Raw genomic sequence first — 144,179 nt, 5'->3', positions numbered from 1 at the left:
TACATACAGGTACATACAAATATCAGTGTAAATGTATATGTGCATACATATGTACTATTTTTTTAAATTTTTTAAAAGTTTAAATTTTTTTATATGTACTATTTTTATTTACAGGGAAATACAAGATCTAAAATGAACAACTGATTAATTGTTAATTAATCAAATCAATACATGTATGTCACTCATACCTATCTCAGTTAGGAAATACAATATTTCTACAACCTTCAACATAAACTGTAGTAGTATTCAGTTTAGATGTTTAAAAACAAATCTGGAAGTTAATTTTAACAAAACAAAGCTATTATTTTTTAAGTGTTTTATTGATTCTTTGTGAATTTCACATTCTGCACTCCAATCCCATTCATCTACCACCCCTTCATATCTGCCTTCTACCCCTAGCAACCTCCCATAAAAGAAAATAAACAAAACAAAACATCTCACTGTGGAAACTGCAGTGTGTCATACTGTATCACACAACATACCCTTTTGCCTAAATAGCTTTTCCTGCAAATGGCCTTTGCGGTGAGTCATTGGTTTGGTTTAAGAGAGCCTGGCTTGTGCTACACTCTCAGTACTTGATCCTCACTGAGAATCCTCTTGGATATCCTGTTCTTGCCCTGTGTCATGGAGACCCTGCAGCTTTGGATCTGCAGAATCAGCCCCTTCACATGCTCTACCAGTTCATAGATGGGGTGGATGTTGGGCTGGGTCAGCTCCAGCCCTGGATCTGGGCCTGTGTGATAGCTGAGTTGGTCAGCCTGGCAACTCTTCCAAGCTCATGCCACCAGGGCCAGCTCTACTGTGTTGCCTAGGCAAGGTGCTCATAGCTATTTTTTAAAGAATTAAAAAGAGCTTAAGAGATTATGAGATAGATAGACTAAGAATGCAGAAGTTAAAAATACATGCTGCTGTTGCAGAGGACCTAAGCTGGATTCCTAGAACTCAGTGGAGAAGTATTTTAGCTCATGATTTCAGTCCATATTTCTTTTCTGCATAAATTCTAGGCTTGTGGTGGTGGGGAGCATCTTAGCCTGGGAGAATATGCAGGTGCCAGAGGCTGCATCCCACATGGCAAGGAGGAGATAGGGAGGCAGGGCTTTGTGTGTGTGTGTGTGTGTGTGTGTGTGTGTGTGTGTGTGTGTGTTGCAGGGCGCTATTGTGGGCAAGTGGGAGGGTGAGTAGAGAGGAGGGAGGTACCAGAATGTGAGCTAACTTCAAGGATCTTTCCACAATGAACTAATGAACTACTTCTCTAGTGAGAAACTACCTAATGAAGTCTCTGGTACCTCCCCAAATAGCAGCACTGGACATTTAAAAGGAGTAGAAGACACAATAGCTCCTTTAAATGTGTAGCTATTAATTTCGATACTGAAAGCTCCCTATGAAGCTCCCGTAGCACAGTATTTGTAAATATTAAATCATTTTAAAGGCCAGCATCTCCACCAGAACTGAGAGGCCTCCTGCCTCTTTCCTCTTCCTTCATGGTCATTTATTTTTTAAACCCAGGGAATTTGCCGGACTGTATGGTGAAAATTGACTTCCAACTCTAGTTTGCATCTAAGTTCAAGAGCTTTGAAAAGATTTATATAAAATGGTACAGACTTGTGAGTGAAAGAAAGTTACTCCTGGTGTTTTATAATAGCCTAGGACTAGAAGACAAATATCCAAATTAGTGGATATAAGAAAAGAAGAGCGTTATCCTAGGAATGTTACTAGGAAATAATTTGCCAGATTGGAAGAAAGAGAAAGGAAGAATTAGTCTTGGAATGCTTAGGGTTGCTTTAAAGACAAAAGGTCATTTTGGGGACACCATGGGAAATCCTTCAGGGAGTCATTGCCTAGTAGCGTGAGTAATTGGTCCGATTGTTCTAGGCCTGAGATTACTCTCAGAGTTCAGGACTTATAGTCTTGACTCAGTCTACCAGAATGAGGTGTGTCTGATCCATCTCCAAGCAACACCAGCATCTAGTCTGATGTTGAATGAGAGCTTTGTCTTTTGGAGGGTTTCCTTTGCTACTCTGAATATTCCAGTCAGCTTTCTGTTGCTGTGACAAAATACTCAGCAGAACCCAGCTTAATGGAGGAAAGGGTTAGTCAGACATAGTGACTGTCTTAGGATTTTACTGCTGTGGACAGACACTATGACCAAGGCAACCCTTTAAGGACAACATTTAATTGAGGGTGGCTTACAAATTCTGAGTTCAGTCCATTCTCATCAAGGCGAGAGCATGGCCGTGTCCAGGCAGATGTAGGGCTGGAGGAGTTCAGAGTTCCATCTTTTGTTCTGAAGGCAGCTTGGAGAAGACTGACTTCTGGGCAGCTAGGATGAGGGTCTTAAAGTCTCCCTTCCCCCTACACATACCAGTGGCATACCTAATCCAACAAGGACACTCTTCCTAATAGTGCCACTCCCTGGGCCAAGCATATATAAACCATCACAGTGGACCATACCTAAAATCTCAGCATTCAAGAAAGTAGTGTGTAGAATATTCAGAATTCAATATCAGCCTCAATACTGATGCTCTGTTTCAAAATAAACAAGCAAACAACTAAAAAGTGAGAAGGAGGAAATTTTGTCTTGGTTCATGATTTTAAAGATTTTGTGACTGCTTAGCTTGCTTTCTTGCTATGGGCCTGAGGGGAGTTGGAACTCATGATGTCAGGAGGGTCAATAGATGTGACTTACCATACAGCATCTGGAAAATAGAGTTTGTGAGAAGAGACTGGAGAAAAGATAATCATTCAAAAGTCTGTCCTTAGTGACCCACTGACCTATTACCTCCAACCAGGCTCTACATATCTCCTAATAGTCCATTCAGCCACAAACTCATCCATTGATGAGCTTAATTCTTTCATGATCTAGTTACTTAATGGTAGCTATGGCTGTATACTAAGCTTTCAATACATTGGTTTTCTGTGGATATTTTGTATCTAAACCACAGCACTGAGTCATTTTGGCTGGGATTATGTGGGACAGATTTCAAACACTCACTGTTGGGGGTTCCCAGAATCTGAGGTGTTATAATTGGTGGAGACAGCATATATGTGTGGACTTGTGTAAGGATAGCCAAACTTCACATTTCCATCATGACAAGAGGCAAATTTAAAAATAAAAATGTCCACGTTATTTAAAATTTATTTTCATTCTTGTCACACAAAACAAAAACACATTAAGAATTCAGCTTACGAATACCAGCAGCAAACCACTGAACTGAGAACGGGACCCCCATTGAAGGAATCAGAGAAAGGACTAGAAGAGCTTGAAGGGGCTTGAGACTCCATATGAACAACAATGCCAAGCAACCAGAGCTTCCAGGGACTAAGCCACTGTCCAAAGACTATACATAAACTGACCCTGGGCTCCAACCTCATAGGTAGCAATGAATAGCCTAATTAGAGCACCAGTGGAAGGGGAAGCCCTTGGTCCTGCCAAGACTGAACCCCCAGTCAGTGAATGTGACTGTTGGGGGGAGGGCGGTAATGGGGGGAGTATGGGCAGGGGAACACCCATATAGAAGGGGGGAGGGGTTAGGGGAATGTTGGCCTGGAAACGGGAAATAAGAAATACTCAAGTTAATAAAGAAAAAAAAAAAGAATTCAGCTTACATGCATTAGCATGTTATACTCTTTTTCTATGACTCTATTCCTTTGGGTAAATGATGGAATGCTAACTGCAGTGGCCCAGAGTAAGAATTAAATGACAGTGAGAAGACATACAGAAGGAAAGAGAGGATACCCGAGGGTGAACAAATCAATTACTGGCTGTGCCAGAAATAGAACAAGTCTCAGGTGATCATGTGTCAGAGTCACATGAGCTGGAAGTGAACTGTGTAGGCCTCTGTGTGTCTAGAGAGAAGTCTGAAGGTTCATCCATGATGCTGTTGCATTTACAGCCAAGGTCAGAGTCTTCAACCACCATCTAGAACTAACTAACTTTCAGTGTAGTTGCCACTTTAGAGTTATTTGTGTTCCCAGCAAACTGATAGTGAGCGAACCCTCCTCCTTGTTTCCTTTGACAGGCTGACATGAATACCCAGGCAAAGTGATCACTGATTATTGACCCTATGTATGGAGACAAAACAAAATAAAAAAAATACAAAATTACTATGAAAGCCTGTTAATTTAGTGTTTTTTGATGGAAGGGCAACTCATTCTATGCTTTTGTTCACTCACATGTAGTAACTAACAATTTAAAGATGATTCTGAATCATGGATAAAAGGTCAAATTTATTAGCATATTTGTTTAGATTTGAGATGGGGTATTTAACATATTAAAATGCATTTACATTGGGTTTGTATTAAGAAGTATTTAGTTATCTGAAACCACGACCTATGGAATGCTTTTGAAGGAAAAGATAAAAACAGGGTGACGTCAGTGAAAATGAGTCCTTCTACTTCAGGGTACCAGCCATCCTGTTTGGCTGAGAAAGTTGACTTGCAACCTCCCTGTTGAGCTGGGGCTGTACAGTGGATACCGCCTGCAGGAAACATCCAATCTTGCAGACATTATGCTGACCTGACTGTTGGCACAGAGCCATTACAAGCTTCAGTGTAGCCCCAAGGGCTGCATATATTAATGAAGAAACATTAACCATGCTTCTAAATGGCTCATTTAAATTGCGAAGGGTAACAGGAGAGCTTCACACTTGGAAAGCCCAACTTTCAGAAACAGACATGTGACACCAAATCTCTTATGCTCTTGAACTAATTAGTTGCGTGGGGACTGAATTTAGCATGAAAACTCAGAGTATAGGTTGCAAGTGAAGAAAGTAGTGTTTTCTTCTTTTAGGCAATAGCCTGACACTTCAGAATGTAAGAATGTAGTAGCAGGCAGCTCATGAGACTTGGCCAGTTCAATCATAATCATAAAATCACACACACACACACACACACACACACACACACACACACACACACACACACACACACACACCATGGCTGATTTAAAAGGGAGCGTAGGAATTTAGTTAGGACCAGATGCCTGATAAAAGGCAGTTCTATCTATTTTGGTGGCAGTCTCTTTGTAATAACATACTGGCACATTTGTCACTAAGGAAAAATAAAGAGGAATGAATAATGCAGAATACAGTGGAACAGTAAATAAAATGATCCTACTGTATATCAGACCCTGTTCCTACCTAGTGCTTATATGCTGTTGTCTTCTTTTCAAATGTCTTTGTTTTTCTAAGTTGGGAGGTTTGTGGGAAAATTATACATACAAGAAAGAAGCCAAAACTTTTTAAAAGGTTACTTGCTTTTGTTTTGCTTGTGAGCATTTAAGAAAATTATAGGCGTTATTATAAAGTCATATTTCCTACCGATGGCATCTCTTACAGGATGTGAGTCCTTGACAGAACATGCCTGTGTAGAGCAAGATTTTACTTCTTAACAAGTCTGAGCTGGATTTTAAAAGTTCATGCCTAATTAGCTGTGTAAACAAATTTGGAATTTAGGGAATTTTCTATGTCACAGGGGAATTATGGTTCATTCACTCACTCCCTTAGGTAGATGCTTGCCCATGTCCTCAGTCTAGAGCCTGAGTATCTGAAATGATACTATTCCCTTGAGGTGGCACTGTACACCTCATCAAATGCTGCTATAGCTTTTGGATCCAGAAATGGGAGGGCCATTGGAGAGAAAGTTCTACTGCCCCTAAAGTGCCAGATTTTGGCTGATGGCACTTGGCTTCTCTTTGCCTGGACATAGCCCATATGTTATGTAAGATTCCCTTGCATAGATCCTTGCCAACCTTGAGGATTCTGAAGATGCATCCCCAGTCAACTGTAGAATGAAAGGCATGGCAGAGACACTACCAACTCAAGGGTCTGGAGACAGACTAATTGGCCATGAGTATCCATTGTCAGGAAAGCACACAGCTCAGCATAGACAGGAATCCCTTAGAAGCCAGTGAGGCACATGGCAGGTTTCCTGCAGAGGCTGTATCTTCCCTAGTTGGTGCTTAAATGGCAGACTCATTGATGCTGTTCCATTCACTCAGCTGGGTGTTTCTAGCCTGGTGTTTTAATTAATGTTTTTATTGTACTTCAGCCCAGAGGCTGGTTCAACAGACCAACATATATTTAGATGACTCTGAATAAATAAATGTAAAACAAAGACAACTGACTCTGCTGGTAGTAAAGGAGGCCTGGCCTGTGCAGACAGATGAAGTTCTGGAATCTCATTCTCTGCAGTTACTGTTTTCCTCGTGTTTCTTTACAGTGACACTTGCTATTCACAGATTTATTTCCTGTTCTCCATTGCACCTCCAGAGGACCCTTAATTAGCTGTTCTTTACCCCACCGATTATGGCCTTAGAACACCATTGAAATGTGAACCACATACCAAAATCAGTGAAAAGTGACTGGGTGGTTGTATGTTATACCTGAGACTGAGGCCAATATCCCGTGTGGTCACCTTCAGGACTCCTCTTCTATATGCAAATGAGCATGCTAAAAGGACCTGCTTAGAGACTTAGTCCTTGATTCTAAGATGCCACTAGTTTTAAAAGACAGATTATTGGATTAACTATAGCATTTATAATAAAAAAATAGGAAAAATGATCACATTTATGTATATGCTTATTTTAGTTATGACATGGTTTCAGAAGCATTAAAATGCGAAAATCATATAAATAAACCGTAATATATATTGCATATATATACATCTATATTTCATAAGACAATTTGTATTGTAATAGAGACTACTTTTAAAATCAAAGTCCTGGGCTAGAAATATTGCTAATTACTTAAGACAGCTTTCTGCTCATATAGAGAACCTAGGTTCTGCTCCCAGTTTCCATACCAGATGGATTGCAACTGCCTGTAAAGCGCACACACACACACACACACACACACACACACACACACACACACACACATGCATGCAGAGATACACACAAATACATCTTTAAAATTCAAAACATTGCAAAAATAATTCAAAATGGGTATTGTATTAGGGAAGGGTTCTGCATCCTGGCACCAATGATGTTTGTGGTGGGATGGTTCCTTGGTGTGTGTGTGTGTGTGTGTGTGTGTGTGTGTGTGTGTGTTGTGGGTGGTAGTATTTTTTCTATCTAAAGGATAGAATACCAATTAATATAATTACATGACCTGGATTTGAAGTAGATATTGATAAGTAACCTTAGTTACAAGCAGGTAAAACTCAAACTATGCTGTTTATCTTTGGAGTTGAGGCCTTCAAATTTACAAAGTGGTGACTCCAATTGGCCAGAGAATAAGAAAAGCTTGCTTACTTGATATATTTGTTCTTTTACTACATTGCCAAATATCTGCTAATCATTAATTTGGCTTATAGTACTGAGACTTTGACTTATCCAATATCTTTAGGAGAGGTAAAATGTAAGTCACATATTCTTCTATGTCAGGCATCCACATAAAATACAGGACAAGTTCAATTTGAGTTTTAAATAAACAACGACTGACTTATTTTGATGTAGGAATAAGAATATTTGACAGTATAAGAGTGTTCCAAATATTGTGTTTTTACTTATTCTAAAAAAATTTAACTGGATGGCCTGGATTTGTATTTGAAAGTCTGGTGTGAATGAGCTGATAGATTTAATTCTTGAGAATCTATTCATGGAAGGGACAGAGGATTTAAGAAAATGCGAAGAGAGTTTCTCTTGATATGAATAAAGATGAGTAAGTTGGGTTATGCATCGAAAGGGAAGGGCAAGTAGAAAAATCAAGCTACAGATTGGTTCTAGTTATCAGTGACTATTTCCTAAGCATCAAGTACTGATGTGAAGATGAAGCTGTGGTTTTTCTGCCACATTTGCTACAGCACTTGGATCTGGTCCCAGCACATTGTTTAATTGCCCATGCTGTTTTAGTAGAGCCTGGAGGTAAGCAGAGGGATGAGCAGGATCGGCCCTGGATACCTCGGAGCCTTGTAATCTTGCTTACACAACCTCCAGATTGCATGGTTCTTGGCTTTGGTGCAGCTGGGCACAATTTCAATGCACATCTATGGAGACGATGTCACAACAACAAAACAAACCAACGTAGCTGTGAGTTACACTAACAGCTTGAAAAAACAAGTCAACAGACATGAGGACTGCTGTGGGAACCCCTCCCTGGGACTAGGCCTCTGGCCCAAAGGGAGTTACTGTGCCTCTTTTTGGATTTTTATTCAGCTAGGATTGCTCTATATAGCCAGTAGTAGTCTATTTCAAATAGTTTTTTGGGTGGGACTGGAACTTTTTTCTTTTATTGTTGACTACATTAGCTCTTTTTGGAGTACAAAATAGTTCATTGTACATGGAAATTTTTCTATGAGATGGTTCCTCAATTGGGTATCATGAACCCATAGGCACATCCATTCATAGACTTTTACGAATGCTAGTCACAAATGTATTAAACCAGAGTTTTTGAGTAGTCTGTGCTCAGTAACTGCCTTGGCGAGAATGAGGAGTGAGAAAGTTTATATATTATGATGCATCATCTGTGACAATTTGTTGGCAAGGTTGTGCTCTTTATAGAAAGCACACTTATTAAGCACAAAATTAAGGCTGGCAGTAGGACAGACTTCTTCAAGGATATTAAGCAGGTCAGGCTGGCCCAGGATGTATGTGGATTGGGGTCTTGCCAGGATCAGGAACCTCTTGTGCTCATATATTTTTATTCCTCATTTTCTATCAAAGATTTGATTTATGCGTCAGTAACATCAGGGTGTGTGGGTGAACACATTGTGTGAAAGCCAGTATAGAGAAGGAAAATAAAACATCTTGAGAAGGCTATTTCAAGTGTCTTAATGTGAGTTCTTTTAAGAACAAATACAAGATATGTTTTTATCTAAAAATTTTCTTCCTTCATATCTAGCACCTTGTGGTAACTCTTGATTTTGTTTGTTTAGTAGCTATAAATTTATATTTATAAGACAGGAACAAAAACTCCTGTGGTATCTCATTTCTCCTAGTTTTCCTTTGTTGTATTCTTTATTTTTTGAATGAACTTCTTTTGACTCATGTCTTGGTTTATCTCAATTTGCATTTGATTCTAGAGTTTAATTTTTTGTTGTTTTGTTTTGTTTGGCCTCACACATTTTCCTACCATTTTCTTGTTTCTCTAGATCTCCATGAGGTGGTACAATCTTTTTTTCTATTTCTTTTTAAAGAGAATTTTCATTACTTTTTTTCCTCAAGTCCCTATAAGACTAGTTCCTTTTAGTTTATAGGTGCTGACAGACACTCCACTGAGAAATATGGAAAGATTTGGAGTCTTCAGTGTGAAAAGATGCATGATGGTTTATGTTATGTTAATAATGCTTTGAGGATGTCATGATCCATGACAAGATGGAGTCCCCTGGGACTGGTGGCTTAACTAAATGATTTATATACATTTAGATTCTCCAACTCAAGTATTATCATTGAAGTTAATAAATCACACTGAGCTGAATAATGGACAAGAATATTTTCAAGTCATAAAAAGATTTAGCTCTTGTTCAGAGAGTCTGAAAAGTAACTACAGTCATATGGCTAAAACCCCTTCTACTATCCAAGAGTAGATTAGCTCTCAAACAGAGAGAATAACTTTGGAGAGGTTAATTCCTAATGCATTTAACAAATTATTCTTTAGCACATCTTGACTCTTCTTGACAGCATGGAAATTTCAAACTTTTTCCAGGAACAAGAGTTCACTGACAGCAATGGCAAACCTGAGACACCTGCAGTGAGGAGTTTATTTCTAGTGAAGAAATTGCTGCCCCTGTAAAATCATGCCCAAGGAGAGCTCTAATGATATACAGAGTTGTTTATAACAAGACATACTTGGGTAAATTCATCTCACATTATTTTACAGATGCCATTGAGCTATTCATTTATTTCATAGTAACTACACTATTCCAGGTACATTGTTAAATAGAAATGATCCTTGATGAGCAAAGCCAGACATAGAACTCCTACTTTGTGGAGTTAAGTGAGTGGAAAAGACAGGCAGCTATGATATAATCAACCCAATACACTAAAATTACATCAACGAAAGTACTATGAATAAAAGTATATGGAACTACTAAAACATTTATTAGGTGGTTTGACAGAGCTGTGAGATAAAAGGAGGCTGTCATAGAAGGCGTAGTAGCAAGAAGACCACCCCGAGGCACAAAGGTCAGGACATGGATAATTTTGCTTTTAAATTCCTTTAAGAAGAAACATTCAAAATGTTTGGGAAGAGATCAGTCAAGATGTTAAAATATTTTAGTTTTGATATAATAAGCATCATGTAAAGTATTAAGTGACAAGTATTTGCTTAAAACCAACATATCTATTGTTGCATCTTACTTTCTTGGTGACTGCATACATTGAAAAGAATATTTCATTTCCTTCACAAGCTAATACATATTACCACATATATAATACCCTAATCAAATTTCCTAGATGGTTGTGAGGTTCAGTAGAAGCAATGGCTGTGAAAACATTGAGAATAGGCTGCAAAAGAAACAGGCTTTAATGTTATACATTTTAGGAACCACAAAGAATTATTAGAGAAATAAAAGCAGGACTCCAGTCTCCATTTGTGCTCAAAGCTAAGGCTGTTCCCCAAGCCTCGAGACCCAAAAGTTGCCCAAAAGAGAGCTGGTATTACAGGAGCCATCTTGCTCCTAAGATCACAGGCTCAAAGGACAACAGGAGGGACAAACTCCAGTCAGACAGCAAGACCAACTAATATCAGATATAACCAGATGGCTGGAGGCAAATGCAAGAACCCAAGCAACAGAAACCAAGACTACTTGACATCACCAGAACCCAGTTTTTCCACCACAGCAAATACTGGATATCCCAACACACTTGAAAAGCAAGATTTGGATTTAAAAATCACATCTCATGTTGATGATAGAGGACTTTAAGAAGGGCATAAGCAATTCCCTTAAAGAAATACAGGAGAACAAGAGTAAACAATAAATTTAGAGCTCTGAGTGCCTCCAAAAAGAAACTGGAGAGAGCATATACTAATAACTTGACAGCATGTGTTCTAGAACAAAAAAAGAAGCAAATATACCCAAGAGGAGTAGGTGGCAGGAAACAATAAAACTCAGGGCTGAAATTAACGAAATAGAAACAAAAAGAACTATATAAAGAATCATCAAAAATCGGAGCTGGTACTTTGAGAAAGTAAACAGGATAGATAAACCCTTAGTCAGACTAAGAAGAGGACAAAGAGTACCCAAATTAACAAAATCAGAAATGAAAAGGGAGACATAAGAACAGAAACTGAAGAAATTAAAAAACATCATCAGATCCTATTACAAAACCCTATACTCAACAGAACTGGAAAATCTGGAGGAAATGGACAATTTTCTAGACATATACCAGGTGCTTAATGAGGATTAGATAAACCATCTGAACAGTCACATAACCCCTAAAGAAATAGAAGCAGTCAATAAAAGTCTCCCAACCAAAAAAGCACAAGACTGGATGGGTTTAGTGGTGAATTCTATTAGGCCTAATACCAATACTCTTCAAACTATTCTACAAAATAGAAACAGAAGTAACCAATTCATTATTTGAAGGCACAACTATTCTTATACATAAACCACACAAAGACCCTACAAAGAAAGAGAACCTCAAAACAATTTCCCTCATGCAATATCAATTCAAAAATACTCAATAAATTCTTGCAAACTAAATCCAGGGACACATAAAAACGATCATTAAATATAATAAAGTAGGCTTCATCCCAGGGATGCAGGGGTGGTTCAATATATGGAAATCCAATAATTTAATATACTATATAAACAAATTCAAAGAAAAATCCACACAATCATCTCATTAGGTGCTGAGAAAGCATTTGACAAAATTCAATACCACTTAATGTTAAAAGTCTTGGAAAGATCAGGAATTCAAGGCCCATACCTAAACATTGTAAAAGAAATATACAGCAAACCAGTAAGTAGCTAACATTAAAATAAAGGGAGAGCAAATAGAAGTAATCCTACTAAAATCAGGGCCTAGACAGGGATGTTAACTCTTTACCTATGCAATATAGTACTAGAAGTCTTAGCCAGAAAAATTAATAAACAAAAAGAAGTCAAAGTAATAGAAATTGGAAAGGAAAATGTAAAAATATCACTATTTGCAGATGATATGATAGTATACTTAAGTAACCCCCAAAATTCCACCAGAGAATTCCTAAACCTCATAAACAACTTCTGTAAAGTGGCTGGATATTAAATTAACTCAAACAAATCAGTAGCCTTCCTCTACCCAAAGGATAAACAGGCTGAGAATGAAATCAGGAAAACGATACCCTTCACAATAGTTGTCAATAATATAAAATAGCTTGGTGTGACTCTAACCAAGTAAGTGAAAGATCTGTATGACAAGAGCTTCAACTCTCTGAAGAAATGAATTGAAGAAGATCTCAGAAGATGAAAAGATCTCCCATGCTCATGGATTGGCAGGATTAATATAGTAAAAATGGCCATCTTGCCAAAGCAATCTACAGATTCAATGCAATCCCCATCAAAATTCCAAATCAATTGTTCATCAAGTTAGAAAGAGCAATTTGCAAATTTATTTTAGTAGCAAAGATCCCAGGACAGCAAAAACTATTCTCAAAACTGGGTACAGAGCTAAACAAAGAATTCTAAGCTTGAGGAATATCAAATGGCTGAGAAGTACCTAAAGAAATGTGTAACGTCCTTAGTCATCGGGGAAATGCAAATCAAAACAACCCTGAAATTCCACCTCATACCAGGGTGAATGGCTAAGATCAAAAACTCAGGTGACAGCAGATGCTAGTGAGGATATGGAGAAAGAGGAACACTCTTCCATTGTTGGTGAGATTGCAAACTGATAAAACCACTTTGGAAATCAGTCTGGAGGTTTCTCAGAAAATTGGATATAGTACTACCTGAGGACCCAACTGTACCACTCCTGGGTATATGCCCAAATGATGCTCCAACATATAACAAGGTCACATGCTTTACTATGTTAATTACAGCCATATTTCTAAGAGCTAGGAGCTGGAAAAAATCTAGATGCCCTTCAACAGAGAATGGATACAGAAAATGTGGGACATTTTCAGAATTTTGTACTACTCAGCAATCAAAAACAATGATTTCATGAAATTCATAGGCAAATGGATGGAGCTAGAAAATATCATCCTGAGTGAGGTAACCCAATCACAAAAAAATCACATTTGGTATGCACTCATTGATAAGTGGATATTAGTCCCAAAACTAATATTACCCAAGATACAATCCACAGACCACATGAAGCTCAAGAAGAAGAAAGATCAAAATTTGGATGCTTCATTCCTTCTTAGAAGGGAGAACAAAATACTCATGGGAGGAAATACAAAGACAAAAGTGAAGCAGGGCCTGAAGGAAAGGTCATCCAGAGACTGCCCCACTTGGGATCCATCCCAAATGCAACCACCAAACCCAGTCGCCACTGCTGATGCCAAGAAGTGCTTGCTGACAGGAGCCAGATATGGGCGTCTCCTGAGAGGCTCTGTCTGAGCCCTACTAAAATAGATGAGGATGCTTGCAGCTAACCATTGGACTGAACAAGGGGACACTAATGGCAGAGTTAGAGAAAAGACTGAAGGAGGTAAAGGGTTTACAACAATAGGAAGAACAACATCATCCAAACAGAATCTACCAGAACTCCTAGGGACTAAACCACCAAACAAGGAGTATACATGGAGGGCTCCATGTCTCCAGCTGCATATGTAGCAGAGGATGGCATTGCCTGGCATCAATAGGAGGAGAAGCCCTTGGTCTTGTGAAGTTTCTTTTTCCCAGTATAGGGGAATGCCTGGATGTTGAGATGGGAGTATGTGGGTGGGAGTGGGAGCATCTTCATAGAAGTAGGCCTAGGGGAAAGGGAAAAGGTGATAACATTTGAAATGTAAATACATAAAATATCCAATAAAAAATAAAAACAAAAAAATGAAAAAGAAGCAAAAATGAAGAGATACTCTTTGATCAGAATTTTATAGCATTATGTTATATTTTTAACATAATGAATTTAGTACAGAGTTATTTTTAAAACCAATAAATGATTGTTAAATCATGATAGAAGATACAGCAGCAAGGTATTCTTATCTTTTTCAGGAAAAGAAATGTGAATGACATATTATGTGTAAATCAAACATTTTTATGCCCTTTTTATGGACAGTTATGAGGATAAAATCTAGGTCTTTGCTCCCAAGCAAGAGCTCAACTCCTGATACACATTCCACATTTTTAACAGAAAAATTTTGATTTCACATTTTGGCCTTTTTAAAAATAAAAATCTTCTCTCATATATTACACCCTAACCACAGTAACAGTATTCCATACTTCTATTCTTCCTAGTCCCTCTCTCCCACCTCCTTTCTTCCCCAGATCTACTTCTCCATTTCCTTTCAGAAAAGACCAGTTCTCATAGCAACCAAACATGGCATATCAAATTGCAAGAAAACTATGCACATACCCTCATATCAAGCCTGGATAAGTTAACCAGCAGGAGAAAAAGGGTCCCAAAGCAAAAAACAAAACAAAACAAAAGAAAAAACCAACAAAAAAAGGGAGTCAGAGGCGCGTCTCCCAATACCACTTTTAAAGTCCCACAAGAAATCCAAGCTATGTAATCATATCCAAAGGTCCTAGCTCCCTAGTAGTTGTCTTTGTCTCTGTGAGACCATACAAGCCTTGCTTAGTTTATTCTGTGAGTTGTGTTCCTCAGATGTCCTTGAATACTCTGGCTCCTACTATCATTCTTCCTCTACTCAGGGTTTCCTGAGCTCTGTCTAGTTTGGCTGTGTGTCTTGGCATCTGGTCTTATAATTTGATGGATGAAAGCCCTCTTATGATAATTGGGCTAGGCTATAGTCTTTGAGTATAGCATAATATCATTAGGAATAATTTTATTGAATTTATTTATTTATTGATTAATTGGTTTTTAGTCAGTTGGGTTTGGTTCTATCCTATGTCTGTGGACTATGCAGTCTCTAGTTTCCAGCCATCCAGTGTCAGGCATGAGCCTCAAATTTGGCCAGTCATTGGTTGGTCACTCCCAAAATTTCTACATTACAGTTACTCCAAAAAAATCTCTCATGCTCCTAAACATGCAGGATTAATATGGTAAAAAATGGTCATCTTACCAAAAAGAACCAACAAATTCAACACAATTCTCATCAAAACCCCAGTACAATTCTTTACAGATCCTGAAAGAACAATACAGTGATGGTTTGTATATACTGGGCTCAGAGAGTGGCATTATTAGAGGGTATGGCCCTGTTGGAGTAGGTGTAGCCTTGTTGGAGTAGGTGTGTCACTGTGGCTTTAAGATCCTCATACTAGCTGCTTGGGAGTCAATAATCTAGCAGCTTTCAGATGAAGATTTAGCACTCTCAGCTCCTCCTGCACCATGCTTGCCTAGATGCTGCCATGTTCCAGCCTTAAGCCAGACCCAATTAAATGTCTTGGGTCATGTCAAGATGCCTTGGTCACAGTGTCTGTACATAGTAGTAAAATCCTACCTAAGACAAATATGCAACATCATATGGAAACAGAACCTTAGGATAGCTAAAACAATCCTGTACTGCAAAAGAACTTCTGGAGATATCACCATCCTGATTTCAAGCTGTACTACAGAAATTTAGTAATAAAAACTGCATGGCATTGGCATAAAATCGGACAGGTTGATCAATGGAATCAAATCAAAGATCCAGATATAAATCTACATACCTTCGGGCACCTGATTTTTGATTAAAACAAAGCCAGAGACATACAATGGAGCAAAAGAAAGCATCTTCAACAAGTGGTTCTGGTCTAACCAGATGTTGGCATGTAGGAGAAGGCACGTATATCTTTACTTATCACCCTGTATAGAATTCAAGTCGAAGAGGATCAAAGACTTCAACATCAAACCAGATACACTAAACCTGATAGAAAACAAAGTTGGAAGTAGCCTTGAACAATTTGGCAAAGGGGACAACTTCCTGAACAGAACACTGATACTGTAGGTACTAAGATAAATGATTAATAAATTTATTAACAAATTAATAAATGAAACTGAAAAGCTTCTGTAAGGCAAAGGACACTGTCAACAGGACAAAATGGCAGCCCACAGAATGGGGAAAGATTCTCATCAATTCCACATCTAACAGATGACTAATCTTCAAAATAAATAAAGAACTCAAGAAACTAGACATTAACAAACCAAATAATGCAATCAAGAAAATAGAGTACAGATCTAAACAGAATTTTCAACAGAAGAATCTGAAATAGCCGAGAAATACTTAAAGAAATGTTCAATATCCTTAGCTATTAGGGAAATGCAAATACAAATGACTTTGATATTTCGTCTTACACATGTGTGAATAGCTAAGATACAGCACAAGTGACAGCTCATACTGTGAGGATATGGAGCAGGGAGAGCACTCCATTACTGCTGGTGGGAGTATAAACTTGTACAGCCACTATAGAAATTAATACGACCTATTCTCAGAAAATTGGTAATTGATTTACCTGAAGACCCACCCATATCACTCCTGAACATATAGCCAAAGGATGCTTCACCATACCACAAGGACAGTTGCTCAACTACATTCATAACGGTTTTATTTATAATAGCCAGAAACTGGAAAGAACCTAAAAATGGATAAAGAAAAAGTGGTAAATTTATACAATGGAGTATAACTCAGCTGTTAAAAACAATAGCGTTAGGCTGAGCTTGGTGGCATACATCTTTAATTCCAGCACTTGGAAGGCAGAGGCAAGCAAATCTCTGAGATCAAGGCTAGTCTGATCTACATAGCTAGTTCCAGGACAGCTAGGGCCACACAGAGAAACTTTGTCTCAAACAAACAAACAAACAAACAAAAAACAAACAAACAAATGAACAAAAACAACAAACTGCCCATCACCACCAACAAAAAACAATGACATCATGAAATTTGTATACAAATCTATGGAACTAGAAAAAAAATTCTAGTGCAGCAACCCAGACCCAAGAAGACAAACATGGTATGTACTGAATTTTAAGAGAATATTAGCTGTTAAGGATAATCATGCTACAATCCACAAATTTAGAAAGGGAGCAATAAGCGGGGGGGGGGCAGCTGCATGGATCTCACTGGGAAGGGGAAATGGAATAGATTTCAAGAGTTGAGTGGGGTGCATAGGGATGGGAATGGGTTCTTGCTGGAGTGGTGGTGGGATGAAGGGAAAGAGTACTGGCTTTTCAAAATGGTAATAATTTTTATTAGTTTTATTAGTTTTATTAGTTCTTTGAGAGTTTCTTGCAATGTCTATTGATCACACTTCCTTCCCTTCCTCAAACTCTTCCTTAATTCACCTCTTTTTCCTTACTCACTCAACTTGTGTCTATTAAAAAAAAATCTCTGACTTGATGTATCTAGGCATAGTGACAAATAATTAGGAGTCAGCTTAATGCTATGTCTATTTAAGAGCATAATAGTAGTTTTCAGGCTCTCTCCTGAAATCTACATGATCTGTTTAGCCATAAGGATGTGTTTCATCCTTTGGTGCTGTCCTTAGGTCCAATCAGAAAGTGATTGATCACTCCTGTAATGTCTATGCCACTAGTACATCTATGGGTATCTTTTTCCATTATTACAATGTGAAGTGTTTGTTGTTAGGTATGATTGGTGATTTCTTTTCTCCTCAGTAGCCTGTATAGCACTTTTTAGCATTATAGCACTATGAAGGCTAACTAATGTAGGGATAAAGCTTCCAGATTTTTACCAGTTTGTTTTCACAATGTTCTTTGATCAAGAATAAGTTTCCTTAAACAATAAGGTCTCACCATGAAGTTCTGGAGGTTAACTATGAGAAAAAGGCAATAGCTTGTAATGTTTGCAGGTCTATGGGGGATTCAGTGCCCAATGAGAAGCAACTTGGCATTGGATATTTTGTTTGTTAATCTCTGTCATCTAAGATGGGAATTGTTGCCTCATTGTAGAGAAACTCAATTTTAACTTTTGATTTCTGTCTGTGTTTGTGTGAAGCTTCTACAGTAGTAGAATTTCCATAATCTTTTTAAAAAGGTCTCTTTATATTTACTTCTCTTTCTCACCTTGCCTTCTACCCCTGACACCTCCAGTATGGTCCTACAAATATCTGAAGAAAGAAATTGGATAATATCTCAGAAGATGAAAAGATCTCCCATGCTCAAGGATTGGCAGGATTAATATACTAAAAATGGACATCTTGCCAAAAGCAATCTACAGATTCAGTACAGTTCCCATCAAAATTTCAACTCAATTCTTCATAGAGTTAGAAAGAGCAATTTGCAAATTCTTTTGGAAAAGCAAAAACCCAGGATAGCAAAAGCTATTCTCAACAACAAAAGAACTTCTGGGGGAATCACCTTCCCCGATTTCAAACTGCATTACAGACAATCATAATAAAAACTGTACGGTATTGAAACAGAGACAGGCAGGTAGATCAACGGAATAGAATAGAAGACCCAGAAATGAACCCACACTCTTATGGTCCCTTCTATTTGACAAAGCAACTAAAAGTATGCAATGGAAAAAAATACAGCATTTTCAACAAATGGTGCTGATTCAACTCCAGGTCAGCATGTGGAAGAATGCAAATTGACCCCTTCTTATCTCCTTGTACAATGCTCAAGTGCAAGGGGATCAAAGACCTCCACAAAGAACCAGATACACTGCTTGAAAGAACCCAGATGTCCTTCAAAAGAGGGGAATGGATACAGAAAATGTGGTACATTTACACAATGAAGTACTACTCAGCTTTTAAAAACAATGACTACATGAAATTCTTAGGCAAATGGGTCATCCTAAGTGAGGTAACCTCGTCACAAAAGAACACACGTGGTATGCACTCACTGATAACTGGATATTAACCCCAAAGCTAAGAATATCTATGAAAAAATTCACAGATCATATGAAGCTCAAGAAGAAGGAAGACCAACATGTGGATGCTTCAGTACTTCTTAGAAGGGAGAACAAAATACTCACAGGAGGAAATACAAGGACAAAAGTAAAGAAGGAAAGGTCATCCAGAGCCTGCCTCACCTGGGGATCCATCTTATATGCAAACACCAAACCCAGTCACTATTGCTGATGCCAAGAAGTGCTTGCTGACAGGAGTCAGATATGGGGGTCTCCTGGGAGACTCTGCAAGAGCCCTACAGATGCAGATGGGGATGCTTGTAGATAACCATTGGACTAAACAAGGGGACTCCAATAGAGGAGTTAGAGAAAAGACTGAAGGAGCTAAAGGGTTTACAACCCCATAGGAAGAATAACATTATCAACCAAACAGAACCCACCAGAGCTCCCAGGTACTAAACCAATGTGCATACATGGAGGTACCCATGACTCCTGCTGCATATGTAGCAGTGGATGGCCTTGTCTGGCATCAATAGGAGGAAAAGCCCTTGGTCCTGTCTTCACATTTCCCCAGTGTAGGGTAATGCCAGTGTGTTGAGGTTGGAGTGGGTGGGTGGGAGTGGAAGCATCCTCACAGAAGCAGGGGGAGCGGGAGGGGTATAGGAGAATTGGTAAAGGGGATAACATTTGAAATGTAAATACATAGAATATGAAAAAAAAAAAAAAACTTAACCATTCTGGCTGGGTTGAGATGAAATCTCCAAGTAGTTTTAATTAGAATTTCTCCAGTGACTAAAGATGTTAAACATTCTCAGAGTTTTTCTCATCCATTTGTATTTAATCTTTTGAGAACTGGTCTTTTCTATGCTCCATCTTAAAATTGGGAATAGTTTTCTTTATTTACTTGTTTAATTTCTAAACTCTGTGTTATAGATATCAACCATGTGTTGGATATATACCTGTGTAGATTTTTTTCTCATTCTGTAGGCTGCCTCTTCCCTCAAGTGATGATGTCCTTTGCTGTATAGAAACTTTTTAGTTTCATGAGGTTTCATTTTCTTTATTTTTTTATTATTAACTTGAGTATTTCTATTTTTTATTTTTTATTTTTTTTATTAACTTGAGTATTTCTTATATACATTTCAAGTGTTATTCCCTTTCCCGGTTTCCGGGCAAACATCCCCCTCCCCCCTCCCCTTCTTTATGGGCGTTCCCCTCCCCACCCTCCCCCCATTGCCGCCCTCCACCCAACAATCTAGTTCACTGGGGGTTCAGTCTTAGCAGGACCCAGGGCTTCCCCTTCCACTGGTGCTCTTACTAGGATATTCATTGCTACCTATGAGGTCAGAGTCCAGGGTCAGTCCATGTATAGTCTTTGGGTAGGGGCTTAGTCCCTGGAAGCTCTGGTTGCTTGGCATTGTTGTACCTATGGGGTCTCGAGCCCCTTCAAGCTCTTCCAGTTCTTTCTCTGATTCCTTCAACGGGGATCCTATTCTCAATTCAGTGGTTTGCTGCTGGCATAGGCCTCTGTGTTTGGTGTATTCTGGCTGTGTCTCTCGGAAGAGATCTACATCCAGCTCCTGTCGGCCTATACTTCTTTGCTTCATCCATCTTGTCTAATTGGATGACTGTATATGCATGGGAAACATGTGGGGCAGGCTCTGAATGGGTGTTCCTTCAGTCTCTGTTTTAATCTTTGCCTCTCCCTTCCCTGCCAAGGGTTCTCTTGTTCCCCTTTTAAAGAAGAAGTGAAGCATTCACATTTTGAACATCTGTCTTGACTTTCATTTGTTCTAGGCATCTAGGGTAATTCAAGCATTTGGGCTAATAGCCACTTATCAATGAGTGCATACCATGTGTGTTTTTCTGTGATTGGGTTACCTCACTCAGGATGATATTTTCCAGTTCCGACCATTTGCCTACGAATTTCATAAAGTCATTGTTTTTGATAGCTGAGTAATATTCCATTGTGTAGATGTACCACATTTTCTGTATCCATTCCTCGGTTGAAGGGCATCTGGGTTCTTTCCAGCTTCTGGCTATTATAAATAAGGCTGTGATGAACATAGTGGAGCACGTGTCTTTTTTATATGTTGGGGCACCTTTTGGTTATATCCCCAAGAGAGGTATAGCTGGATCCTCAGGCAGTTCAATGTCCAATTTTCTGAGGAACCTCCAGACTGATTTCCAGAATGGTTTTACCAGTCTGCAACCCCACCAACAATGGAGGAGTGTTCCTCTTTCTCCACATCCTCGCCAGCATCTGCTGTCACCTGAGTTTTTGATCTTAGCCATTCTCACTGGTGTGAGGTGAAATCTCAGGGTTGTTTTGATTTGCATTTCCCTTATGACGAAAGATGTTGAACATTTCTTTAGGTGTTTCTCAGCCATTCGGCATTCCTCAGCTGTGAATTCTTTGTTTAGCTCTGAACCCCATTTTTTTTTTTTTGGGTAACTTTTTTTTTTATTAACTTGAGTATTTCTTATATACATTTCTTTTTTTTTTTTTTTTAACTTGAGTATTTCTTATATACATTTCGAGTGTTATTCCCTTTCCCGGTTTCCGGGCAAACATCCCCCTCCCCCCTCCCCTTCCTTATGGGTGTTCCCCTCCCAACCCTCCCCCCATTGCCGCCCTCCCCCCATAGACTAGTTCACTGTGGGTTCAGTCTTAGCAGGACCCAGGGCTTCCCCTTCCACTGGTGCTCTTACTAGGATATTCATTGCTACCTATGGGGTCAGAGTCCAGGGTCAGTCCATGTATAGTCTTTAGGTAGTGGCTTAGTCCCTGGAAGCTCTGGTTGCTTGGCATTGTTGTACTTTTGGGGTCTCGAGCCCCTTCAAGCTCTTCCAGTTCTTTCTCTGATTCCTTCAATAGGGGACCTATTCTCAGTTCAGTGGTTTGCTGCTGGCATTCGCCTCTATATTTGCTGTATTCTGGCTGTGTCTCTCAGGAGCGATCTACATCCGGCTCCTGTCGGTCTGCACTTCTTTGCTTCATCCATCTTGTCTAATTGGGTGGCTGTATATGTATGGGCCACATGTGGGGCAGGCTCTGAATGGGTGTTCCTTCAGTCTCTGTTTTAATCTTTGCCTCTCCGTTCCCTGCCAAGGGTATTCTTTTTCCTCATTTAAAGAAGGAGTGAAGCATTCACATTTTGATCATCCGTCTTGAGTTTTGTTTGTTCTAGGGATCTAGGGTAATTCAAGCATTTGGGCTAATAGCCACTTATCAATGAGTGCATACCATGTATGTCTTTCTGTGATTGGGTTAGCTCACTCAGGATGATATTTTCCAGTTCCAACCATTTGCCTACGAATTTCATAAACTCGTTGTTTTTGATAGCTGAGTAATATTCCATTGTGTAGATGTACCACATTTTCTGTATCCATTCCTCTGTTGAAGGGCATCTGGGTTCTTTCCAGCTTCTGGCTATTATAAATAAGGCTGCGATGAACAGAGTGGAGCACGTGTCTCTTTTATATGTTGAGGCATCTTTTGGTTATATGCCCAAGAGAGGTATAGCTGGATCCTCAGGCAGTTCAATGTCCAATTTTCTGAGGAACCTCCAGACTGATTTCCAGAATGGTTTTACCAGTCTGCAATCCCACCAACAATGGAGGAGTGTTCCTCTTTCTCCACATCCTCGCCAGCATCTGCTGTCACCTGAGTTTTTGATCTTAGCCAATCGCACTGGTGTGAGGTGAAATCTCAGGGTTGTTTTGATTTGCATTTCCCTTATGACTAAAGATGTTGAACATTTCTTTAGGTGTTTCTCAGCCATTCGGCAATCCTCAGCTGTGAATTCTTTGTTTAGCTCTGAACCCCATTTTTTAATAGGGTTATTTGTTTCCCTGCGGTCTAACTTCTTGAGTTCTTTGTATATTTTGGAAATAAGGCCTCTATCTGTTGTAGGATTGGTAAAGATCTTTTCCCAATCTGTTGGTTGCCGTTTTGTCCTAACCACAGTGTCCTTTGCCTTACAGAAGCTTTGCAGTTTTATGAGATCCCATTTGTCGATTCTTGATCTTAGAGCATAAGCCATTGGTGTTTTGTTCAGGAAATTTTTTCCAGTGCCCATGTGTTCCAGATGCTTCCCTAGTTTTTCTTCTATTAGTTTGAGTGTGTCTGGTTTGATGTGGAGGTCCTTGATCCACTTGGACTTAAGCTTTGTACAGGGTGATAAGGATGGATCGATCTGCATTCTTCTACATGTTGCCCTCCAGTTGAACCAGCACCATTTGCTGAAAATACTATCTTTTTTCCATTGGATGGTTTTGGCTCCTTTGTCAAAAATCAAGTGACCATAGGTGTGTGGGTTCATTTCTGGGTCTTCAATTCTATTCCATTGGTCTATCTGTCTGTCTCTGTACCAATACCATGCAGTTTTTATCACTATTGCTCTGTAATACTGCTTGAGTTCAGGGATAGTGATTCCCCCTGAAGTCCTTTTATTGTTGAGGATAGCTTTAGCTATCCTGGGTTTTTTGTTATTCCAGATGAATTTGCAAATTGTTCTGTCTAACTCTTTGAAGAATTGGATTGGTATTTTGATGGGGATTGCATTGAATCTGTAGATTGCTTTTGGTAAAATGGCCATTTTTACCATATTAATCCTGCCAATCCATGAGCATGGGAGATCTTTCCATCTTCTGAGGTCTTCTTCAATTTCTTTCTTCAGAGTCTTGAAGTTCTTATTGTACAAATCTTTTACTTGCTTGGTTAAAGTCACACCGAGGTACTTTATATTATTTGGGTCTATTATGAAGGGTGTCGTTTCCCTAATTTCTTTCTCGGCTTGTTTCTCTTTTGTGTAGAGGAAGGCTACTGATTTATTTGAGTTGATTTTATACCCAGCCACTTTGCTGAAGTTGTTTATCAGCTTTCGTAGTTCTCTGGGGGAACTTTTGGGATCACTTAAATATACTATCATATCATCTGCAAATAGTGATATTTTGACTTCTTCTTTTCCGATCTGTATCCCCTTGACCTCCTTTTGTTGTCTGATTGCTCTGGCTAGAACTTCAAGAACTATATTGAATAAGTAGGGAGAGAGTGAGCAGCCTTGTCTAGTCCCTGATTTTAGTGGGATTGCTTCAAGTTTCTCTCCATTTAGTTTAATGTTAGCAACTGGTTTGCTGTATATGGCTTTTACTATGTTTAGGTATGGGCCTTGAATTCCTATTCTTTCCAGGACTTTTATCATGAAGGGGTGTTGAATTTTGTCAAATGCTTTCTCAGCATCTAATGAAATGATCATGTGGTTCTGTTCTTTCAGTTTGTTTATATAATGGATCACATTGATGGTTTTCCATATATTAAACCATCCCTGCATGCCTGGGATGAAGCCTACTTGATCATGGTGGATGATTGTTTTGATGTTCTCTTTGATTCAGTTTGCCAGAATTTATTGAATATTTTTACGTCGATATTCATAAGGGAAATTGGTCTAAGGTTCTCTTTCTTTGTTGGGTCTTTGTGTGTTTTAGGTATAAGAGTAATTGTGGCTTCATAGAAGGAATTCGGTAGTGCTCCATCTGTTTCAATTTTTTGCAATAGTTTGGATAGTCTTCTATGAAGGTCTGATAGAATTTTGCACTAAACCCGTCTGGACCTGGGCTCTTTTTGGTTGGGAGACCTTTAATGACTGCGTCTATCTCGTTAGGAGTTATGGGGTTGTTTAACTGGTTTATCTGTTCCTGATTTAACTTAGGTACCTGGTATCTGTCTAGGAAATTGTCCATTTCCTGCAGATTTTCAAGTTTTATTGAATATAGGCTTTTGTAGTAAGATCTGATGATTTTCTGAATTTCCTCTGAATCTGTAGTTATGTCTCCCTTTTCATTTCTGATTTTGTTAATTTGGATACACTCTCTGTGTCCTCTGATTAGTCTGGCTAAGGGTTTATCTATCTTGTTGATATTTCTCAAAGAACCAACTTTTGGTTCTGTTGATTCTTTCTATGGTCCTTTTTGTTTCTACTTGGTTGATTTCAGCTCTGAGTTTGATTATTTCCTGCCTTCTACTCCTCCTGGGTGTGTTTGCTTCTTTTTGTTCTAGAGATTTTAGGTGTGCTGTCAAGCTGCTGACATATGCTCTTTCCTGTTTCTTTCTGCAGGCACTCAGCGCTATGAGTTTTCCTCTTAGCACAGCTTTCATTGTGTCCCATAAGTTTGGGTATGTTGTACCTTCATTTTCATTAAATTCTAAAAAGTTTTTAATTTCTTTATTTATTTCTTCCTTGACCAGGTTATCATTGAGTAGAGCATTGTTCAATTTCCACGTATATGTGGGCATTCTTCCCTTATTGTTATTGAAGACCAGTTTTAGGCCGTGGTGGTCCGATAGAACGCATGGGATTATTTCTATCTTTCTGTACCTGTTGAGGCCCGTTTTTTGACCAATTATATGGTCAATTTTGGAGAAAGTACCATTAGGAGCTGAGAAGAAGGTATATACTTTTGCTTTAGGGTAGAATGTTCTATAAATATCTGTTAAGTCCTTTTGGCTCATGACTTCTCTTCGTCTGTCTTCGTCTCTGTTTAATTTCTGTTTCCATGATCTGTCCATTGATGAAAGTGGGGTGTTGAAATCTCCTACTATTATTGTGTGAGGTGCAATGTGTGTTTTGAGCTTTAATAAGGTTTCTTTTACGTATGTAGGTGCCCTTGTATTTGGGGCATAGATATTTAGGATTGAGAGTTCATCTTGGTGGATTTTTCCTTTGATGAATATGAAGTGTCCTTCCTTATCTTTTTTGATGACTTTTAGTTGGAAATTGATTTTATTTGATATTAGAATGGCTACTCCAGCTTGCTTCTTCTGACCATTTGCTTGGAAAGTTGTTTTCCAGCCTTTCACTCTGAGGTAGTGTCTGTCTTTGTCTCTGAGGTGTGTTTCCTGTAGGCAGCAGAATGCAGGGTCCTCGTTGCGTATCCAGTTTGTTAATCTATGTCTTTTTATTGGGGAGTTGAGGCCATTGATATTGAGAGATATTAAGGAATAGTGATTATTGCTTCCCGTTATATTCATATTTGGATTGAGGTTATGTTTGTGTGCTTTCATTCTCTTTGTTTTGTTGCCAAGACGATTAGTTTCTTGCTTCTTCTAGGGTATAGCTTGCCTCCTTATGTTGGGCTTTACCATTTATTTTCCTTTGTAGTGCTGGATTTGTAGAAAGATATTGTGTAAATTTGGTTTTGTCATGGAATATCTTGGTTTCTCCATCTATGTTAATTGAGAGTTTTTCAGGATACCGTAACCTGGGCTGGCATTTGTGTTCTCTTAGGGTCTGTATGATATCTGTCCAGGATCTTCTGGCTTTCATAGTTTCTGGTGAAAAGTCTGGTGTGATTCTGATAGGTCTGCCTTTATATGTTACTTGACCTTTTTCCCTTACTGCTTTTAATATTCTTTCTGTATTTTGTGCGTTTGGTGTTTTGACTATTATGTGACGGGAGGTGTTTCTTTTCTCGTCCAAATATTTGGAGTTCTGTAGGCTTTTTGTATGCCTATAGGTATCTCTTTCTTTAGGTTAGGGAAGTTTTCTTCTATGATTTTGTTGAAGATATTTACTGGTCCTTTGAGCTGGGAGTCTTCACTCTCTTCTATACCTATTATCCTTAGGTTTGATCTTCTCATTGAGTCCTGGATTTCTTGTATGTTTTGGACCAGTAGCTTTTTCCACTTTACATTATCTTTGATAGTTGAGTCAATGATTTCTATGGAATCTTCTGCTCCTGAGATTCTCTCTTCCATCTCTTGTATTCTTTTGGTGAAGCTCGTATCTACAGCTCCTTGTCTCTTCTTTTGGTTTTCTATATCCAGGGTTGTTTCCATGTGTTCTTTCTTGATTGCTTCTATTTCCATTTTTAATTCCTTCAACTGTTTGATTGTGTTTTCCTGGAATTCTTTCAGGGATTTTTGTGACTCCTCTCTATGGGCTTCTACTTGTTTATTTATGATTTCCTGGAATTCTTTCAGGGATTTTTGTGACTCCTCTCTATGGGCTTCTACTTGTTTATTTATGATTTCCTGGAATTCTTTCAGGGATTTTTGCGATTCCTCTCTGTAGGCTTCTACTTGTTCTCTAAGGGAGTTCTTCATGTCTTTCTTGAAGTCCTCCAGCATCCTGATCCAATATGATTTTGAAACTAGATCTTGCTTTTCTGGTGTGTTTGGATATTCCGTGTTTGCTTTGGTGGGAGAATTGGGCTCCGATGATGCCATGTAGTCTTGGTTTCTGTTGCTTGGGTTCCTGCGCTTGCCTCTCACTATCAGATTATCTCTAGTGTTACTTTGTTCTGCTATTTCTAGTGGTTAGACTGTCCTATAAGCCCGTGTGTGTCAGGTGTGCTGTAGACCTGTTTTCCTGTTTTCTTTCAGCCAGTTATGGGGACAAAGTGTTCTGCTTTCCGGCATGTAGTTTTTCCTATCTACAGGCCTTCAGCTGTTCCTGTGGGCCTGTGTCTGGTGTTCACCAGGCAGGTCACTTGCAGCAGAAAAGTTGGTCTTACCTGTGGTCCCGAGGCTCAAGTTTGCTCATGGGGTGCTGCCTACGAGTTCTCCACGGAGGCAGCAACCAGGAATATCTGTGCTGCCCTTTCCGGGAGCCTCCGTGCACCAGGGTTCCAGATGGCATTTGGTGTTTTCCTCTGGCGTCAGAGATGTGTGCAGAGTGCAGTCTCTTCTGGTTTCCCAGGCGTGTCTGCCTCTCTGTAGGTTTAGCTCTCCCTCCCACAGGATTTGGGTGCAGAGAACTGTTTATCTTGTCTGTCCCTTCAGGTTCCGGAGGTGTCTCAGGCGCAGGGGTCCTGCCGCTCCTGGGCCCTCCCCCACAGGAACCCAGAGGCCTTATACAGTTTCCTCTTGGGCCAGGGATGTGGGCAGTGGTGGGCAGTGTTGGTGGTCTCTTCCGCTCTGCAGCCTCAGGAGTGCCCACCTGAGCAGGCAGTGAGGTCTTTCTCCCATGGGGTTTGGGAGCAGAAAGCTGCTGCGGGCAGGGCGGCGAGGTTTCATTTTCTAATTGTTGCTCTGAATACGTGTTCAACCAGGATTCTGTTCAGAAAGTCCTATCAGTTGCCAAGGAGTTTAAGTGTATTCTCTTTTTCCTCATCTATCAGGGTCAGGGTATCAGGTCTTCTGTTAAAGTGCTTGACTCATTTGGAGTTGAGTTTTGTGCAGGATGAATGATGAAGATCCACTTTCATTCTTTAACTTACAGTTAAGCAGTTTCACCTAGCACACCATTTATTAAAGATTTTTTTCTCTCCAATATATTTTTGGGTTCTTTGCCAAAAATCAGGTGCTTACAGGATATACTTCTTGACGTCTGCAATATTGTCTGGGTTTGGTAGCTGTGTATGGGATACATCCCCATGTGGAACAATTTCTGGATAGCCTTTCAGGCTCTGTTTCAACGTTGCCCCCTATTTCCTCCTGTATTTTTGTTCCCTCTCCTAAGAAGGTCTGAAGCATCAACACTTTGGTTTTCCTTCTCCTTGAGTTTCATGTGGTTTGTGAATTTATCTTGGGTATTAAATTCTTAGGCAATGAATGGAATTTGAAATTATCCTGAGTGAGATAGCCCAATTAAAAAAGAACACTGATAAGCGGATATTAGCCCAAAAGCATGGAACACCCAAGATACACTTACTAAATTCTACATTCATCCTTGGTTGTCCTGGACTTATAGGGCTGCTCAATTGAGCCTCACTCCCTTGTCTCCTTCACATACCAGGTATGCCTCCCTGTCCCTCACTCTTCTCAGGCCTGGATTCTCTCCTTTCCTTCTCTTTTTTTTCCTGGCATTCAGATCTCCTCTTTCCTCCTCTCAATCACTCCCAAATCCTGGAAATTCTCAAGTCCTGCCTCTGTCTGCCCAGTCATTGACTGTGGCATCTTTATTTACCAATCATAACCAAGTTGGGGCAGGTTCCCAGAGTCTATGTGCAGGCACTCTCTTATAGTTTTTTGGGAAATGTGGTTAACATTCATAATACAAGCAGCTACACCTCCCAGCTGGACCAGGATCCTGAAGAGCCCATTCCAGACTCTTCTTCATCCTTCCTGCCTAGTCTAGGTGTACAGCAGTGTGTCTGGACACCCTGAGTAGGAGGATACAGTGGACTCAGAACCACTGCTGAGTCATTACCACACATATCTCATGTGTTTACCAGCTCTGGGGGGGCGGTGTGTTCCTTGGTTGAATTGTTCATTCTTTACTTTCCCCCTACTGTAGTATGAGAGTTTTGCTGGCTCACTTTGTTATATATGAAGCACTCCTTCTAAACTCTCAGTTAATCTGTTCCTCTGACAAAATTTATTTATTACTAAACTCTTGTGTTTGATACTGTCTTTCTTCATCCTAGGTGTATCATATTCTTTTAAGTATTTTTGCAGTGCGGGTTTCATAGTCTATAACCACCTCGGTTTATATTTGATTTGAAATATCCTGAATTCTCTGTCAATTTTAAAAGACATCTTTGCTGTATATAAGAATCTTGGTTTGTAGTTACTTTCATGGCTTAGGAAATATAATTAATATATTATTCCATGCTTCCCTGAATTTTATATTGTTGATGAGAGATTATATGTTATTCTGTTGTTTCTACCTTTGTAGGTGACCTGGTGGTTTTTCCTTATGGCATTTTAATATTCTTTACAAAAAACAAAACAACAACAAAAAACCAAAAAATACCTACAGTACATCACAGAGAACTTCTCTGGTAATTAGTGCTTGGAGTTTTTCAAACCTTTTCTGTTTTAATGTCATTTCTTTTCTCTACAATTGTAAAAATGAAATGCTATGTTTGTTTAAACAGATCCTCTCATCAGACAGCGTATTTACTGCAGATCTTTCTGGCCCATAGGGTCTTAGATGTGATCTCTTAGTCACCCAAGTTTCTGCATGATTTAGTTACATTCACTTGCTACCATTCCCCTTATTGGCTTTTGAGTATAGTATTTTTAATCTTGTCTTCTATCCTTGATATTAAGTCTATGAACAGTTCTTTCTGTTATCTATTTGTGTATAATCTGTTGGGTTTCTTGCTTCTAATGCTTTTGTCTTTTTCTCCCCAATCCCTGTTTCCTTGTTGAACTTTTCCCATGTTGCTGACCTGTTCATTTATGATTCTATTTTTTTTTTACTTTCATAATTTTTTTTTAATTTTTTTTTAATATTTTTTTTTATTAACTTGAGTATTTCTTATATACATTTCGAGTGTTATTCCCTTTCCCGGTTTCCGGGCAAACATCCCCCTCCCCCCTCCCCTTCCTTATGGGTGTTCCCCTCCCAACCCTCACCCCATTGCCGCCCTCCCCCCATAGACTAGTTCACTGGGGGTTCAGTCTTAGCAGGACCCAGGGCTTCTCCTTCCACTGGTGCTCTTACTAGGATATTCATTGCTACCTATGGGGTCAGAGTCCAGGGTCAGTCCATGTATAGTCTTTAGGTAGTGGCTTAGTCCCTGGAAGCTCTGATTGCTTGGCATTGTTGTACATAAGGGGTCTCAAGCCCCTTCAAGCTCTTCCAGTTCTTTCTCTGATTCCTTCAATAGGGGACCTATTCTCAGTTCAGTGGTTTGCTGCTGGCATTCGCCTCTGTATTTGCTGTATTCTGGCTGTGTCTCTCAGGAGAGATCTACATCCGGCTCCTGTCGGTCTGCACTTCTTTGCTTCATCCATCTTGTCTAATTGGGTGGCTGTATATGTATGGGCCACATGTGGGGCAGGCTCTGAATGGGTGTTCCTTCAGTCTCTGTTTTAATCTTTGCCTCTCCCTTCCCTGCCAAGGGTATTCTTTTTCCTCATTTAAAGAAGGAGTGAAGCATTCACATTTTGATCATCCGTTTTGAGTTTCGATTGTTCTAGGGATCTAGGGTAATTCAAGCATTTGGGCTAATAGCCACTTATCAATGAGTGCATACCATGTATGTCTTTCTGTGATTGGGTAAGCTCACTCAGGATGATATTTTCCAGTTCCAACCATTTGCCTACGAATTTCATAAACTCGTTGTTTTTGATAGCTGAGTAATATTCCATTGTGTAGATGTACCACATTTTCTGTATCCATTCCTCTGTTGAAGGGCATCTGGATTCTTTCCAGTTTCTGGCTATTATAAATAAGGCTGCGATGAACAGAGTGGAGCACGTGTCTCTTTTATATGTTGAGGCATCTTTTGGGTATATGCCCAAGAGAGGTATAGCTGGATCCTCAGGCATTTCAATGTCCAATTTTCTGAGGAACCTCCAGACTGATTTCCAGAATGGTTTTACCAGTCTGCAATCCCACCAACAATGGAGGAGTGTTCCTCTTTCTCCACATCCTCGCCAGCATCTGCTGTCACCTGAGTTTTTGATCTTAGCCATTCTCACTGGTGTGAGGTGAAATCTCAGGGTTGTTTTGAATTGCATTTCCCTTATGACTAAAGATGTTGAACATTTCTTTAGGTGTTTCTCGGCCATTCAGCATTCCTCACCTGTGAATTCTTTGTTTAGCTCTGAACCCCATTTTTTAATAGGGTTATTTGTTTCCCTGCGGTCTAACTTCTTGAGTTCTTTGTATATTTTGGAAATAAGGCCTCTATCTGTTGTAGGATTGGTAAAGATCTTTTCCCAATCTGTTGGTTGCCGTTTTGTCCTAACCACAGTGCCCTTTGCTTTACAGAAGCTTTGCAGTTTTATGAGATCCCATTTGTCGATTCTTGATCTTAGAGCATAAGCCATTGGTGTTTTGTTAAGGAAATTTTTTCCAGTGCCCATGTGTTCCAGATGCTTCCCTAGTTTTTCTTCTATTAGTTTGAGTGTGTCTGCTTTGATGTGGAGGTCCTTGATCCACTTGGACTTAAGCTTTGTACAGGGTGATAAGGATGGATCGATCTGCATTCTTCTACATGTTGCCCTCCAGTTGAACCAGCACCATTTGCTGAAAATGCTATCTTTTTTCCATTGGATGGTTTTGGCTCCTTTGTCAAAAATCAAGTGACCATAGGTGTGTGGGTTCATTTCTGGGTCTTCAATTCTATTCCATTGGTCTATCTGTCTGTCTCTGTACCAATACCATGCAGTTTTTATCACTATTGCTCTGTAATACTGCTTGAGTTCAGGGATAGTGATTCCCCCTGAAGTCCTTTTATTGTTGAGGATAGCTTTAGCTATCCTGGGTTTTTTGTTATTCCAGATGAATTTGCAAATTGTTCTGTCTAACTCTTTGAAGAATTGGATTGGTATTTTGATGGGGATTGCATTGAATCTGTAGATTGCTTTTGGTAAAATGGCCATTTTTACTATATTAATCCTGCCAATCCATGAGCATGGGAGATCTTTCCATCTTCTGAGGTCTTCTTCAATTTCCTTCTTCAGTGTCTTGTAGTTCTTATTGTACAGATCTTTTACTTGCTTGGTTAAAGTCACACCGAGGTACTTTATATTATTTGGGTCTATTATGAAGGGTGTCGTTTCCCTAATTTCTTTCTCGGCTTGTTTCTCTTTTGTGTAGAGGAAGGCTACTGATTTATTTGAGTTAATTTTATACCCAGCCACTTTGCTGAAGTTGTTTATCAGCTTTAGTAGTTCTCTGGTGGAACTTTTGGGTTCACTTAAATACACTATCATATCATCTGCAAACAGTGATATTTTGACTTCTTCTTTTCCGATCTGTATCCCCTTGACCTCCTTTTGTTGTCTGATTGCTCTGGCTAGAACTTCAAGAACTATATTGAATAAGTAGGGAGAGAGTGGGCAGCCTTGTCTAGTCCCTGATTTTAGTGGGATTGCTTCGAGTTTCTCTCCATTTAGTTTAATGTTAGCAACTGGTTTGCTGTATATGGCTTTTACTATGTTCAGGTATGGGCCTTGAATTCCTATTCTCTCCAGGACTTTTATCATGAAGGGGTGTTGAATTTTGTCAAATGCTTTCTCAGCATCTAATGAAATGATCATGTGGTTCTGTTCTTTCAGTTTGTTTATATAATGGATCACGTTGATGGTTTTCCGTATATTAAACCATCCCTGCATGCCTGGGATGAAGCCTACTTGATCATGGTGGATGATTGTTTTGATGTGCTCTTGAATTCGGTTTGCCAGAATTTTATTGAGTATTTTTGCGTCGATATTCATAAGGGAAATTGGTCTGAAGTTCTCTTTCTTTGTTGTGTCTTTGTGTGGTTTAGGTATAAGAGTAATTGTGGCTTCGTAGAAGGAATTCGGTAGGGCTCCATCTGTTTCAATTTTGTGGAATAGTTTGGATAATATTGGTATGAGGTCTTCTATGAAGGTTTGATAGAATTCTGCACTAAACCCGTCTAGACCTGGGCTCTTTTTGGTTGGGAGACCTTTAATGACTGCTTCTATTTCCTTAGGAGTTATGGGGTTGTTTAACTGGTTTATCTGTTCCTGATTTAACTTCGATACCTGGTATCTGTCTAGGAAATTGTCCATTTCCTGAAGATTTTCAAATTTTGTTGAATATAGGTTTTTATAGTAAGATCTGATGATTTTTTGAATTTCCTCTGAATCTGTAGTTATGTCTCCCTTTTCATTTCTGATTTTGTTAATTTGGACGCACTCTCTGTGTCCTCTCGTTAGTCTGGCTAAGGGTTTATCTATCTTGTTGATTTACTCAAAGAACCAACTTTTGGTTCTGTTGATTCTTTCTATGGTCCTTTTTGTTTCTACTTGGTTGATTTCAGCTCTGAGTTTGATTATTTCCTGCCTTTTACTCCTCCTGGGTGTATTTGCTTCTTTTTGTTCTAGAGCTTTTAGGTGTGCTGTCAAGCTGCTGACATATGCTCTTTCCTGTTTCTTTCTGCAGGCACTCAGCGCTATGAGTTTTCCCCTTAGCACAGCTTTCATTGTGTCCCATAAGTTTGAGTATGTTGTATCTTCATTTTCATTAAATTCTAAAAAGTTTTTAATTTCTTTCTTTATTTCTTCCTTGACCAGGTTATCATTGAGTAGAGCATTGTTCCATTTCCACGTATATGTGGGCATTCTTCCCTTATTGTTATTGAAGACCAGTTTTAGGCCGTGGTGGTCCGATAGCACGCATGGGATTATTTCTATCTTTCTGTACCTGTTGAGGCCCGTTTTTTGACCAATTATATGGTCAATTTTGGAGAAAGTACCATGAGGAGCTGAGAAGAAGGTATATCCTTTTGCTTTAGGATAGAATGTTCTATAAATATCCGTTAAGTCCATTTGGCTCATGACTTCTCTTAGTCTGTCGACATCACTGTTTAATTTCTGTTTCCATGATCTGTCCATTGATGAGAGTGGGGTGTTGAAATCTCCCACTATTATTGTGTGAGGTGCAATGTGTGTTTTGAGCTTTAATAAGGTTTCTTTTACGTATGTAGGTGCCCTTGTATTTGGGGCATAGATATTTAGGATTGAGAGTTCATCTTGGTGGATTTTTCCTTTGATGAATATGAAGTGTCCTTCCTTATCTTTTTTGATGACTTTTAGTTGGAAATTGATTTTATTTGATATTAGAATGGCTACTCCAGCTTGCTTCTTCTGACCATTTGCTTGGAAAGTTGTTTTCCAGCCTTTCACTCTGAAGTAGTGTCTGTCTTTGTCTCTGAGGTGTGTTTCCTGTAGGCAGCAGAATGCAGGGTCCTCGTTGCGTATCCAGTTTGTTAATCTATGTCTTTTTATTGGGGAGTTGAGGCCATTGATATTGAGAGATATTAAGGAATAGTGATTATTGCTTCCCGTTATATTCATATTTGGATGTGAGGTTATGTTTGTGTGCTTTCATTCTCTTTGTTTTGTTGCCAAGACGATTAGTTTCTTGCTTCTTCTAGGGTATAGCTTGCCTCCTTATGTTGGGCTTTACCATTTATTATCCTTTGTAGTGCTGGATTTGTAGAAAGATATTGTGTAAATTTGGTTTTGTCATGGAATATCTTGGTTTCTCCATCAAAGTTAATTGAGAGTTTTGCTGGATACAGTAACCTGGGCTGGCATTTGTGTTCTCTTAGGGTCTGTATAACATCAGTCCAGGATCTTCTGGCCTTCATAGTTTCTGGCGAGAAGTCTGGTGTGATTCTGATAGGTCTCCCTTTATATGTTACTTGACCTTTTTCCCTTACTGCTTTTAATATTCTTTCTTTATTTTGTGCGTTTGGTGTTTTGACAATTATGTGACGGGAGGTGTTTCTTTTCTGGTCCAATCTATTTGGAGTTCTATAGGCTTCTTGTATGTCTATTGGTATCTCTTTTTTTAGGTTAGGGAAGTTTTCTTCTATGATTTTGTTGAAGATATTTACTGGTCCTTTGAGCTGGGAGTCTTCACTCTCTTCTATACCTATTATCCTTAGGTTTGATCTTCTCATTGAGTCCTGGATTTCCTGTATGTTTTGGACCAGTAGCTTTTTCTGCTTTACATTATCTTTGACAGTTGAGTCAATGATTTCTATGGAATCTTCTGCTCCTGAGATTCTCTCTTCCATCTCTTGTATTCTGTTGGTGAAGCTTGTATCTACAGCTCCTTGTCTCTTCTTTTGGTTTTCTATATCCAGGGTTGTTTCCATGTGTTCTTTCTTGATTGCTTCTATTTCCATTTTTAATTCCTTCAACTGTTTGATTGTGTTTTCCTGGAATTCTTTCAGGGATTTTTGCGATTCCTCTCTGTAGGCTTTTACTTGTTTATTAATGTTTTCCTGTGCTTCCCTAAGTGTGTTCATGTCTTTCTTGAAGTCCTCCAGCATCATGATCAAATATGATTTTGAAACTAGATCTTGCTTTTCTGGTGTGTTTGGATATTCCGTGTTTGCTTTGGTGGGAGAATTGGGCTCCGATGATGCCATGTAGTCTTGGTTTCTGTTGCTTGGGTTCCTGCGCTTGCCTCTCGCCATCAGATTATCTCTAGTGTTACTTTGTTCTGCTATTTCTGACAGTGGCTAGACTGTCCTATAAGCCTGTGTGTCAGGAGTGCTGTAGACCTGTTTTCCTCTCTTTCAGTCAGTTATGGGGACAGAGTGTTCTGCTTTCGGGCGTGTAGTTTTTCCTCTCTACAGGTCTTCAGCTGTTCCTGTGGGCCTGTGTCTTGAGTTCACCAGGCAGCTTTCTTGCAGCAGAAAATTTGGTCTTACCTGTGGTCCTGAGGCTCAAGTTCGCTCATGGGGTGCTGCCCACGGGCTCTCTGCAGCGGCAGCAATCAGGAAGACCTGTGCCGCCCCTTCCGGGAGCTTCAGTGCACCAGGGTTCCAGATGGTCTTTGGCTTTTTCCTCTGGCGTCGGAGATGTGTGTGCAGGGAGCAGTCTCTTCTGGTTTCCCAGGCTTGTCTGCCTCTCTGAAGGTTTAGCTCTCCCTCCCACGGGATTTGGGTGCAGAGAACTGTTTATCTGGTCTCTTTCTTTCAGGTTCCGGCGGTGTCTCAAGTGCAGGGGTCCTGCCGCTCCTGGGCCCTCCCCCACGGGAGCCCAGAGGCCTTATACAGTTTCCTCTTGGGCCAGGGATGTGGGCAGGGGTGAGCAGTGTTGGTGGTCTCTTCCGCTCTGCAGCCTCAGGAGTGCCCACCTGACCAGGCGGTTGGGTCTCTCTCTCACCGGGTCTGGGAGCAGAGAGCTGCTGCGGGCCGGGATCCGCGGGTGAGGGACTTCCGCTAAACACAGAACGTGCCCGGTCCTAGAGAAATTCTGCTTCCGTGTGTCCCAAGCTCACCAGGCAGCTTTCGTGCAGCAGAAATTTTGGTCTTACCTGTGGTCCCGAGGCTCAGGTTCACTCGTGGGGTGCTGCCCAGGGGCTCTCTGCAGCGGCAGCAATCATCTATTTTTTTTTTTTTTTATTAACTTGAGTATTTCTTATATACATTTCAAGTGTAATTCCCTTTCCCGGTTTCCGGGCAAACATCCCCCTCCCCCCTCCCCTTCCTTATGGGTGTTCCCCTCCCAACCCTCACCCCATTGCTGCCCTCCCCCCATAGTCTAGTTCACTGGGGGTTCAGTCTTAGCAGGACCCAGGGCTTTCCCTTCCACTGGTGCTCTTACTAGGATATTCATTGCTACCCATGGGGTCAGAGTCCAGGGTCAGTCCATGTATAGTCTTTAGGTAGTGGCTTAGTCCCTGGAAGCTCTGGTGCTTGACATTGTTGTACTTTTGGGGTCTCGAGCCCCTTCAAGCTCTTCCAGTTCTTTCTCTGATTCCTTCAACGGGGGTCCTATTCTCAGTTCAGTGGTTTGCTGCTGGCATTCGCCTCTGTATTTGCTGTATTCTGGCTGTGTCTCTCAGGAGCGATCTACATCAGGCTCCTGTCAGTCTGCACTTCTTTGCTTCATCCATCTTGTCTAATTGGGTGGCTGTATATGTATGGGCCACATGTGGGGCAGGCTCTGAATGGGTGTTCCTTCAGTCTCTGTTTTAATCTTTGCCTCTCCCTTCCCTGCCAAGGGTATTCTTTTTCCTCATTTAAAGAAGGAGTGAAGCATTCACATTTTGATCATCCGTCTTGAGTTTCGTTTGTTCTAGGGATCTAGGGTAATTCAAGCATTTGGGCTAATAGCCACTTATCAATGAGTGCATACCATGTATGTCTTTCTGTGATTGGGTTAGCTCACTCAGGATGATAATTTCCAGTTCCAACCATTTGCCTACGAATTTCATAAAGTCATTGTTTTTGATAGCTGAGTAATATTCCATTGTGTAGATGTACCACATTTTCTGTATCCATTCCTCTGTTGAAGGGCATCTGGGTTCTTTCCATTTTCTGGCTATTATAAATAAGGCTGCGATGAACAGAGTGGAGCACGTGTCTCTTTTGTATGTTGAGGCATCTTTTGGGTATATGCCCAAGAGAGGTATAGCTGGATCCTCAGGCAGTTCAATGTCCAATTTTCTGAGGAACCTCCAGACTGATTTCCAGAATGGTTTTACCAGTCTGCAACCCCACCAACAATGGAGGAGTGTTCCTCTTTCTCCACATCCTCGCCAGCATCTGCTGTCACCTGAGTTTTTGATCTTAGCCATTCTCACTGGTGTGAGGTGAAATCTCAGGGTTGTTTTGATTTGCATTTCCCTTATGACTAAAGATGTTGAACATTTCTTTAGGTGTTTCTCAGCCATTCGGCATTCCTCAGCTGTGAATTCTTTGTTTAGCTCTGAACCCCATTTTTTAATAGGGTTATTTGTTTCCCTGCGGTCTAACTTCTTGAGTTCTTTGTATATTTTGGATATAAGGCCTCTATCTGTTGTAGGATTGGTAAAGATCTTTTCCCAATCTGTTGGTTGCCGTTTTGTCCTAACCACAGTGTCCTTTGCCTTACAGAAGCTTTGCAGTTTTATGAGATCCCATTTGTCGATTCTTGATCTTAGAGCATAAGCCATTGGTGTTTTGTTCAGGAAATTTTTTCCAGTGCCCATGTGTTCCAGATGCTTCCCTAGTTTTTCTTCTATTAGTTTGAGTGTGTCTGGTTTGATGTGGAGGTCCTTGATCCACTTGGACTTAAGCTTTGTACAGGGTGATAAGGATGGATCGATCTGCATTCTTCTACATGTTGCCCTCCAGTTGAACCAGCACCATTTGCTGAAAATGCTATCTTTTTTCCATTGGATGGTTTTGGCTCCTTTGTCAAAAATCAAGTGCCCATAGGTGTGTGGGTTCATTTCTGGGTCTTCAATTCTGTTCCATTGGTCTATCTGTCTGTCTCTGTACCAATACCATGCAGTTTTTTATCACTATTGCTCTGTAATACTGCTTGAGTTCAGGGATAGCGATTCCCCCTGAAGTCCTTTTATTGTTGAGGATAGCTTTAGCTATCCTGGGTTTTTTGTTATTCCAGATGAATTTGCAAATTGTTCTGTCTAACTCTTTGAAGAATTGGATTGGTATTTTGATGGGGATTGCATTGAATCTGTAGATTGCTTTTGGTAAAATGGCCATTTTTACTATATTAATCCTGCCAATCCATGAGCATAGGAGATCTTTCCATCTTCTGAGGTCTTCTTCAATTTCTTTCCTCAGTGTCTTGAAGTTCTTATTGTACAGATCTTTTACTTGCTTGGTTAAAGTCACACCGAGGTACTTTATATTATATGGGTCTATTATGAAGGGTGTCGTTTCCCTAATTTCTTTCTCGGCTTGTTTCTCTTTTGTGTAGAGGAAGGCTACTGATTTATTTGAGTTAATTTTATACCCAGCCACTTCGCTGAAGTTGTTTATCAGCTTTCGTAGTTCTCTGGTGGAACTTTTGGGATCACTTAAATATACTATCATGTCATCTGCAAATAGTGATATTTTGACCTCTTCTTTTCCGATCTGTATCCCCTTGATCTCCTTTGGTGTCTGATTGCTCTGGCTAGAACTTCAAGAACTATATTGAATAAGTAGGGAGAGAGTGGGCAGCCTTGTCTAGTCCCTGATTTTAGTGGGATTGCTTCAAGTTTCTCTCCATTTAGTTTAATGTTAGCAACTGGTTTGCTGTATATGGCTTTTACTATGTTTATGTATGGGCCTTGAATTCCTATTCTTTCCAGGACTTTTATCATGAAGGGGTGTTGAATTTTGTCAAATGCTTTCTCAGCATCTAATGAAATGATCATGTGGTTCTGTTCTTTCAGTTTGTTTATATAATGGATCACGTTGATGGTTTTCCGTATATTAAACCATCCCTGCATGCCTGGGATGAAGCCTACTTGATCATGGTGGATGATTGTTTTGATGTGCTCTTGAATTCGGTTTGCCAGAATTTTATTGAGTATTTTTGCGTCGATATTCATAAGGGAAATTGGTCTGAAGTTCTCTTTCTTTGTTGGGTCTTTGTGTGGTTTAGGTATAAGAGTAATTGTGGCTTCGTAGAAGGAATTCGGTAGGGCTCCATCTGTTTCAATTTTGTGAAATAGTTTGGATAATATTGGTATGAGGTCTTCTATGAAGGTTTGATAGAATTCTGCACTAAACCCGTCTGGACCTGGGCTCTTTTTGTTTGGGAGACCTTTAATGACTGCTTCTATTTCCTTAGGAGTTATGGGGTTGTTTAACTGGTTTATCTGTTCCTGATTTAACTTCGGTACCTGGTATCTGTCTAGGAAATTGTCCATTTCCTGAAGATTTTCAAGTTTTGTTGAATATAGGTTTTTATAGTAAGATCTGATGATTTTTTGAATTTCCTCTGAATCTGTTGTTATGTCTCCCTTTTCATTTCTGATTTTGTTAATTTGGACACACTCTCTGTGTCCTCTCGTTAGTCTGGCTAAGGGTTTATCTATCTTGTTGATTTTCTCAAGGAACCAACTTTTGGTTCTGTTGATTCTGTCTATGGTCCTTTTTGTTTCTACTTGGTTGATTTCAGCTCTGAGTTCGATTATTTCCTGCCTTCTACTCCTCCTGGGTGTATTTGCTTCTTTTTGTTCTAGAGCTTTTAGGTGCGCTGTCAAGCTGCTGGCATATGCTCTTTCCTGTTTCTTTCAGCAGGCACTCAGAGCTATGAGTTTTCCTCTTAGCACAGCTTTCATTGTGTCCCATAAGTTTGGGTATGTTGTACCTTCATTTTCATTAAATTCTAAAAAGTCTTTAATTTCTTTATTTATTTCTTCCTTGACCAGGTTATCATTGAGTAGAGCATTGTTCAATTTCCACGTATATGTGGGCATTCTTCCCTTATTGTTATTGAAGACCAGTTTTAGGCCGTGGTGGTCTGATAGCACTCATGGGATTATTTCTATCTTTCTGTACGTGTTGAGGCCCGTTTTCTGACCAATTATATGGTCAATTTTGGAGAAAGTACCATGAGGAGCTGAGAAGAAGGTATATCCTTTTGCTTTAGGATAGAATGTTCTATAAATATCCGTTAAGTCCATTTGGCTCATGACTTCTCTTAGTCTGTCGACATCACTGTTTAATTTCTGTTTCCATGATCTGTCCATTGATGAAAGTGGGGTGTTGAAATCTCCCACTATTATTGTGTGAGGTGCAATGTGTGTTTTGAGCTTTAGTAAGGTTTCTTTTACATATGTAGCTGCCCTTGTATTTGGGGCATAGATATTTAGGATTGAGAGTTCATCTTGGTGGATTTTTCCTTTGATGAATATGAAGTGTCCTTCCTTATCTTTTTTGATGACTTTTAGTTGGAAATTGATTTTATTTGATATTAGAATGGCTACTCCAGCTTGCTTCTTCTGACCATTTGCTTGGAAAGTTGTTTTCCAGCCTTTCACTCTGAAGTAGTGTCTGTCTTTGTCTCTGAGGTGTGTTTCCTGTAGGCAGCAGAATGCAGGGTCCTCGTTGCGTATCCAGTTTGTTAATCTATGTTTTTTATTGGGGAGTTGAGGCCATTGATATTGAGAGATATTAAGGAATAGTGATTATTGCTTCCCGTTATATTCATATTTGGATGTGAGGTTATGTTTGTGTGCTTTCATTCTCTTTGTTTTGTTGCCAAGACGATTAGTTTCTTGCTTCTTCTAGGGTATAGCTTGCCTCCTTATGTTGGGCTTTACCATTTATTTTCCTTTGTAGTGCTGGATTTGTAGAAAGATATTGTGTAAATTTGGTTTTGTCATGGAATATCTTGGTTTCTCCATCAATGTTAATTGAGAGTTTTGCTGGATACAGTAACCTGGGCTGGCATTTGTGTTCTCTTAGGGTCTGTATAACATCAGTCCAGGATCTTCTGGCCTTCATAGTTTCTGGCAAGAAGTCTGGTGTGATTCTGATAGGTCTCCCTTTATATGTTACTTGACCTTTTTCCCTTACTGCTTTTAATATTCTTTCTTTATTTTGTGCGTTTGGTGTTTTGACAATTATGTGACGGGAGGTGTTTCTTTTCTGGTCCAATCTATTTGGAGTTCTGTAGGCTTCTTGTATGTCTATGGGTATCTCTTTTTTTAGGTTAGGGAAGTTTTCTTCTATGATTTTGTTGAAGATATTTACTGGTCCTTTGAGCTGGGAGTCTTCACTCTCTTCTATACCTATTATCCTTAGGTTTGATCTTCTCATTGAGTCCTGGATTTCCTGTATGTTTTGGACCAGTAGCTTTTTCCGCTTTACATTATCTTTGACAGTTGAGTCAATGATTTCTATGGAATCTTCTGCTCCTGAGATTCTCTCTTCCATCTCTTGTATTCTTTTGGTGAAGCTCATATCTACAGCTCCTTGTCTCTTCTTTTGGTTTTCTATATCCAGGGTTGTTTCCATGTGTTCTTTCTTGATTGCTTCTTTCCATTTTTAATTCCTTCAACTGTTTTACTGTGTTTTCCTGGAATTCTTTCAGGGATTTTTCTGTCTCCTCTCTATGTGCTTCTACTTGTTCTTTTATGTTTTCCTGGAATTCTTTCAGGGATTTTTGTGTCTCCTCTCTATGGGCTTCTACTTGTTTATTTATGTTTTCCTGGAATTCTTTCAGGCATTTTTGCGATTCCTCTCTGTAGGCTTCTACTTGTTCTCTAAGGGAGTTTTTTACGTCTTTCTTGAAGTCCTCCAGCATCATGATCAAAAATGATTTTGAAACTAGATCTTGCTTTTCTAGTGTGTTTGGATATTCCATGTTTGTTTTGATGGGAGAATTGGGCTCCGATGGTTCCATGTAGTCTTGGTTTCTGTTGCTTGGGTTCCTGCGCTTGCCTCTCGCCATCAGATTATCTCTAGTGTTACTTTGTTCTGCTATTTCTGACAGTGGCTAGACTGTCCTATAAGCCTGTGTGTCAGGAGTGCTGTAGACCTGTTTTCTTCTCTTTCAGTCAGTTATGGGGACAGAGTGTTCTGCTTTCGGGCGTGTAGTTTTTCCTCTCTACAGGTCTTCAGCTGTTCCTGTGGGCCTGTGTCTTGAGTTCACCAGGCAGCTTCTTGCAGCAGAAAATTTGGTCTTACCTGTGGTCCCGAGGCTCAAGTTCGCTCGTGGGGTGCTGCCCACGGGCTCTCTGCCTATGATTCTATTTTTACCATGCATTCTGTTGATGCTTCATATATTTCTTTCCAGATCCTGTATTGAATTTACCTGCTTATTTGTGTCCTTATTTATGTCATTAGTTTTTTGTAACAGAAAACTTTTGAAACCTTCATCTGGTCTGTTAACTGTTTAACTGTGTTTGAGATAAGTAAGGAGTTATCTCTTTCAGGAGTCATGTTGCCTTGGCTTTCCATGTTATAAGTTTTCTATGGTGTGTGTTTCTACAGTGCCATTTGTGTATCTGTTGATTGGAATACCTTTGTTTTTTTTTTTTTTTGTTTGTTTGTTTTTTCAGGAGCAGCAGTATCTTCTTACTGGGTGACCCACTCTTGACTGAATCCAAGAGCAATTCAGCAAGGAGAAAACCAACTACTTTTGGAAAAAGTTTCCACTGTGAAGCTGCTGAGGCTTTCTCTGGCTGACCTCTCTGTGTTGACTTTTCTCTTTTTTTTTTCACTCTTACATCTAACTTTTAATTTCATTTGTGATTCTGATTGCATCCCTCTCCTCAAAACAGAGTCTTGTTTTCTGTCTTTGATTTCTTCACTTGATCATAAGGAGGCAGCATCTAGTTCCACCATCTTACCTGGAATCAGCTTAAAAGGACAAACATTTGACAAAGGAACCATCTCAATTTGACCAATTAAAAAAGTGGATTCTGTTACAGAATGGCTCACATGTCTTTACAGTTTCTTTCCTACTGGTTAATTAAGTGGTCACTATTGGAAAGTGATTTTTATTTCCTACCTACTTGGTTTATTCCAACCAAGCTTAATTTCCACTAATAATTTATTGAAAGTAAAATAAATTATTAGTGATGTCCTAAAGATCCAGGTGCTGGTTTTAGTATTCTGAAAAGGAAGCCTTCAGAGATCTGGAGAAATGGAGCTGTGGTTAAAGTACACGCTATTCTTCTAGAGGACCTCCGTTTATTTGTTGGCCCCTAGGTAGAGCAGTTTCAGCTGCTTATAGCACCAGTTCCAGAGAGTCTGGCTTCCTCTTTTGGCCTCTGTGGGTATATACTCATCCACATGTACCTATTATTAAAAATAAAACTTTAAAATGAAAGAATCATTGTGGCTGCTTATATTATGTTAATTTGGGTCCCCAAAATTGTTTGCATAGCCATCATGTAGGAGCCAAGGAATAACAGCCTCAAGCCAATTGTGTCCAGGGCAGCAAAGATGGAGTACAGGATTCAGTGAGTAATGACTGGGGTACTGGAGGAGGTGGATTAGCCACATGGAGATTAGGAAGTCACCTAGCCATTGAGCTGTTTTAGGTATATCAAAATATAAAGGCTGTGTATGTGTATTTGGGAACCCAGAACATTGGGGCAAGTGGCAAGGAACAACACAGCTGCCTGGACAATCACATAAATAATTGGGTACTACTATGAATCATCTAGGAGAAAAATCAAAATTCTTGAAAAAAGTTTAAGTAAGCAGTTCTATGACAAATTACAAGAAAAGAAATACCCCAAATTTTGTATATAGGAAGTTTCTTTGTTTTTACTATCTCTGGGAAGTCAGTTTGCAAAGCAATCTTTTGCACATCGTTTAATCTGTGTATGTTAAGCCTATATACATAGGAACTCCATGTCAGGGTGATTGGAGCCCTTGGAGCTAGGCAGTTTGGACTCAAATCCTTGCTCCCCCACTTACTAACTGTAGGACTTCCAGCACCTTGGGAAATTACTTAACCTCTTAAAGCTTTGGTTTCTTCATTTCTCGAACAGGATAAGTAGTTTTAATTTATACAAGGTTGTATTCGGTGTGAACCAAACATCTGAAAAATTCCACCTATCATCAGTATGACTAGGTATAAGAGAGATTTTTTGCCTTAGTAATAAAAAACTTTCTTAATTTTATATATAGTTGGTGTTTAGTAAATGTTCTTTTCTACATCAATTGTTTAACTTCTACCCATTTCCCCCTTGAAGGCACTACAGCCCTGAGCACTACAATTTTGGATAATTAAAATAATTAACTAGAACATGCTATTATATTGTGACAAGGTGGTAAGTTATAGATTGCAGGTACTAAAAATATAGGCAACACAGAGAAAGGAAACATTCTGAGAAGGTACTTACTTGTAAGGATGCCATCTTGGTAACACTTTCCCACATTTCCCCTTGTTTTAATCAGGTAATTGCTGATGTTGGACTAAATCCCTAGTTTCTTTACAGAGTTCCAGGTGTATGTGACTCTTTGGCCTGTATGAAGGGTTTTTTTTGTTTGTTTGTTTTTTGATAGTTGGTTCTTTTGTGGTGCTATATACTCTTGGGCTGCTGTCTGATGGACCGGCATGGAGGTTTTCACCTATTTTTGCCCACTGGGGGCTGTTGTTGGGACCCACAGTAGACTGTAAAGCTACCCAAGAGAGAAGTATGTAGTGGTATAAGCATTGTTAATTATAGGAGCAGTGGTGAAATGATAAAACAAGGTGTTGAGCTGAGAGGCCATTAGAGAATGGCTCAATGCTAACAGCTGGGAATTTCTATCTTGTTTAATTCTGATTTTCATGGTCCTATCCCCTCCAATTGAGAAAAAAAACTATAGCTTAAAGGTATATATGTGTTACCAGTGTTGAACATTACCACTGTTAAGGAGGAGTCACTTTCAAAATGCTCTGCTGGGCACCGAGTAAATATTTGCCAGTATTTGAGAAGAATGCCAAGAAGTTCTGAAGCCTTAGGAGGAATGTTGCTTAGGCAAGAGTGGGGGAAGGGCAGAATAACTCCTGTTCACACAGCTGTGAAGCCAGATTTTGAAGCTCTGAGTTGAAAGTCTCCAAAAACTACCATGTGACCATCATGTTCATTGTTTTTGTGTTGGCAACTCCTTCAAGCTGCCTTAGAACACTTCTGTTGATGCTTTGGAAAAGCAAGAATTCTCTTCTACTGGTTTGGGTTTTGATCTGTGTTTGAAAAAGTCATCATGGAAAAGTAGGTCTGAAGGGGGTGAAGTGAAGCCTCCGACCTCACATTGAGGGCTCAGCAAGTTGCTTCATGTTGGCAGTGTGCAGTTGCCTCTGCTCTGTCAGCTTGTTTGAAGCACCCATAAAACAAAACAGGCTCATTAAATATAAGAGGGTAAATGAAACTGGCAGTTGGGCCTGTTCAAATAGGCTTTCTTCTTTAGATGTTTACACTCTAGGAAAATAAAAAGCAAAAGACAAATATCTGCTTATCACTGGCTATTCAGAGCCTCCCATTTGGAGTTAGTGAGGTCAGCCAGGCTTTGGAAGATGAAGATGTTTTGCTCCAGTCCTAAAATTAATCTGGTTCACTGAAGTCATAACATAGTGAAAATATAAGGCAGGGACTTTTACTGTCATTTCATGCATCATATTTACATGTAAGGAGATCATCATATCACATAGACTTGTCTCTGCTTGGGCTGACAAGGCCAGTAATATGTCTATCTGTCTTGTAGATAGCTCTCCTCAGCACTTTCCACTTTCTGGCTCTCTTCCTTCTTGACACCCCACCCCCACAACCACACACAAGTTTGGTTTCTTTTCTGAACCTACATTTTCCACTTTTTAATGAGCTAAAGGAGTGCTAAGATGTATAGACAGCTTTAGTTCTCAAAATCTCAGTTGGTGAGGTAAGTTATAATGATGTTGCACATCAGCAGGCAAATGTGAGGTAACTAGAACTCAACCTTGAGAGATGGTATTGTTTCTGACTGTGGGAAAAGCATTCCAGATTGGGTAGGGGGAAGGGGGAAGTTGGATCAGTAGCACAGAGCTCTTTCTAAGCAGTGGACACGTTTTGGGTGTTCCTTAATTTGGTCTGAGGAATATTTGAGGTTTGTGACTTCTTCCTTCACCTTCAAGTGTGTCTTGGCTACTGATGCCCGATTTCCATCTGGAATTTCTCTCCTTTGCTTTCTTGATGGCATTTTGGAGTCTCACCTCCAGTTCCCTATGGCTGTATATGTGGTGTGGTGTTGATGCTGCAGACCTGTCTCCAGCCAGGCTGCTCTTCTCACATCTAGTTCTCCATGTCTGTCAGCTGTCTACTCTCCTATAGCTGACTCTTCCCTAGTTTGAAACGTTCAATTAAAATTGAACTCATTATCTTTCTAGAGCTCTGTCTTTTTTCAGTTTTGAACTTCTGTGCATAAAATGCAGTGAATTATTCCAGAAAGGCATCAGCCACATGAAGTTATGCTGACCCCTTCCTCCTCACCAGTTCCTCGAGAAAGTGGTCTCTGTCCTCCTCATCAGAACCACAGAGAAAGTGGTCCCTTTGGGTCAGTTTGCAGATATTTTGTTTGTGTGGCATCAGTAATCACCCTTTTTCAAATTTCAGCTATTTTTTTCTCAGTACAACACATAGAAAGTTTTCCTAAAAGTGCAAATATTATTTTCTGGTTATTTCTTTTCTTCAAGCTATGTGGCATTCCCCCTGTTCTAAGTATAGTGTCTACATTCCTCTACAAGGTTTGTTCTTTTCTTGTTCTCGCTCTGCTGATTTCTCTTGCCTTTTCTCCTACTACCAAGCCTCTTGAGCTTCACTCATTCTGTAATGTGTGTGTGTGTGTGTGTGTGTGTGTGTGTGTGTGTGTGTATGTTTTGTGATGAGTTTTCATATTTCTGAAACTCTGGTCATGTTCTTCTCTATTTAGCATACTCTTCTATGTTTTTTTCTGTAATCTGGACTAGAGAATTGCTGCTTTATTCATTTTCTCTTGCTGTAACAAAACGCCTGCAGTTAGACACTTATAAAGACTAATTTTATTTATCTTATTTAATGCAGAGTTTTGAGGCTGAAATTTCAAGGCTGTGTGATTCTGTCATGTCAGCTTATGGTAAGGCCTTGTCTTTGATGCAGTATGCTGAGCGTTGGAATAAGAGGGATATGTCCCATAGAAACACAATAGTACAGAGACTGGGAACAACAATGACCCACTCAATGTGCACTTACTGGAATCCCATAAGAATCTTAGAGGTCTCTGTTTTTAGTGACCCATTCACCCTGCAACAAGTCCTACATCCTACATGGTTCATTATTTCATGCTGCCACACTAGGAACCATGTTTCCAATGCAGAAACTTTTAGCAGACACTGAAAACACATTTGAAACACTGAAACTGCTCATATTATATTCTACTGGCTGCTTGCTCCCTTATATCTCATTAGACCAATCTTTTGAAAATTCTGTAACATGTTAGACAACCAGTAAGATTCTTATTTTGGTCAGTTGAGAGCATGAAGCTTCCTTCTGGAATGGTAGCTTGACCACTGTGACTGGTACATAGACTATAGAAACAGTAAAATTAAGTCCCGTGAAAGAAAGGATTTGAGGTTATTATGTTGTAGCTTCTGAACACAAGTTCTGAGAGGAAAGGACCAATGTATGATTTTTATTGGGGAATTCCCTTGGGATTAATAACTGTGAAGGAATGAAGGAAACAGGATAGGGCAGAGGAAATGTTGAGTTAAATAAAGTTGAAAAGAACCTTCAGCTGGTCCTGTGTGAAGCTGGCAGAGCACTACAAACTTGCTCTGAGATTGAGGCAAGGGAGCTTTGCCTTTGTGTTCCTCACAGCCAGCATTGCATGTGGGCTGCCTCCTGGGAAAAGATAGAACTTGAGACAAACAGCTACTATTGCCAAAGGAAATTTCTGGAAAGGGATTCAATTGTGACCTGTCAGTAGCCAGGATTACTGACATCAAGGAGAATAAATATGCTGGTGTGATGGGGAGGAGGATAATACCACAGAATTCACTACCTTGGGCTTAGTTTATGCCAGAATGAGCAATTTATATTTTATTTGATAGGCTATGGAATACCATGGAGGGTGTTTACTTTGAGAAGTAATGTGAGTCAGAGTGTATTGGGAAGATTAATCTAGCTGGGGTGTTTGGATTGGATTGGAGGAGGGGAAACTAGAGTCAGAAAGGCCAGTGGGAGACTTTTGAAACAGTGTAGGCAAGGAAATAAAGTCCTAAACAAGGATGCTGGCAGTGGAAATGGAAAAGGTGGGTGGTGGCAAGAGATATAACGCTAGAATTCACAAGCCCTGGTGACTGAAGGTGAGACATGTGAAAGAAGAGGCCATAGTCAGATTCCCAGCTGAAATGTGAGGATGATGGCTCTGGCATTAGCAACTGAAGGACACCACATGTGTATGGATAGATCTGCTCAATTTGCAATATGGTAGCCACTGAAACAGAAGTGGTTGTTGGTGGCTGATCAATTATGAGTGAGAGAAGGCACATATAAAAGAAGTTAGGTGGTAATTTAAAAGTGGTTATATATCCTCATAAGCATCAACTTAATCCTAAGGAACCAAAGGAATGAAACCAGAGAGTAGTGCAGTGCTGTACATAGAGAGGAGGTGTTCCTTGAGCATTAGATGGAGGTCTGGTTTCATGATGGGGAGGGAGAGACTTTTGGTACAATTCTGCCTCTGCTTCTAAAGGATGTTCCATTGATTGCCAGTGTGTGGGTCTCCATAAACCCACACAGCTGAACTCTACACTTAGTGACACTCAGAGCATTTCCATGTAACTGTGATGAAGTAGACTACTGGTCATTGGTAGTATCTTATGGAGAATATATGAAGACACATTAGAGGAAAATTCAGCCTGAATGTGTTATGAGTCTTTTATACCCAGTTTTTGCTTAGCTTTTGCAGAGACGCAAAGAATCTGTGGCCTGATTGGTCAAACAGCTCACTGGCTTGCTATAAAAAGTAAATATCTGCAAGTGGGAAGTCAGTCTGTATAATCTAGCTGCTAGTCATGCCTGCCTCAAACACTGCTGAAAACCTTTACCATGGTCTATAAAACTGTCAAGAGCCCAGACCTGAGCTGTTTCAACACTAAATAACTCATTACTGAAATTACTGGAACAATATCAGCATCTGATTTTCTTGGATTTCTTTGCTACAGAAGCATACTGCAAAGCTAACTATCTTTGTGTCACATTATTTTTTTGTTTCTTACTTCTTATATATCATCTACTTTAATTAATTTGTTACTTAATTTGGAAACTTGTGTTACCCACCTCTGAACACTCACACTGAATAAGAATAGGGTCTGCATATGACTTCACTGACTTGGAAACCAGATCTTTTGACTTACCCTCAGACAACTGAAAGAGTTTTGGTGATGGTTTGGAGTGGATGTCTCATTATCTTCTTCCAAAGTGGTTATGGGCTACTTTGAGGCTTCTCATTGCTGTTTTGTGACAGCCATGGTATCTCTTTGTTTGTTCCCTTTTTCTAGTTTTATCATAGAGTTTTTGAAGTATCTATGTGATATCTATATCTACTGCTTAAGGGACTGACATTTCATGATTCATTTTCTTTATTGTTTAGTTTCTTGAAACAAGGAGTGAATGCTATATATTAGTCTCCTATGGGTGTTTTACAGTGGCCTAGACTTAGAACTAGGGAAACTAAGCAACTGGTAATATACATAGTTACTTCTGGTAAGGTAAAATGGCCCTAGTGTGACTGTAGCTTTCCTCACATTTAACTGCATGAATTCTCATTTAGCAGGAGTGTACCAAAACTTGAGCAATTAAAACACACACACACACACACACACACACACACACACACACACACACACGCACGCACACAGAGTGGCAACTGATACTTAATAGTTCTACATTAATCCCCAAACAGAAGAATATGTACTGGTTTTAGTCATTGCTAACTTTTGCTGGTAAAGAATATTCTATTTTATTTTTTGTTTGATTTACGAGACGTCTATGTAGGCCAGGCTAGCCTCAAACTTGTGGTCATTCTACTCTTGCCACCTTAGTGTTGGGATTATAAAGTGTGCCTGCTTAGAATTTTCAAAATATATATTTATGATAGTAATGTCTTTGACTAGTCTAAAGAGTGCATGGTGCATGTCAGTAATCCAAGAAAGTAGCAGGCACACATTGTGTTTTGTGTTTAATTATAAATCATAATCACTCATAATGTTCAATTATGATTATAATAATAATTAGGAATTATATCATTAGTCATTTCTGAGTATAAGTATTTTTCATAAATAGACAACTCACTTTTAATATCCTTTTAAAAGAATAAAGTATAGTTCCTAAACATTATTAAGTCACTCAGACTGGTCTTGAATGCTGTAAACCAGGCAGGCATGGAGCCAGCAATCCAGTTGTCTTAGCTTTGTGGGTTCTGACTTCACAGGACTAGTTAGGCATGCCATTGATATGCATCATTTTTATATTTTTACTTATTAAAATGAATTTAATAAACATTAGAAATATGACTGTCTTTGCTTTTGTCCTCCCTGTGTGGTGTCTATATGTGTCTGTGACAACAGTAGATACTTGGATGTCTGTTGAAGAAATTAAGAGAGTGATTTGCTGCATCTGCACAAGACTGGGCCTGCTGTCAGTCAAACATAGATTTGGGATGGGTTCACAAAGCCTCACAGTCCCCCATGAATAGGTGGATTTTGGGAAAGAGAAGGCATTATCTTCAGTGTATACTCAAGGGTAAGCACCCCAGGTTCCAATGAACTGTTCCACACTTGTGATCACAGAGATGGCCTTCCTGAATCTTGACTTGGTAACAGTGGCCTGCTTGTTGGATTACAAAAGCCAGAAACCCACATTTACTATTGATATGTCCATCTTTCCAAACTCTCCATGACTGATCCATCATCATGCCCTTGATTTTGTCCCATGAATATGTGGACTCTGTTCCCTTCTCTTCATGTTCTTTACCAGTACTGGAGTTGCCATGCCCTATCCATGAGTCTTCACAGCATTGTTAAGTAAAACCTTGATGACATTAATTATCTCCTTAAAATGTTTGAATAGTTTTCCATTTCTTCAAGAACAAAGCCAGAACTTCAGTGGGTTCTACATGTCTCTTAAGCTTTATCCCTAAGGTCCAACCACCTCAAGGTTTCAGTTTATTTTGTTCCAGAAAATATTCTTTCCTTACAAAAGCAGTTGTATATGTATATCCTGTTCTGAATATTAACCTTAAAATGGCACTTAATTTTTACTAACCTTTAAGAAGAGACATTTTGCTATGGAGGCCTGAGTAGATTGTTAGATGTTTCCCAATTATAGACTTGTGTAATACCTCATAGCATTTTTTAGAAGTTGCCACAACTGCAATTTACAGATTGTATTAATTTTTGAGATGATTTGATTAGTATGTTTCTCCTACCCACACAAATGATATGTTGTAAAAAAATAGGAATGATATTTGCTTATGCCATCAATGAAACAGGAAAACACAATAAGAAAATAGTAAGAAAAGAGCAGAATAAACATCTGTTTGGAGAGGGATCTGTCACACGAGTCAGCAGGAGGAGTCAGAAACTTGGTTGAGAGTTATGAACCACAGATTTATGAGGCTTCTTACCCTGTGTTAGTATTTTGCTGTCTTGTGTAAGCTACCTTGTGCTAAAACATCTTTTCCTGTAGAAACCCAATCCTAACATCTTCAAAAGGTGCCCTGGATTAGCTGTCCACAGCTATGCTGCCTTAGATAACTGAGGTTTTGGAGAACCTGAACTCAGATTCCATCATGCCTGATATTTGGCCATAACCAAATCATTGGAGCTGCCTTTCGTTAGTGAAATCAAGTGCCCACCACTATCCCCACCCCCACCTCCAACAGTGAGTTACTTTCCAAGGCCTGAAATAGCAAGTTGAAAGCTCCTGTCAGTAATAAGTGTGCAGGAGATGACAGCCATTTTAAAATGTTGGACTCAAAATATTCTTTTCAATTGTGTAAGCATTTTTTACATTTATTGTGTCCAGTGCTTATATGTAATTTTTGATCCGCTTCCTTAGTGCTTAGCCCAGTTTGAGATTCATGGAGTTTGTCTAGTGAAAGATGCTAGCACCATAAGCCAAGATTCAGAGGTGGAATATAATCAGAGTATATGTAGCCTGAAAGTCTTTCCTTTCTCACTAACAACTGATTTATAAATTTAAGAAACAAAGACAGTTAATCATTGGAAGAACACAAGTGAACAAGATGTTGGCACTCTAAGGAAACCACCTACAGATATTCATATACATACACAAACACCTACATACATACAAACACGCATGTATACACATACACACATAGAAACACACATATATCTATATACAAACACATTTATACACATACACACAAATACTATACACATACACACAAATACACAAACACACACATATACATACATACAAACATATACTTACATATACATAAACACATACATGCAGAAACACAAACACATACACACGTGCACACACATATACACTCATACAAACACATACACATGCATACATGTACAAGCACATACACACACAAACAGATACACACACATACATACATACATACACATATATGTTACAGTAGGCAATAGTGTTACTCAAATTGTCCGGGCAGGGGCATGAGTTCCTTACTACCCACTCCAATATTCTAGATTCCTGAATTAAAGACTCATACACACACTGTCTTTCTTATATTTAACATGCCTTAACCAGCTCAATGACTGGGCTACTCCCAAACGTCCATGTGGCTAACACACTCCCTCCTCCTATATTCCATTCTGGCGGCCCCAGACCTAGTTGGGGGGCTCCCTGGGGATGCTGTTTTCTGGGTCTTACTTGTTTGGTATGTTCTCTCTTCCTGCACTTCTCAGGCCCAATCTTTCTGCTTTCCTGGAATGGCAGAAAACCCTCCTTCTAAACCCTCCTTCTCATCCCCTTGCTGGTGAATCCTAAAGTCCCACTTCTGTCTTCCTGCCCATCCATTGACTGAGGGAAACTTTACCAAACAAACCCAACTGGAGGCAGGAAACTTCAGCATCTTACATACATGTGATTTTGGGAACCCAATTAACATAATACAAGCATTAAACTATCTCCACAACACACACACACACACACACACATATATAAACACACACAAACATAAACACATACACACAAATGTATACACACATACAAACACATGCACATATGCACATATAGAAACATACATGCACACACATATGCACACATAGAAACACACATACACACAAACACATATACATATGTTGACCTATCATATCTGCTACCAATATAACTCTTCAAGCTATCAATACCCATTTTGTGTCATTTTGTATAGGGAGAATAGCAAGCTACTATAGCAAGAATAGCAGGTCTTGCTTCTCATATGGTTGGGATTTTCTCTTTTTTTTTCTTTTGAGTTTGTTTATATAGTGGATTACGTTAATGGAAATTCCATATATTGTAACATTCCTGCCTCCCTGGGATGAAGCCTACTTTATCATGATGGATGATCGTTTTGAAGAGTTCTTGAATTTGAGTTCAAGAATCTTATTGAATATTTTTGCATCGGTATTCTTTTTTTTTTTTTTTTTTGGTTCTTTTTTTTCGGAGCTGGGGACCGAACCCAGGGCCTTGCGCTTCCTAGGTAAGCGCTCTACCACTGAGCTAAATCCCCAACCCCTGCATCGGTATTCTTAAGGGAAGTTGGTCTGAAGCTCCCATTCTTTTTTTTTTTTTATTTACAAAATTAAGTTTAATTGAAGTTCTCTTTCTTTGTTGGGTCTTTGTGTGGTTAAAGTAAAAGTGTAATTGTGGCTTCATAGAAGAATGGGGTAGTGTGTCTTCTGTTTCTATTTTGTGGAATAGTTTGGAGAATATTAGTATTAGGTCTTTTATGAGGACAGATAGATTCTACACTAAACCCATTTGGTCCTGGGCTCTTTATTGGTTGGGAGACTTTTAATGACTGCTTCTATTACTTTAGGAGTTATTAGACTATGTAGATGGTTTATCTGATCCTGATTTAACCTTAGTACCTAATATCTGTCTAAAAAACTGTCCATTTCCTCCAGATTTTCCAGTTTTGTTCAATATAGGCTTTTGTAGTAGGATATGATGATTTTTTTTGGATTTTCTTGGTTTCTCTTGTTATATCTCCCTTTTCATTTTTGACTTTGGATACTGTCTCTGTGCCTTCTGCTTAATCTGGCTAAGGGTTTGTCTATCTAGTTGATTTAAAAAAAAAACAGCTCCTGGTTCTGTTGATTCTTTGTACAGTTCTTTTTGTTTCTATTTGGTTGATTTCAGCTCTGAGTTTGATTATTTCCTGCCTTCTACTCCTCCTGGGTGTATTTGCTTCTTTTTGTCCTAGAGCTTTTAGCTGTGCTGTCAAGTTGCTACTGTATGCTTTCTCCCGTTTCTTTTTGGAGGCAATCAGAGCTATGAGTTTTCCTCTTAGCACAGCTTTCATTGTGTCCCATAAGTTTGGGTATGTTGTACCTTCATTTTCAGTAAAGACTAAGAAGTCTTTAATTTCTTTCTTTATTTCTTCCCTGATCACGTTATCATTGAGTAGATAGTTGTTCAGCTTCCATGTGTGTGTGGGCTTTCTGTTGCTTTTGTTGTTATTGAAGACCAGCCTCAGTTCATGGTGACCTGATAGGATGCATGGGATTATTTCTACCATCTTCTATATGTTGAGGCCTGTTTTGTGACTGATTACGTGGTCAATTTTGGAGAAGGTACCATGAGGTGCTGAGAAGAAGGTATATTCTTTTGTTTTAGGATGAAATGTTCTATAAATATCTGTTAAATCCATTTGGTTTATTACATCTGTTTGTTTCACTGTGTCTCTGTTTAGTTTCTGTTTCCATGATTTGTCTATTGATGAGAGCGGTTGTTGAAGTCTCCCACTATTATTGTGTGAGATGCAATGTGTGCTTTGAGCTTTAGTACAGTTTCTTTTATGAATGTAGGTGCCCTTGCTTTTGGACCATAGATATTCAGAATTGAGAATTTATCTTGGTGGATTTTTTCTTGGATGAGTATGAAGTGTTTTGCCTTATATTTTTGATAACTTTTGGTTGAATGTTGATTTTATTCGATATTAGAATTACCCCAGCTTGTTTCTTGGGACCATTTGTGTGGAAACATTTTTCCCAGTCTTTTACTCTGAGGAAGTTTGTCTTTGACACTGAGGTGTGTTTCCTGAATGCAGCAAAATGCTGTGTCCTCTTTATGTATACAGTCTGTTAGTCTATGTTTTTTTATTGGGTAATTTAGTTCATTGATATTAAGAGATATTAAGGAAAGGTGATTGTTGCTTTCTGTTATTTTTGTTGTTAGAGGTGTAATTATATTTGTGTGGCTATCTTCTTTTGAGTTAGTTGAAAGAAGATTACTTTCTTGCTTTTTGTAGGGTGTAGTTTCCCTCCTTGTGTTGGAGTTTTCCATCTATTATTCTTTGCAGGACTGGATTTGTAGAAAGATATTGTGTAAATTTGGTTTTGTCATGGAATATCTTAATTTTCCCATCTATGGTAACTGAGAGTGTTGCTGGATATAGTAGCCTGGGATGGCATTTGTTTTCTCTTAGGGTCCGTATGACATGTACCCAGTTTCTTCTAGCTTTTGTATTTTCTGTTGAGAAGTCTGGTATAATTCTGTTAGGTTTGCCTTTATATGTTACTTGACCTCTTTGCCTTACTGCTTTTAATATTCTTTAATTAATATTTAATTAAAGAATTTAATTTAATATTGTTTTGTGCATTTGGTGTTTTGACTATTGTGTGACAGGAGGAATTTCTTTTCTGGTCCAATATATTTGGAGTTCTGTAGGCTTCTTATATGCTATGGGCATCTCTTTCTTTAGGTTAGGGAAGTTTACTTCTATAATCTTATTGAGGATATTTACTGGCCCTTTAAGTTGTGAATCTTTGCTTTTTATATACATATTATTCTTAGATCTTCTCATTGTATCCTGTATTTCCTGGATGTTTTGAGTTAGGAACTTTTTGCATTTTGTATTTTCTTTGACTGTTGTGTCAATGTTTTCTATGGTATCTTCTGCCCCTGAGATTCTCTCTTCCATTTCTTGTATTCTGTTGGTGATGCTTACATCTATGGCTTCTGATATCTTTCCTAGGTTTTCTATCTTCAGGATTGTCCATCTTTGTGATTTTTTTATTGTTTCTATTTCCATTTTTAGATCCTGGATTGTTTTGTTCAATTCCTTCATCTGTTTGGTTGTGTTTTCCTGTAGTTCTTTAAGGGATTTTGTGTTTCCTCTTTAAGGGCTTCTACCTGTTTTCCTGTATTGTCCTGTAATTCTTTAAGGGAGTTATTTATGTCCTTCTTAACATCCTCTAACATCATCATGAGATGTGATCTTTAATCAGAATCTTGCTTTTCTGGTGTGTTGGGGTATAGAGGAGTTGTTGTGGTGGGAGAACTAGGTTCTGAAGTTGTCAAGTGGCCTCGGTTTCAGTTGCTTAGTTTCTTATACTTGCCTCTTGCCATCTGGTTATCTTTGGTGTAGTTGGTCTTGCTGTCTCTGACAGTGGCTTGACCCTCCTGTGTGTCTGTGTGTCAGCACTCCTGGGAGACCAGCTTTTTTCCAGTGGGGACTGAAAGCGGTGATGCAGGGTCAGCTCTAGGTGCTTACAGAAACCAGAAGGATCCTGTCTCAGATGCTCCTCAGCTCCTGCATCTGGAGGTCTCCAGGCAGGTCCCTCAGAGCAGAAGTGGTAGTCCTACCTGTGTGTCAGTACTCCTGGGAGACTAGCTTTCTCCCAGCATGATCCAAGCACTTAGGATTTTCTTAAATTGGTACTTATAGAAGACTTTTTATCTCCATTAATAGTTATTACCAGGTCATGCATTTTTTCATATTGCCTAATTCGGAATCCCTCTGTCAAATTACTACCTTGAATGATCTCTGAGTTTGGATCTCAATAAACTTAGTTGCATAGGAATTCCTATGAACACTCTTTGAAATGTCAAAGCTTCTTAGTGGTGAGTGCTGCCAGTTCTTCATCTTATATCACCATTTAGCTTTGTTAATGTCTACATTAGAGCAGCACCTGATTCCTAACATGCAGAAATGATAAACCTTACGTACTGTGCATCATATCCAGAAAATATTCTCAAATTGTCCACTGTCTTGTTGACATGATTTATTCCTTTATATTCTCTCTCTCTCTCTCTCTCTCTCTCTCTCTCTCTCTCTCTGTGTGTGTGTGTGTGTGTGTGTGTGTGTGTGTGTGTGTGTTGGATGTTATTTTTCAAGAGGCAGGGACTTTTGTGGCTAGCAAATCCCAGCTATCCTCCTGTCCCTGTCTGCAATGGATACCATCTCTGGCTTTCTTTTTACATAGATGCTGGGGATCAAACTTAGGTCCTAATGCCTGCATAACAAGTGCTGTCCCCATTGGTACATTCTCTTCTGCCACTCCATCAATTTTTACTGACTCAAGAATCTAGTCATGGCTTTTTTTAAAAAACTGATTTCCTCTTTCACTAAACTTGAGCTTTTATCTGAACTTTCTTAAACTTTATCTGAAGCTTTCTTTCTTTCTTTCTTTCTTTCTTTCTTTCTTTCTTTCTTTCTTTCTTTCTCTGTCTGTGTGTCTTTTTTATTTTTTAGCTGCAGTTTATTCTTAACTGTCAGAATAGTTTCTGGGATTTTATAAAAATATGAACAATATTTTCATCATGAGGTACACTTATCACTGTGCATACAACATAAAGTATATTATGGGTCATGTTAAGAATCAAGTGTTCTGCTTAGCACTGTATATCTCTAGTGACTGGAAGAATTTTCCATGGATTACCTTTTGGCTCTGACAAATTCCCTCTTCTTCCGTCCCTACTCTTTCCCCTTTCCTCCCCTCCCTGTTCCCTTCCCTCTTCTTACCTTCATGCTTCCTCCCCTCTCTTTCCTTCCTTTTTCCCCGGACTCCTCTCCTCTTTTGTCATCTCCTCCTGCACAGTAGAGGAGATATAAATATTCTAGGAACTTTGTGTATCCAGATTTGAGCTCCATTTAGTATATGTTGTCATGACTATTGACTATATAAATGGTTCCTGCTGCAACAATATTGAATGTTCCTTATTGTCTCAACTCTGCCCCTAAATGCTTGTGACCTACCCCAGTGCCATGTAACATGAGAGAAATGTGACATAGAGTCTAAAAGGAAGATATTATGCTACAAAACAGCTGAAGTATGTTTCTTCTATAGATTTTTCCATGAACAAGTGACCAGGTGAACATAGAGGATCATTACCATCATCCTGGTAAGTGCTGATGGTACAAGAGCTATTAGTAATACTTCAACACTGTTAGCTCCCTTGAAGCAGACATCTAAAAGTACCCTTTTTTATATGGCACTCCATACTGATTAAGGATGAAGTCAAGGTAAGATAGATGCCATGTTAACCACACAACACTACACTTAAAGCTTTGGTGTCTTTCTGCCTAATTCAGGGCATCGTCTTGAACATGATGGTGCCTAATTTGCCAGTTAACACTGGAGGAGAAGAAATTTTAGTAGAAGATGAGAAAGAAAGTAGAAGACCAGAAAAGAAGGTGGGAGAAAGTTAAGTAAAGCATCAAAGAGGAGGTTCATGTGACACGAGTATGCCTTGTCAGGGAGTGACACAGACTTCAGTTTCCAGAGTCCTCTGGCCTTTAACAGATGCCAATGCTCTACCCCACAATCTATACCATGTAAGTTTACTGGGGACTGTGGTAGCAGTTTGTAGTTTTCTGATAGCATGCCGTATAAAGCAGTCATTCACCTCTGCCAAAGGCATGTTTTCAATGCCAGGGTGCTCATTCACTTGCAGGCAGGAGCTTGTGTGTATACTGGTATGTGATAGTCCAGTCTTTAGACTGTTACAGAACACTTCTGAAGTGAGTTTCCCAGGATTGTTTTTGGGTTGGGGGTGGATTCTAGATCTGAGCTCCAATTTTCCGCAGAGTGTTCCCTTATTGGCTCAACATATCTTTCTTCTTCACTTCCCTCCTTCCTCACATACACTCTCTGAGGCAGACATTCAAACAGGCAGACATTCAGTGCAGTGGAGTTCTTGTGTCAGGATATGCTTGTGGACCATGGAAACTGAGACACCTGGCAAGTAATTTGCAACATGAAACATAGTCTAAATATTAAAACAAAACCCCATAGAATAGTTTTTAAGGGAAATAAACAATTTGGAGACACCTATATATTCATTAAACTGCTTATTCATATATTTAGAGATAATGCTGATTGTTCAGAACTGAGTTTCTACCAAAGGCTTTTTAAAAAAAAAAACAAGACATGTATTGCATTTGGGTCTTTAAAACTCTCTTGCATTTATGTTCCAATCCTGGCTTATTAAAGGAGTCTGTGCTGTGTTAACATACACATGTGCTCACAATATAAACAGCTTAGCCAGACCTCTGCATTGACTTCATACAAGAGGCAGCTCAGTTTTGGGCTTTTTTTTTCTTCTGCTGAGAAATCTTGGTATTTAAGTCTGCAGGCCAGATAAAATAGAACTGGCCTTTTTGTGAGCAGATGTCTAACAGTTTGGGTTTGTAGTTCTCAGGTGTGCCCCCTAGTTGGGGGCATGGACCCTTGCCATAGTTCAGAGATGATGATTTAGAACTCAAATATGTGCATTAAAAACAATTCAACATGTTAATTCCTCTAGTGGGATGCTTATGCGTAACATGTGTGCAGCTGTTCTGTATTTTAAAAAGAGTGTTAAAAAGTTAGAAGCACAGAAAGCTCTTTAAAAATAGAGCTACTTGAACTCAAGGAGACGTGAATCATGGAAAGCTGACTCGTGAGGTACCTTTCAGAGTAAGAACCCCACTTTAACGTTCAGTGTCTAAGAGATAATTAAGCAGTCTTTTTAGGCCATTATTTAGATTCATGAAGTCATCTCTCTCATAGAGAGAGGTGACATATGCAGGTGCTTTCTAGTGGTGTCCTATCTCTTAGTATTTATAATTTAAAATAGTCAATTTTAAATATTTTCTTTAAATTAAAATTTATATCTATTTATTTGTGGTGTGTGTGTGTGTGTGTGTGTGTGTGTGTGTGTGTGTGTGTGTAAGTAAACGACAATTTGTTGGAGTCAATTCTCTGTTTTCATCCTGTGAGTGCTGGGGATTGAACTCCAGTCATCACACTTGGTAGCATACACCTTTCACTGAGATCTTTTCTCTCTTACATTCAAGCACATCATAGAAGTAGTTAAGGAGTCTGAGGACAACTGAAGTATTCACATCACCCCCTTCTCTGGGATTCTACAGGAACATACCTTTCTGTGATGCTTGCTGTATGTATTCTCTCCCTCAGTAGTAACTTAGGACATTCTCTGTATTAACCCTTCGTTTACTCTGATTTATGTGGCAACATGGGCTTTGTGAGATTTTTATCCAGTTTCTTGGAGAGCAGAGTGTTAGATCCAGCCTATCTTCTTCACTCTGCCTCTAAGAGTTTCTACATGTAGAGCATTCTAATGTTTACAAAGAAGCTTTCATTTCTTTAGGAATTGCTATAGAGTTATGTAGAAACATCTCTGTATGATTATTCTTTGCACTTTGAAACATTGAAGGATAATATGTGCAAAGCATTTCTATCTCTCTGGAGTTAAAGAAAGGGAATTTACTACAGCTTAAGAAAGTAAACAACTCTCAGTTTTGAGTATATATGATTTTAACTTGACAGTGGGTGATGGTGGCTGTAATAGCTGGTCATATGACTGCCCTTAGTGCAGAGTAGAAAGGCTGTCTGAAGGAGCTTGGGAGGAAAGTTTGTAATGTTAAGATTTGGGGTATGGCTAATTTCTTATGACTTCAGTCTGGGTACAAGGATCTTGCTTAACACAGTGTAACCTTGAGCAAGTGTTAGAAACCTGAGGAACTGAAAAATTCACGAGTTCTTTGATAACTTAAAAATGAGGATGTGTGACAGGAGAGATTTTACTCTTAGATAATGAAAATTGCATGTTGTCAAGCTGTTTGGAGTGGTGATTTGGCAACAGAGGGAAAAACCCTTACTTTGAGAGGTCTTAATTACCAGGCTTCTCCTGACCATATCCAGACCATGCATCCATTCAGAAAGCATGAAAGTCTAAGCCAGGTCATGAGTGGATCTGTGTCAGTCTTCACTGAGGTTTGCTGAGGAAAAACAGACTTTTTTCTGGAAGTACATTGCACCATGGGAATATGTGGTTGTCCCCTTCTCTGCATAAAAGCAAAGGAAAACGACTTTCAATGAGTAATCCTATTTTAGTTAGTAGCAGTGGAAAGAAAGGAGTGCAGCTTGATGACCTGAATTCAATCCCCAGAACCCACAAGGTGGAAGGAGAGACTGACCTCAATGTACATTGCTCCCCAATGTTTTAAAAAGACATTATTTAAGACTGAATACATATACATGCACTTTAAAATGTAATTTTCAAAAGTTTGTAGCAGAACTGGATCCTTTTCGTTTTCTCAGAGGATGACCCATATTGTAAGAATCTATTTTTGCATGGGAACTATTTCCTTCCATAAGTATATAGTACTTCCCAATAATGGCCACATTCACAGATCACCCAGGTATGTTGAGGGAGCTCTCAATGCATCCATGGGATGGGAATTTAAAAGATTTTAAAATTGGTAAAACACCTTGTTTCAAATTTCCCATCTTATAGATAAAGTAACAAAGGCACTGAGAAGCTGTGCAAATTGATCAAGTCTCTTAGCTTTATATGATTAGAATTGAGGCTAGAATCTTGGCTCTTCTGCATTGTACTGACTAGTGTTGGATGGTGTTACAGTAGAAATCTTCAATGAATAGAAAAAGTTTAATTATAGCTTGAGTGTGGCTGTAGTTCCCAACCATGGGAATTGCTTCAGATCAATGATTTTCAAAGACAGGAGGGAACTGTATTGCTGGAGAACAAAGCAGGCCTTTGTCTTAGTGCTGTGGATCGTCACTGATTTTGAATTTCAAATTACAGTGAAAGAATTGTTATGTGTACTGAGGATTGTTGCACCCATAAATGAACTCATGTGTTAGCTTTCCCAAGTTCTTTGCAAGCCATTGATTCTAAGAATTAGAAAAGAACCATATTTATTTGCTATTTAGCTGAACACGGGTTAATTTTAGTTCTGAAAAGGGTGGATAAATAATCATTTCCTTATTAAAACATGTTATAAAAAACTGTAGGCAGAAACAATATATCAAGAGATGAAGAAAAGAAAATGTTTATCTATGCAATGGACACAAAAGGAATGCATTACAGACATACACTATGTTGTGAGAATTACAAATACATAGTTATCAATGTATTCAGAAACACACGGAATGAAAGAAGCTAGGCATAAAAGGCCACATTTATGTTTCTATTCATAAGAAATATCAGAATTGACAAATCAAGACAGAAGTAGCTCAATAGGATCTCTTACAGAAGCTTGCAACAAGTGGTACATGATAATGAGCTCATGTTTCTAGTGAATAAAATGTTATGGATCTAGAGAGCACTAATAGTTGCACACCTTGGTGAGTGTGTTGTGTGCACTGAAGTGTGCACTCCAGAGCTGCACACACTAAAACAGCATGTGCACAATTTAAAGGTAGGATTTCCTCAGTAGGACTACAGTATGTCAGTCTTTCAGTGTGTCTGATTTGTGGGTTAGACCATGCTTGGACTGAAAAAGAAGCCACCTATTTGCTAATGATTTCTGTTAATCCAGGTAAAATATGTGTTTGAAGATGAGGTTGGAGGGCTAGCATTTAAGCAAGGATATTCTATAGATTCCTGTTACTTTGAAGTCTTGAGCTAGGCACAGGACTGTCTTTTTAAGATGGAAAAATCTTGGAAAATGTCTTAGGCTTTTGGTAAAAATTTTGCAAAGTTTAAAATGCCTATAGAAACCAGCATGCTGTAAAGTGGTGATTTAATGCTTTGCAATAAACATCTGCCTTAAAACTGATCATTACAATAAAGACTGAGACAAATATGGTAGATCCTCATTATTTAAGTGTTCTTGTATTAAGCTCTGACTCAAAGACTTTGTCTAAAGACAGGGAAATCTAGATAGATTAAGTGTAAAAGTTGACATTAGTGTTTAAGTCATGTGGACTGTAGACTCTGGTGTAGCAGGTGAGGGCAGGTGTGGCTGCTCACCAGGGTCTCCTCTCTTTTTGTCCTGAAACTCACACAGCTCACCCTAACCCTAGAGTCAAGGAATTTGTATTTTGTTTATCAGTGAGGTTTCTCTTTTAACAATTCTTGCACATTTAATTAACTCTAAAAGACATTTGTTTTCAGCAGCACAGTTAATTGTGACTTGTGCTTTTAAGTGAGATGTAAGCAAAACATTGGTTGTGCATATTTCTGTGTGTGTGGCATGATTTTAATAGTCTTTATGCATCTTTGTGATACATACACACACACACACACACACACACACACACACACTCCAGCTATAATTGGTCACCTAAAATGTCTGGAAATTGAGTCCTCTTCTAAATAAAAGAACATTTATTTTTATTTAAAAATAACCAAAGAGAAGCAGTTATTTTAAACAAGGAAGACATGAAATTTTTTCATAGAATTGAACAGGAAGAATAATGTGAATTCTAAGAGTAAAGAGACACGTTTTTCTCCCTCTCTGAGTGCAAGTACAAGGGTTAGATTCTTGCTGAGAAACTAGAGGCTTGTTAGAAATGAGGCTTAGAAATGGGAGTGTCCCCAGGGAATCACCTCTTCTCCATTTTGCTCTGAACTGTAAGTGCATTTCTTTCTTCAGGGATTTTATTACATGTACTTAACTTGCTTCTTTGGAGAATTCTAAAATGGTTCTGAAAAAAGTTATTTTCTCTACTCTTCCTCATAGATTTCTCAACAAAATAATTTTTGAGGAGATAGTTGACTTTTTTTGGAATTGTGGGTGAAATTCTGACAAGCTTTAAAATGCTGAATGGAAACTAGCATATTGCACAATAATAATTTCCTACTAAACAAGAAACAAGTACCTGTAAACTGATCATTAAAATGTAGACCAACAAAAACATGGCAGATTCTCATTTTCTAAAGAAATATATCTTTATTGACTTTTTTCCATTTTCTTACAAAGAAGTTAAAAAAAAACCCTTCTTGCTCTTGATGTTTAGATGGCCAATCCTCATGAGATTGTTTGTGGAGGTGTATATTTCTCTATTCACCACAGAACAGTATCATTGCTTGGTCCCATTTTTGTAGGAAAGAATCCAAGTTTCACTAGATAATATATGCTTAGCTCTCTTCAAGAAGAATGTTGGACTAATGTCTAATTTACACACAGTGATAAAGATAAATGTTGACTCTTATGGATTAAATGCCCACTTCCTACCATAGTCTAGCTGTTTGAATATAGATGTACTAGATAGAGCTATAAATAAAATAAACTTTAATGTAATGATATTCTTTGGCTGATTTAAATGCCTGTGGTAGGCTTTATGTGAATAAAAGTTTAAAATGAAAACGGCCCCACTATTATTGTCAATCTTAACACAGAGCTTGTGCGGAAGGTCCCTATACTACTGACTGTCAGCATCTCCAGGTCCACGATGTGTTCTCTTGGTCCTGTTAGCGACTTCACAAGCACCAGCATTGCACTCACAGGGCTTGTTTGCTAAAAAACAAGAAAAGAAGGGTAGGCACAGTGATTTTTCTTGGGCTAGAGTTTCTATTTTGTTATTGTTGTTCTTAGCATAATAATCAGGGGAAATAATAGGATAGAGAAGCTCTGCTCAGTCCATGCTGGCTTCTAACTTTCATCTCTACCCTAGCCCACCCATCTACACTAGCTCCAGAGCAAGGGCTTGATTTTAAAATTCTTATTTTCCCATATTTCTTGTTAACATGTGTTCACATCGCAAATATTTTTCTTTGTTATTAACCTTCTTCTACTCATGGATTGAAAAATTCCAGTCTCTCTAAATAGTTCACATTAAAATCTGATAATCTTGAAACTGGTAAAGAAAGTAGTCATTTGTCATTTTCTTAACATTGAGTATTTGTTTACATTCTAGTAAGGAGTTAGGTAAATAGTCAGGCATGGTGGTTCATGACTTGAGTCCTAGAGGAGCAGAGGCAGGAGGGAGGCAGGAGGCAGGAGGCAGGAGGCAGGAGGCAGGAGGCAGGAGGCAGGAGGCAGGAGGCAGGAGGCAGGAGGCAGGAGGCAGGAGGCAGGAGGCAGGAGGCAGGAGGCAGGAGGCAGGAGGCAGAGGCAGAGGCAGAGGCAGAGGCAGAGACAGGCAGAGTTCAAGAACAGCCTGGTCTAGGTAGATGAATTCCAGAACATCCAGGGCTACACAGAGAGACTCTGTTACAAATAAACAAACAAACAAAGAGTTAGGTAAGTAGTATATTTAAATAGAACATGACAAATTTTAGATTATTTGGATATACATAGTATGAGTACAAAAGAATACATATATACATACATATTCCTGAAACACTGAGGTAAAGTGTTTGTAACTTTAGAGCAAAGGTCCTCAACCTTTGGGTTGCAACCACTTGGGGATGAACAACCCTTTCAGGGGGGTCACCTATAATCATTGGAAAACAGATATTTACATAATACTAGGAAAATGACAGTATTGAAGCAGTAATGAAAATAATTTTATGGTTGGGGGTCACCACGACTGTATTAAAGAGTTGCAGCATTAAGAAGATTGAGAATCTCTGCCTTAGAATCATCAAGGAGCAAGAGAAATTCTGAAAATTAACATGGTCAAAACTGGACATGGAGTGAGCATTGGAGGGTGGAAGGAGATGTTTTGGAAGAGTCAGTAAGTGAATAAATGAATCTGAACACAAAGGACAGAAGCATAGATTAAAATTAATTATCATTACAAGGGATACACATTAAACTCAGACAGATTACAGAGCCTGAGAGAGGATGGCATTGAAGGAATGGACAGAAGAGAGAAATCAAAAAAAAAAAAAAATAAAGCTAGGGCTAGAAAGATGCCCTGGTGGTTAAGCTCAATGCTGCTATAATGTAGTAGGTTGGTCTAATGTTGGTTGTATTCTAATATTAATTTAGAACCCCCCTGCCCCCGAAATAGCATGAGAGAGTTACAGAAAAGACACTGAGAGCCTCTGGTCCCAGTTAATTATGATTGGTAAATAAAGTTGCCAGCAGACAATAGCTGGGGAGAAAAGACATAGGCAGGGTTTAAGTTTCCCAGGCTTGGGATGGTGAGGAAGAGGAGAGAGAGAGGAAAAAGCTGCAATGGAAGGGTACAGGAGAGAGCTGCCATGGAAGAAGAACATATACGAGGGAGAAGGAGAGCCACAATGTAAAAGGGTCAAAAGAATGTGGCCCAGGCACTGGCTAATTGGAGTTAAGAGCAGCCAAGCTGGAATATAGAAATTAATTAGTAGTAACTTGGAGTTATTGTTAGTGGATTCTAACAGATAGGAGTTTAGACAGTAGCCTGGCTATTGTCCTGTTTAAGGCATATTAAAATATAAGGCTGTGTGCATATCTTTAATCCAGGAGCATAAATTGTCAAAGGCTGGAAGGAACCTCACACCAACATTTATTAGAATAATTAAATCAACACTCTAACATGAGGAATGGAGTTCAGATCCTAGAACCCACTCAGAACTGCCTGTAACTCCAACTTCAAGAGATCTGACATCCTCACCTGGCCTCTGCAGGCACCTAGACACCATGTGTCCATATACTCAATATATATATATATATACTCAATATATATATATATATGTATATGTATATAAACATAAATAATTTGAAACTAGAAAATGAACAAAGCAGAGAAGAAATAGATGCTTAAGTGAAAAACATGTAAGTGGAGAGCAGTGTCCAGCAAAGCAAAGGAAAATGAAGTATTGAAATTGAAAAGTGTCCTCAAATTTAACAGTGTGGATGCCATCAGTGGCTTTTCCCCCTACAGAAACTTCAGTAAAGTATTTAGACTGAAAGATAAAGAAATGGTCAAAAAGTGGGGAAACACAGAATAGCTTAGTCTCCCAAGGAAGAAGAGCGATGGTATAACATCTAGAGGGAGAAACACGTTCAAAGGGGGAAGGTAGAGGGGAATATAATCAAATAGGATTCCAGGGGAGACAGAATGAGGAGTACATGGTGTTGGGTTGGTTGTGACTGACAATATCTTCGGAAACAAACCAGGTGGAGAATACAGAGGAACATTTTCAGGGGTAGAACAGGAAATTTATGCTGGCTAGTGTCAACGCTGGTGTCAGTGATTTCAAAGCAGGAAGTGACTCACCTCCTAAGAATGTAGGGTATAAGGGCTTACAAATGGGGACATTTGAGAACAAGGGCTGAGGATAATAGAAAAAAACACACAAGAAGCTCAACAGCATTGTTGAGCATACTAAAGCCACATCTAAAGAAGGACACTAAACTTTTACAGTATCATCAACCTGTGCTTACAGGCTTACTATGAAGTGTATGTGGATTATAGCATCTATCTGGGGTTCCTAGCTGGGGAAGTGAGGTGCTGGAGACAGTGCATGATTGGACTGAGCATTCAGAAAGGAGAAACACTGAAGGCCAAGGTCTCATGTGCTGCTCTTCTCAATGACAACGAACTTTAGGGCAGGGATGGGGTTTGGGAGTTGGTGGCAGAGTGGCAGACACTGGACATTGAAGGTGAGTGAGATGATCCGTAGGTCTCCGATCAGGCTTCAGGTGAAAAGTCCGCATGATTTAGTCCTTCGTTATTTGAGGTCCTCTTCTGAGCAATTTGAACCATCTACACTCTTCCTGAGTGATATTATGTAACAGTGGCCCCTACTTAGGCCAGAAAATTAATCAGTAAATTGGCCCAGGATAAAATGGCACAGTTAAAAGCTCTTTGAAAGAAGAAACTGTACACTGAATGTTTCTTAGTTTCTCAAAGCACCCAGCAGAAGATTGAGGACACAGTGTGTACTCAACTGGTGCCTGATGGTTGATCCCTAACCATGAAATACTGTCTACGGGTGAAATTTCAGTTTAGAGATCGTGTAGGACTTGATTTTGATCCTGTGGCAAATACTTTCAGAGAACCTATTTTTATGTTACTTTTCTTATTCTTAATTTGAGATGAACTTTTTCTCAAAAACCTCAGACTAGCCTCAGTCTTACTGAATAGGCCAGGCTGGCCTTAATCTTACAGTCCTTCTGACTCAATCTTGTGAATACTGAGATTTTAGGCATGTGTATCCATGCCTAGCTTTAAATGGTTTTGTTTTGATTACAAACAATTTAAAACTACCTAACACTATAACAAGTTGGTAATGGTTCATATTATTCATGAATATGGGATGTCTGGAAAAAATATTATCTGTTTAAAAATCAAGTCAATAAAAGCAGATATAGGCCAACAGCTCTCTGTACACAGATCTGGCTGGAAGAGAGCTGATTTCTCAGAAGTGCTGACACACCCAAGAGCAAAGGTGAGACCACCATTTCTGCACACATTTCTGGCCCAAGAGAGACCCATCCAGAGCCATCAGGACACAGAACTGAGGAGCAGTCTGGGACAGGATACTTCTGGTTTCTGCCTAAACCCTAAGCTGATCCTGTACCATAGATACCTGTACCTGGATTGCCATGGGAGACAGTTGGCCTCCCAGTAATACTGACACACAGGCTTAGAGGAGGGTCAAGCCACTGTCAGAGACAGGAAGATCAGCTAACACCAGAGATAAGCAGATGGCCAGGGGCAAGGGTAAGAAACTAAGCAACAGAAACCAAGGCTGTTTGGCAAATTCAGAACCTAGTACCCCTCCACAATAAGCCCTGGATACCTCAACACACCTGAAAAGCAAGATTCTGATTTAAAATCACATCTCACGATGATGTTAGAGGACTTTAAGAAGAACATAAATAAATCCCTTAAAGGAAAGCAGGACAACACAGGCAAACAGGTAGAAGCCCTTAAAGAGGAACTACAACAATCTACCAAACAAGTGAGGGAATTGAAGAAAGCCATCCAGGATTTAAAAATGGAAATAGAAACAATAAAAAAAAAATCACAAGGGAGACAATGCTAGAGATAGAAAACCTAGGAAAAAGATCAGGAGCCATAAATATAAGCATCATCAACAAAATACAAGAGATAAAAATACAAGAGATAAAAGAGAGAATCTCAGTGACAGAAGATGCCATAGAAGATACCAAGATACATAGATGTCAAAGAAAATGGGAAATGCAAAAAAAATCCTAACTAAAATATCCAGGATATCCAGGACAAAATGAGAATATCAAACCTAAGGATAACAGGTATAGAAGAGAGCAAAGACTCCCAACTTAAAGGGCCAGTAAATATCTTCAACAAAATTAGAGAAGAAAACATCTCTAACCTAATGTAAGAGATGCCCATAAGCATACAAGAAACCTACAGAACTCCAAATAGTTTGGATCAGAAAAGAAATTACTCCTGTGACAAAATAGTCAGAACACCAAATGCACAAAACAAGGAAAGAATATTAAAAACAGTAAGGGAAAAGGTCAAGTAACATATAAAGGCAGACTTATCAGAATCACACCAGATTTCTCAACAGAGGTGATGAAAACTAGAAGATCCTGGGCAGATGTCATACAGACCCTATGAAATTAAAAAATGCTGGCCCAGGCTACTATACCCAGCAAAACTCTCAATTACCTTAGATGAAGAATCAAGATATGCCATGACAAAACCAAATGTACACAATATATTTCCACAAATCCTACCCTATAAAAGATAATACATGGAAAACTCCAACACAAGGAGGGAAACTACACCCTAGAAAAGGCAAGAAAGTAATCTTCTTTAAACAAATTCAAAAGAAGATAGCCACATAAACATAATTCCACCTCAAATAACAAAAATAACAGGAAACAAAAATGATTGGTCCCTAATACCGCTCAACATCAATGGACTCAATTCACCAATAAAAAGTCATAGACTAACAGACTGCATACATAAAGAGGACCCAGTATTTTGCTACATACAGTAAACACAGCTCAGTGACAAAGACAGACACTACTTCAGAGTAAAAGGCTGGAAAATAATTTTCCAAGCATATGGTCCCAAGAAACAAGCTGTAGTAGCCATTCTATTACTAGATAGAATCGACCTTCAAGCAAAAGTTATAAAGGATAAGGAAGGACACTTCATACTCATCAAAGGAATAATCCACCAAGATGAACTCTCAATTCTGAATATCTATGCTCCAAATGCAAGGGCACCTACATTCATAAAAGAAACCTTACCAATGCTCAAAGCACACATTCAACCTCACACAATAGTAGTGAAAGACTTCAAAACCCTACTCTCATCAGTGGACAGATCATGGAAACAGAAATTAAACAGAGACATTGAGAAACTAACAGAAGTTATGAACCAAATGGATTTAACAGATATTTATAGAACATTTCATCTTAAAACAAAAGAATATACCCTCTTCTCAGCACCTCATGGTACCTTTTTCAAAATTGACCATATAATCAGTCACAAAACAGGCCTCAACAGATAAAAGATGATAGAAATAATCCCATGCATCCTATCAGATCACCATGAACTAAGGCTGGTCTTCAATAATGACAAAAATGACAGAAAGCCCACATACACATGGAAGCTGAACAATGCTCTACTCGATGATAACTTGGTCAAGGAAGAAAGAAAGAAATTAAAGACCTTTTCAAATTAAAAGATACTGAAGGCACAGCATACCTAAACTTATGGGACACAATGAAAACAGTGCTAAGAGGAAAACGCATAGCTCTGAGTGCCTCTAAAAAGAAACTGGAGAAAGGATACACTAATAGCCTGGCAGTCCACATGAAAGCTCTAGAACAAAAAGAAGCAAATACAACCAAGAAGATTAGAAGGCAGGAAACAATCAAACTCAGGGCTGAAATCAACCAAGTAGGATGAAAAAGAACTATACAAAGAATCAGCAAAACCAGGAGCTGGTTCTTTGAGAAAATCAAAAAGGTAGACAAACCTTTAGTCAGACTAAGCAGAAGGCACAGAGAGTATCCAAATTACCAAAATTAGAAATAAAAGAGAGACATAACATAAACTGAGGAAATTAAAAAATCATCAGTACTACACAATTCTATACTTAACAAAACTGGAAAATCTGGAGGAAATGGACAATTTTCTAGAGAGATAACAGGTCCCAAAGTTAAATCAGGATCAGATAAACCGTGTAAATAGTCCCATGACTCCTAAAGAAATAGAAGCAGTTATTAAAAGTCCCCCAACCAAAAAAAAAAAAACAAAAAACAAACAACAAAAAAAAAAAACAAAAAAAAAACCTCAGGACCAGATGGATTTAGTGCAGAATTCTATCTGCACTTATAGCAGACCTAATACCAATACCCTCCAAACTATTTCTCAAAGTAGAAACAACTAAATTCCTTCTATGAGACCACAATTATGATTATATCTAAACCGTACAAAGACCCAACAAAGAAAGAAATCCTTAGACCAATTTCTCTTATGAATATAAATGTAAAATTTTCTCAAACGGCATCCAAGAACCCATCAAAATGGTCATCCACCATGATCAGGTAGGCTTCAGTCCATGGATGCAAAGATGGTTCAATATATGGAAATCCATCAAAGTAATCCACTATATAAACCAACACAACAAAAAACCCCACATGACCATATCATTAGATGTTGATAAAACATTTGACAAAATTCAACAGCCCTTCATGTTAAAAGTCTTTGATACATCAGGAATTCAAGGCCCATACCTAAACATAGTAAAAGCATTATACAGCAAACCAGTAGACAACAGCAAACTAAATGGAGAGAAACTTGAAACAATCCCACTAAAATCAAGGACTAGAGACAAGGCTGCCCACTTTCTCCCTACTTATTCCATATAGTACTCAAAGTCCTAGCCAGAGCAATCAGACAACAAAAGGAGGTAAAAGGGATACAAATTGGAAAGGAAGAAGTCAAAATATGTTTGCAGATGATGTGATAGCATAGTTAGATGACCCCAAAGATTCCACCAGAGAACTCCTAAACCTGATAAACAACATGAGCAAAGCAGATGGATATAAAATTAACTCAAACAAATCAGTAGCCTTCCTCTACTCAAAGGATAAATAGGCTAAGAAAGAAATTAGGGAAACAACATCCTTCACAGTAGTCACAAATTATATAAAATACTTCGGTGTGACTCTAACCAAGCAAGTGACAGATCTGTATGACAAGAACTTCAAGTCTCTGAAGAAAGAAATTGAAAAAAAATTACAGAAGATGGAAAGATCTTCCATGTTCATGGATTGGCAGGATTAATATTTACAATATGGCCATCTTGCCAAAAGCAATCTACAGATCCAATGCAATCCCCATGAAAATTCCAACTTAATTCTTCATAGATTTAGAAAGAACAATTTGCAAATTCATTTAGAATAACAAAAACCCAGGAGAGCTAAAACTATTCTCAACAATAAAAGAACTTATGAGGGAATCACCATCCCTGACCTCAAACTGTATTATAGAGCAATAGTGCTAAAAACTGTGTGGTATTGGTACAGAGACAGGCAGGTAGATCAAAAGAATAGAATTGAAGATCAAGAAATGAACCCACACACCTATGGTCACTTGCTCTTTGACAAAGGAGCTAAAACCATCCAGTGGAAAAAAGATAGCATTTTCAACAAATGGTGCTGGTTCAACTGGAGGTCAGCATGTAGAAGAATGCAAATCGATCCATTCTTATCACCCTGTACAAAGCTTAAGTCCAAGTGGATCAAGGACCTCCACATCAAACCAGATACACTCAAACTAACAGAAGAAAAAGTGGAAAAGAGCCTTGAACACATGGGCACTAGAGAAAATTCACTGAGCAGAACACCAACGACTTATGCTCTAAGATCAAGAAATGACAAATGGGACCTCATAAAATTGAAAAGCTTCTGTAAGGCAAAGGAAACCTTCATTAGGACAAATCTGCAACGAACAGATTGGGAAAAGATCTTTACCAATCCTACATCTGATAGAGGACTAAAATCCAATATATACAAGAACTCAAGATGTTAGACTCTAGAGAATCAAATAACCCTAATAAAAACTGGGAAATGGAACTAAACAAAGAATTCTCAGCTGAGGAATATCAAATGTCTGAGAAGTACCTAAAGAAATGTTCAACATCCTTAGTCATCAGGGAAATGCAAATCAAAACAACCCTGAGATTCTACCTCCCACGAGTCAGAATGGCATTCCTCCATTGTTGGTGGGATTCTAAGCTAGTACAACCACTCTGGAAATCAGTCTGGTATGTCCTCAGAAAATTGGACATAGACTTCCTGAGGATCCAGCTATACTATTCCTGGTCATATACCTAAAAGATGCTCCAAAATATAGCAAGGACAAATGCTCTATGTTCATAGCAGCCTTCTTTATAATAGCCAGAAGCTGGAAAGAACCCAGATGACCTTCAACAGAGGAATGGATACAGAAAATGTGCTACATTTATGCAATGGAGTACTACTCAGCTATCAAAAACAATGACTTCATGAAATTCATAGGCAAATAGATGGAACTAGAAAATGTCATCCTGAGTGAAGTAACCCAATCACATACATACACAAAAAAATGCACATGGTATGCACTCACTGATAAGTGGATATTATTCCAAAAGCTCAGAATAACCAATATACAACCCACAGAGCACATCAAGCTCAAGAAGAAGGAAGACCAAAGTGTGGATGCTTTAGTCATTCTTATGGGAGGGGAACAAAAATATTCATAGGCAAGGATATAAGGACAAAGTTTGGAGCAGAGACTAAAGGAATGGCCATTCAGAGCCTGTCCCACCTGTGGATCCAGTCCATATAATGAGAACAGAGTCCCCGTTGGTGGAGTTAGAGAAAGGATTGAAGGAGCTAAAGGGGCTTGCAACCCCATAAGAACAACCATACCAATTAACCAGAGCTTCCAGGGACTAAACCACTGCCCAAAGACTCTACATGGACTGACCCATCACTCCACCTCTTTATGTAGCAGAGGATGGCCTTGTTGGGCACCAATGGGAGGAGAAGCCCTTGGTCCTGCCAAGGCTGGACCCCCCATTGTAGGGGAATGTCAGGGCAGGCAGGTGGGAAGGGGTGGCGGTTGGGGAGGAGAAACACCCTATAGAAGAAGGAGAAGAGGATTGGATAGGAAGCTTATGGACGGGAAACTGGGAAAGGGAATAACATTTGAAATGTAAATTAAAAATATCCAATAAAGTTATATATAAAAAATGAGGTACAGAGCTAAAGAAAGAATTCTCAACTGAGGAATATTGAATGGCCAAGACACACCTAAATTAATGTTCAACATCTTTAGTTCATCAGGGAAATGCACATTAAAACAACTCTTGAGATTCTACCTGATACTTGTCAGAATAGCTACAATAAAAACTGAGGTGACAGCAGATGCTGGCAAGGATATGGAGAAAGAGGAACACTCCTTCATTGTTGGTGGGATTGCAAGCTTGGGATTCAACTACTCTGGAAATCAGTCTGGTTGTTCCTCAGAATACTGGACATGGTGCTGCCAGAGGACCCAGCTATACCTCTCCTGTTCATAAACCCAAAAGATGCTCCAACATATAACAAGGACACATGCTCCACTATGTACATAGCAGCCTTACTTATAATAGCCAGAAGCTGGAAATAACCCATACGTCCCTCAACAGAGGAATGGATACCGAAAATGTGGTGCATTTTCACAATGGAGTACTACTCAGCTATCAAAAACAATTACTTCATGAAATTTATAGGCAAATGGATTGAACTAGAAAATATCATCCTGAGTGAGGTAACCCAATCACAAACACACACACACACACACACACACACACACACACACACACACACACACACACAAACAAACAAACAAAAACCCCACACATACTATGCACTCACTGATAAGTGAATATTAGTCTCAAAACTCAGACTATTCTAGATACAACCCACAAACCACATGAAGCTCAAGAAGGGGAACAAAAAATATTTACAGGTTGAAATACGGAGATAAAGTTTGGATCAGAGACTGACAAAAAGGCACTCCAGAGACTGCCACTCCTGGGAATCCATCTCATATACAGACACCAAACCTAGACACTATTGCCCATACTAAGAAGTGCATCCTGACAGGAGCCTGATATAGCTGTCTGCAGAGAGGCTCTGCCAGAGCCTTACAAATACATAGGTGGATGCTCCCAGCCATCCATTGGACTGAGAGCAGGGTCCCCAATGGAGGAGTTAGAGAAAGGATTGAAGGAGCTGAAGGGTTTTGTAACCCCATTAGAACAATAACAACCAACCAGAGCTCTCAGGGACTAAACCACCATCCAAAGAGTACACATGGACAGAGCCATGCATACGTAGTGGAGGACAGCCTTGTTTGGCATCTGTGGGAGGAGAAGCCCTTGGTTTTGCCAAGGCTCGATGCCCCAGTGTAGGGGAATGTCAAGGTGGGGAAGGGGGAAGGAGTGGGTGGGTGGGTTGGGGAGCACCATCATAGAAGAAGGAGGTAGGGGATGGGATAGGGGGTTTATGGAGGGTTATCTGGGAAAGGAGATAACATTTGAAATGTAAATTTAAAAAATCCAATAAAAAACAAACAATATTGCAGCACATTAAAAAAGAGACCGAAAGAGCATGAGCTTACATTACTCCCATAGAATTGCATTCAGGATGATATGTGGTATTACAGAGAATTGGTTGATTTAGTAGATTTCAAAACAAAAAAATTAGTTTAAATTTTATACTAATGTGAATTCATTAGGTTTTGAAATTTCTGACATTATAATTTCATTTTTAATGAAACAAAAGTTGATAGTTAATATTTTTGATTGACTCTCATTGTCTTATGAGAAGATATTACTACAAATTTTTGTAATGAAACAAGAATTGTATTTTTTCCACAACACACAGACTGGATATGTCCCACAAAAAATAAAGTCAACAAGGAACTCAGACCTACAATAAAAAAGCAGATACAAATAAAAATAAAATTTAAAGTGTCATGTTTGCTATAGAGAACAAACCATGCTGATACTTCATCCAATTGCATGTTGGTTAAGTTGGGAAGCTTTTATTTTCTTAAATAATGGATAAAAGTTCAAGCAGAAAGTAAGCGTTAAGAAGCTTTTTAAATGAACCTGTTGTGCTCTCATGGAGTTACTAAATTGTGTAAAACTCACATAGAGGCAAATAGAATGGCTCAAGTTTAAACTATCAGATATGTCAATGAAACCTATTCTTTTCTATTAGGAAAAATAAAAGTTATAGATTTTGAGTTGAATTTTTCTCTTCAGAAATTAATCATTTCTAATTTTCTGGTAAAGAAATGGCTGTTACTCTGGAGCAAGAAGGTAGTTAATATATCAAGGTACAGGATAAATATGTCAACATCAGAGCAATCTATAAACTTTATCATGAGAAAAGCTTTCAGAGTGTTTTCATCTGCGCAGTTGAACAGCATGAGTCTGCAGTCCCTGTTCGGAGTATGCTTGTGTTTGGGAACCGTACAAGCTTTGTTGGGTTCTATGGCCCAGAATCTGGATAGCTTTTAGGAGACTACTTAATCTTTCAGAATCTCACTCTTCTTTTAATATCTGACAGTATTACCACTTATACTCCAGACAGCTGGGCACAGGGCTTACACATGAAGCTCTGTAGGTTTTAGCTTAATCTCTACGTGAGTGCACACAGCAAATGGCCACGTTCTCAGCAGCTAGTGCTACCGAAGCATACTTACTCGTAGGTAGAACTCTCCATTTTCATTTCCAGATTTAATCCGAAAAGTATTAATGGTGTTTGCATAAATCGTTGTTGCCTGTATCTGGAAGATGTCTGATGGCACGGACCTGTCAGATCGGATGTTCATGTATTTGTAGACTATAGACTGGGGCACGTCTCGGCACATGGTGTTTGAGACCGGGCAAACGCATCGGCTGCAGGGGCAAACACAGAAGCAGTCACACGTTTGGCTCAGGAAGACCAGAAAATACTTATGTTTAGAGGTTCTAATGTCTCTTACTTTTCTGACGTTAGAACATAGGGATCTTGACATGGGTTTTGTGGGTAACAGCGGAAGCCACCATGGTAATTCCAGCACATTTCATCTTCTCGGCATTCATTGGTGGTCTCACATTCATTTATATCTGTAATCATGCATTAAACAGTTTACTGGCATAAGCAAATTGTATGAGTAGCAGATCTGGTTTGTATGGAAATGTATTGGGGGAAATCTGGACTGTGGTTAGTTTACTTTTATTTATTTTTATTTTTTTTCGGGGGAGGGTGCTAGGGTCTTGGAAGTCTCTTTGTAATCAAGCTGGTCTTGAGCTCAAAATTCTCCTGCCTTAGCCTCCTAAGATCTAAGATTACATGTGTATACCACCACACCTGGCTTGTTCAGTTTGCTCTTAGACACAAGACTGGATGTGGCCTAAGTTTACTGCATTTATATCAAAGGTACCACTGAGTCACTGAACTAAGACATGGCATCTCATTGTATTTCATCTCTCATCAGTTATATGACCGCTGAATTCAAACACAAACTACTGATCTTGCTTACATGAAAGTAAACGAAACACCAACAAAAATTCATCTCCTGTCACAAAGGAGCTGATAGCCTAGCTGAGAATACAGACATGACAAGAGTTCCAGATTAAACTGCAATTAAGAGGTAGGCAAGACAGAACAGGGGTATAGCTGATTGTGTGGGGAGGATTAGGGACCAGGACGGAAGAGGGGCGTCACATGTGAGTCTCCAAGGGTGTGTTTAGATGATTTCTCATGCATAGGAGGGGAAAGCATCCCAGGAGAGAGCAGCTGTCTGGGAAGCCTGGAAAAGAGGGAGGGAGGGAGGGTAACAGAGTGAAGGAAGGAGGAAGGGTAGGAGAGAGAGTTAGTTTTAGTAACAGCATACAACAGTGGTACTCTGGGAGGGGTTTCCTTCTCCACAGGATGCAGGGAAAATGTGAACTGTGCAAAGGTATTTTATGACTGTATGGAAGGAGAGGAGACTGGCAACAGTGGGAGGCAAATGAGGAAAAGGCAGCGTCTACTGAGCAGCCAGATGAGGGAAGAGTCTTGGGGACGAGCCGAGTGGTGGTTAGACCAGGCTAGACAGAGACCGATTCTAGATTCAGCTAATTGGACTCCCAGATGACATCTGAAGGACAAGTTTTTAAGGAGCAAACAGTATTACATGTTAATACCAGCAGTGTTTAATGTCCGTATTCTTACACAATTACAGCTCCTTTCCAGTAATTTACAGTAGTTTCCAGTAAATTACAGTAGTTTATCTTTTGTCTCATAGAAGCCTGTTCTGAATCATGCCTTCTACAAGAAACTATTTCCATTCCTTAATTTACCTTTCTTCAAGTGATTTTCCTAGTACTGCTTCAAGTCAGTTATGGGCTGGATGCTGGGATAGAAACCCTCTTGAGCTTTTATAACTGATATTGCCCGACTAGGGCTTTTGCTGCTTTCTGTTTTACTTTGTTGGTTTGCACTCCCCTGGCTTATAAACACCTGGTGGGAGGGCTACTGTAGCTACTCCTGAATTTTCATTGATGGATATTAACTTAATTCAGTCCTTTCTTATACAAGCTATGTGGAGAAGAGGGTGTCTTGGTTGGAATGGAGGGAAAACACGGGATAAGTTCAAGTTCATAAAATGGCAGAAGTAGCTTTATTGTGAGAATAAGTTTTAAAAATTTATTTATTTATTTATTTATTTATTTATTTATTTATTTATTTATTTGCATCCCTAAATGCTGCCCCCACTCCCAGTCCCCCTTGTGGGGTTCTTTCCTCCATCCCACTTCCCTTCACCTTTGAGAGAGTGTCTCACCCAGGTATCCCTCCACCCTGGGGCATCTATAGGATTAGGTGCATCTTCTTCTACTAAGGCCAGATGTGGCAACCCTCTGATACATATATGTTGTGTGTATATGTGGAGGGTCTCAGAGAAGCTTTTGTATGATCTTTGGTTGGTGGCTTACTGTGAGAATAATTTTATGCCTTGTCTTTGGACAAAAGCATTTCTATTAGCTTTCAGCTGGCTAAATTTTTCTAGAAAAATTTAGGACACTGGAAAAGCTACATAGTTTCTAAGAATAAGTTAAAGGAAGTATATTCTTGGCCTAACTGTGATTAAAGAAAAAAATACAAATTCCATGGAAGTCACTATTGACATATTTATTAAATATTTTCACTTTTTTTGTAAAGTGAAGGTGGCATTCCTTAGTATGAGGAATACTAAGACTGGTTTGTACTATAGAGACAGACAACAGCAAGAGGAAATCTGAGGCTATGACCTCAGATTCTTTAGTAACTTAGGATCTACAACAGCGATCTCATTCTGGAAAAAAATTTCAGGAAAAAAACATTTTAAAATATTCAACATGAGGGGCTGGAGAGATGGATCAGAGGTTAAGAGCACAGACTGCTCTTCCAGAGGTCCTGAGTTCAATTTCCAGCAACCATATGGTGACTCACAACCATCTATAATGGGATCTGATGCCTCTTCTGGTGTGTCTGAATATAATGTGTGTACTCATATACATAAGATAAATAAATCTTTAAAAAATATATTCAATATGTATGTGTGAGTAAGTATATCTTCCTTTGCCCCTCTCTAGATATATATGCACAGTGCTCTGATTTTTGTGAGCTCATAGTCACGAGAAAAATTTGAACTTCTCAGAAGAAGATAAGAATCCAAATATGTTTGATTTTACTTTGTTCTTATAAATTATGCTGAAGTAGGGTTTCAGTAAAGGAAAGCATTGCTTTAAATGTAAGTCTTTTTGACAAAAAGATACTTTGCTTCTGTGTGTCTTCAATACGACAACATTCATGAACTTACAATTTCAATACATTTTACCTTAAATTATAACAGAAATATTTCTGAAGATGAAACTGAGGCAAATAAGATCCTGTTATGCATCAACTTAAATCCAACTTTGCTGACTATCAAATCCACTTGTGATTAGAAACTTAGATATTTACTTGAATGATTTCAGGGGAATTGGTTAAACTATTTGACTTGCTAATATTTTCCTGCATGTAATATTCATTTCTCAATCAGGGTTCAGTGAAATCATTGGCATGCAATGTTTTCCCACAATTAACATTCACAGAGTTTCTAGTAACCTGGAAAGGGTTATAAAGATGTTCATTGTGCTACCAATGACATTCTGATTGTGCTTATACCTACTGGCTAGAGACTGTTCATCTACCACAAAGCCCCAGGTCTTGGATGTCCTGAGTTCGTAACTTCCTCCATGAAACTGTGATGTTAGTTTAAGAATCAACATGCCCTTGGTCTTGTTCTTGTAAAAATAAGCTCTTTCCTGTCCTTGTGTATATCTTTCTAATTTCAGGTAAAAAGGACTCTCTAGAGATTTGCTATTGCTCATTTACATTGCTAAGTAAATTCCATCAAAACATTGTGAACTGTAAATCATTTCATGTGTTCTTTTGGTTCATTTCCACACTTTCTCTTTTCAAAAGGGAGAGCCAAGGTTTAGAGAATTCTGTTTATTTGTTCAAGCTATACAGAGAGAATGCAGTAGAGTTAGATTCAAGTAAGTTTTCTGTCACTGAGTTCAGTCACAGTTTTTTTTTTCCCACTCTTTTCTGTAATGGGTTTATATTAGATTTTCTGGGATTATCTGGGGATTTTTGTCCATATTTGCCAATCTTCCCCCATTAATACAGCATTGACGATTAGGGGAGGAGGGTGCATACTTTGCCATCTTCCTGTCAGATTCAATTATATTTTGTAGAGAGCTCTTTCTTCTATCTATATGAAGATTCAAGGACCATCTGAGAAGTTATTTTGAAACTAGGCCCCTTGTTATTAGACATTATTAGATCAATACTTGCTTTTCTTGAGTTGTTCAAACATATTTTAATATCCATAAGGATGAGTTTTGGTTTTTTGACACCTAAAATTCTGCCTTATTTGGCTGGGAGTGATGACATATGCCTTTAGCACTTAGGAGACAGGCTGGAGCACTACAAATCTGAGACCAGCTTGAGTTACATAGCAAGATCCGCTATGTCCCTCTAAGTGTACAGAATTCATAAGTTTGATGTTTCAGAGACTTTGAGGGTTCTTCTTGCATTCGGGTCTAAATGCAAACCTCAGCAAAATATTTTAATGACTGATTTTTGGTAGATTATTTGAAGGTATAGTTCCCTACATTTTAAGATATTACAAGATATAAAATTTGTTTAAATTACATTTTTAGAAAGGAAGTTACTTTAAAGCTTGAAGAAAATCAGGGTTGTCATTGAGTCTCTCTTTCACAAAATGATCTGTTACCCTGTGAACCAGGAGCTCAAACTGTGCAGTCAAGGCGGGAAAATAAATGTCTGAATCCTGCAAGTCTCCTCACATTCCTCTCAGCTAGCTGCAGACACTTCACCTAATGAGAACAGCGAGCTTACCCTGACAGGTTCTGCTTCGCACCACTTGGTAACCCTGAGGACACATACATGAGAACTTCCCAGGTTCATTGACACATTGATACTGGCACAGGTAGCTTGAGGTTCTGCATTCATCGATGTCTGTAGAACCAGACAAAAGCATGGACATAGATCTGAGAAACTTTCCAAACAGTAAAAACGCTAACATAGAAGAAATGCAAGACTCTGAAATGCCAGGGCTAGCTGCTGCAGCAGCGTCTGCCCCCCTCTCTGCCTCCAAGCCTGCACAGGTTTTCTTACAGCAGTTTTCACTGAAGCTAAGTGGGATCATGCGAGACACAATTCACTTTGGTTCTGCAGACCTACTCAGGTAGCAGGTTTTTGTTTGTCTGTTCAGTAATGGTGGGACTCTGATGCTGAGCTCTCCTGAACTTTGAACTTTGAAGTTCCATCCCTGTGCTGTTTTGCAGAGCTGACATCTTGGTATGATATGTCCTCCTGGGGAAGAGTCACTTGCATTTCAGAATTAATGACAAATCCTATAGTTTGCTAAGCAAGGCAGAGGCAGCAGTTCTGAGCTGGTCCCTTATGGTTTTAAACCATAATTACCAGAATTACATGGTTTGAGATTTCTTTGGATGGATTATGACCTACATGGTACCAAATAATCCTGGTCAGACTTATGAGGGAGACATGAACATCAAATGTGGATGGTATCTTCTTTGTGATGCCTTAAGCACCCAGAATTATCCAAAATGAGTATATGTGCTGGATTGTGAAGGTAACCAACCCATTCCACTTAGTGTCTGTCTTTCTCCTCATTGTAAACTGCAATTAGGACTTTTTTAAACACATATTTAAGCCAGCTAGGGGCCAGGTCTCTTGGTCATTACCAAATTCTCAGCTCTTTGTAAACCCAAATGTGCAGATTCTGTCTTGGGAAATGTTGGTTGGGATCTGAGATTCTCAGTTTCTCACACGTTCCCAACAGAGGTTGCCACTGGGCACACTTTGAGAATAAAGGCATACTTAGCCTGTATCTTGTGTTCCAGCTACTTGACGCATCCCTTATCTTGTCTAGTAACAGACTCAAAAGTCAAGGTTTTCTCTGACCTGTTGTTATAAGATTTCAAGAACAGGATTTTGTTTTCGTCAGAAAATGATCAGGTAAGAGGATATTGATAAAGTTGTCAAAGGGCCCTTTGCTATAAGATACTTGGAGAGCGTGTTACCTTCACAGTTGAGTCTGTCACTGCTCAGTTCATATCCTTGGTTGCACTGACAGATGAATGAGCCAAGAATGTTGTAGCATTGCTGAGCGCACTGGTTGCTGGCATCACATTCATTTATATCTGCAAGGAAAGATTTTAAATCTACATATGTGTCTGTGTCTGTGTAGCTGGACAATTTTGAGCTCAGCCTTGCTCTTTTGTGCCTAGACCAACTGATGATAAGTAGTTCCCTCACTGTACAAACACAACGGAAAACATTCAGTTTCACAGTTGTTGGAACAACTTCAAAGGTCCATCACACATTTCTTTTAGAAGTACCACAACACATATTTTCTAGGAGTGATAGTTTGATATTTGATAAATCTACCCACAAAGAATTTAATGCTTCTCATAAACATATATTACAGCATCTATTTTCTTATATTGTTCAGATTCAAAATGCCAAGTCCATAAATGATTGTTATTAGACATTTGGACTCATATGGTCTCTCAGCATACAGTGGTAAAGAGTTATCTGGACTATTTATTACTTTTTAAATGGTTTCTGTTAAATTCTTTGACAATTATAGCATAAGCCTCTGAGACTCGTACAGAGTCTTGCTGTGTTCCAACACATAGAAAATACTTTGGAAAGGCATTTTCCCTTCCTGCACTAGATTCCTTCCAGATTGTGCCAGTCTTGCAATCATGTGTCAGCCATGACTCTGCACTCTGAAAGGGAAGAGCCATGTAAGGGTCATGTGCACTGTTAGTGGAAAATTTATTCATTTGAACTTCCAGCAACCCTTTGGCCTCCCCGGCACTCTAACACACACTGTTGACTAATTGAAGTTTGTGTATCTATATATCTATAGTTCCATTTTTTTGATCCACCCCAAGAGGACTGGAACCAAGGTTAAAATGTTTTCCATTCCCATATGTTGTGTTTTAAGAAACAGATTAGCTATTGTCTTTTCAGCTTTATTCCCCCCAGGGCAGCTGATGAAAACCAGTTCACGCAGGAGCACAGAATACCAGAAACAGTCCAGCAAGCCACGAGGCTTTCTTTTCCTGGAGGCAGAAGCTGGTCAGTCGAGATAGCAATTCTCATAAGACTTACCCACACAAGTGTAGTTGTTTGCTGCCAGCTGAAACCCGGGATTGCACTGACAGTAAAAGGAACCCGGGGTGTTCACACATCCTTGGTGGCAGTATGGGGGCACTGAGCACTCATCTATATCTAAGTAGGTGACACAGACACAGAACCAAGTTGTTAGCTGGGCGTAGTGGTACATGCCTTTAATTCCAGCATAGAGAAGGCAGTGATGGGTGGGTATCTAGAAATCTGAGGCTAGCCTGGTCTACAAAGGAAGTTCCATGATAGCCAGAGCTACATAGTGAAAACCTGTCTTGAAATAAGCAAAACCAAACCAAACTATCAAAAACAAAAACCAACCAAACAAAAAAACCAAACACACAACAACAAAAATATAACCAAGATGGTGTCTTAGCAAATTCTCAGTGGAGATAATGAAGAAACCACATCTCAGGAAGACCTTGAGTTAAAAATAACCTTCTGCTCTTCCTTCCTCAGTCTCTCTTGTTTACCCTTTCTCTTAAAATTAGGATATATGTGTTTTAAATATACTTTGTTCATTAGCAAGACATTAAGAACAAACACCAATGTCACACTCATGCCATCAGTAAATAAGGGACTTGAGATGTAAAGAGAGGAGAGTAATTAAAACCATTCCACACACACACATGAGGTCAACTTGGTGCATAAAAACTTAATTAAAATGAGGAAAAGAATGAAGGGATGCAGCACATAGTTAAGAGAGAAGAGATGTAGGTGGGATCAGCCGGTGACTGCTGCTTTGCTGTTTAAACATTTGTATCTTGATGTTCAGAGCGTGATAGGAAGGCCTGCCATGTGTGTCTTAGGAAGTTTTGAGAGTTTTTCAAATAAAAGAACATCATGAAAGGAAAGGATGCTACACAAGTGATCTTTTGAGAATGTCCTGATGTTTGGATGAAGTGTTCTATCGTGTGTCTTTTGATAAATATTTCCAACTATAAAATGTTCATCTAAGAACTTGCAGGGATATACTCTCTTAGAAGCATAATAAAATGTCGTTACTTCACAACTACACTCTGTGGTATCTCCAGCATAGCATGTGCACTGTAATAGGACGATTTTTCACAATTCAGCACATAAAGTGATATTATCTCATGATTTAAAAGACAAAGGATGAAACCGTGCTGCTGTTTTAGCAATAGTGTGCTCAAATGGCCTGAAGTGAAGTAAGTTTGAATCTCTGATCCGGCAATTTGCTGTCTTGGTTTCTGCAGCTTTCACTTCTTCTTCCGTGTGGTAGAAGGGCTGGAAAGTTTGCATGGTGCAGAGCAGACAATGTATCTGGGGCATAGCAGACATTGCAGTGGGAGGTATTAGTAGAAAGACGCAGACTGTTTTTCTTTTATGAGCACACTGAAACAACCAGTGAGAGGCTTCTGCATAGCCTTTTGTATCTGCTTCACGGCCCTCCCTTGGGGAGGCCACCTCTTTCATGCATATATGATAGCGTATGCTACCTTAGACTTTCTTGTAGCCTCTGTTGTTACTTAATATTGAGATAGTGTTTATTTGCTTCTCTGTCTCTCACTGTTGTCTGTGGCAAACAAGAGCTGCCCCTTTCCCTCGAGGTAGAGGTGAAGGATATTTGTCTGCTCACTGCCATATGCTTAATGCAGAGAACAAGGATTAGCAGTGTAAGTGGTCAATGACTTGTTTGAGACACAGAAACCTTACATTATTGCTTATAGTGCTTCTTGTATGGAATAGGCAGGTGCCACTATCATTAGTCATTATGTATGAGTGATGTTTTCTAATAGCACCTTCAGTGCAATGATTCTGTAAAGTTTGCCCAGTCTAGTATCTCAGCATCTAGAACTGTGCCTGGCACACAGCCAGCTCTCACTGCACATAGATGACTCAGTGGTGCCTGTCTCTTCAACTAGTACACATTTGTTTTACAGCATTGCTCTTGGCACCGAGGTTGTATAGTCTGCACATATATTCTGCATCTGTCTGTCATGCAATACAGGCATAAATTATGTTACTCTTCAGAGTTTAAATATCAATACTAGAAAGGTGTACAAGAGACAGAGAGAGCACTGAGTTGCTCAAAATGGACTGTTCATTGCAGTAGTCAATGGAGTGTAGGATCCATCCATAATGCATACAGAAACTCAGAGTGCGTGTTTAGCCATGGCAATTGAAACCAACACAACATTTTTATTATATTTCATCTTAACTTGATGAGGAAGGAGAGACTAATTAGATTTGAATAGAGCATGGCTTCTAGGGGAGGTGGCTCTGATGTAGGATTTGATAGTGGAAGAGGGTTTGGAGAGGAGTGAGTCATTGTTCTGCTATGAATCTGCATAGACATATGTACAGAATTATAACCACTGAGAAGAAGCTCTGGTGTAGCTACCTTTGGGAAGGAGGGTGTTGATGCAATGTAACTGATAAGAAAGTGCCTTTATGATCTACTGAACAAAGTGGATTACCTCTGTAGGCTAGGGCACGGTTGGCTCACACATGATCAGATAGGAATCTGGAAGAGCCAGCCAGGGTCCAGGAGGACGTTAGCACTGCCATACTTGTGTCAACAGCTTACGTTCTCAGGTGGAAGTTGGTGCTGACTGCCTGTCCCCAAACCCTCACTTTTTCCTAAGAGAAAATCTGGCCTTTGCACTGGTCTGTGGTAAGAGGTTAGGTATGTAAACAGATGGGCAAAGGGAGCCAATCACAGTTTCATATCTTCTGCTGAGGCTCTTGATTGAGCCACAGTTCTGTTTTACTTCAGTGCATGCCAGCTGGCCTCCTCAAACCGTATTCTTCTATTGATTCAGAATGCATACAGGTCAGCAACCACATGTACTATATACCGTGTGAGGACTGTGGCAGCAACAGTGACACAAGCTGATATGGCCCCAGACCTCAGGGAGGGGCATTTGCATTTGGGGGTTGCATATCAAATATCTTGCATGTCAGATATTTACATTATGATTCATAACAGTAGCAAAAGTACAGTTATGAAGTAGAAAAAGTAGTTTTATGGTTGGGAGTCACCACAACATGAGGAATTGTATTAAAGGGCTGCAGCATTAGGAAGGGTGAGGATCTCTGTTTTAGATTCTGTTAACTTTACTGCCTGATGATTCCAGCCAGCCGAATAGCACAAGATCATACATTTCATGAGCACTGCCATCCTTGAGCTAGCTCCTGAGTTGGGACTAATGCTATCTCAACAGGACAAATGAACAAGGTGCACTTAAGTAATCATGGACTCAGACGACTTAATGGTACAGGGGACATTTGACCTCAGCATTTGTTACATGTACCATGTTCTGCTGTGCAGTAGAAAATGAAGCTTCCATCACCAGTATGAGAGTGGCACAATTCCTAATTTAAAATGTAGTTCTTAGTTGTCTATATGGTTCCATTCAGACCAGATTTTTGCTTTCATTTAGTCTACAGAACTTTAGCATTCAGTACAGTTTCAACCTTAAAGTTCCTCTTGCTATGAGGAACTATGTTGGTATTCGTTAGAAGAGGAAGACATGTTATATCATTGTTCAATCAAGTAGGAGGACTTTGCTTGATGCTAAAACATTCGCAAGACAAAATTCTTAATATTGGACTGAGGGACTTACCCACACACTGTTCGCCTCGCTTCTGATACCCAGGAAGACAGTGGCATGTGAAGGAACCACGTAAATTGATGCACACTTGGTCCAATCTACAATTGTGGGTCCCTGAGGTGCACTCATCAATGTCTGGGAAAGACATGCAACAGAGAAAGAGTTCTAGTTGCTTGTGAAGACATGGAGGTGCTCTTTATTTTTGTTTCAGTTTTCTTTAACTGAATTTTACTTTATTCTTAAAAAGTATTATCGTACATTATATTAGAGATATTTAAAATGAAAAAGATACTTCAAATGCCTATAAAATAATTTCAGAGCTTCCAGAGTGTATACCTGAGATTTAAGAGATGCTAACAATTTTCACATCTCTCTGGCACCTTTAGCTGCCTTCAGCTACACCAAAGTCTTTTTCCTTATAGCTATCACCCATCACTTTATGAGTAGGCACGGGGCCTTTCCCAAGAGAGTTTTTTAATACATTCGTTAGACAGGGATAGACCTATGATAATAAACAACAGCTACTTGGGAGGATCTCCAATTTAAGTTTTTCCTGAGCTGCAGAGGAAGTTCAAGCCTAGTCTTAGTAGTATCTCGAAAGTAGAAGTAAAATGGGAATAGCAGCACGCATGCATAATGTTTTTATTATGAACCTCAAAATGAAAAGCATCAATCGGATCATATTCTTCTAGGAGAGATACATTTGTGTAAGTTAAAAATGCATATTTCGAAGCCCTGGGTCCTGCTAAGACTGAACCCCCAGTGAACTAGATTGTTGGGGGGGAGGGCAGCAATGGGGGGAGGATGGGGAGGGGAACACCCATAAAGAAGGGGAGGGGGAGGGATTAGGGGGATGTTTGCCCAGAAACCGGGAAAGGGAATAACACTTGAAATGTATATAAGAAATACTCAAGTTAATAATAAAAAAATGCATATTTCCCAAGACATTTTACTTTTAGGAGTAATTGCTACATGTGTCTTCTGTTGGAGGCAAGTTCTAGAAAAGAGGGTTAAAAGCATCACAAAATGTGCACTTTCTAGATGATCAATTCATTCTGCATGGAACCAAGGAAGACTTTCTAAGAACAGAGAAGAGGCATCTTAGATCCTTACTGTGGGAGACCAGGGAAGTGGGTCAGTAATCAATTAAAATAAGAGCCTCCAGCAACAAGAATTAACTATGCCTTCTGTTACCATCTAAAGCAGAGAATGCTCTTTGTGTAATTTTCCTTTTATGTGATTTTAAGGAGAATTGAATTGTTCCACTTAGGCTAAGCAATGCCACAAGGTAAGCAGTTGATTTTATAGTAAGGTTATTCTGAGATAACCATTCTACTTGTCTGGGCATACAAGTAATAAGAAGATCCATTCTTTCAAAAAGAAGAGGGGAAGAGCACGAGAATACTCAGATATAGTACAGCTGTTCACTGGACAATAACCTAGTAAGACTTTCTTTGACCTGTAATTCTTTGAACCTGATTTTAAACTTTTAACTAAGGATTTTGTTGTTGTTCTGAAACAACAATGGTGTATTAACACTATTACTGCAATGCTAATTTCCAATTTACCACAAAGTGACCTTTCTAGGTGCAAGGCCCTGGAGCAGCAACCCTGCTGGGAAGTTACTGCTGCCTTTCATGCCTCATTATTTTCTCAAATGCACTTGATGAAAACCTTTCTACTGGGGATTCTTTGGAGCTTTATAACTCGCTAGTGCAGAAATGACAGCAGAATTCCTATTGTTTTATGTCAGGAACATTTGCCAACATTTGCAGTGATAACAGCCCTGAGAGATACAACCCTGATAGATTCAGCTGAGGCGCTGGCTGGAGATCAAGGACTTGGGCTGCTTGGCACTGATGCAGGAGGCCTGGCCAGTGACCGAGGCTTTTCTTTTTGCAACCACTTTATGCACACTGCCTCCACCCAATCATGTTCCTGCAATTTCCTTCCTACTTTCCCATCATTTGTTTGGAGGGTTTTTGATAAACAGACTAATATTTCCACTGGGATCAATTTATCACTAAATAGGGTTTGAGCATACAAACCTGCACAGCTCCTTCCTAAAAGTCTGCTCTATTTAGCTTCTAAAAGGAATTATTTAACAAAAATATTTGGTGAGTTACAGTAATTTAATAAAAGCAGAGCCCCAAATTCTACCACTACTGCCACTCCAACTACATTGTTTTCTCTTCTTTACCTAAAGCAAAAGAAAGCTGAGATGGGATGCACCGCCACCACTAGTAAGTGGCCATTAACCGGTGAGAGACACTTTCTGCTCACCAGAACTTATAAATGCTAAAAGCAGCTTCATCTACCTTTCTGTTTATAGCTGGTCTGACTACAGTATAGACTAGTCATTCTCCGGAGCCCCCACATTTAGCAGGTTGTTTACTGTATAAGAATATCAACGGACTGAATGTCCGTGTGCTGTCTTTACTTACAGTATCTATTTAAATGCCACAATTTTGAAGACCCATTATTGCTAGTTTATACACCCACACAAAGTCATATTAAGACACTATATATCTATAAACTCTATAAACTCTCTTGTGCACCTTTTCTACTTACATGTGCTTCTCTTTCTATTATCAGAAGGTGCGGTGTGAGCCGTTGCTCACTAAGCTACTGCAGCACAGTCATTGCCTTTGCCTAGGTAAAATTAATTTCCTACATCTGTGTGGGCAATGCCTTGCTTTATTTGACAGGAAAATGACGCAGGTCAGCCATGTTTTCTTGAGAATCTAGGAACAAGTACTCTGGGGAAAGGATTTTTTGTTTTTGTTTTTAATTATCTATTATTTGTTCTTGACAGTTAAGCTCATTTTTTTCCTGCTTCCTGTAGTGCACGAAATGGAATGAGTTTTCAGTAAATGTTTACCCAAATAATGGATGAATGAATCATTACTGTTTCCTAGGAATTGGTTTTCAGAGTTCACAGAGAGTGGGACCAGTGTTTTAGATTATGAAAGTAAAACTCACAAGCCAGAATAAAAGGTAAGGCCTGAGGAGAACAGCAGAATCAACAATTTGCCTCTGACTGGGAACAAGGTAGAGCAGTTAACCAAGTCACAGGAGTTTCATGAACTGACTGCCTCACTCAGAGTGAGCAGAAGCTTTGCAGAGGGGGCAGGTTCTGAGGGGCAATTTGAAGGTGACAAGCTGGTGGGGGGAGAAAGCTGACTCTTAGAAGCCAGGCCCCACAGAAAGAGACCCAGGGACTGCAGAGAATGGCAAGAGTTCTGAAGTCAGCATGGCTCCAGGGGATGTATGTGAGAAACCTGGTGTTGTGTTTAGCAAACTCTGCTCATAAATTAGCAAAATTCAAAGATTTGAATGTAAAATTAGAGGGTTTGTATTGAACACCATAGCAAATATCTCTTAAAGAATGGACTTCCTAAAATCCTACAACACTTTTAATCACTCTGAAGTATTGATAATAGCTAAGGGCATTATTTAGTGATTTTCATACACACACACACACACACACACACACACACACACACACACACGTCTACATCTCCTTCTTTGTGGTTTATAAAATTGTAGCTCTCCCTCTTCTTGATGCTTTAAATAATCCAGTATAATAATCTTTGGTGAGTTCTCTATCAGGCTGGCCCCCAGTCAGTGGCCCTGCAAATCTGATATTGTTGCATAGCTAATATAGGGATGGTGTCCATTCACTGGTGTCCCTTAGGCTCTTGCTTAGGCCTTTAGGTCTTTGTTCTCTGGGTTTGGCTCCTTCCCTGTATTCTGACTCATAGTTTCCAAATCCCTGACTCATGCTTCCCCCTTTCTCTTATGCAACATTTTAATCTCTGCAATGTTCTTTCCATAATTTGATAACTTACCACGACATGGAGTCACTTCATTGTGCTTTATGGGCAAGGGTAACCTGCAGTTTGAGAGCTCAGTAGTACCATTTCAGGTCACTGGGTTTGTGCTGCTTTAGTTTAAGAAATGACTCCCAACTACTTTTGAAGAAGGCACTGTAGGCTATCAGTAAACACACAAAAAGGAGGAAGGGAGTCAGTAAATCTTTTCAGTAAGAGGAGTTGATTGGATAAGGGCTTTAAGAATTTGGAGGATTGGTTTTATTTTCAACATTATCCTAGAAGATAGGAAAATCTCCACAAGATCTGAGGACATTGTGTTTCCTCTCTGCTTTATTAAAAGTGGCTACTTGTAATTACAATCTTGGTAAGCCATTAGATGATTGAAATCTACCCAGAGGAAATGAATAATACAGCTTTCTATAGATATTTCTTAAAATCTTAAAATAGATTGGCATAAAGTACACACATGCTTTGCTATATGGGAAGATATTATTGAAGAAGTTGGATTCAGAAAGGTCTGACTTACTCCAAGGAGTTTCATGAAACAGATGGTCCTAGGACCTGCAGTTAACATGTGAGAAGGGAGTATTGTACAGATGTAGAGTCAGCTTCCTGGTGTTACTAAAACCTGAGGGAGGTTCAGCTCCATCCAAGGTTTCCTTTTTCCTTCTGTAATTTAGTTGGTCAGAGACTTCTCACTTAGGAGTTGTGGAGAGCAAAGGGTGTTCTACCGTCACATATATTTTAATTCTTTCCTCAGGATTAGAGAAAAATTATGTTAATTATGTCATAATTGGGTTCTTCCCTGGGTTTCTTCTGCTTAAAGACTCTTAAGTTTCTAGCTTTCTGTGTTTTCTGTTTCCTTTCCCAATTTTTAGTCAGTTATCAACAGTTTTTGTCAAAGATTTTCTGGTTCCCTTTTGCTTCGTTTATAGAGCTAGGATCAGATTTATTTGGGCAAAATGCCCAGTTCCAGTTAGCTTTTTACCCTTCTGGAAATCTCAGCTAGAATTTACCCGAGGAAAGCAATTCTAGTAGAGAAAAAAAGATATTTACTGATAGAGGAGAACTGTCATCGTTATGGCCAGAGTAGATTTATAGTTCTAGATTCTTATCAATTCTGGCAAAACATAGGTAACAAATTGGTGTGCCTTAAATGATAAACAAAAACATCATCAAAATCAGCTTTTTGCCCTCTTGATGGTTCAGTCTTTGTTTTAGAAGGTGACCAAACTTAGTGACCTGTAGAACTTTGTGATATATTGTTTCTATGTTGAAAAGAACACGATACATGTATTGGGGCTGATCCTTCAACAGTGGGATGGATTTTCACTGAAGACAGACCCTTGCTCACCAACATGTGCATGGAATAAGAGATTTCATGTACAAGCTGATTAGATGGGGTTCAGCATATCATTAATAAATGGGGGAAGAAAACCAACTGGTTCACATGAATGTTGAATCTGTTTTATCTGTAAAACTCACAAAGCAAATGTATTCATTGAGTCACAGGCTGAAATGGAAGAGTAGCGAGAAAACAAAGGCTCTCATGTTCATTCTTTAGTGCCCTTTGTACACTGGCAAAGTGCAGCAAACCACACCCAGAGCATTAAAGCAACATTTTCTACAGATAAATTTTGCAATACTGAGGTATTTTCAGGCCTGTGTGTGAATGTATCATTGCCAGATAAGCTCTTTTATTTTTTTCTCAAACATAATTACTCACCAAATATGTTTGGGGAAAGATGCCCTAGAATAGGGGATTCTGTGCCCATTGATCCAAATGTAACATTGGGGAGCATAACTATTTTGAAATAAGCAATGCTATCAGTCTTTGCTTTTGGGTAGCTCAGTACTAGGAATAAAAATCCTCTTGTGTGACAACTCAAGTTTATCTATACAGGTCGGTTATCTGTTTAAAAACGGATATTCTTTGGGAGTGATTATGATCCTATCTATGACGTGATATGTTTATATTCAGTTGTGTTTTGCTAGTGTCTCCAACTGGATATAAACACATCATATCATAGATAGGCCCCCAAGTCAAACTCTGGAGAGCAATAAGCTGAATGGAGATCAACTCCACTTCCTGAGCCTACTGAATCCACCATGAGCAATGTGACTTGAGTTTTGGTCTCCTTCCTGGAGGCCTTACAGCTGGGATTACTCGGTTCCCCCAACCAAAAGCACACACATTCCTGGCTTATTCCTTCAGGTAAACCATCACTTGGAGTCACACAGCTTCTGGTTATGGCAATGCCAGTAATAACAAGCATGGCCTTGTGACCTCCTAATTATATGAGACCAGTTGCATTCTTGTTCATTCAACATTAAGTAGATTTTGTTCCTGCTAAGCACACTACCAAATGGTGAATGTAACTTGGCATTATGTCTCCAACTCATTAAAAGCCTAACATTTGCTTTTTAAAAGTTCTCATTTGTGACTCTTGTTTTCAGAGCATGATACCTTATTGATTATACTTTCCTGACCACTTCATTAGATATATTTATACACAGTATTCCTTATATATTTTTCTGACTTTCAAATGTAACTAAGGTAAAGTGCTTTCAAAAGTGCTAAGGTAAAGAGTTAGGGGTTCTAGACTCAAAAATATTGCAACTACTTCTCTGTATTTCTTGTATAAATTCAGAATTCTTCAGAATAAAGAGTAGTAGAGGATAGATATGTGGGTAAATTGAAGTGGATAATGGTTGTAGAAAATAATAGTTAGTTTTTCAGAGGCATAAGATGTTTAAAAGTAAAATATACAGAATGTATGTGGCTTATAAGATATTTAAAATAGATGGATGGAGAGTATGGGGAGATGGCTCAGGGGAGAAATTTCTTGTTAGGAAGGCGTGAGAACCAGAGCTTGGGTCCCTGGATTAAAGCCAGATTAAAGCCAGATTAAAGTAGTAGTCATACCTGTCCTCTCAGTGGGACTGTGGTAAGCTGAGATACAGAGACAGGAGAAGTCCCCGAAGCTCAGGAGCCAGCCAGTCTGACTTTCACTGTGGTAAGCAACATGAAATCCTCAAAGCAGAAGGAAGACAAAGACTGACGTCTGAGATCTTCCATGCTTGGGGGGAAGACTCACACATACGGATACCAACACACATGAACACACACACATACCGTATATATTTAAAATATTTTAAAATGGATGTGGATTGGCAATAGGGTAGGTGGAACCCAAATATTTTTCTTCTGTATTTTAAGATATGTTCACTGTTTCAGAAAGGTTAAAACTTCCAATTTACTTTGAATTTTGATAAGTCAGGATGCATATTTAAACAATCTCCAGGAGAAACATAAAGGCACAGTAATAACATGAAACTTGGGATTGATTGATGGGAAAATAGAACATAGAAAATACTGTGTCAATTAAAGAGAAGGCAAAAAAGAGAAAAAAGATAAGTTGATATGTGCAAGAGCTGTAGACAGCAGATAGTAGGACAGTTGTCTGAGTTTTACATGTATTTGTAGGTACAATGAATAGAAAAACAACAACAATTGAGCAGATAGACGGTTCAGTAGTAAAAAAGGTTTGCTTTGAAAGCTGCTGAGATGAGTTCAATTTCTAGAACCACCTAGAGGTGGAAGAGAGAACCGAGCTTACAGTGTTTACATCATGTTGCTCATACTATACACATACAATAATAGAAACAATAAAATGATTTTAAAATTGTCAGTTAATTAAAGAACATGAGAACACTGTTCAATTAATACAATTTAACTGTAAGGGTATGGATATTAAAACAAGAGACATAAAATGTACTATACAAATAATAGCAAAAAAAGTTTAGCTTTGTAATTTTAATATTGGATGAAATTGACCTTAAAGGGAAAACTCACTAAGGAATAAATTGGAAATAGTACTAACAACAAAGTTTTAGAGAAATATGGAAACTGTCTTAAATGAATTTAATCATAAATAAAGTAAAAGATTAGGGTAAAAAAATAACAAAACATAATATTGGTAAGATTTTAGTATACTTCTCTCAGAAAATGAAAGAGTCAACAAAAATTATTCAGAAATGAAGAGAAAGCAAGAGTAACATGACTAAAACTTTTAAAAACGAATACTGTTGTATGGAATACAAAGCCTTTTTATGTACTTTGAGAACATTAAAAGAAAGTAGTCATGAATGAGTCTAAATTAATTTCTAAGAGATTTAATATAGAGACTACGTTTCCCAGTGGGAATAGCTAAGTGGTGAGCACTGACGGCACACGCTGTTCTCAAACTACCACAGAGAAGAAGCTGAAACAAAAGACAAGGACCACAGCAGCAAAACTAGAACAGCTCTTGTTTTGGAAAAGAGGGGGCCATTTCTAACCCTCTCGGGTCTTAGAGAAAGTAGTGAAAGTGACAGTGGAGACTACTGCAAGCTGAATGACGTCCAAAGCTGTGAGAACCAGCAGTCCACCTCCAAACCAGCCCCCACTGCTCTTTAGTTTTTTCTCTGTGCTCAACCCATAAGAGTCACAGTTGGCTCAGAGTAGACTTTAGCATTTGAAAGGCCATTTAGAGGAAAGAAGATACTATTTGGACCATACCACTTCCAAAGACTGAGTTAAAAGTAGTGAGAAGAAATTTAAGGAAGCTAGAGTTTAGTTTAGCATTCAAGAAAAAGGTGGTACAGTTATTCGATGCCTTGACGTATGTGGAAGTAATGAATTTCCCATCTCTGGTGTGTTGCGGTAAATATTAATAAAGAATCTCTACCATCCTGCGCTATGGCTGGCACTGGTGGGCCACGAGCTAAGCTCCCAATCTCCATCCCATGTTGCAGACAGCTCCTCTCTGAGATCCATCTAGTTTCCAAGGCGGGTCGATGGCATGCCAGTTTCAAACAGACATCACCTTTCTTGCGGCTCTTCTCTTGCTTCGGATTCTGCTCACATTCCCTGCATCTGCTCCCCGTGGTTATAGACTCAACTCCCAGTAACCCATTAAAATCAAAACTCAGTAAGCTTGTAATTTAGCAATCAGATTCATATCAGTAAATTCAAACTCCACTAAACGTCTACACAATAAACTCACAACCAATTGATAATGATATAAACTACCCACCTAGATTAGACAAGTCCTATAAAAACCCATCCCTTAAGAAACATTCATAACTACCTGTGGCCGTTTAAGGGCCATGCCAATATTGTCGTCCTTCTCTGCCTCCAAATTGGTTCTTTTTTTCTCTTTCTCTCTCTCCCACCTTACAAAAACTCTGTCCCCGCCTTACTTTTTCACTGCCCAAATACAGGCCTTGGTTTATCTTGTCCTTGCCCTCACCTGCATAAAGACAACAATCATGCAAATGTTGCAATGGAGATAACTTTTTAATCTTGTTGGTGGGTCTCCTTGTATTGTGAAAATAACTTTTCCTTTAAGCTTAACAAAAAATATGGAAAAATGAACACTGCCTTTATCTCAGTTGTAATGTATAAGATTTCAGCAGGACTAAGCATTCACACATTAACTCATTCATTACCTCATATCACATATATGTGTGTCTTTGTATAGTTGAGAAGTTAACATCTGTCATTTATCCTGTGACATCTGACAAACTTAATAAAACATACCAAGGAACATTATTGTCTCACAGCCCTGTTTTCTCCTTGAGCAGAAAAGCAGTTCGTGTGTCTTAGACATTTTGCTCTCTGTCAGGTACTAAGGCTTTCTCAGAAAGGAGGACTCTTTATTCTTTATGATGTCAAGGCATGAGATTACTTAGTGATCAAAATATTAAACGTGAGCAACTCCCAACTTTTATTTCACAAAGGACCATTCAACTATTACCATTTTCCCTGAGTTACCATTCTATATACTTACATTTAATTTTCCAATAAATTGTATTGACATAGGTTGTGGGATCCCTCCCCTCTTTGTGTCAAAATGCTGTGACTGTACTGAAAGTTTGAGCAACTTTTAAGTACCAATTGAAAGAGTGTAAAGGCAATATGGGACAAGGGAAAATTCTGTTCAATAAAGCTGCTGACCCTGTGGGAATTCTGAGTTTAAAGATTTCTGCCAACCAACATATAAAATGATCTTTGAACTTTTTAATAAACCGGAGGCCTTTCATCTATATCTCCTTGTTGGGAGTAGTGAGTTTTCTAGTATGTATTATTCGCTGAGCTATCTTTCAATTCTGAAATAGTGGTTTCTTTGATAAGTTCTTGGGTACTGTTTCCCAGCTCTAATCTCATCTCCCCTCTCTAAAGACCAATGTTGGCTTCAGGAGAACTCTGAAACACTTGTTCTTGCTTCACTGGGCTCAGGGTCGTAGCTCTTTTTTCCCTCTTCTCTCCTTCTTCATTTCTCATCGGACTTTCTCCCTCTTTTCTATAATGGATTGAATCAAAGGGGAGTCTGAAATGAACCCGGTCTTTCTAGGGAAGAGAGATGAGTTGTTAAATAACGAGCCTTTGATGTTTAAATGCACTACTGTACACTGGAGACGTTACCTATTTGCCAGGACTTTAGAGTAGCTGAATGTATGCTTGACAATGTAAACTGGAGAAAATCTCCTGGGGAGACATGTACCATACAGGATTTCTCAGTTGGCAAAGTACAAAGACAGATGGAGCTATGCCAGTCACGTGGTAGACGTGTTAAAGGTAGATGCTAAGTAATCCAGGATCTGAGGGAATTTCTTGGCATGAGTAAACACAGTTGAAAAGAAACCTGTGTGTTTTTGGCTCTCTTACTTTAGTAGTTGCTGTATGTGGCACATATATATAGTATACATATTACACAAATATGAAAGAAAATGGAAAATCTGAGCAATTCATATTGTTAATTTAAGAATTACCTTAGGATTATTTCACCCTAGGAATGTCATACTTTATTTGTGGAAACTGTTAAATGATCGTTGTTGGCTTCAGGCACACATGTGGTTAATGTAAATGATGGTGAGGCTGCCAGAAAGGTATGTGGAGGTCCCCTGTCAGTGACTGTCAGTCACTGATTTCTTTATTGTTTGAAGTAGAGTAGCCAAGTTGCTCTCTCAGTGCTAGTATTTTAAGTCCTAAATTCTCTTATTTGAGATGGCATTTTATCACAGTTGCTTAGAACAAAATGCTTATGTATAACTCACATAAATAAAGTTCAAAGGAGCAACTGTCTAAAGTTTAAGAATTGCAGAATAACTTTTTTCCAATGTAGCTCATTGTCAGAAATATGATTGAGACAGAAGAGTGAGGATTACAGTTTCCTCTTCCTTTTGTGTGTATGTGTGTTATGCATGTATGTTCTATGTATGTACACACGTTCATATAGGTGAATACATCCATGTGTGTAGGTATGCTCACCAATACATGTACCTATAGAGGCTGAGGGTCAATGTTATATGCCACTCCCTGCCCCGTCTCTCTCTATTTTTTGAGACATGGTCTCTCACTGAACCTGGAGTTCCCCATTTCAGCTAGATTGGCTGGCCAAGAGAAACCCATGGGATCTGTTTCCCCTTGTGCAGAGTACTGGGGTGCTTCTGACTGGAATCTGAGTGCTTGGGATCTAACCTCATGCAGCAAGCACTCACTGCATCATGTCATCACCCCAGACCAAGGCCATGAGGTTTACAATCCCACCGGTCTCAAATCTAAACAGAGTTACAGTATTATTTTGTATCCTCAAAAACTTATTTGACCTTTCCAAGTCTCATTGCCACATCTACCAAGAAGAGATAATACCAATTTCATAATCTTATTTTGAAAATTAATTGAAATAATAGTTAAAAATAATACTAAATCTCTTTCTATACAAAGATTAAAAGTTGACAGTGGATCAAGGATATAGATTGAAGGGAATCTGCAAGTATCATGATTTCTAACAATTTTCACACTAAATTGCACATAATTAAACATCCTATTTTCATTTTATTGCATATTCATGTTTTGAATATGGCCCACCATAGCTGAAGCCTGATCAGGAGGACCAGCAATCCCTCCATGACATTCTCTCCTTTTGACATATTCCAGATGAATGGGTACAAGAATGGCTAAAGTTAGACTTTCTCATATTTATTTCTCATTGAGGAAACTGGAATTCATAGCTATATGACAATGAGGTATTAGTATTTATAAAGAGCTGCATAGCAGACAATGCCAAGCAGAGCTCTGGATAGTACTGAAATATATCAAAGACAGTACTATCATATGTGTACGTTCCAGCTATTAAAAAGATAAAAAAATAGAAATATGAGTGGTAACTTTTATTTATTTAATTATGTTAAGGAAATTATAGTCTCTGTCTTCCAAGGCAGTCACAAAATTATAACTCAGAACTAGAGGATAAATGAAAAATACATTCCAATAACACTAAAATATCTACATATAAAAGCAAGGTGAGGTTTTTGTATTTTTCCCCCTAAGGAAAATGAATGGTTTAGATTTGCGGGCTAAGTCTCCAAAGAGGAGTTTCAAAACAACCATAGTATAAAGCATTTGGGCCAGCACACAGGGTGGTTTGACTGACAGCTGATTTCAGGTTCTGAGATGTTTACAGGTAACAGACAAACGTCACGACACTAAGAAGTCCAAGAAGTACTTTTTGGGAAAGTTAATTTTTGTTTGCTTTTGGACACCAATGTGAGGAGATTCACTTGCATTCATGTATCTTGTCTTGTTCCCATATTAAAGATGCAAGTAAGAGAACTGAAGGTGACTAGCCCTACATTTCAGTTTAACATTTGTTTTTTCCCATTACTTTTGAGATCACTGCTCTAATTAGAAGGCTCTGACTGACTTCCTCCGTGAGGGCGATGACAGGCATGGGTACCTCTTCTTGGACAGCTGTTTGTAGTTGCCTTTCCCTTGCCCACATTCCCCTGCTATCTTCACCTTCCTAGTGAGGCTAAAGCTGCCAGGCCTTCTCGGATCCCCAGGCCTGGCTCTGACTATGTATTTAAATAGTGAAAAGGTTTCGATAGTTCTGCACAATTGCCCCAAACCTTCAGAGACATTTTGGGTGGCTCCCTGTGTAAAATGGCTCAGCAGTGCATCTTACACAACTCTCCATACCACCCATGGTCAGCCATGTGTAATACGCTCTTGCCTATCTCTGTCAGCGGGCCTTCCTCCAGCCCTCTACCTCACCAGGATAAAGTCCACTTCAGGGTCAGCTCCTGTCAACCTTCCTTATGCTTCTTTTCTAAGATTCCTTTGACCAATGTGACATCCTCGTTGTTTAACTGGCCTTGGATAGGTGGAGCCATAACCTTTCTTCTTAAGATAGAGCAGTCATGATCTTGAACTACTTTGGTGAAGCTCTTACTGACTGTTCTTCACGTCATTTTTAATTAAAGCCATAGTAAGGAAGAAGAGGCAATTGGCTCATGGCACCTTATCTTGCCTAAGCCTCTACATTAGTTTTATGTTGACCAATAAACTCTGGCAATGTCCATTAGGTAACTTTGGCTTTATAGCCCCAGGCACCTACCAGTGACATGTAATTTTATAGCCTCCACAAGTTGAAACTAGCAATTATGCTCTCCACTGGATTTGATGTACTCATCCTAATATTTTTATAATATGAACAAATGAAGAGAAACAATGCTTAATGTTTTCATTGTACTTTATAGTTAACTGGTATCTGTGATAAATGGTTCCATTTTGCATAATTAAAGAATAATGTTGTAACCAAGTAAAGTGGTTACAACCTGGTGTATGTGAAATGTGTGTTTCAGATCTGTTTTCGAATCAGTGTTTTAGTCAGTTTTACTGCAAGCTTTAACAAAGCAGACTTCAAGTAGTAAAAACTTCTTCAGGAACTACAGCTGGGGTCTGTGTGGGGAAACAAAAATCAGCAATGGTGGGAATGACTTGCTGGTTACCAAGGAGATACATAAAGCTGACTTTACTTCTGAAGGTGTCCCTGAGCCCTTGTCTCTGCTGCACTGTTTGATGAAAAGTTAGACTTACAGACATGCCTGTGCCGTTTGGAGAATGAAATCTGTGCTGAATTTTTGATACAGCAGAAGTATAGATGGAAAATAAGACTATTTCTAAGTATTTAGAATCAATGTCAGTACCCATGTTGTAAATTATAATTCAGAAATTAGTTTAAAAGTTAACACTATGTTTGTGCACTAAGTCTTCTGGGAACTGAGAGGATACAGTGCACTTCTAAGGAAACTTATTCTGTCATGTTTTCCTACCTTCAGGATTAAACCCTAACTGTAAACTTGACACATGGGGCACTTCCTGCTTTGACTCCTGTCTATTCACACCTTCTACACTGAAATCACACCAAACAACTTACAATCTTAGCAAATGCTTCTTACTAGGACTGGAACATTGTTTATTTTTCCTTCCTCATTTCCCCCAAGTCTCTAAAATCAGATTCCTACAACTTTCTAAGATCAGGCCCTGATGTTGCAATCCTTAGGAAGTCCCTAGAATGAGACGTAATAGTTAAAAGGCACAGAGAAGTATCGTCTGCTCCCACGCGGGAGCTCCTTGTGGGCAGACCCCAGAAACTCTTATCTTTATTTCCTCAGTACCTCCTATGCTTTGTCCAAGTTCAGTTCAGGCTTGGTGGATAATGTTGCATTTTAAAGACATGTTTAGGGATCTTGTCTGTGGTTGGTGACATTTCCCCAACTGTGACAAAGCCAGGTTAAATCCATCTCTCCCTCATCTCATTCTCAAATCCAATATGAAAGATAAAAGCAACCCAGACAGCTGGCCTCAGCTCTGCAGACTCCACCCTCAGAGGGAAGGCACAAGCATGACCTCGCTTACACAGGCTAGGCAGCAGACGTGCTAGCTGCCGTCATCTTTGCAAACAGGTTGTGTACTAGTCTTCAGAGAACAAGGGCTAACAATTTAGTGAAATGAAATCTAAATTCAGCTGGAATTTCCTTGGAATATCCCACAAACCATATATTCTTGTGAACTTGGCAGATCAGCCCTGCCCCTACACCTAAACTATACTTTTTTTTCCTGTGAAATTTAAAATTTATTATTGTTAAGAAAGACAATGTTTAACTGAATGATGACATCAAGGAACCTGTTGATTTCCTCTTTCCTTAAGAATATTATTCTTTATCCATTCTTATTTGAAGAATGGTAGAGAATGGTGGTGGGGGGGATGAAGAGATGGAAAATTTCCTTTTGTTTTAATTTAGTACAGTAACAAAGGCCTTACATTTGAGCTAGCCTGCATTCAGTGCATTTTGAAGAGGTCAGCTTTGATGTTAAAATAATGCAGAATGGCTGTGAACAGCCCACGCTTAGGCAGAGTTTATAGCTTAAGACTAGCTCTGTAGTCCTCTACTTAGACTTTACAGCTAATAACTACTTAACATTTGGTTGTCCAAAAGATCATTTAAGAGTTAGTTAGCTCTTACTTATTTCATGAAGTGTAGAAACAGAAATCATACCATCTTATAAATGTGTAGCTTTTTAAAACACATATGAATAAATAGATCGCTAAGGCATATTATACTGTTCACTTTCCTTGTATTAACTTGTTTGAAATCACTGGATCAAGAGAAGCACTCAGATGCAAAATAGCAAAAGGCACTTAGAAATAGTTTCAAGCTAGTTATTATGATGCTGAAAATAATCCATATACAACATACCACCTTCTAGCATTGCTACCCTATCTGTATATAGTACTTGAATGCCATGCAATTCTTTCTGAAGAAACTCACTTGCCTATCAATCAGACTGATGCCTTCTCTATCTCACAATGAAAATTAGGACATTTTAAACAGGTTTAACCATTTATGTGGGCTTTTCTTCTCCATTATATAGCTATATGGAGGTAGTATTTTCATTGTCGCTTCTTGATCAAAATTTTTCTTATGACCATATTCAACCTAGCCTGTCATCTAGGAATTTTTTAGTCTCATTTTCTACTATGTTCGCAAAGGTTGCCTTCTCTCTTACCAAAACAAGTGGCATCAGGACTATGTAGCAGCTGGAGTGTACTCTCAGAAAAGCCTGCCCCGACACATCACCCCCACATTTGTTTAATCAAGATCATCCTTCATGACACCCATTGTCTAAAAAGTCCAAACAGGCCACCTGATTGCAGTAGCCAGTAACCTCTGGGCTGCTCTGCTGCTACTATTTGGTATTGCCTACATGGTAAGGAGGCCCTCAAGAAGGTTTGTTGACTTGACTTGTTGAGATGAACCGTTTGGGGCATTTAATGCTTAAAACTTTGGCGGGGGTGGGGTGAAAAAAACTTTGGCAGGGTGGTAGTGGTACACGCCCTTAATCCTAGCACCTGGGAGGCAGAGGCAGATGGATCCTTGAATTCCAGATTGGCCTGGTCTACAGAGTAGATGATGATTACTTTTCTAGTTAGATTGGAAAGCCTTCAAGGAAGGCATGATACTAGTTAGCTGATACTGTTTGAACACATGCTAACCAAATGTTACAGGGCATGAGTCTATTAACACAAAACTATACACTGAATAAATGGATATATGAATAGTACTGACTTAGGGGCACATATCAGAAATATATTTTAAAATTTCACTCCAATGTATCCTATAGCAGAGAAACAGAGTTTTTAATAACCAGGGTCCCGTAGTCTTACAACAATTTCTAATGAATTCTGTTATACGCCTAGATTAATGGATCTCTCAACCTTCATTAGAGAAGCCTCTATTGATAGTAGATGGTGAGTAACAAAATGACACAACCAAATAGGACACCGTAGAATGCTTAGCTCTAAACAGAACAGATATACAGTACTCCCCTCCTCCCAAGCCTCTGAGGTCATTGCAGAAGACCAAGTGAAAAGAAGAGGAACCTCAGACAGGGGATAACTATGGGGAAACATTGTCCTTTGGACACAGCAGGGCAGTCTCACATATGAACTCAGCAGCGTGACAGCATGCATCAGACCTGCACAAGCACAAGCCAGACAAGTCCCAGCATGCAGATGGAGGTGGGCACTAGCCTTGCCCTTAGCAAAGGAGTTGATGGCAATAGTTAGCTCCTGGGAGAGGGAGTCTCTAAGAATGTAGGATTCTCTTAAGTTAACCACACCAAGTGAAAAGCTATGAATTTAGAACTATTTAGACAGCACAAATTGTCTCAATGTGTTTCAAAAAAGTACACAAATTACGTGTGTAAGGAAAGGGGAATGAATCTGGGAAGAGGTGGGGATGCTGAATATGATCAAAACATATTACACAACATTCTCAAAAAATTAATAACATATTTAAAAATCAAGGCCCTTGACTTTTGATATTATCCTTTAATGTCTACAAGGAAACAAACAAATAAACAGACAAACAAACAAGACAAAAAGAAAATGAAAAAAGTGATCTAGTCAATAAAGACCTGGAATCAGGCTCTTTGGGTTTGTAACTCCAGTTAAGCCATCATGTGGGGGGATTTAAGAACAGCATGAGGTTATAGAGATACCTGGAGATACCATACCCAGTCCTCCTTTTTACCCTAGGAGGGACTGAGATTTCATTCTCTAGGGAGTGGACTTTCTTGTAATAATCTTTCAATGATTAAGTGCACTATGAAGTGGGGACAAGTCTACATAAACCTCACAGGTGTGTGTGTGTGTGTGTGTGTGTGTGTGAGTTCTGGGGCAAGGGAGCAGGAGTCACTGATATGTTTTATAACTTTTTTCTTCTAAAACTTTTGAAAAGATCAACTCTGGTTTCAGTTTAGTTTTTTCTTTCTTTTCTTGTCTAAAAGAAACCTCCATGGTCACTTCTTCAAATTTGTTCCAGATGGATTTAGCCATAGAATGATTGATTATTCACTCAGTTGTGAGCTATGTGGTTAAGCTCAGAAACATACAACAAACTGGTTTAGAGCTGTGTTTCATGGTAAGTGACAGGAAAGATAATCCTTAACCTGTCACTTTAGAGTTAGTGATGAAGAAAGACTACAGGGAGGCTGCTTCTGTCAAGAAGATGTATTAGCAAATGGACAGTAGAATATAAGGAAACCTTAGGTGGATAAGCACTTGCCTCCCTAGGTTTCATGGTAAAGGGAACCAGATCCCCCTTCGAGCCAAGCCAGCTCCCTGCCTGCTCCATGGATCAGATCAGCCTCTCTGGGATGCTGCAGGCCAAAGACCAGAGGCCAGCCTGTACCTGGCTTCGAGGCCCCAATACCCCATTCAGCCCATAGGTGTTTTCATTATTGACATCAGAGATATTTAGACAACTCTGGAGCATAACTGTGCTTAGGAGCAACAGTGCTTTATCAGAATTGGATTACATGCTTTAGAAAGCAATTTTAAGACATTTGATCTTCTTCACCTTTTTAAAGAGAAAATCAACTTTCTTTGGAATTTTGTTATTGTTAGAACAGCTGAATTAACTTTTTTGTTTTACTCTGGTTAATTCATAAGCTGGCTCCAGACTATTCTGCTGTCAGAGACAGCATGGCTAGTACCCCTTCCCTTCACATCAGCAACTGATTTTGTAGGTCTTCCTGCACATTGTTCAATTCCTTGACTTCTACTTAGGCCACATATCTTTTCTCTCTCCCTTAGAATACAATTCAGCTTTACCCATGATTTCTTGGTAATAAATAAGCCACCATCGTGTCTCTCATCAACACACTTATTCCTCAGGACACCAAAAAATTTCATGTAGACTTTTGTTGCTTCTGAATTTTTAACTTTTACATCCATTGCAACCTTAGGTTATGTTCAGGGGGTAGGGCAGGTCTCCAAGCAAACCTTTGTTGCAAAAGAACACACGCGAATGCACTTCGACATAAAGATGATTCTACGTGCGAGATATTGAATAAACAACTGGTGACAGAAGCAATGTGAGCTATGTGGTTAAGCTCAGAAACCTACAACAGACTGGTTTAGAGCTGTATTTCATGGTGACAGAAAAGATATGACAGAGATTTCGATGGGAGAGAACAATTATCTGTGATTCTCAAAGAAATGCACAACTAACAAAGCTGCCATAACAAAAATAGGGTGCATTGTACTCATTTTATATAGCAGACCCCAAGCACCTGCTGCTGTATAAAACTAAAGATAATTGTGCTTTCTCACTAGGTCTTACTTCAAGGGCATTGTTTATATTTATGTGTACAGTGGAGGGAATGTTTTAAATTCCAAAGAGAGAGAATTATATGGGCAATATATGGAAGGGTGGATGGTATTTGAGAAGTTAAAGTCAGAGAAGGAGAAAGCAGTAACTCATAAGCAGGCTCTTCTATTGGACAGGACTTCACCTATTCTACCTGCCCCTGGGCTGGGAGCTTGAATGGGCATTCTATCTCTTACACTGTCTGAGAAGCATTTTGCTTTTAATTATTATTTGCTTTATGAAACCACTTAAAATTCTAGATTTAACTATAAGTTTTGGCCAGTGTCACTTGTGGAGTTTTAATTAGTCATAGGCACCCAGACCTGGCTCACAGTGATGCCAGTTTCCCAGCATTCTTCCCCCTGAGTGTAGTTGGATCCACTGACTTACCTTGAAGGACCAGACTGGCTGCCATTTTTTTTTTTGAGAAGGTTACAAAGAACTGTGATTTTAGCTTAATCACCATTCTGCCCTGCTCCCTTCTTTATGTCCTCTAATAAAAGAAGCTGCACATTAAGGGATGCTCCCCGGAGAAGTGTTATGTAGCAAGGAATCATAATGGAAGAACTCATGAGGGGCAGAAGCAGGAAGTGAGTCTGCTAACAATGTCAAACAAATGGAGGAAGTGATCTTTCCTCATCGAGCCTAGAGATGACTGGTACCTTGTGAAATCCCAAAACTAGAGTAGGTGCTAAGAGCCTTTGTGATAATAAGTGCTTGTTGTTAAAGCTCCTGAGTTTGGGAAAATTATACATATTGCAATGGATACTCAAATACAGCCTTCCTTATGGTTTGTGTGTGATAAATCTCACACGAAGTAGGCAAGACATGCTGTGTTGATAGTGAACCTGATTTGAGGGCAAAACCTCAAATCAAAATCAAATAAAGAACAGAAGGCTAGTCATGCTTAATGCTGACACTTCCATATGATAAAGACATTTCTGTTAACACATGCAAGCAGATAGTTAATGTACATCGAAATTCAAACAATTCTTTTCCAAGCTGCTATTGAAATGGTGTCCTGGACTGTGCTATGAACCACAGTAATTACTCATGCTGGGGCCTGGGAACAAGTGAGCAATGATCCAGCTTTAATGCTTCAGTAATTTGGTCCAGACATCCAGTAGACAATCAGTTCTAGGTGTGAACTGTTTTGTCAATAAGCATTCAGGTCATTAGAAATGTCTAGTTTTCTCTTTCTGAGTCATTAATACTTTTGTAATCACAGGATGCACCTGCATTCTTCTCAGGGCCGATTTTTTTTTTTATTATTAACTTGAGTATTTCTTATATACATTTCGAGTGTTATTCCCTTTCCCGGTTTCCGGGCAAACATTCCCCTCCCCCCCTCCCCTGCCTTATGGGTGTTCCCCTCTCCACCCTCCCCCCATTGCCACCCTCCCCCCATAGACTAGTTCACTGGGGGTTCAGTCTTAGCAGGACCCAGGGCTTCCCCTTCCACTGGTGCTCTTACTAGGATATTCATTGCTACCTATGAGGTCAGAGTCCAGGGTCAGTCCATGTATAGTCTTTAGGTAGTGGCTTAGTCCCTGGAAGCTCTGGTTGCTTGACATTGTTGTACTTTTGGGGTCTCGAGCCCCTTCAAGCTCTTCCAGTTCTTTCTCTGATTCCTTCAACAGGGGTCCTGTTCTCAGTTCAGTGGTTTGCTGCTGGCATTCGCCTCTGTATTTGCTGTATTCTGGCTGTGTCTCTCAGGAGCGATCTACATCCGGCTCCTGTCGGTCTGCACTTCTTTGCTTCATCCATCTTGTCTAATTGGGTGGCTGTATATGCATGGGCCACATGTGGGGCAGGCTCTGAAGCTGTTCCTTCAGTCTCTGTTTTAATCTTTGCCTCTCTATTCCCTGCCAAGGGTATTCTTGTTCCCCTTTTAAAGAAGGAGTGAAGCGTTCACATTTTGATCATCTGTCTTGAGTTTCATTTGTTCTAGGCATCTAGGGTAATTCAAGCATTTGGGCTAATAGCCACTTATCAATGAGTGCATACCATGTGTGTCTTTCTGTGATTGGGTTAGCTCACTCAGGATGATATTTTCCAGTTCCAACCATTTGCCTACGAATTTCATAAAGTCATTGTTTTTGATAGCTGAGTAATATTTCATTGTGTAGATGTACCACATTTTCTGTATCCATTCCTCTGTTGAAGGGCATCTGGGTTCTTTCCAGCTTCTGGCTATTATAAATAAGGCTGCGATGAACATAGTGGAGCACGTGTCTTTTTTATATGTTGAGGCATTTTTTGGGTATATGCCCAAGAGAGGTATAGCTGGATCCTCAGGCAGTTCAATGTCCAATTTTCTGAGGAACCTCCAGACTGATTTCCAGAATGGTTGTATCAGTCTGCAACCTCAGGGCCGATTTTAACTTGCCCACTTGCCCTGGTATGCTTTTTTTTCTCTCCCTATAAAAATACTATCAGAGAAAAAGAACTCCCAGTGATAGAAACAGTTTAAAGTATCAGTTTAAAGTATCGAGACTTGCCTTGTCCAAGTTAGAAGAAGCCTCTGTCTCTCTCTTCTCTGTACTGTTTGCAACAACAACTGGATGTGCAAGTCATTTTAGGAGCTGAAAAACTAAAGCTTCAGGGACATGTTCTGGATTCCTAGGTCATCATATCTCTGAGGGGAGGACCTGAATGGAAATCCTTGTGTCTTATTTAGTTTCATGGGGATGCTAGCACTCTTAGCTGCCAGAGGCTACTTTCTAGAATCCTCGTGAGCATGCAAGGGTGAAAGCATTCCATCAAAGAGGAAAATTCTCTTCATTAGTAGGCAATGCAGGTATCTGTGTATCAAGTTGTAGTTGCTACATGCTAACTCCTGATGGAGAAACAGAACACCTAAACAAAGAAGAAAAAGTGCCACATGCAGTCTTATGATTCCCATATTAGACTAGCTACTGCAGAAAATTGAACAGGAAGAAAAAACGGCCATATCAGCTTCCTCGTGGGAAGTCCATGGGCAGCTATGAGAGACGTGTTCTTCATACATAGTCAAGATGGGGATGTTTTGCCAGAGGTGTGTCAGGTGTTTAGGATCAGAATTTTTATTTTAATAGGGTCCTCAGGTAATTTGTAAATTCATTAAAGTTTGAGAGTCTCTGACCCAGGGTTGTATAGCATAGACCTTTAAAAGATATACTAAACTGGAATTTGAATGTAATTGCTATTACAATTTTAAGTAACTTTTAATAAAAATCTCCCAACTGATTTACTCGGGTATCTGAGTCATACAGTAGAGAGACCCAAGAAGTCTCATGACTTTATCATCTCCTCCAAATACTATGGCAATTGTTTTCTCCAAGTCATATTCTTGACAACTGCTCTTTCCTAGGGGTGACAGTGACAGTTAAGAAGTGTAATGGCGCATCCTGGGTGCTGCCGCTGCAGAGAGCCCGTGGGCAGCACCCCACGAGCGAACTTGAGCCTCGGGACCACAGGTAAGACCAAATTTTCTGCTGCAAGAAAGCTGCCTGGTGAACTCAAGACACAGGCCCACAGGAACAGCTGAAGACCTGTAGAGAGGGAAAACTACACGCCCGAAAGCAGAACACTCTGTCCCCATAACTGACTGAAAGAGAGAAAAACAGGTCTACAGCACTCCTGACACACAGGCTTATAGGACAGTCTAGCCACTGTCAGAAATAGCAGAACAAAGTAACACTAGAGATAATCTGATGGCGAGAGGCAAGCGCAGGAACCCAAGCAACAGAAACCAAGACTACATGGCACCATCGGAACCCAATTCTCCCATCAAAACAAACATGGAATATCCAAACACACCAGAAAAGCAAGATCTAGTTTCAAAATCATTTTTGATCATGATGCTGGAGGACTTCAAGAAAGACGTGAAGAACTCCCTTAGAGAATAAGTAGAAGCCTACAGAGAGGAATCACAAAAATGCCTGAAAGAATTCCAGGAAAACATAAATAAACAAGTAGAAGCCCATACAGAGGAGACACAAAAATCCCTGAAAGAATTCCAGGAACACAATCAAACAGTTGAAGGAATTAAAAATGGAAATAGAAGCAATCAAGAAAGAACACATGGAAACAACCCTGGATATAGAAAACCAAAAGAAGAGACAAGGAGCTGTAGATACAAGCTTCACCAACAGAATACAAGAGATGGAAGAGAGAATCTCAGGAGCAGAAGATTCCATAGAAATCATTGACTCAACTGTCAAAGATAATGTAAAGCGGAAAAAGCTACTGGTCCAAAACATACAGGAAATCCAGGACTCAATGAGAAGATCAAACCTAAGGATAATAGGTATAGAAGAGAGTGAAGACTCCCAGCTCAAAGGACCAGTACATATCTTCAACAAAATCATAGAAGAAAACTTACCTAACCTAAAAAAAGAGATACCCATAGACATACAAGAAGCCTACAGAACTCCAAATAGATTGGACCAGAAAAGAAACACCTCCCGTCACATAATTGTCAAAACACCAAACGCACAAAATAAAGAAAGAATATTAAAAGCAGTAAGGGAAAAAGGTCAAGTAACATATAAAGGCAGACCTATCAGAATCACACCAGACTTCTCGCCAGAAACTATGAAGGCCAGAAGATCCTGGACTGATGTCATACAGACCCTAAGAGAACACAAATGCCAGCCCAGGTTACTGTATCCAGCAAAACTCTCAATTAACATTGATGGAGAAACCAAGATATTCCATGACAAAACCAAATTTACACAATATCTTTCTACAAATCCAGCACTACAAAGGATAATAAATGGTAAAGCCCAACATAAGGAGGCAAGCTATACCCTAGAAGAAGCAAGAAACTAATCGTCTTGGCAACAAAACAAAGAGAATGAAAGCACACAAACATAACCTCACATCCAAATATGAATATAACAGGAAGCAATAATCACTATTCCTTAATATCTCTCAATATCAATGGCCTCAACTCCCCAATAAAAAGACATAGATTAACAAACTGGATACGCAACGAGGACCCTGCATTCTGCTGCCTACAGGAAACACACCTCAGAGACAAAGACAGACACTACCTCAGAGTGAAAGGCTGGAAAACAACTTTCCAAGCAAATGGTCAGAAGAAGCAAGCTGGAGTAGCCATTCTAATATCAAATAAAATCAATTTCCAACTAAAAGTCATCAAAAAATATAAGGAAGGACACTTCATATTCATCAAAGGAAAAATCCACCAAGATGAACTCTCAATCCTAAATATCTATGCCCCAAATAAAGGGCACCTACATATGTAAAAGAAACCTTACTAAAGCTCAAAACACACATTGCACCTCACACAATAATAGTGGGAGATTTCAACACCCCACTCTCATCAATGGACAGATCATGGAAACAGAAATTAAACAGAGATGTAGACAGACTAAGAGAAGTCATGAGCCAAATGGACTTAACGGATATTTATAGAACATTCTATCCTAAAGCAAAAGGATATACCTTCTTCTCAGCTCCTCATGGTACTTTCTCCAAAATTGACCATATAATTGGTCAAAAAACGGGCCTCAACAGGTACAGGAAGATAGAAATAATCCCATGCGTGCTATCGGACCACCACGGCCTAAAACTGGTCTTCAATAACAATAAGGGAAGAATGCCCACATATACGTGGAAATTGAACAATGCTCTACTCAATGATAACCTGGTCAAGGAAGAAATAAAGAAAGAAATTAAAAACTTTTTAGAATTTAATGAAAATGAAGATACAACACACCCAAACTTATGGGACACAATGAAAGCTGTGCTAAGAGGAAAACTCATAGCGCTGAGTGCCTGCAGAAAGAAACAGGAAAGAGCATATGTCAGCAGCTTGACAGCACACCTAAAAGCTCTAGAACAAAAAGAAGCAAATACACCCAGGAGGAGTAGAAGGCAGGAAATAATCAAACTCAGAGCTGAAATCAACCAAGTAGAAACAAAAAGGACCATAGAAAGAATCAACAGAACCAAAAGTTGGTTCTTTGAGAAAATCAACAAGATAGATAAACCCTTAGCCAGACTAACGAGAGGACACAGAGAGTGCGTCCAAATTAACAAAATCAGAAATGAAAAGGGAGACATAACTACAGATTCAGAGGAAATTCAAAAAATCATCAGATCTTACTATAAAAACCTATATTCAACAAAATTTGAAAATCTTCAGGAAATGGACAAATTTCCTAGACAGATACCAGGTATCGAAGTTAAATCAGGAACAGATAAACCAGTTAAACAACCCCATAACTCCTAAGGAAATAGAAGCAGTCATTAAAGGTCTCCCAACCAAAAAGAGCCCAGGTCCAGACGGGTTTAGTGCAGAATTCTATCAAACCTTCATAGAAGACCTCATACCAATATTATCCAAACTATTCCACAAAATTGAAACAGATGGAGCCCTATCGAATTCCTTCTACGAAGCCACAATTACTCTTATACCTAAACCACACAAAGACCCAACAAAGAAAGAGAACTTCAGACCAATTTCCCTTATGAATATCGACGCAAAAATACTCAATAAAATTCTGGCAAACCGAATTCAAGAGCACATCAAAACAATCATCCACCATGATCAAGTAGGCTTCATCCCAGGCATGCAGGGATAGTTTAATATACGGAAAACCATCAACGTGATCCATTATATAAACAAACTGAAAGAACAGAACCACATGATCATTTCATTAGATGCTGAGAAAGCATTTGACAAAATGCAACACCCCTTCATGATAAAAGTCCTGGAAAGAATAGGAATTCAAGGCCCATACCTAAACATAGTAAAAGCCATATACAGCAAACCAGTTGCTAACATTAAACTAAATGGAGAGAAACTTGAAGCAATCCCACTAAAATCAGGGACTAGACAAGGCTGCCCACTCTCTCCCTACTTATTCAATATAGTTCTTGAAGTTCTAGCCAGAGCAATCAGACAACAAAAGGAGATCAAAGGGATACAGATCGGAAAAGAAGAGGTCAAAATATCACTATTTGCAGATGACATGATAGTATATTTAAGTGATCCCAAAAGTTCCACCAGAGAACTACTAAAGCTGATAAACAACTTCAGCAAAGTGGCTGGGTATAAAATTAACTCAAATAAATCAGTTGCCTTCCTCTATACAAAAGAGAAACAAGCCGAGAAAGAAATTAGGGAAACGACACCCTTCATAATAGACCCAAATAATATAAAGTACCTCGGTGTGACTTTAACCAAGCAAGTAAAAGATCTGTACAATAAGAACTTCAAGACACTGAGGAAAGAAATTGAAGAAGACCTCAGAAGATGGAAAGATCTCCCATGCTCATGGATTGGCAGGATTAATATAGTAAAAATGGCCATTTTACCAAAAGCAATCTACAGATTCAATGCAATCCCCATCAAAATACCAATCCAATTCTTCAAAGAGTTAGACAGAACAATTTGCAAATTCATCTGGAATAACAAAAAACCCAGGATAGCTAAAGCTATCCTCAACAATAAAAGGACTTCAGGGGGAATCACTATCCCTGAACTCAAGCAGTATTACAGAGCAATAGTGATAAAAACTGCATGGTATTGGTACAGAGACAGACAGATAGACCAATGGAATAGAATTGAAGACCCAGAAATGAACCCACACACCTATGGTCACTTGATTTTTGACAAAAGAGCCAAAACCATCCAATGGAAAAAAGATAGCATTTTCAGCAAATGGTGCTGGTTCAACTGGAGGGCAACATGTAGAAGAATGCAGATCGATCCATCCTTATCACCCTGTACAAAGCTTAAGTCCAAGTGGATCAAGGACCTCCACATCAAACCAGACACACTCAAACTAATAGAAGAACAACTAGGGAAGCATCTGGAACACATAGGCACTGGAAAAAATTTCCTGAACAAAACACCAATGGCTTATGCTCTAAGATCAAGAATCGACAAATGGGATCTCATAAAACTGCAAAGCTTCTGTAAGGCAAAGGACACTGTGGTTAGGACAAAACGGCAACCAACAGATTGGGAAAAGATCTTTACCAATCCTACAACAGATAGAGGCCTTATATCCAAAATATACAAAGAACTCAAGAAGTTAGACCACAGGGAAACAAATAACCCTATTAAAAAATGGGGTTCAGAGCTAAACAAAGAATTCACAGCTGAGGAATGCCGAATGGCTGAGAAACACCTAAAGAAATGTTCAACATCTTTAGTCATAAGGGAAATGCAAATCAAAACAACCCTGAGATTTCACCTCACACCAGTGAGAATGGCTAAGATCAAAAACTCAGGTGACAGCAGATGCTGGCGAGGATGTGGAGAAAGAGGAACACTCCTCCATTGTTGGTGGGATTGCAGACTGGTAAAACCATTCTGGAAATCAGTCTGGAGGTTCCTCAGAAAATTGGACATTGAACTGCCTGAGGATCCAGCTATACCTCTCTTGGGCATATACCCAAAAGATGCCTCAACATATAAAAGAGACACGTGCTCCACTATGTTCATCGCAGCCTTATTTATAATAGCCAGAAACTGGAAAGAACCCAGATCCCCTTCAACAGAGGAATGGATACAGAAAATGTGGTACATCTACACAATGGAATATTACTCAGCTATCAAAAACAACGACTTTATGAAATTCGTAGGCAAATGGTTGGAACTGGAAAATATCATCCTGAGTGAGCTAACCCAATCACAGAAAGACATACATGGTATGCACTCATTGATAAGTGGCTATTAGCCCAAATGCTTGAATTACCCTAGATCCCTAGAACAAACGAAACTCAAGACGGATGATCAAAATGTGAATGCTTCACTCCTTCTTTAAATGAGGAAAAAGAATACCCTTGGCAGGGAAGGGAGAGGCAAAGATTAAAACAGAGACTGAAGGAACACCTTCAGAGCCTGCCCCACATGTGGCCCATGCATATACAGCCACCCAATTAGACAAGATGGATGAAGCAAAGAAGTGCAGGCCGACAGGAGCCGGATGTAGATTGCTCCTGAGAGACACAGCCAGAATACAGCAAATACAGAGGCGAATGCCAGCAGCACACCACTGAACTGAGAATAGGACCCCTGTTGAAGGAATCAGAGAAAGAACTGGAAGAGCTTGAAGGAGCTCGAGACCCCAAAAGTACAACAATGTCAAGCAACCAGAGCTTCCAGGGACTAAGCCACTACCTGAAGACTATACATGGACTGACCCTGGACTCTGACCCCATAGGTAGCAATGAATATCCTAGTAAGAGCACCAGTGGAAGGGGAAGCCCTGGGTCCTGCTAAGAGTGAATCTTCAGTGAGCTAGACTATGGGGGGAGGGCGGCAATGGGGGGAGGGTTGGGAGGGGAACACCCATAAGGAAGGGGAGGGGGGAGGGGGATGTTTGTCCGGATACGGCAAAGGGAATAACACTTGAAATGTATATAAGAAATACTCAAGTTAATTAAAAAAAAGAAAAGAATGAAAAAAAAAAAGAAGTGTGATGGTTAATTTCATGTCATTTTGACTGGATCGGGGTTTGCCCAGAAATGTTGAAATATTATTTCTGGTGAGTGTTCTTGAGGATGTTTCCAGAAGAGAGAGTCTTTGAATTTGTAGACGGAATTAGGAATTAAGCAGATGGCCCTCCCCCATTTGGATCAATATAAAACTGCACTGATTGCCCAAATAAGGCAAAAAGACAAATGATGGGCAAATTACCTCTGTCACCCTCCCCCCCCCACACACACACCTTCTTGACCAGAAACATCATCTTGTTGTGAGGCATCAGAGCTCTTGGAGCTCAGAGTTTTGATCTCTGTGACTTACTCAAGCAGATCCCACCTTCTCAAGGCTTCAGACTCAACAAGTTTACTGATACTTATGATTCTTTAATCAGGAGACAACCCCTATGCTAAAGATGTGCCTCTCTCTCCTCTGCCAGCTCTGTCCTTCGGGGAAGTCCCAACTCAGTCTCTAACACACAGGGAAGAAAAGCCACTGTTTCTAATGAAGAGTTTCAGTTTCTTCCTGCTGAATATAATAGTTTTGACGCAACAGTAATATGTCGCTATTGGGATAATTTTTTAAAAATTTGATTTCCCAATGTTATTGCAAAGGAAACTCAAGGCTTGTGCTAAGGAGGAGCCAGCCCATTGCTGGTGCTTAGTTTTACCCATTTTTTTTTTACAACTGTTATCTGATTTTTGTTTTAGCTTTGCAATGTATGTACATTTGTATGTAACATATGTATGTATGTATGTATGTGCAGTCTGTGTGTCTGCCTATCTCTGATTCTATATACAACCAGATTTTCCAATAATTCTTCCAAGCTACCTCTTAGAATTCTACTGCGGTTTGTAAACAGTAGTAGTAAACTAAACATTCTGGGTTTTCCCAATAGACAGCAGCCTGGTTTGAGGGATTAGCCACCCGTGCTAGGCTGGGCAATTGGAAATGACTCCTTTGCTATGCTTATGCAATTCTTCTGCATGTTTTAATTTTAAAAAGCAATGAGAATGTTTTTTAAAGGTTTTTTAAGTTAATTTAGAGTTGAGCTCTACTTTAGAAAGTTTTTTCTATTTATCTCCTATTTTGCATGAGTTATTCACCAAATAATTTTTTTTTTGTTTTTGTTGTTTGTTTATTTGTTTTTCAGGATTGTCAGTAGCATTTTAAATTGCATCACAATTCTTCATTTAGTTTTTTTTTTTATTATCATTATCTCCCTTTCCCCATCACCAAAGCTGGGCTTGTAGGTGAAGGTGGGTGGGGGCTGGGGAATTATATAACTCAAGTTCAAAACAAAGTTGCATCTTTAGCAGCCTCTGTGGGAGGACTCTTTCTCAGGCTTCTTCCCTGGATTAGGCTATTATGATCCAACAGGTCATGAACTATTTTAACAAAAGGGCCCACAGTTTATACTGTGAAGTTTAATTCATCATTAGTGACTGGAATTTCTGCCTTGCTTGTTGAGTGGGACTTCCTTCAGAGTTTCCTTCTGATTTTATCTGAAGAATATAAGGATTTGGAGATTTAATACTACTCCCAGTCAATATATTATTTTCTAATCTACTTCATGGTTTCTCAAACGTTTTTTTTTTCTTTGCTAAAACTTTTTTTAGGTAATAAAAGATTTTAATGCTTCAGCAGTGTGTTATGATGACAAAGCCAGGGGTTCTGTCTTATTGGCATCATTTATCTGTTAAGATAAATGGTTTAAATAAATTATTTGTTAAACAGATAGTACAGTAGCTCTCCAAGATGCTCTGTTCTATCATGAGAGGCATTGACAGGAATCATGAGACTGGAACTGCAGCCTGTCTCTGATCAGTCTAATCTGGGTGCATTGCTACAGCAGATGATGCCAAGTACATGTTCTGGGCTTACATGTATACAGACATGTGCCGGAGTAGAGGTCTGCATGATGCATATGTGTATATACAAATTCCTGTAATATAATGGTTCCAAGCAAGAAAGGTGAAATTTGTCCCACATAGGGAAGTTTCTTAACCATCTTTCAACAACTTCCAGAATATTCTATTATTACAAAGTTCTCCAGAATAAGTAGACATAGGATAGAACCTGTTTTATGCAGCAGTATCTCTTTAGGTCTCTTTTTTTTTTCCGGGACTGGGGATCGAACCCAGGACCTTGCGCTTCCTAGGCAAGCACTCTACCACTGAGCCAAATCCCCAACCCTCTTTAGGTCTCAAAATATGAAAAATGATGATATTTAATTGCATCAATAAAAGTTCTTCCTGAATCCAGGTTGGAAAGACTTGGTCTCCATAGAGGACACTGAATAGGATTCCTGGAGATACTATTTTGGACTATGTTCCATGCCTTCCTTCCATGGAACAGAGTTAGATCATCGAGTGCACACTCAGCTGCAAAGAGTGAAAATTTACTTCACTATAGCCCTTGGAGTCTTTTAGACTTAACTATATGTACAAAGGCAGGTCCAATTTGTGTCATGATTTTTCTGTAAGCTCAGCATATGTGAAGTTTTTTTTTTCTTTTTTTATGGCAGCCCATAGTTCTATTCCTTACTTCACCTTTACTTTGCCAGTTGTGCAAGTATAAGCCAGGTCTCAACTCTCAAGATGAAAGGTTCTTCTGCAAGCCCTGAGACCCTGACATTTTCCTTGTCTCCTCAGCAATTAAGTCCTCCCTTCTCTGCCTCTAGATCAGAAGTGATCTTCTTAAGTCACCTACCCTTGCCTGAGTGATTTTCCTGGATTCTAAGAGCAGAGGACAACCTCTGGCCTGCAGTCCACGGAAATGTTCAACATGAGATAAATTGCCATTAACTCTTCTTCCTTTCTCTTATTTTACCACCCTTCACCCTTCCTCATTCATCAAGACTTGAGTTTCTACAGAGTATAAGAGAATTTATGAATATCTGTGAGCCTTACAGAAAGAATGTGGCTGGCGGTGGGAAAGGCCAAAGTGAGAAAATGCTGGTAGTTCCAGTTAGACTATGAGTGAGTTTTTGCAATCTTTTCCACATGTTGATAACTATGGTTAGTAATTTATTGTATATTTCAAATATATAAGAAAGAAAAGGGTTTTAGCTATTCTTACCATAAAATTGTCTGTGAAGAAATGGATGCATTACTTAGCTTGACTTGATTATTCCATAATGAACACACCTATTAAAAATCATACTGTGACCTTAAAATATATATATTTATTACTTGCCAATTAAAATATAAAGCACAGGGACTGGAGAGATGGCTGAGCATTTCGGAAGAGTACTTGCTGCTCTTCCAAAGGACATGGGTTGAGTTCCCAGCACCACATTGTAGCTCACAACCATCTTCAACTCCAGTCCTAGAGTATTCAGTTCTCTCTTCTGGACTCCAAGGGCACCAGGCACGTGTGCAGTACATATATGTACATGCACACAGACCACTTATATATGAAATGAATGAGTAAAGTAATAATATGAAAGCACATCTGGGGATATGCCTCAGTAGTAGCACACATGTGTAACTTATACAAGGGTCTGGGTTTCATCTTTAGCTCTGCATAGCTTTAAATTAAAAATTAAATAATGATTCAGAGAAATGAATCAGTGAATAAAAGCACTTGCTTCCAACCCTGATAGCCCAAGTTCAGTCTCTAAGACCCACATGGTAGGAGTAGAGAACCAACTCCTGAAGATGTCTTTGGCCTTCATACATGTGCTATGACATACACGTGGACCCAGACATTAATTAATATGATATTAAATAAAAGTCTAGCCTTGTGATATTTATTTCAAATACCATGAATATTAAAATTTCATCAACAAAGATGGATGAAGCAAAGAAGTGCAGGCCGATAGGAGCCGGATGTAGATCGCTCCTGAGAGACACAGCCAGAATACAGCAAATACAGAGGCGAATGCCAGCAGCAAACCACTGAACTGAGAATAGGACCCCCGTTGAAGGAATCAGAGAAAGAACTGGAAGAGCTTGAAGGGGCTCGAAACCCCATATGTACAACAATGCCAAGCAACCAGAGCTTCCAGGGACTAAGCCACTACCTAAAGACTATACATGGACTGACCCTGGACTCTGACCCCATAGGTAGCAATGAATATTCTAGTAAGAGCACCAGTGGAAGGGGAAGCCCTGGGTCCTGCTAAGACTGAACCCCCAGTGAACTAGACTGGGGGGGAGGGCAGCAATGGGGGGAGGGATGGGAGGGGAAGCCCATATGGAAGGGGAGGGGGAGGGGTTAGAGGGATGTTGGCCCGGAAACCGGGAAGGGGAATAACAATCAAAATGTAAATAAGAAATACTCAAGTTACCTATATTCAACAAAACTTGAAAATCTTCAGGAAATGGATAATTTCCTAGACAGATACCAGGTACCAAAGTTAAATCAGGAACAGATAAACCAGTTAAACAACCCCATAACTCCTAAGGAAATAGAAGCAGTCATTAAAGGTCTCCCAACCAAAAAGAGCCCAGGTCCAGACGGGTTTAGTGCAGAATTCTACCAAACCTTCATAGAAGACCTCATACCAATATTATCCAAACTATTCCACAAAATTGAAACAGATGGATCACTACCGAATACCTTCTACGAAGCCACAATTACTCTTATACCTAAACCACACAAAGACACAACAAAGAAAGAGAACTTCAGACCAATTTCCCTTATGAATATCGATGCAAAAATACTCAACAAAATTCTGGCAAACCGAATCCAAGAGCACATCAAAACAATCATCCACCATGACCAAGTAGGCTTCATCCCAGGCATGCAGGGACGGTTTAATATACGGAAAACCATCAACGTGATCCATTATATAAACAAACTGAAAGAACAGAACCACATGATCATTTCATTAGATGCTGAGAAAGCATTTGACAAAATTCAACACCCCTTCATGATAAAAGTCCTGGAGAGAATAGGAATTCAAGGCCCATACCTGAACATAGTAAAAGCCATATACAGCAAACCAGTTGCTAACATTAAACTAAATGGAGAGAAACTCGAAGCAATCCCACTAAAATCAGGGACTAGACAAGGCTGCCCACTCTCTCCCTACTTATTCAATATAGTTCTTGAAGTTCTAGCCAGAGCAATCAGACAACAAAAGGAGGTCAAGGGGATACAGATCGGAAAAGAAGAAGTCAAAATATCACTGTTTGCAGATGATATGATAGTGTATTTAAGTGAACCCAAAAGTTCCACCAGAGAACTACTAAAGCTGATAAACAACTTCAGCAAAGTGGCTGGGTATAAAATTAACTCAAATAAATCAGTAGCCTTCCTCTACACAAAAGAGAAACAAGCCGAGAAAGAAATTAGGGAAACGACACCCTTCATAATAGACCCAAATAATATAAAGTACCTCGGTGTGACTTTAACCAAGCAAGTAAAAGATCTGTACAATAAGAACTACAAGACACTGAAGAAGGAAATTGAAGAAGACCTCAGAAGATGGAAAGATCTCCCATGCTCATGGATTGGCAGGATTAATATAGTAAAAATGGCCATTTTACCAAAAGCGATCTACAGATTCAATGCAATCCCCATCAAAATACCAATCCAATTCTTCAAAGAGTTAGACAGAACAATTTGCAAATTCATCTGGAATAACAAAAATCCAGGATAGCTAAAGCTATCCTCAACAATAAAAGGACTTCAGGGGGAATCACTATCCCTGAACTCAAGCAGTATTACAGAGCAATAGTGATAAAAACTGCATGGTATTGGTACTGAGACAGACAGATAGAACAATGGAATAGAATTGAAGACCCAGAAATGAACCCACACACCTATGGTCACTTGATTTTTGACAAAAGAGCCAAAACCATCCAATGGAAAAAAGATAGCATTTTCAGCAAATGGTGCTGGTTCAACTGGCGGTCAACATGTAGAAGAATGCAGATCGATCCATGCTTATCACCCTGTACAAAGCTTAAGTCCAAGTGGATCAAGGACCTCCACATCAAACCAGACACACTCAAACTAATAGAAGAAAAACTAGGGAAGCATCTGGAACACATGGGCACTGGAAAACATTTCCTAAACAAAACACCAATGGCTTACGCTCTAAGATCAAGAATCGACAAATGGGATCTCATAAAACTACAAAGCTTCTGTAAGGCAAAGGACACTGTGGTTAGGACAAAACGGCAACCAACAGATTGGGAAAAGATCTTTACCAATCCTACAACAGATAGAGGCCTTATATCCAAAATATACAAAGAACTCAAGAAGTTAGACCGCAGGGAAACAAATAACCCTATTAAAAAATGGGGTTCAGAGCTAAACAAAGAATTCACAGCTGAGGAATGCCGAATGGCTGAGAAACACCTAAAGAAATGTTCAACATCTTTAGTCATAAGGGAAATGCAAATCAAAACAACCCTGAGATTTCACCTCACACCAGTGAGAATGGCTAAGATCAAAAACTCAGGGGACAACAGATGCTGGCGAGGATGTGGAGAAAGAGGAACACTCCTCCATTGTTGGTGGGATTGCAAACTGGTACAACCATTCTGGAAATCAGTCTGGAGAATCCTCAGAAAATTGGACATTGAACTGCCTGAGGATCCAGCTATACCTCTCTTGGGCATATACTCAAAAGATGCCCCAACATATAAAAAAGACACGTGCTCCACTATGTTCATTGCAGCCTTATTTATAATAGCCAGAAGCTGGAAAGAACCCAGATGCCCTTCAACAGAGGAATGGATACAGAAAATGTGGTACATCTACACAATGGAATATTACTCAGCTATCAAAAACAACGACTTTATGAAATTCGTAGGCAAATGGTTGGAACTGGAAAACATCATCCTGAGTGAGCTAACCCAATCACAGAAAGACATACATGGTATGCACTCATTGATAAGTGGCTATTAGCCCAAATGCTTGAATTACCCTAGATGCCTAGAGCAAATGAAACTCAAGACGGATGATCAAAATGTGAATGCTTCACTCCTTCTTTAAAAGGGGAACAAGAATACCCTTGGCAGGGAAGAGAGAGGCAAAGATTAAAGCAGAGACTGAAGGAACACCCATTCAGAGTCTGCCCCACATGTGGCCCATACATATATAGCCACCCAATTAGACAAGATGGATGAAGCAAAGAAGTGCAGACCGACAGGAGCCGGATGTAGATTGCTCCTAAGAGACACAGCCAGAATACAGCAAATACAGAGGCGAATGCCAGCAGCAAACCACTGAACTGAGAATAGGTCCCCCGTTGAAGGAATCAGAGAAAGAACTGGAAGAGCTTGAAGGGGCTTGAGACTCCATATGTACAACAATGCCAAGCAACCAGAGCTTCCAGGGACTAAGCCCCTACCCAAAGACTAAACATGGACTGACCCTGGACTCTGACCTCATAGGTAGCAATGCATATCCTAGTAAGAGCACCAGTGGAAGGGGAAGCCCTGGGTCCTGCTAAGACTGAACCCCCAGTGAACTAGACTGGTGGGGGGAGGGCGGCAATGGAGGGAGGGTTGGGAGGGGAATACCCATAAGGAAGGGGAGGGGGGAGGGGGATGTTTGCCCGGATACCGGGAAAGGGAATAACACTTGAAATGTATATAAGAAATACTCAAGTTAATAAAAAAATATAGAAATAAACAAAAAAAAGAAATACTCAAGTTAATAAAGATAAAAAAAATTTCATCAACCTAAGTTTTCATTATGACCAGATTTCTGAGGAAGGATTTATCTAATCCAGAGCTGAAGTCACTCTATATTAAAGGCTTGTCAGAAAATAATTTCAGTATTTTCAACATTTTCCCCTAGGACTAAACTCAACCTTTTTAGTTACCAGTGTTATTATAAAATAATAATTTAGGTTGCAAAGAATAAGTTTTATGAATCCATTTTTTCCAGTAAAAAGATCAAATAGAGCAGAATATCTAAGATGTCCTTCATTAAAGATAGAATGGTCCCTTTAAATAACTACTTTGGGGTCATGCTGAAAGTTTGTAGCACATCTGGCTGGGACATATGGCTTACACATATGACATACATATGACATACACAATACTCAGTGGCTCCTCCTCAAGGTAATTGAGGTCTTAGATTAAAAACTGCTATGTTATGTAATCAAAGAATTTTAGTGTTCTTCTGAGATTAAATAAAATGGCCCAGGAAGGTGTTTATCAGCGAGTTATTAGCAGTTTGTTGGGGAGAGTTACTGGGAGAGAGTCAGTCATGGGTGTGTGCTGTATAATAGGGGTGCTTTCTGATCTAACTTTTGTCCCTCTTTACAGTGTCCCCATTGCTATCAGAAGCAACTGCATGTAAGGTGGTTCTAAGGCAAGGGGGACCTGGACACAGTGCTCTTCACTATTCTGCTTGGTTATAGGATGGTCACTTCTGAGTTTTGGATCTTAATTTCCAACTTCTCCCCAATATTCTTTATCAAATGATCTATCTCAAGAAGGAACTTGTGTCTTTGACCATACTTTTTGGGGCATATTTTCTTTTTTGATCTTATATGTATTTTTAGCCAATTATGAGACTGCCTCTGTCACATACTCGTTTTATTTTGACTGTTAACGGTTTATCAGGTACTTATGAGGTCTCATACATTGCTTGTCTAAATTGTTGTCTGTTTTATTGTTATTTGCCCAAACATGGGTCAGTTATGCTGAGTTCTCTAAGAATTATACTATGACCTTTCTTCTTCTCTATCAAAATGGTTTTCATCTTCTTTGACTTTATCAAATGACAACATAAAGTGGTTCTCAGGCTTGGTGCATTTGTTAAATGCTAGCTGAGTGGTTTTGTGTATAACTGAACAACCTTACTAAAATACTGCCTACTTAGCACACTAACATGAATCTACAACTATTCGAAGAGTAGCTGATGTTTTAGAATTTAAATGAAATCTCTCTCTTTCTTCTCTCTCAGTTATTTAGCACCCAATTATGCAATGTTGATCCACTGTGCTGTCTTTCTATCCTTCTAATCTCCTTTCAGATGAAATAAGAATTCTATGCTATTGCAAACTTCTTGGTGCTTAGCCTTCTGTTCTTATGTTTCTTCACTTTGCTTTCCCTAAATGTTTACATATCAATTAGGGCTGAACTACAAACCTGCAATTGTTTTAACTTCTTGTAATGACAGTGTTTTCTTCTGCCAATGTTTGCATGCAGTTGTCTTGATCAGTTTTGGTTTTGAGTGTACAATTTGCAGTTACCTCCTGGCAAAAGCACCGTGCTAATGGATTTCAGATGTGGCATGAATAACTTATTTGTACATTCGTGCAAAATCAAACACATTTGGAATGAATTTTGTTTACTCTTTGGTTTCAAACAATTAAATCATGCCAGTAACTCAACAAGTGCAAAGGCAATCCTTAAAAGGGAACTTAGTGATTTCAGAAAGTATAGGTTGGGGTTTTCTGCTGGACAAAGAAATCATGAGCCAGCACCCTTGCACATTCCCGAAGTTACCCAGGCTTGCCACTCTACTTTAATCTGCTGTTTTGTTCTGTGGGAAAAAGGGAATTCATTCCACAGATTAAGTGTTAACTAGTCCTAACAAGAATCTCCCTCTGTGATGGGAAGCAGATCTTTGATCAAGTTTGTACTGAAATGAAGAGACAAATGTACTTTTCAAATATCTGATGACTCACAGAGTATGAACAGACTGCAATAGTGATCTGCATATCTGCTCCTGGGAGATTCCTTAGTTAAAAGATGCTTTGGGGCCAAAGCCAGAGCCTACGTCCATCCCTTATGTGGTTCAGTGTAAACTTTACCTTCAAACCTCAGTGCTTCATACAAGTCTTTGTCACAAGCTTAAGGGGATCCATATAGAAGATATGGGTCTCTCTGAGGGCCAGTCATCACAGAGCACAGCTACAGTTACACTTGGGAAGTATGGCGATCTCATCTTCTCAGCTTTTATGGAGAGTTGAAAGGCTCTCCTGTTTACTCCCTTTCGTTGAAACCGTGTATTATCACATCCCTACATCCTCGGTTTAGAGATACAGTCTCAGCAGGGGCTAATGACGATGTGATCATGTGCCAGTGACATCAATGGGAGGAGAAGGGAAATACAGTGTCGGCATGTGGGATTTATGCTTTCTCTTCACTACTATCCATACTCCGTGGCTAGCCTGATTTATAGGGCTCGTGGAGCTTCCTAAAACTAAGATTGAGCTAGGGCATCCATTTCCAGGTTGGAGCAGGTATCAAAAACAGGATAATTACAGCATAGGTTTGGGGCCTACTTCCAGAGTTTTCTGATCTTATAGTGTGGGACCCCAAAATCTGCATTTCTGGGAGATGTCCAAATGCTTGGTCCTTCTGGCCATAGTTTGTAAGCACTGGAGTCAGGAGTGTTTGGTAGCAGTTTTCTTAGGCAGGAGGACAATCATATTGATCTCTTCTGTCCTTGTACTCCAGTTGTTATTATGAAGGAAATCTAAGGGAATTTCTTCACTTGAACCAGCTACATACATATGTTCTTCAAAATGCTTATTAAAATGACCTGACAGTGACTAGAAACTCAATGTCCATGGTATTTTGAAAAGTAGATAATAAAGTGTGTCATTTTTAGGAGCAAATCAAATGTCTCTAGTGAAGTGTATCCATTATTTAAACAAGTCCCCTACATTTCAGTTCTACCCAGTAAGATGGCTTTAGAGGAATTTCAGATACTCAAAGGTTATCAACAATGAAAAAGTATAAGCAGGCTTAAATTTCCATTTTTTTTCTGTTTGAGCTTTTTTAAGGTTAATACAATTTACACGATTATATGGTTTTTTTTTCCTCAAAATATCTGCTTTGTTACACCAAAGCTCTTTATTGGGCTGTGATCCGTACACAACAAAAGCTAGGTATTTCCTCACAAAACTGACTCAAGCATCCAGAGGCCTGTATGGCATCAGTCAGATCAACAAAGGGAGAACTTAGAAGCTGATTGTGAAGAGCAGTGCAGGTACATTGAGGTATCTGTCACTCTATAATTTATGCATATTCTTCTGGATATGAGATCATACCCACTTAAAATGAAAGAAATAAAAGAAATATTTCTCTAGCATCTAAGAAGCCGAAGATATTAGTTCAAGGTTTCTAAAGAAGTACATGCAAAATTGTTTCCTTTTCAAAACAGTATTTTAGCTATGAATGTGCAGGGTATAGCACAAGGTCCACCAAGAGGTGGAGGTCTGATTGGTGGGCTTGAGCAGGTGACAGGCTGGAGGATGTAAAGATTTTTTTTTCTTGTCAGTGTATTAGTTGGGTCTGTGTCAAATAATAATAAAAATAGAATAAAAATCACCAAAATTCAGTTGAAAGTTGGCAAAAGAAAAAAAAGTATGACCTTCTCTCAAAGACCAACCAATCAGAGACAACAAATAGTTTCACTGGAACTGCCTTTACCTGATCAAATATCACTAATGTTAGATTGCCTCTCAGCTGTACTAGGATGGCTACCCATCCTGTTTCCTTTGGCATTTGGTGATTCCAGTAAACTGATGCCTTCAGTCTTAATATCATGGTAGTGTTGTTGTAAAAATATAAAAATAATATATGAATTGTTGTCTTTTACCTCACTAGGTCCAACACCGCGGTGCCCCAAGATATCTGCTAGATATCTTGACAGAAATACATCCCAACTCCTCGGCGACCCACTATCTACAGCCACTGCACACTTTCCTACACTCAAACCCTCACCTAAAAGAACACACAACACAATAATCTTAGATCCAATTGATAAGATATAATTGCCCACTTAAACATACAAAGCCCAGTACCATCCATCCCTTGAGAACATTAATAACAACCTGTAAATACATAGAGCGGAATCTTAACGTCCCCCGCCATATTGTCCTGCCACGGCTTCTCTCTCTCCCTCTCTCCTGTCTCTACCTTTCTGTCCTAGTTTCCTCCTCTTCCTTCAAACTTCTCTCCCACCCATCCTTCCATCCTTCCTTCTCATCCAATGACAGGCCTCCTTCTATCTTGTGCCTGCCTCACCTGTAGTATTGAAACACTGAAGTATCTTTTCACATTTTCTTTGGTGTTTTATATTACACACACACACACACACACACACACACACACACACACACACACACTCACACACACACGCACACACTCACACACACACACACTATCTGTAATATAAGATAGATTCTACCCTCTCGACTTGATTCTATAATCAGCTTTACAGGGTACCTTTACTGAGTTTATTTCTGTATTACATTTTTCATCACAATGATTCATTGATTGTGTGTGTGTGTGTGTGTGTGTGTGTGTGTGTGTGTGTGTGTGTGTGTGGGCATGTATGGGTACGACGTGGCCTATATATGGAGGTCAGAGGGCAACTTTTGGGAGTGACCTTTTTCCATTCACAATTAGGGATCCCGGGGATCAAACTCAGGTTGTTAAGAGTTGGTGACAAGTACCTTTATCCAGTGATCTTTCATTTTTAGTAGCCTTGTTCTTTTAATTAATTAGTAGTTGTACCTGTGAAAGGTCACCAAGTTAATGATATGTCCAAAGAAATGTGCAAAAATTATTTTGCACAAAACAAAAAGACCTGGAAAAACATGTAGAAAGGAGTAAGACATGTTTACAAAAAAAAAAAAAAAACCTCAATGGTAATTCAGTTGGCAGAAAATGTCTGTCACTGGTGTGGGCCAGCTGAAAACACTGTTTAAGACTAAAACAAAGCAGAGACCGTAGCACTTGCAAGATCTTAGTTTTGGATTATGTGATGAAGTATACCTCTTGAAATACATATGCAGAAAAATAATTTTGTACAATTATGACTCATATATAAGTTTTCATTTGTCTTCATCCAGCTGGCCATGGTAAACGTGTTTGGCTTAGTGGACACACTTAGGCAGCATTTAAAAGGGAGTAGAGAAGTTTATTAAAACAGAGGGCTCCTCAAACAGCATAATGATGTCAGGAATATAGGTCCTTGGAGCACATTATTGTTTTAAGCAGAGGTCTCCACACTTTCACACTGGTTATAAAACATTATTTTGTGCTGCTGGCTTGGAATGAGACTGCCATCCATCTGCAGGCAATTAGGAGTAGGGCTGTGTATTTGATTAGCTCAATAATAAACGGGCACAAGTGTGACTCGACTTATGTTAGTCAGATCCCTAGACAGATTATCCAGTTGTTATCATATGAAATAACCCATTTTATCAACAGTTAAGTAAATCTACATTTATGGGCACTTTGCAAAAGCAGGAGGTGGGAAGAAGGCCAACTAAAAAAGCCTTAAGTCATTAAAAACGTTTAACCGTGTTTTCCATAGTACAGACTCCGAGCACAAATTTTAGAAATTGCTAAATTATTCAGAACAGTTTAGGTGAAATATTCTGTGTATACATAAATAAATAGTTAAGTATTCATATTTTCCATAAGCAATTTGCCTAATAACTTTAATTTATAATTTTAAAAATCTAAATTTAGATTATATAGAGAACTAATAATTATGGTATTTTAATATGTGAAAAAAACTTTGTAAGGTAGTCTCTATCTTTTGGTATTATCATTAATTTCATAAACATAGATAAAGTTTCATCCAGTGACCTGAAAACATAGGCAAATGACTACTAAATTATCTAACTTTCCAATTAGACAGAGTATGTGACATGTTTATTACAATACTGTGAAATTATGCCCTACCTATAGGGCTAACAACTTTAAAAACTTTTCTTTTTATTAATTAAATATGTCTGTTCCTGTAAGTTTTAAAAAATGTTTTAAATTGGAGTAGTAGTATTTCATATTTCTTCCTCTCCTCCTTTCAGGCCATCCCAGGTACACTCCCCTGAAACCCTCCTATGACCTACCACTACTCCCAAACTGATAGCCTCTTTTTCTCTCATTTTTATTGTCACATATATAGGGTATATGTATATACATATGGATAAGTACAAGATGCTGAATCTGCTTTTGTTGATGGTGACTTTATGGTTTGAGGGTTGCCCACTCTGCATTGGACAATGAATAAAGGGGCACATCCCTAATAGACAGGAAATGAAAACAGGCTGCATGTTGGATAGATAATAAAAGTGTATTTCATGAACACAATGTGAAGAAAAATGAAATCACCCAATTTTCAGGTTAAGTGGGTGGACTAGGAAAGATTATCACAGTATTGCTCACATTACTTACTTTATTGAATAAGGTAACCCACACCCAAAAAGACACTGTAGCATGTTCTCACTCCTCTGTAATTCCTAGCTCCAAATCCTCAGATGTGAATACTGAACCTGGAGTTGTCATGGAGACCATAGCTGTTGGGAGTGGGTGGTGTGGAGTCTGGTGTGGGATGGATGCTAGGGCTTGATAGGGAATAGTAGGAAACAGGTGGTCTGATATGGAAAATGGAAAGATAGGGATGGAGCTCCAACTGGGGAGGATGGAGGTCAGAAAAGGAGGAACAAAGCACAAATAATACCAAGGTTGTTTGAAAAAGCAACAAGGAATTGTATTATTTTATATTTACATAAAATGATATAGAATACATGTGTGTGGCTCTGTCTCTGTCTCTGTCTCTCTCTCTCTGTCTCTCTCTCTCTGTCTCTCTGTCTCTCTCTCTCTCTCCCTGTATGTGTGTGTGTGTGTGTGTGTGTGTGTGTGTGTGTGTGTGTTTGTCTTAAAGGAAGTAAAAGCACTCAGGCTGTAGTGCTCCTGACCAGAATCACAAGCTAACAAGAACCTCAGTACAGGACATGAAAATCCTCCTTTTGAATGGTAGTCAGGGTAGTCCAAGTGACTGTCTAAATATATAGAATATTAATGTAGTCATGGGTTGCCTCTCAGCGGTTGAGGGTGGTCCCTATTGCTGAAGACACCACACAATTAATTAGAAAACACAACCAAGATGATTGGAGTTGGAGCTGGCCAGAAAGCCTCTTTACTGTGGTCTAGCTTCCATAGTACCAGAAAACACTATGCAAGTTTCAAAGAAAAGGAAGCAATTAAACAGTCCTACTCAGATGCAACACCTATGAACCATGACAAGGATCAGCCTAGAAATGTGTTCCTAAGGCACAATATGCGGTGCTTGAGTGTTGGTAGTAACCAGAAGCTGTTTAATTGGACTTAAGTCCACTAAAAAGGAGGAAAGATATGTCAATACTGTAAACCTAGCCAGCTTTCCAGGGCTAGTGGTGTCATGGGTATTAGAAAAGAGTTAACTACCACCACTTTGTTAGACCAGCACAATTCCTTCCTACGTTCAAAACAACTCTTACACCCACAGGTAAGTGTAGAAGTCTTTCTTTATAATAAATGGAGACCATCACAGAAAACCACATCTGGACACAGTGCAGCGATCAACAGATTGTGGTGAGCCCAGGCCTGGTGGATACATCTATTACACATCTCTTACAGCTCCAGCGGTAGATGCGGCGAAAAGATCGTTAGAACCAGAACACCAGGTTATCTGCTTTAGTCTCTCCTACAAATGGCCTAATAAACAAGGCTGGAACATTGCAATATCAGTGGGCATGTTAATATGGAAGGACAGAGGTTTCACGAGGTGCCACCCTAGACATAGAACTACGGGCAATGCGTCCAAATATTTTAAAGGAAAGTTAAATCAGATTTCACTTTCAGCATTTACAGTATATTTCTAATACACCCAACCTGTGCCTTAAATATATTTTATTCTAGAACTTCTTCATTCAGTTTTAGGCATTGTTCCTGGATTCAGCCAGAGGTGCCAGAGATGGATCATGAACAACTTTGGAAGTAATCAGTTCTTTATCTGTTCCTTTTTTCTTCAAGTACTCCTAAAGTATTCAATACCTAAAGGGCTAATAATAATTTAAAATGTAAAAACCTAAATAAATTCATAAAATCTTTTTTATCTCATAATAAAAGACCATCAAACCTTAAGCAAACTATTTAAATAGCTGAACTAAAAGATGATATATGTGAAATAAATTTAAGGTATTTTTCACCAGTATTCATCCAAATACATATAATTCTCATATAACCTCATCATTTTATTTCCTTGTCAAAATCCTAAATTAGATACCAGAATATCAAGCAGATGATAGCACATTCACCATCAATCCTGGGATCCTGGTTCATGACATTAACACAAAACAGATGCTGTTCTGATGATCCTCTGAAAGGTGACACCGTCGCAGCATGGGTAAGCTCTTTATGTGGGGCGACTTAAAATTTGCCCACAGAATATTAAATAATAAAAAACAGAGCATGGCCGGTTTCCTCAGTTCACTGAGATGCCATTTAAAAGCTCCTATCTCTATACTGAGGATAGAACAAAGCTCTGAATTGTTCCCCTAACCCTTGAGGTATTCATGACCTCATTCATGACCAGTCAGAAAAGTAGAGCTCCTAGACCCCGCCCATTGCTTAGTGTGTATGGTGATGCCAGACTGCCCATTCTATGAGGGACTACCCACTCAGCCCCTAGCATGTGAAAACAGTCTGAGATCTCCTATAACCCTTTCTCAATAAAAGAATCACCACACCAGCAGTTCTTAGAGGATTTGTCAAGAAAAAAATGCAAACAGTCCCTTAGCGCAGTCTAGTTAGCTAATACCTCACATGTCTTCAAAGGCCAAGATTCTTATCGCTTTGCTCACATGAGTCTGCAGCTGTTTCTAGAATACACAGTTATGTGTACCCTGTGAAAATAAACAGAAAGGCCCAGGCAGATGAGCCATGGTGCAAGTGATAGAAGTAAAATGTGCTGAAATGGGAACTTTAAAAGAAACAGCCATGTGAACACAGAGCCACTCTTTGAAGTGAAGTCAGAACCGTTTTTCTTTACTTTGGAGTGATGAAATTAAGTTAGTGGCAACTCCAACAACAAAGAAGTTTGAGAAACCAAGAGGGGACATTTATAGAGTGGGTTGAAAGCACAATTTCAAGTTCCAAACAAACCACCCAACACCTCTACTGACAGCTATGACTCTGGCAACCCCTGCTCCAGGGTAAAAGTCAGCTCTGTCCTTAACACCTGTATGACCTCCAGTTCTCAAACTTGGCTGCATACTGGAACCACCCTGGGAGTTTTAAGAAACACTGATACCTAGAATTCATCCTCTGGAGTGTTATTTAATTGTGCTAGGGTGTAGTTTGGACCCTAAGAAGCTTTAAAAGGCTCATGAGGGATTATAAATAGAGCAGCTGAGGTTGGGAACTACTGATGAATTTTCTGATGCATAGCTTCCTCATTTGTAAAATAATGACATCCAGCGGCGCACACTTTTTAGGATTATTTTGACAGTGAAATATGCTACTGCAGACAAAACACTTAGCACCATGTTCTGTGTGGAAAGCCCTTGATAAATGCAAGCTATTGCACCCTCACCAGGAGGTGCGCTTGGGCAAGAACTTCCTTGTCAATACAAGCCATGCTCACCTTGGCACACATTATGCTCACTCTGTTCATAGCCTGCTGCACACTGGATCCGGTGGGAAGGGTTGGAAGGGATGCGCTGAGGGTCAGCCGGGTTCCTCCGAATGACGAAGTTATTTCGGCCTGTCTGAACTTCAGGACCAGCAACTGCAGTAGCACTGGCTATGAAGCCACCCCCAGGGATCACACCACTGGTAGCCATGCTCCTGGCAGCTATGGTCCCAGTGGCAGCACCCGACGATGCTTCGGCAGCTGGTGTTTCTTGCTGAGGCTGTTCGTTATTGACAATAATTTGGGCTGTTTTAGGAAGGCAGAGGTATCCTCCATAGTGGTTGACACATTTCATTCCACCTTTGCAAGCATCTGGTACAATGTCACACTCATCAATATCTGTGGTCAGTAATAAAATAAGTCAGCAGTCTTCTCAGAGGGTAGAGAGTGGTATACCACACATGGATAAAGAGAAGAGGACCCTGTGAGATGGACACAGGGGACTGCTTTTGGATAGGAAGCCTTAGAAGCAAACTTACCTTTGCACTGCTGTCTTACAGGGTCCCATTCATATCCATCGGTGCATTGCTGAAAAGAAAATGTCAAACATGGGACCAGGAGACAACGAGTGACTTCCCTAAGAGGCTATCTATCATAAGAGCTTTATTCTGAGGGTTGGAATCCGAGGGAAATGAGCTGGGTGGTCAGTTCCACATCCTTCCCTTGGAGACAAGTCTGTCTTAAAAGCTCAGGGGTCCCTTATCGTCCTTTCACTGGCCTAAATCCTTGGTGTGTCCACCACTATCCTTTTGGAGTTCTTTCTTGAGACTGGTCTAGTATTTCTGATTGATTATTTTATTTCTCTCATTTACTTTTTAAATTTTACAAAAACAAATACTGAAAAAAGACTAGCTGGGCTCCCTATCTTCTCCCGTCCTGAGTTCTTGCATCTTCTCTAAATCTTCCTGAGCACTGGAGCATTGGAACCCAGCTCACTGCTACTCAGGTCCTGCCAGTGGTCGGTAGCTGTTCCTCTCTCCATCCTCAGGCTAAGGCAGTCCAACTTGTCAGGGGTCACTAGGATATTACCACATGAAAGACAGAAATTAACTGAATGCTCTCCATAGCTTCTAGTTCATACATTCTTTTCCCAAAACATAATGCAATGCTCTTCCTCTGGCACTGCCTTGTAGGAATGAGAGGCACCCTGGCAGCTTGACTGCACTGTGCACTACTCATCAACTGCTTGGCCTGGAAACTTTCTTCTTCCTCTGAAACCTATCTGAAGGAACCACCCTCACTCTGCCATGTGGGTCTGAGCTTTCCTGAGGTCCCCCAAATGCTACTTATATGCCCTGGGCCCTGAAATTTTAGAGCCCTGGACCTGCTATGTCTGCCTGATAACCTCTCTCCTCCTAATTATCTCAGTATTTCTCTTTGAACCTCAAAGATTAGAACATTTATAGCAGTTCTGTGACTCAGAAGGAGGTACCATGGAAACAGAGCATCCTTTGAGGATCCCATTGCTGTGATTTCTCCATCCCAACACTCTCTATTCTCCATTGGTGAGGGGTTTGGGTTCTCCAGGGACTCTGTCTGTTGACTTCTGTTTAAAACTTTGGCTCTGGGTCAGATGTTCCCTGAGTTTATATTGGACTCCCTGGCCCTAAAACAGCTGAGTCTAAAGAGACTTATTTTCTGCTTTGTTTTTACTCCTTAAGACATCTGTTGTACCTCCAGAAGGAAGTTGAAGGGTTACTAGGATGCTGGTGTCCACTGGACCTGATAAACTTTCTGAAAGCCTCTTAATGGAGAAATATTTATTTCAAAGTTCTTCCAGACTCAGGTAACTTCATACAGTGCAATGATAAGTAGTTAAGAGACTTCTGTTATCTGATCCCTTGTATACTTCAGGAACTCCCTCTCTGACAATCTATACTTCCTTTGAAATCATTCTGCTGAAAGTCTACTCTCAAAACCTCTTTTTCTGGCTGAGAATGACAGTTTTTCACTGTGGGAGATAACAGATCTGCTTCCTTTGTAGCCAGGCTCTCTGCTCTGACCATTGTGAGAACAGGGCCTGTCTTTCCTATAATGCTGTCACCATAGTCTCTTTCCTGGCCCCTCCTCCATCCTGGCACTTCTGTCCCGTCTCTGCTGCCATGTCCTTTGCTCTGAGGGCTTCTCAGTACATTCTTCCCACTTCCCTCTGTTTCCCACTTCCCATATGAGCAATTACTCCAAGGCCTTTGTTCTCCACGTGTGGGGCCCACCAGGATTTCCCTCCAGAGTTGCTGAGGAATTGGGCAGAACCAACTGTTGCTGGTTTACTGGCAACTCGACAATCAACAGGCTCCTAAACGTTGTCCATATTCTCTAGATTCTCTTCCCACCTTCCTTTTCCCTTCCAGTCTCCAGGAACTATAAACCTGAGACACAAGGTCTGGATCCTGCCCACACCCCTTTGGTCTCCTGCAGCTCGTAGCCACAGGTATGTTCTACAGCAGTCTGCTCAGACACAGAACTTCAATCTCTGCTTTTCCTCTCTCTGTGATTAAATGTAACCAGGTAACTTCAGTGTGTTGGCATTTTATTTATACACTACCGATTTTTCTTGCTTGTGTTCATAAGTGTCACATGCATGTAAGTTATCTTTCTCTGATTTTCTATATTCCAAGGGAAAATTTAAATAGAACCCACAGGGGGCATTTCTGAATGACCCCTGTGCTTGGTTACATAATAAATGTAATTTCTCCTTCATAGTGGGCTTATGGAGATCACCATGTTATCTGTACTTACGACAGATACTCAGATTACAATGTACATGTTTTCTGTTTCAAATATGATTTCTTAAGTTTTCATTTAAGAGATACTTGCTTTTGAGATTTTATTAAAAGTTAGACCTAAAACGCCTTTAGATTAAAAAGGAGATTTAAAAGTTATGTGTATAACATGTATAGTTGGTAATGAAGATGAAAAATGGGGTAATGCCTTTAGACAAAAATGATTTTTTATGGAAAATTTATAAAGGACACTCATAATATAGTTAAAACTTAACTATGCTCAAAATTCCAAGCATTAAACTAAAATCAATGCCTAGTTCTCTCTCTCTCTCTCTCTCTCTCTCTCTCTCTCTCTCTCTTTGTATGTCTTTCTCTAATTACAGCAATATGTTTTCCTTGAGCATTTTTCTATTTTTCATTCCACCTGTGTGTGTGGAATGCATGTATGTGTCTTAAGTTGCACACCTGTAGGTGTATGTAGGTGTATGCATACATGTATGTGGGGGCCTGATGTTGATGCCAGGCATCATCTAATTTATGTTTCTACTATATTTAATAAGGCAGAATCTATCAATCAAACCCAGAGCTCCCTGATATGGGTAGTCTCACTAGCCAGCTTGCACTGGTGAATCTCTGAGCACTTCCTTCCCAAGGCTAGAATTACAGATAGACTGCCATGTTTGCCCAGCACTCATGTAGAGATCCAAACTGTTGTGTTTACATTTGCATAGGAAATGCTTAATGCCTGAGCCATCTCCCAAGCCTTTAGCTTCCTTAAATATTGATTTTATCTTAATAAAATAAGATAAATAAATATTTATCTTAATAAAATCTTTATAAAAGCTAGATTAGGGATTTATTTAATTAATTTTAATGTGTATGTATGTGGGCTTAAATGTGCCATGGCTCATATCTGGAAGTTGGAGGGCAACCCTTGGGGCTTATTCTGATAGACAGACAACTAAATCTATTTACAAATTGAGTCCTTTATGCAATTTCACTGTAGCTATGACCCTCAGTTTTCTAGATGGATAATTAATTAAACAAGCAACCACCACTAATAAATGTGTTTCCACTGTAAGTCCATGCAAAGTGTGGGAATCAAGGACAATCAGATGATCTCAGTAGTCAAAAGAAGACCCCTCCCGCCTAACCTGGAGGTAAGCATCACACTTCTTAATTTGTTGTATGTAGAAGATACTTGAAGTTTAGCTTGATACAGTCCTAGAACTAAGGCTGTAGGTTAAGATTATACTGGGCCCTTCATTTGATCATGATTTTGATATAACTGTTTACTCAGACTCCCTATCCTACTTGTACAAAGTTCACATCTTTAAAAATCTCAAATATTTTCACTGTCTTTGAAAAAGATTAAAGAAACCTAATTCGAAATAGGTCAAAATTTATTTTAAATCTTCCAAAGAAACTGTATTTGTAGGATTCCTATCATGTAATCCAAATTCTTCGAGCCAAACTTTAACTTTTTCAAATTAAAAAAAAGATAAAGAAGAAAAGTATTAACTGAGTCCAGCCACCTAGATTACTACTCTTCTGCCTTGATTCAATCTACTACAGTTGGAAATAACTAAACGTTCAAAATTACCCTTTCTGGAATACACTAGAACAACTGTTTCCTTCATTTGGTAGCTTTACTTCAAGATGTACTATGTTTTTGATTATATTAATATGAGACATAGTACTGCTGTTACAATAGATATAGCGGATAGGACAAAAAGCAGAGCAGGTCATAATGGCTAATTGGTTAATATGGTCTGGGAATTTCTTCCTCCATAACTTTGGTAATCACTTCTCTCTCTCCAAAAGACTCATCTTCCTAACTATTCGGCCTGAATTTCATCAGATTCTAAAAAAATGACCTCCCTGGCAGTGTGACACATGGAATGATATTTTTCGCATTCCCTCAAAAGTTATACCTGTGCCACTATAACTTCAGAAGTAATGTCTGTGTTGTCAGGATGTCAGCAGTGAATATCGACAAACCCAAGACCAAAGTTTTGTCAGGGGATCTTTTAGTCTCTCTAACCCCATGATACCCCACCAGTCAGCAGCAGATGCCAGATGGTGCCTAGTATCTCAACTCCCTCTACATAAGGTTATTCTCTCAATTCCTTTTATATAAGTAAAAAGGCTGAGAATATTAGAACCCAGACTAGCTGCTGCCTCTGTAACTGTGTCTCCTTGTGCCCTATGTATGTATCATAGTTCATTCTATATACAGACCTTAGGCTAACAGACTCAAAGCAATCAGGGGCTACTGAGGACACACCCTATATGATAGTTACACATAAGTTAAATGTTCGTCCACCCCATTCTCAATATTCTACCCTTAATATCACATTTCTTCTGCAAAATTCAAGACTTTCTCTCCTCCCCTGCTGCCCATGAAACAGAGCAAGCTTGACTACAGTACTATATACTGTGTGTGTACTATGCGCTCATCACCCACATGGCCTCGCAGCCCCTGCCTGATGAAACCTGTCCTGCATAATGAACGTTGTCCAATCTGCCACATGACCTTGATCATGCCAGAGAGCCTCCACCATGCTGTCTGTCTGTCTGTCTACAGCATTAGTGCCTGAAATTTCCTCAAAACCTCTGCCATGCTGCTATCCTTCTGTCCATCTGTAGCATTAATACCTTCTAGTCTGTTTCTTATACAAAAGAGTGATCTGCCTCAGTGCCTCCTTTACACTTTGAACCCACACTAGGTACTCTCACTCAGTTTAGAGCTTTCCTGACATTCTAATTTCTCTTTCACTCCCTGCTCTGTCCTTAGCTCTAGTTCTTCACTGAACAACCACTGAGTAGATTCTCATACTGAGTATTTTTAGGGCTGGCAGCTCATGGGTCAGAAGAGCATGTGGGTAGAGGGCAAATTGTACTGAAGTATCAGCAGCATGGCAGATGCTTTTGTGTAGACAAGAAAGTCCTTGCAGAGAAAGAGAGAGTGAACTAAGCCTTATTGAATGAGGATTCCCTCCACCCCATGCACACACCCAGGGAGATGTGGGAATTCTTGGAATGGGGATCATTATGAACAGAGTCATAAAACTATTGAAGAGGGAATGAGTTCTGGTAGGGGCCGAGGTCAGGAAGGCAGGCTGGGCTGAATCCAGAAAGCCTTTCATTGAGAGTGAGGAACTAGATTCTGTCTTGAAGGCCAGGTTGTACTGGGCCTCTGAATTACTTGGGGTGCTGTTTGAAGGGGATTCTAGCTCTCAAGGATCTGACTCTGTCAACCTAGATAGGATGCCTGGAATCTGGTTCTTCATAAGCACTTCAGACAGTACTCATGCAGGTTGTCAATTACATCCTGAGAAGCATCCTAGAGGAGATAAGCCTCTGCAGAGACTTAAAGCTCAGGAAATAGTTTAATTCATATGGCATCTGAGGAAGTCATAGTGAAGAAGATGCTTCAAGGGAGACTGAAACTGGAGTAGGCAAGTTCATTTACTAGAAGTGGTAACTGATAAGTCAACTGTTTTAGTGATGCTGGAGACCTACCAGGGTGAAAACTCAACTCATGTTATCCCACATATCAATTCCTCTTAGCTTTCCTAACACTGTTTTGGGGCACCTAACTGAGACATAGTACTACTTATGTACGAGCCAGGAGACTCAGCTTTGGTATCTCCACTTATCTCCTTTCAAATTCTCTTATCTATACAGTTACCATATTGATGCACACCTTCCTGGCCTCAGAAAGGAGCAAGACTCCTTCTGCTCATATTTTGTGAAGCAGGCATTCTGGTTAGATTTGCTTTCCCACCTATGAGCTCATGGAGGCCTCAGACACACACAGGTCTCCTTTCCCATCTGCTTGACTTGTCTCACATCACCTCCTAGGCGTTTCTTCATGGCTATTCCAGACCTGCCTTAGAACAACCTGAGCCCAGAACCTCCATCAAGACACAGCCTTAGGTTATTCTCTTTTATATTAGCACTGACATTATCTACCTCTGCCTTTTCTCTTTCTTTGGTGATTTGTATAATCTATGATAATGTTATTTCAAAGAGTTGAAGTTTTCAATGATATCTTCCCTGATATAGAAGGCTGAATTGTCTCAGTAAACAAATGACATAAACTTCTTTAGATAGTGAAAGAATTGCTTATGTAGGTATTTGTCCAATAGTAGGTTAGTGAACCCTATCTCTCATGTGGAAGGGGAATATGAGACTGCCTGTTTTATAGACACCTTAGAAGGTTAGTGGACCCTACTTCTCATATGGAAGGGAAATGTAAGTCTGCCTGTTTTATATACACCATTTTCTCAAACCATGGCAGCTCATTTGAATACTTACAGGATAAATACGGAAGACTTATAGTTTGTCTTAGGTATTTAGCATGTTGATTGGTGCATTGGTTCATTTAACACGGCTCTACTATTAAGGCTAGCCTGAAGATAGTTTCCCAACTTCTCTTCAGTCTGAAGTCAAGGGGATAACCTTTCTGTTCTTCCACTCTGGCATCCATCAGCAGGATCTTGGCACTTATCTCATACTGAGGTGATTAAGAATCACCCCTGGTCCTTTAGCCATTTGTTATTGGGCATACAAGTCTTTAAAAAGAATAGACTTAATCTGTCATCTCTTAGCACAAAAAGGGCATCATATCTGGAAGGCCTTCATAGTAACAGTCCTAAAACTGAAGGGCTTAACCCACAATGGATGCTTTCTACTCAAAACAAATAAGATGTAGGTGATTGGGAAACAGAGGAGGCATGAGATAAGCAATAGTATCTGCTTAGGAGACGAAGACAGAAGACCATGCATTCAAGGCCAGACTGGGCTACATAGTGAGTTCCAAGACAGTGTATCAGAAAAGGAGTAAACTCTTTTATTAGATGAATCTACAAGTAGACAGTTTAATCCTAGCTCACTGAGAGGGCAGTAAGTTTAACCTGAATAACAAAACATCCTCATTTGAAGATAAATGGCACATGTTTTAATTTTCCTTTATTTTAATGTTAAATTAACACAATACTTTGACTCATTGATTTTTATTTACAGTTGTTCTGAACAGCAGAAGGGAACATCTGCTGAATGGGTAATACTATTCTAGGGATAACATGATGCAAAAGTGAGATAATGTTTATTATTAGTAATTGATATTAGCTCACTTCTGAGTTTTACTCTAAAAACATTTGCATTCTTTTGAATAGGATTACTTAATTTTAAGAATTGGAAAGAAGTGGGAAAATGTGTTTTCCATATGCTCACCCGGGACAAATGTCATTCATCTGAGAACACTTACCTTGAGTTAGAAAACAACACAGAGGAACTGGCCTCACCCCAGTCAGGTAAGCCCTGCTTTGCCCCCTACTGTCAGGTATATTTTGGGCAGTGGGAGGGGTCAGATGATATTTTAAATATTTTATTCAACATTGGTTATACTGATGCAACTAACTGACCAAATGTGACTGAAAATTGCCAGAGATGCAGATAGAAGTTGCAAGACCAGGATGCACACAGTGTGTTTTAAATCTACTTTAGCAAATGCTGTCTCCCAGTGACAGGTAAACTATCTGTAGTATTCCTACATGAATAGATAGCCTTCATGAATCCGAGAAGGAGCACTTCACGGGGATAGGCACAGATGAGAACTTATAAAATACACTTTTATTTGATCTGAGTGTTACTCTGCACGAACCAATTGCATCTGAATGTACCCAGGCATCCAGAGTCCTCAAACCCATCAATTCATTGAGTGGTTAGAAACATGCAGCTTACATAGATTTGAATTTTAATAGAGTCAATTTTTGGCTTTGTACAAACCATTCTAGTTTGATTCCTACCCCAGCTGGTGAGCTAAACGCACCTTTGAAAGGACCCAGAGCAATTTATCAGGAATCTTAAATCTGAATCATCTTAAAGTGTTGTTTAATTTATTTTGCTTCACAGAGTACTGCCTACTTACCCTGGCAGAAACTGGTCAAGTCTTGTATCATAGACTACCACTCAATACACTCCAATACAATTCCATCACCTCTTACCGTGTATGTAATGGTTTCCTCCGTGACCTGTGACTTGACCAGAGCCAGAGTCAGCATAGTTAGGAAAACTGTTTGCAACATCGTGATTCTCTAAGGGAAATGGGACAAAGAGACGTTTAGTATTAGCTACACAGAAAATCCAAACTTTATCAGTGAAGAAACAGGCAAAAAAAAAAAGGAGTGTGGGAAGCCCAAGATACCTAATTTCCAGTCTGCTATCTCACCCCCACCCCAGCCAACAAATAAGCAAGACAGGAGAAGAAGCTACTGCAGAACTGTATTACTTCATTCCAACCATCCTGTACCAGGGTTGTTCGGCGTGTGTTTATACTACTCATTAGGCTCCAGGAAACAACAGTAGTCAAAGGGGATAGAGAATGTGATCATTTCCATCCCTTTGTCCCCTCGGAAGTGGAAATAGGGCCGCAGCATCTGTCTGTTTTTGGAAACTGTAGAGTGCCCATGCAAGGCTCACCTCTAGCTGAAGTTCCGTGCCCAGCTCAGCAAAAGATACCTGCAAACCAGTACAGTCACGTGGCCGCAGACTTTATTGCCCTTTAAGAAAAGTTCAAAATACCCAAACAAAACTGGAAGAGCGATCTCTTAGTTCCTGATAGAATACCCTACAGGGATTCACACTCACCGCAGGGTGACTTCTCTAGTCCCCACCCTTAAAGCTCCATTTCCATCCGCGCGCGCTCACGTACAACTTTGTTTCCAAGCTCAGGACTTCGGAGACCAGCAGCTCAAAGTCGCTGATCCCTTGTTCCATCGTTCTCAGGTCTCAAAATGTGCTATGCATAGGCTCTAGGCTGTCTAAGGTCGGACTTCAGACCGCTTTGCAGCACTGGGTACCAATTTTGAGGTGCCTAGCCTGGTGTCTGCAGGGCAGTGAGCTCAGCATTCTTAGATGCAAGCTACTAGGCGCCTGCCAGCAGGAATTGCTGAGCCCTTTAACTTTTAGCCAGCCTCTGGGCAATCCAGGTGCCTTTCAAGTACATCAGTCGCTGAACCTAGAGACCATGGTCACCAGCAAAACTCTCTGTGTTGAGAATCAGCTCGCATACTCTGCCCATCCCAACAAATGTCACCCAAGTACTAGCACAAACTGACAGATTGCTATCCCAGACCCGCACCTCCACCTCCATCTTCTCTGCCCAGTTGCACAGTCAGGGACAGTTCTTGGGTCAACCCACCACACTTCCCGGTACAGTCCCTGCCGGTACAATGCACTTCTGCGACCTTGGCTGGGGGCTCCTACCTGCGGGGAGCCGCGCGGCAATCCAGCCCCGGCAGCGAAGGAGTGCGCAGGGGAGGGCAGTCTGGTGGGTCTGAACTGGCGAGGTCTGGCAGCAGCAGCAGCCACAGGAGGAGGAGAAAGGGAGGAGAAGTAGGGCGAAGGGGGGCGGAGGAGAGAGAGGGAGGCGCAAGCGCCCTGCCCAGGCTTCCAACCATGCGGGAAGGCGCGCCTCTTGGCTTGGGGTCTGGGGGCCCAGCTGTCTTCTGCAGTAGGCCCCTTGGTCCCCTGATTCACAGGAATTTGAGATACAAGAGCTGTCTAAATATCACTCCCGTCGAGCTTTTAGGCTCTACAGGAATGGCTTAAATTCCTTTTTATCTCAACAAGTGATTCCTGGGAGAGTAAATTAAGGCTATTAACAGAACTGGTCCTTTATTTTTCATCTCGGATTTTTATTTTTGGAGGGGAGGTGCGTTCTGTCTGCTTTCTCAAATGGTGAAAGGTGAAAATGAATGCATTCTGGGCCTACCAGGTGCTAGGTGTTAGGAGTGGACCAAGTGGAACTCATCCTAACAAAATATATG

At 39.5% G+C, this 144,179-nt stretch overlaps 1 protein-coding gene across 7 annotated transcripts; it reads right to left on the bottom strand.

Annotated features, from left to right (window-relative positions):
• Window positions 1–64,575: 64,575 nt before the first annotated feature.
• On the bottom strand, window positions 64,576–143,768 carry Efemp1 (EGF containing fibulin extracellular matrix protein 1). Of its 7 annotated transcripts, none has more exons than XM_008770456.4 (12): window positions 143,617–143,754; window positions 142,831–142,910; window positions 142,356–142,445; window positions 134,098–134,146; window positions 133,571–133,957; window positions 87,902–88,024; window positions 84,297–84,416; window positions 83,198–83,317; window positions 81,987–82,106; window positions 77,557–77,680; window positions 77,275–77,470; window positions 64,576–65,162 (listed from the first exon to the last, which is right to left on the bottom strand). In XM_008770456.4, the coding sequence occupies exons 3-12, from the start codon at window positions 142,434–142,436 to the stop codon at window positions 65,001–65,003; spliced, it is 1,482 nt and encodes a 493-aa protein (XP_008768678.1). In that variant the 5' UTR covers window positions 142,437–142,445; window positions 142,831–142,910; window positions 143,617–143,754; the 3' UTR covers window positions 64,576–65,000. The 7 variants fall into 7 exon arrangements, with proteins under 7 accessions (XP_008768678.1, NP_001012039.1, XP_008768679.1 ...); NM_001012039.1 differs by having other exon boundaries at window positions 142,831–142,869; window positions 143,617–143,673; XM_008770457.4 differs by lacking the exon at window positions 142,831–142,910 and having other exon boundaries at window positions 143,617–143,768.
• Window positions 143,769–144,179: the final 411 nt, after the last annotated feature.

This window comes from Rattus norvegicus, chromosome 14 (assembly GCF_036323735.1).
Source record: "Rattus norvegicus strain BN/NHsdMcwi chromosome 14, GRCr8, whole genome shotgun sequence".
Taxonomy (NCBI): domain Eukaryota; kingdom Metazoa; phylum Chordata; class Mammalia; order Rodentia; family Muridae; genus Rattus; species Rattus norvegicus.
The sequence above is the reverse complement of the archived record's forward strand: the minus strand, read 5'-3'. Positions and strand labels throughout refer to the sequence as shown.

Excerpts from the sequence above, each read along its gene's own strand:
- Efemp1 (XM_008770457.4), bottom strand. The coding sequence starts at position 142,436 with ATGTTGCAAACAGTTTTCCTAACTATGCTGACTCTGGCTCTGGTCAAG. Across the intron at positions 84,417-87,901 it reads GCGAGGCGAACAGTGTGTGG|ATATAGATGAGTGCTCAGTG; the intron begins GTAAGTCCCTCA and ends TCACCTACTTAG. Across the intron at positions 77,471-77,556 it reads TATGTTCTAACGTCAGAAAA|CCGATGCGTTTGCCCGGTCT; the intron begins GTAAGAGACATT and ends TTGCCCCTGCAG.